Source organism: Passer domesticus, chromosome 2, assembly GCF_036417665.1.
Source record: "Passer domesticus isolate bPasDom1 chromosome 2, bPasDom1.hap1, whole genome shotgun sequence".
NCBI lineage: Eukaryota > Metazoa > Chordata > Aves > Passeriformes > Passeridae > Passer > Passer domesticus.
In genome coordinates, this window is record NC_087475.1 from 65,940,971 (window position 1) to 66,085,149 (window position 144,179).

General features: G+C 38.7%; 1 protein-coding gene and 3 long non-coding RNA genes across 6 annotated transcripts; 3 read left to right on the forward strand and 1 right to left on the reverse strand.

The window, feature by feature from the left end:
- Positions 1-519: 519 nt before the first annotated feature.
- FREM2 (FRAS1 related extracellular matrix 2) lies at positions 520-119,202 on the reverse strand. The gene is made up of 24 exons (XM_064408939.1): positions 114,051-119,202; positions 110,596-110,685; positions 56,904-57,050; positions 54,469-54,699; positions 51,649-51,774; positions 50,507-50,758; positions 37,388-37,537; positions 35,276-35,485; positions 34,893-35,090; positions 32,741-32,905; positions 32,477-32,659; positions 29,034-29,164; positions 27,962-28,120; positions 26,754-27,057; positions 26,305-26,436; positions 25,390-25,721; positions 15,815-16,007; positions 13,431-13,535; positions 12,157-12,284; positions 11,931-12,065; positions 8,264-8,390; positions 7,891-8,078; positions 6,853-6,999; positions 520-5,184 (listed from the first exon to the last, which is right to left on the reverse strand). Exons 1-24 carry the CDS (start codon positions 119,200-119,202, stop codon positions 4,672-4,674), a joined length of 9,498 nt encoding a protein of 3,165 aa, XP_064265009.1. The 3' UTR covers positions 520-4,671.
- Positions 25,461-28,197, forward strand: LOC135294104 (uncharacterized). 2 transcript variants are annotated; one of them, XR_010356257.1, is made up of 4 exons: positions 25,461-25,596; positions 26,537-26,738; positions 27,428-27,505; positions 27,952-28,197. It is a non-coding gene; the product is annotated as an uncharacterized LOC135294104 (long non-coding RNA). The 2 variants fall into 2 exon arrangements; XR_010356256.1 differs by having other exon boundaries at positions 26,537-26,653.
- LOC135294105 (uncharacterized) lies at positions 91,868-93,291 on the forward strand. Of its 2 annotated transcripts, XR_010356258.1 has the most exons (5): positions 91,868-91,941; positions 92,164-92,253; positions 92,479-92,601; positions 92,845-92,915; positions 93,156-93,291. It is a non-coding gene; the product is annotated as an uncharacterized LOC135294105 (long non-coding RNA). The 2 variants fall into 2 exon arrangements; XR_010356259.1 differs by lacking the exon at positions 92,479-92,601.
- On the forward strand, positions 101,670-105,864 carry LOC135294106 (uncharacterized). Its single transcript, XR_010356260.1, has 3 exons — positions 101,670-101,759; positions 102,907-102,975; positions 105,457-105,864. It is a non-coding gene; the product is annotated as an uncharacterized LOC135294106 (long non-coding RNA).
- Positions 119,203-144,179: the final 24,977 nt, after the last annotated feature.

Sequence of the window (144,179 nt, forward strand, 5' to 3'; positions counted from 1 at the left end):
AGCGCTTACCTGGGTGGGTGAGAAGGGAAAAGTTCAGAGCGGCTTTTTCTTTCTGCATCATAGTTCTTCATATGTGTCTACATCTATCAGTGATACATTTGCCAATAGGAAAAAAAAAATCTGATGACCTGACTAGAAGCAACACCAGCCCTAAAGGAACAAAGGAACTGCTCCCTGCAGAGTCACTTTTTCTTGTCAGTGAGATGAGTAAAGTAAAGCCTGCCAGCAGCACAAGGGAACATGGCAATTCAGCCTACAAAGGATCCACAGGTATCTAGAGATTTCTGATGTTCTGGAATTGAAAGAGAAATCCCTCTCTGAGCCATGAGTACAACCACAAAGATTAAAGAACAACCCCTGTGCTGAACCCTTCATGACCAGAAAACAATCAATTGAAGAACAAAGCAGTGAGATTTACTGCAAACACAGGAACTTGGTGTTCCACTGATGTGGCAAATTAAGTTTTTCGTAACACTCCATTACTGACCTCTCTCCAAAGCATGGTAATTATACACAAACTTTAGATCGGTAACCAAACAGAAGTAGTTTTATTTTTTCCTGATACAAATGCCAAATATCACAGCCATAGACATCAGCAAAAAGTTGTTCCAAATAAATATCACAGCTTGATAACAAATTTAAACACAGTAATTATTGTATAAATGATTAAACAAATTGTATTATTGCTAGCAGAATAAGCATCTCCAGGGAAAAGAGGATTGAATACACAATCTGGAAATAGATTAAATATATATATATATAAAATATACTCAGTTTATTGTTTGGATAGATAAATATTAAAATATTTGTGCACATCATTGGGAACGAGGCACTTATTCAAGTTAGTATAAACAAGGCCACTTGTTAAGTAAAAGGAAAAATGTTAATAAGCTTCCAAAACATCTTGCTGAAATCTGAAACCTTGAAGCCATAATAAAAAAAAAAAAAGAAAAGCATGCTGTTACAGATGTATTTATAGTTCACTGAATTGTAAAAAATCCAATTTCTTAAGAATGGGACAAATCCAGCATGCCTTATTGAAAACATTGTGATTTTTTTCCCAGGAAGAGGACTTTGGTATCTGATTCAGGAATCTTACTCATGCTTGTCCAACTTTTCAGTGTTTGCTTTGTCCTTTTCTTTGTTATCGTCATTTTGCACTATAATTTTATATATTGTTACAAAAACATTAGTCTGATTATCCCCATCAACCTAAATATTTTACGAAGTTTTAATCAGACACTGTTCAAAGCAGTGATCAAGTTGTTTACTGGACTAAATATTTGGCTTGTATGGGTTTTGATACGGTTTTATAAAAACAAGTAAGAATTAAAAAAAGATTTTGCCTGCAAACACCTTTAATGATGTTTTGGTCTGGTAAAATTCAAAAGCAGAAAAATAGCTCTACTGATAAACATCTAATTTCTGTGTTTTATATATATTTTTTTAAAAAAAGATCATCTCTGCTTATACAAAACAGGCATTTCATAAATATTAGAATGTTTTATTATTTACATGTGCCCCATTCTACCGTTGAATCATTGGCTGCTATTATCTAAACATGCAGGTTCTAGGAGAGAAATTCTACTTTTCTTACAGTGATGTCACACATAGGCACAAAGGCAAATTTGATCTTAGTGTACATTTGCAACGTAGTGGTGAACTTACTAAATATAAAAGGTATCTGTGGATTAAGCCTTTGATCAATCTTGCACGCATAATACATGAATCACAAAACCAGAAACTTCATTACAAGAGCAAATTGATGTCAGGTGACTGGGGTAAAGGTCTAAAGCATTGGGCATGGCTTATGGATAATTGTTTCAGGCTAGAACTCAGATTAATTAAAATAAAAGATAACTGCAAGAGTTTAGTAATGGAGTTTGACCCTGCAAACATCCTTCAATTAAGCTGTCTAATCACCACCTTCAGAAAACCTAGAAAAGGTAGGAGAGATCCTGACCTGACTTATTTTGTGAAAAGCTGATGAAATCCTATTAAATGAGTGAAGTCATAACAACACAATCCAGTGCAAGACATACCAGCACGAGTCTCTCTGTGGGTAAATTCACACTGTACCATGAATCACAGCACAGATATCCCTAGGCCAGTGGAGCTTCATGAACCTGAGTCTTTATGGCTTACAGGACAAACATGCAGAATTACCAGGTCAGGTCTGTCTGTGTTGACTGACCCCCACAACCAGGCCAGAAAGACTTCTGGATGGATTTTTTTTTTAAAGTTCAGAGGCAGCATTGTGTGCTTACAGGCTGCTTTCAAATTTCATCCTGCCCTGCTAACTGATCTCTGAAGCATGATCCCTGGAACACCAAATGCCAAGTGTACTGGGGACTGCCTCGACCCCCCACCACAAGATGGTGGTGGTGGAAGGGAAGAGACATTTTAGCACGGTCTCAACATTCTTATTCAGATTTTAGGTAGTTTAACTCTATTGAGAACTCCATTGACTCCAGTGCTTTTTGACAATCTCATGGACAGTGGGATCAAGTGCACCTTCAGCAAGATGACACCCAGCTGTGGTGTGGTTGACTTGTTGGAGGGAAGGTATTCCATCCAGAGGAACCTGGGAAGGCTTGAGAGGTGAGCAAACCTCATGAAGTTCAACAAGGTCCTGCACCTGGGCCAGGGTAATCCTAAGCACAAATATAGGCTGGGCAGAGAATGGACTAGGAGCAGCCCTGCTGAGAAAGACTTGGGAGTGGTGGTGGATGAGAGGCTGGACATAACAGGCAACATGCACTCCCAGGCCCAAAAGTCAACATATCCTGGGCTGCAGCCAAAGCAGTGGGGCCAGCAGGATGAGGGAGATGGTTCTGCCACTTTAGTCTCCTCTTGTGAGAGCCCATCAGGAGCACTACATCCAGCTCTGGTGCCTCAACATACGAAGGACATGGATATGATGGAGCAAGTTCAAAGGAGTGCTACAAAGATGATCAGAGGTTTCTGGCACCTGTCCTATAGATTGGGAGAGTTGGGGTTGTTTAGTTTGGCCAAGAGAGAGCTCTGGGCAGACTTTACAGCGTCTTCCAGGCCCTGAAAGGGGCTTACAAGAGAGCTGTGGAGGGACTTTTCCCACGAGGATGTAGCAATAAGACAAGGAGCAATGACTTGCCTCTGAAAGACAGTAGATTTACATATTAGGAGGAAATTTACTATGAGGGTGATGAGACATTGGCACAGGTTGTGCAGGGAAGTCCTGGATGCTTCATTCCTGGAAGTGTTCAAGGTCAGGTGGGATGGGGCTGTGAGTAACCTGCTGTGGTGGAAGGTCTCCCTGCCCATGGCTGTGGGGTTGAACCTACATGATCTTGAGGGTCCCTCCTGACCCAGGCCATTCTACAATTGTATGACTTAAAGGACTTACTTACATCAAATGCTAAAGGGACAGTTTCCTGAGGTTACATAGCTTTCACAGCCAAGGATTTGACAGGGACAGAACAGGCTGTGTCTGGATAAAAACTGACACAGGACACTGCGGATCCAAACTTGTCATGTTACCTCAATCAAGAATGCTGAGAGAAAATTAGAATTACTCCTGCAGAAGTACTCACTTGTTAAAAAATGCCCAACAATGACCCAGCATGTTTGTCAAAATATGCTATGATTATACAGCAATAAATACTACTTGATTCAATCAAAGGTTAATTCTTTTCTTCTCTTTTTATTATTTAGTATGATAACTAACTATGCTGGATTCAATATCATGATTCCTAGGCTCAGTTCAACAGAACCTTGTCCTCTGCATTTTGAATCTATCATATTCTCTAGGTACTGAAATACTAATGCTTCAATTTCTCAACAGTGGATGTGCACTAAGAAATAAAATTTACCTTACAACACTTCCATGATCCATTATAAACTTAAAAGGACATAAGCATCCAGTTTTAGTGAAAACCAAGATTTTTTTCCTGGATTTGTTGCATTCTTTGTCTTTACAGAAACATAAATTTATAAAAAAAAATTCAGATTAATAGATGAATAGGAATTGACAGGAAAGAGTATGTATTGAATCCTGTGACATGCAAATGTTTATAATGCTATGCTGTATAATCTAGCTGTCTTTTGAAAAAATTCAGTTACATATAAGAAAAAAAAAAACCAAAAAATAAAATACTGGTACAGATTAAGTGACGTCAAAAACTTACAGGAGGGAGGATCCATGCCTAAGAAATTCCATCACCTTTCAAACTATTTGTAGACATTGAGTTCTTTATGAGAAACAGTACAACATTTTACAGAAGAGTGTGAGGATCCCTCCTCCCAAGTATTATGTGTTTCTGAAGAAAGAGATCTCTCTTATTGCAGACAGGATATATAGCACCGTTGTTCAGCTTCTTTTATTCTTTTGAAATGTCAGAAAACAAAACCACAACAATAATGTCTCCCTTACAATGGAGTCCCTTGAATTGCTGCTTAAAATTAGTGCATGGTATAGGGACATCAGGGACATTTCCTTTCATCCAAAGCTGGAGGTTTCGTTCAGCTTCTTCTGTTGTTGATAATGGCAGTAAGAGCTCAGGATAACAAATTTCAAGTATACCTAGAAACACACTCCTCATGAGTCACCATTATCTGCTGCTAAAAATGTGCAGTTCGAGAGTTTTTATGAGGCACTCTGGACACTCTGGCTTGAATACTGTGGTCTTGGAATCAAACCTCTGAGCTGTCATGGCTGTAATTATGTGGTAGCATCATTGGTTCGTTGCTGCCTGACTCGTTTGTGCTTTCCTTCTTGTCAGAATTTTGTTTCCATTTTAGCAGCAAAATGATAATTGCAATTAAGCAGATGGCAAGGAAAATGGCAGCAGCCCCACCAATGATTGTGACTAAGCTGATTCCTGCACTTTGGTTATTCAGTTCCCTGGGGAGAACACCATTGAGTGAAACCTCCCTTTGAGGCACCTGCTTCTTGCTGCTGCGATCCAGGGCTATGTGCTGTATGTTCGTTCCTCGGTTGCTCTCCACTCCAATGTCTCTTGCAAGTTCTGGGGCCTGCTCAACTCCCCTCTTCTGCCTTCTCTGTGTGGATGCTCCTGGGCTCCCAGCACTGAGGAGCGAGTGGTACTGGTGCTCCACACTTCTTTTGCCAATTCCGCGGTTAGCGTTCTCCTTGGAACGCACGGTGTAGATTGTATGCACATACCACTCCCTACCCAAAGACACCTGGAAAGAAACATTTTTTGTATTTAAACACACACATACTACATCTGGGCAGTGCTAAATGCAGAGGAAATCAGTCTCTCTTCTGAACTGAATGCCTGGACAAGCACTTTCAAAATCATGCACAGATATCTCTTGGCTATGTGCCAATGTACACCAGAAGACTTGTATGTTCTGCCAAAATTTTCAGAGGGTTTAGTCTCCATTCCTCTCCACAGTCAGACTGTAGCTACCAAGTGCAGATGAAGAAGGCTATGGCCTTGGCATGGTTTTGGTGCTATTAGTACCAAAGGCCATACAAAGTATCTTTAGCTGTGGATGGGCCGCAGAAAAGGCACTTCCAAACCCAGCATACCAAGGGATTAGGCCCTGGCTGTAATTCCATCTAAACATAAGAAAGCAATTGTTTACTGCAATGATGGTTGAACATTGGAACAGGGAGCCTGTGGAGTCTCCTTCCACAGAGACGTTCAAAAGACAAGTGGTCATGGTCTGGGCAACCTGCTGTAGGTGACCCTGCTTTGAGCACAGTGTTGGAACAGTCAATTTCCACAGGTCCCTGAAAATTATATCCACTCTGGATTGCGTGGGTCCCTGCAATCTGTGTGAGATGATACAACTTTCCTTCAATTTCTCTCATCTTTCCTAGATACGTACAAGATTTGGCATCCACAAGGTCCAGTAGGCTTGTCTGAATACTGTCTTAAAACTACTGCCTGTTAATTTGAATAGTTGCAGCCCAGTTTTGTTATTTTGAGAAATAACACATTTTCTAATTTACTCTTGGTTTTCCAAGTATTTTTCAGGATATACTTTTGTTTCTTCATATTCTCATTTTTTTTTGACAGGAAGAGGACCAAAAATCATGGCATTGGAATCCATGGAAATGGATTCTTCACATAAAAAATGAGATTTTATTTTCCTAGATGCAGATTTGAAACTCTTTTTATACTTCTAAGTAGACCTTTTTGTTAAGTACTGCTTACAATAGGACCTTTAATACCGACATGGCCAGGAGTAGAATCAAAGTCTCCTTCATATTTTTCCTACTAATTTATGCACTTGAGTTGTGCATGCAGTTTTGCAAATACTAGAGACAAATAGCAAAGAGAGAACTTTTTGGCTGGGTTATATAGATGAAAGAGCTGAATGCATACAGCTGAAGGTTTATATATAATTAAGAAGTAATTGCATCCTTTAGCTGTCAGTTTTTTAGGCTTTCCAGTGCTTCACACTGTGCAAGTTTGCAAGAAAAGAATTGTACAGAAAACCTTGAGTATCAACTTGATTTTGATGAAGCTTACTATAAATGCTTATGATTTTTAATTTTTTGTCTTTGAGAAGTGAGATGGGAAGCAATAAAACAATGTTGTGCAACAAGAATCTTATTAACTTCATAAAAGAAATGTACAAGAACAATTTGCATAACTTCAGGTTAGCCTGTGGGATTATAAAAGAGAAAAGCAAGGGTATCCCAACAGAAACACTTAATAAAGTGTTCCAGATTTTATATCTATAAGTTTCTAAGCATCTATAATTGTGTTTGATTGTCACTAGAATCAGAATAAATCTTTCTGTTGGTTGCAATTTGCCTTACAGTTAACAAAAATACCTGTGCAAGTGTTTCTTCCTTGGTTCAGTACTCTTGCCACTACGCTACAGAAATCATACCTGAAATAGAGGAGTTGAGTCTACTTTGAATCCATCAGAGCCTGGCTGTTTGACTAATGAAATTGCTTCAGGATCGTCTATTGCAAGTTTTGCATTAAAAAGCACATTTCCAAAGCTTGTGGCTTGTGTCTCTGGCTGAGCTTTGTCCTGCAGGGAGGGGAAAAAAAGTTTGTAAAATACAGATTTATTTCTATGAGGAAAAACAGTTTTAGCATTTATTTGCAATTATAAATTGTGTAGTTTAAATATGATATTTTATGTAGTCTAGGGAAATACTACTACAAGAAAAAAGACATGAGAAGCAGTGGTCCCATCTGACTTGTACTAACTTCTACCTAATCTCTTGCCTTTCTGGAATAAAAAGGGAAAGCACTAGAGAGCAACCATAGTACAATTCTTAAATAAAAAAGATATATAAATGTGGTCTGAAATGAAAGTAACAAGTCTATTTCCCAGACTAAAGAAGCTCCATTTCATTTCATTAAAAGTCACATAAATTTGTTTAGATTACTATATAATCATCTTAATTGAAGTTAACTCTAAATGTTGGGCATCAGGTCTGTAGTTACCTGGGGTTACTCTACAGTTATGTTCAGGAAGGAAATTAGACCATCCAAGCCAACTTTAGAGGTATTTCTCTTTACCTGTGGACTACAGAGGCAACCTGGATGGCTAACTTTGCAGTATACACTAGATTTTGGATGGCTAAACATGAAACAAATTACAATCCCTCACTTGCATATCTCCTAAAAGTCTCTCTATGGTCCATAGATACAGACAACACAGAGAAAAAGCCTGTCTTGGGATTCTAACTTGTGTCCAACTCTTACTGAAGGTAGCTCCCAGAAAGATAAAGAATAGAACCAGGAGGGAAAAGGCAAGATACTGCCTCCATCAGTTCATGTTAGCCTGGAGTTCAAGTCAAAAATTTGGTGCTGTCAAGAACATTTTAAAGAACAGTTGGGTTTTGGATAAAAGCAAGTTATTAAAAAAATTAAAATACATATCTCAGCATCCTCACAGAATTAGAGCACTTACCACAATCTTAAACCTGTACAGAAGGGATGGAGAATCAGCAAGGCACCCATATTCAGTGTTGGATGGATTGTATTTGGGTACATATCCATCAGCTCCTGTGCACAGGAAAACCTTCTCGATGCTACAGTAGAAGGAATCACCCAAATTCTGCACTGGATCCACCATCACCCGACCATATATGATATCACCTGCAAACAGTGCACACAGTTCACATCTGCTTAGACTGAACATTTAGCACAGCTCTGGGGCTGAGCTAATAAAGCCTTGTTAAAAAGCTTAGTGCAACAAGCACAAACCCTTACTCCTAGACAGCAACAGGATCCTGATAGTGTGGAACAGAAATGAAATGTGCATGATCTATGCACAATTATACCTTCTGAGAAAGCAACGTCACTTTCCTGCCCAAAGCCCATTGAGCCATCAGACAGCCACAGTGTCTTTTTGGAGAGGAGGAACATCTGGGTGTTCAAGCTGAACTCAGCAGCCACTGGGTCACTGACCTAAAATCACAAAAGCATAAGGCTCTTCAACAAGACTTGTTAATGAAAAAACATAGCATGATCTTAAACTCTTAAAACAAAGCATGATCTTCTCCCAATGTACATTACTTACCAGCTCTGCACAGCTACATGCAATAATACAGTTTAATAAAAAGATCTCCTGGTATTAGACATATATTGCTATGTATTTTATATGCAAACAACCTTTGGATTATCTGCCTCTCTGATATTTGATAGTATTCTAGGTTAGTTTCTTCCCACCATATTTTTCAACATCCCAGCTAAGGAGGTGTCCAGAGCAACTTATGTGTCAGGGTAACATGAGGAAAACTTTTCCCTCAAAAACTTGTCTCTGACTTACCACAGCCTGTTTTTTCTATTCTATTTTCATTCTTACACACAAGTCCCACCTCTGCTTCTGATCCTCTGTCAATATTTGAAAGCACACATTGTAGAAGATTTATTTGCAAGTATCTGTTCTTCTAATGTGCTGCAGACATATCAGATGTGAAAATGCACCAAATCATTTGAACATCTTTTTATGCTAGTATTTATATATTTGATACACTTATCTATGGTTCTTCCTCGATTACATGAAAAGTATAAAATTAATCAATATTTTCAGCAGCAATTTTTCATGGGACCATAAAACAAGAAAGAAGGCTGTAGTGGTTTTGAGGCAAGACAAAGGCAAACTATAAAGCAACATGGCATAATAAAAGGGAAATTATACAGTGAATTGAGGAACTGGAGGAGCCTAAAGTTCAAAAGGATGCAAGTACCTGAGGAAATAATGTGGAAGACACATATATCCAAAAAAAAAAAAAAAGGAAAAATAACAAGAGGACACTAAACAAATAAAAAAAAAGCTAACATATATATGTATATTTATGTATATATATGTATATATATGTATAAGTGTGTGGACAGGAAGGAAAGAAAACAACAAAGAAAATGTTCTTTCTGGCTCATGGACAAGGGTCCATTTCACAATAGAGTCCCAAAACTATCAAAGCAACAGGATCTGGCAAGAAGAATGTACAGCTCAAACCTTTTTATAAATGGAGTGCTACTCTTTAGAAAAAAGGAACCCTACCATCCCAGCCTTTACAAAGAAAAAAAACAACCAAAAAGATAAAAAATTTCATTCCCTTGGAATGTTTCTTTCTAAATGCCTGAAAAACAGGCCATTGGGTTGTAGTTCCACAAATACTTGATTAGCACAACTGTTTTCCAGCTGTGTTATTTAGGACAGTAGTTTAAGTGTAATTACTTTTACGGGCATTTGAGACATTTTATATGAGAGTTCTTACAAAACAATCTGTAAAGATCTCCTGGGTGAGAAGAGTAACTGTCAATTTATTCTGCCTATTTCCCATGTCCATCAACTCTGCATATGGATGATGTGGGGAAGCTGCAGATCACCCATGGGATCAAAGCCCGTGTAATACTCAGTACCTCAAGGAACAGAGCACTCCTGAGATTGGTTCATCCCAGGACAACAAGTATCCTGAGTATGGAAGGGCTTCTGTCAGGAAATAGTGATACACATTGAAAGAAAGGAGAGGAGGAAATAATTAGGATAAAGCAAAGCTTGGAGGTTGCTTTTTTTTTTTCCAGGAAATTCCAGAGTGAGATGGTGTTAATACAAGTCTCACTAGAGTTTCAGGCTACCTGCTTGACTCCTCAGGGGCCACAGAGAGAGGAAAAACGAGATATGCAGGTGATATATGTCAAAAAAGGAAATGTTGAAACAGTGGGGAAACAGCACATAAATTTTCTTCTTGATTCTTAAAAAAACATTTGTAAATGGTTTAAAACCATTTAAAAATCCATTTGTAAAAGAATGGATACCAATGCTTATTCAGTTTTGCAGAATGACTAAAAAGTCTTAGAGGTAAAGTGCTCGATACTGCTTACTGAATACGTGCTATTGTACTGCTGCTTTTTTGGGACTTGCTTTGGGACATGTGTTTCCATCTGTGATCAGATGGAAAAACTATCATGGGCCACAAAAAGCCTAAGTCTGTTTTACTATGAGTATCTCAAGTAAGAGAGCTGGTCTTCATTTGAAAATTGTTGATGATGGGGGTTTAGCTGGCCACAGTCTGTGACACTGTTGCAACTTTGCACTTCTGCCTATTTTGAATTGACGCACCTGAAACTTCCATATACTGTATTATTAAGGTCTTAGCTAATATAATAACCCTACAGTATCCATTTATTTATTCCAAGGCAGTTCTAATTCTTAGCCACAGCTTTTACTTGTAGGCTACTTCCAGGCAAGAGTTAGGTCTCTTCCTAGGCTACTTTGCCCTTTTTGCAATGATTTTTGCACATTTTTTGACCTTTCTTTGAAATATCAACACGTTATTGCTCATACTAGGATCAGGAACAAATTGTGGTTTAGCATTGCTATGAGTTGCTTTAGAGTCCCTAGAAGTAGATTAAAAGTGCCAGACAAAGGCTGAAGTGCTGAACTAGTATAAATTCCCCTCACCCATTCCATTCAAACTTCTTCAAAATGTTGAAATGTGGTTAACTCTGAGAAGGCAGGTTTCACATCAGATCATGTATCATCTCTCTTCCTTGCCAGGACTTAATGCCATATCAGGAATCATCTGTTCTCCCACAGGTGGCATAATGCCAAATGAAAGCATAAAGACTGCATACATTCCCTTGTGTACTCTGGCTAAGTCAACAGAAAAGTGATTGTGTGCCCCTGACTGATATGGATTTATTCTGTAAGATGATTTAATAGCATAATCTATACTATTAATGAGCATGAAACCACAGCCACACTGTTCCAGGATTGGCTGTACTGGCCCCAAATAACAGAAATGATATAACTTCCTCCTTACACATCCCAAGGTCACAGTAGCCCTTTTGATAACCTGGAAAGCTGGCAGCTTATGTTCTCTTAACTATTCAACATGATCCCCAGTTTGGTTTTTTTTAAACCAATGTTTTCTACAGAAGAATCCACTTCTCTATAATTTTTTCCCAGCTACAGAGCTTCACAGCTGGGCTTTGTGAAAGGTATGCTGTTTGCCTGTTACCATATGTTTCCATATGATCCATATTGCTATGGCGCAGATTTGTTTTGGTCACTTTTGTGAGTTTTAAAGCTAAGGAGTGTTGCCTATCTACACTTCCCTCTACAGTTAGTGAGACAAGTTCTATCTTAAGACTGAATTAATTTTCCTCTGGAGGTTCCACTTTTAATACCAGAGACCTAACTCTGATTTGGTGTCAGATGAAAACCTTCTAATAATAGTTTTATATTTTCCTAATTATCTGATAAAACTATTTACTACCAAATCTAACAGACAAAAAAAGAACCCCCAAATGTTACTATTGCATCACAGTAACTGTCCCCTAAACCAATGGTTATTTAGCAGGAGAGGAGTATGTGCTCTCCCACCAATTTAGGATTGCCTTACTGGCAAGAAATTCACTTTCTAGTACTATTATTACAAGACCAACAAATGGCAATCAAATTAGAAAGGAAACATGACGAAGATGTCCTTGGAATGGTACCTGCTGGAATCGGATGTCCAGATCAAAAGTGATGGGCTCTCTAGGATTGCAGATCACGGGCAGGCTGTACTCCTGATGTGGGGCAGTGGTGCAGGCTATCAGCTTCACTGTGTACGTTCCAGAATAGTCCCGAACCTGGACACAGAGAGAGAGAGGGAGCTGTACCACCAGCATCCCAAATAACAGGCTGGGGCAGCCGAGGACTTAGTGAGGGCTGGGGTTTTACCGCGAAGTCTGAAAGGAAGCTCCACTGCTGGACTGGCAGGTTGTAGGTTGGTTCGCTTCGGATCAGGCTGAGGCTGAAAGTGAGGCCCGGGTGGTCAGCTGACATGACCATGGAAGTGAGAGATGAAGCTAGAAACATGCCAAAGAGACAGATTTGTCACCTTTAGTGTTTCATTGCAAACTCTCAGAGCCTGAAAAACATTCTCAAGGATTTATAAAACATAATGCCATAGTGGATGTTAATACCTTCACAGGGCACTGGATTTTATTAACCGAAAATAAAATAAATTACAGTCAGCTCAGCTGGGCCTCCTTGATTCTTGTTCAAGTGTCTATTCAGCAGCTGCTTTTGTACACAATGAAAGAACTGTATGAAGAATAAATTTAAGAGACAGTCAAAACAGTGAGAGTGGAATGGCAGAGATCTATAATCCCTCCTCTTTTAAACTTGTCTCTGCCTATAGGCAAAACCAAACACACTAGAGGACAGCTGAGAAAAAGTAGAAGCACCATAAAGGAGTTTTATGCGTTAAAAACATCTGAGTTAAACTAGAAGAGATTTCTTTTTACTTTTTTTCTCTTCTCAGTGTTGTTCAGCAGATATAATTTAGTTTGATATTCTTTTCCATAGCTGGCATTCATGCTCAGATTTATGTCTGTAGACCAAGTCTTACACCTGTAATTATTCTGAATAAAGGGAGTGGGGTTTAAACAGATTAAATTGCAGGAACAGGTCTTCAGCAATGACTAACTGAATGTCAGTGAGAGTGTTATATTAACAGAATGATACAATGCCCACACAAGACTTTTTCTTGCTTTCTGAAAAAGGTCTAAATATCTTAGAAAAGCTTCAGAAAAATGTCTAAATATTCTAGAAAAGCTTCAAGTTAGAAAAGAAATTTTAATGGTAAATTCCTATGGCAATGTAAGTAAATAGTAATTATATCTATGGGGTTAAAAACATTTATCTATAGATCCCTAATGGACACAATGGCCTAGATCTTCATCCTTCATAAATCAGGCTCTTGATCAAGTGGAACTATTTGCCTTCCATCAGATTAATGTATACTTCAACAAGTTTGACAACCTGAATACAGACATCAATGAAAAGTAAGAAATCTTAAGCAGAGGAAAAACCTGTATCTGAACAGCATAGTAACTAAAAAAATAAAAATCAGCCATCAGAAGCAGAAATAGAAAAAAAGGAGGAGCAGTATCAAATTTGGAAAGGATTTCTTTATTCTGTAGTGCTGCTAAAGGATAGGTTACACTTACCAGGATGGGACATAACAAACAGACCATGAAACCGGGCTTCAGTCTTGAAGTTGACAACCAAGCGTCCCTCTTCACTGATGCGCATGCTGGTCGGGAACAGGGAACCTGCCAGCAGAAACCAATTAACAGGAATTAATTAACCAATTAATTAACAAATTAATTCCACTTGCAGGTGACAAAGAAATCACACTCCTGTGAATCACCAGACCCACTCTTTCATCTACCCTTGCCATGTCACGTGTTTGGGGGGCCCACTGGTACTTTTTGGGTTGAGTCCAGATTGTTCCCAAACAAGAACTTACACAGTGAGGCCTTGAGTTTTCAGGACGTGATGTAGCTTTCAAAGCCTACAGGGAACTTCCCTGCAAAGCCATGTTTTTACATGTTACCATGGACCCACACAGCTGCTCTAGTATGCTCAGGAAAATCCACAAAACACTTTGTGCTGAGGTTCAGGAAGCATGGTCAGCTGCCAGGGGGATTTGCAGAATGAAGACTTTTATTTTCACCAAGTATTCAAGCTGACTCCTGTCAATGAAAGCTGCTTCAGAGATGCCCTTTACCAGTGCCTCCCTGCCTACTGTGTCAAGGCAGCAACCATCAGTATCAGCTGGAGCAGCTGGTTGTGAACTTCCACAGCAATCTGCTCTAGGGTGCTGCAATCTGTGAAACTCCTTCTGACAGGCTTTGCATTGCTGGCAATTTTTGGCATGAATTTAGCACAAAACACAGGCCTTACATATTCTAATTTCAGATTACAAGATCTTGTAACTAGAAGTGGTTTGCTACTGTTGCTTGCAGCCAAGACCCTTTTCTTCTTCTCGTGTTCTGCAAATCTTTAGAGTTTAGGCATTTCCTCCAACACTCCCTTACAAACAGCCAGTGATGTATCACCATTCTGCTTGCCAGGAAAAAGAAGGAAACAGGAATGTTCCCCCATTAATGTGCTGGAAATCGAACACACCAGTGACAATGTATACCACCTGTACAAAACCATCTGTACCAACCATATTTCTTGGTACAACACAAATAACTACATATTCATGTATGAATTAGGACTTTAGAAGACCTTGACTGCTTTCCAGTGCTACTTAGAATTTATGTAGGAAAATCATATTAATTAAGAGGTATGGAAAGAAACTGGAAACTAGTTAACCCCTTCCTGCCCAGAAAACAACTGCTGAAAAAATACTACCCAAGTGAGACTGGGATATGTTGAGGGTTGTTTTGTACTGGTTGTTTTCAAAGGGAGCTGAAAATGTTCAGCATCTCCGAAGATGCGGCCATCAGCTTCTTAAACAGAGAAATAAAAAAATTAAAGGTGGTAAATGGTGGCATAGATGCACCACATAACTGCTGAGACAGAGGATAGATCTGGTTGTTATTTGGTGACTAGCACATCACATGATCTGTGGCATGTGGCTTATTCTTTAAGCATGGCATGACATGTGCTTCATTCTTCATGCACTGCAGATTCCCCTTGCTGCTCCTCATTTCCTGCTCTCAACATAAGGACAGAAATGGCATAGCAATGATTTCTGTAGCTCATATACAGAGTTAGCAGAAGCAAAAAGTGATTTTAGTTTCCCAGGAGTCCTGAAATTGTGTATGTACATAATTACAGCTGGTCCCTATATTCTACCTTAGATTGAGAGAAATAGGAAACACCTGAAGTGTAATGCTGGGAAATATTAAGTAAATTTGCATACAACGCAGCACACAGGTGTAACTATATATTTTAATCTTGCACATGCATCTGTAAGTCACTATTTGTAAAAAGTAAATGAACTTTTTTAAAAGATCAATTCTGCAATGATAGATTTTTACTTGTTGACTAGTTATACTCACAAACATTTACTGACAATATTTAACATATTGTAGAACGTCTCAGAGTTTACTACGCTCACACAGAGGACAGGCCCCCATTATACAGTTCTGTTTCTTTTTAATGTTTCATAACATTTTCAAAATATCAAAAGTTTCTGAAACTGGCCACTCATAATGAGAAAAAAAAAAAAGGTATCACAGAAAAGCTTCAATTATTTTCATTAAAGTGTAAACATCTTGTGTACTAACATTTGGTTACATAATGTACCCTGAAGTTCTGAGTAGACATAAATGTTTTAAATTTTGCACATGCACTCCAAATATACAATACAATTGTCTTTCTTTGTGGTAAAAGAGCTGTGTCAACTTTAAATGATTTTCATAAACACTCCAGCAGACACCTGTGAGTGCTAGGAAATGACAGATCGCAATTGATAATAAATGAAATTATTAAACTTGTTTTTAGTGTTGGAATTATTGAAAAACCATCCTGCTGTGTGCAAACTACACTCCTAGTAACAGAGCATGAGTTCTATGGCAAGAAACGCAACACCCACCTTGGAGCTCTGCTTCAGGCGGGCTACCGATCCCGTCCTTCCACAGGATGGCAGTGTCATACACAAACGTCAGCCGCAGCTCCGACTGCAGGTCGAAATGCTGCCAGCCCCCGACGCCCACTGGGGAGTGGAAAACATAAGAGACGTACAAAGGGACTCTCAGCGTGACATAGGACTGCACTAGGTTGAGAACCTATAAAAACCAGAATTGTATATCAGGGTTAGTGATCATGAACGGCAGCATTGCGCAGGCAAGCTAAATGCATGAGAAAGGGAAGACAGAACTTGAAACAAATACTGTGACTCAATGAAATTCTCTCTTATTGTAAATTACAGATGAAATGCAAAACCATGTTTCAGTGGTTTTCAGCTGAGCTTGCATCCCTTTAAGCTTCATCTTTGTAATTCAAACTGATAAAACATAACCCCCCTGAATTTTGACTCATCACTTTTTTTCAGGTTTTTTTAGTACATAAACAACACAGCTACAAATGAAGGCTTTAGAAATTTTTCAAATATGCTTTTGCATTTGCTCTATGGTTATGCCTTAACCAACTCTTGTTTACATTCGTGTTACTATCAACTAAGAAACTTTTCTGGAAGATGCTGGAATTGCTCATATGTCATAGCAAGACTGAGTCCTTGGACTCTACTTAGCCACCTCTGGAACTCTTTCTTCCTCTGTGCATGGATGATAGCTAACACGCTGCATGCAAATACAGAAATCATCCTGTTCTTTACTGTCTGGAAGGGCTAAAAATAATACACAAGCTGATATGGATTTAAAAATAGAGCCTTTCTTTATACATTGTACCAAACAACTGTGCTGTAATTATGAAAGAATTACATATTCTTTATGTATACTTTTAATGAAAACAGACAGAAGAATAGTATCAGTAAACTGTCACCTCTAAAGATAGCCCTTCATGATACATGGATCTAAGCCTGTCTGAAGAGACTTTATGCTTGGTGACAAATACTTTGTCACTCACACAACTCTGAATGAAATGTGCAATCCAGATCCTTTTATACCATTCTGGATTTTCTTTGAAATACATGGGAGGAAAGACATTGAGATCATCTCCCATTGGGAAACTTTTCAATGTCAAAAAAGCTGTTGAATTCTGATTTAGTTCCAACAGAAATTCCATATATAAATTTGCACATCTGAACATTTCCCTGATTACCTTACATCCTTCTAAAGAGTGTTTTGCACTATCAAAAATCCCCAGCATTCAAGGAAGTTTACAAGGAAGCTGGGTTCAACCAGCAGCAAGTCATGGGGCTGAATGACCATCACCTTACAGCTGCTTTACACTTTGAAATGCCTGGCAGAACATTTACCAATATAATGTGACCACAAATTTACTGCTTGCACTCACTAAATACTTTGACCTAATTAAGGACTTCATTAAGGCAAATGTTCATAGTTGCCATAACTCACTTTCATGTGTGACTCTCCTTGATCTGCACTCTCTGCTAACAAAATGTTTTTGATTTATATTGTTTGACTCATTCCATAATGCGTGCTAGCATTTAGATAATGGTCATTTGGAAACACAAAGTATCACAGAATCAAATAATTTTAGGGGTGGAAGGAACCGCAGGAGATCACCCAGACCAGGCCTCTTGCCACTCAGGGTCACCTAGAGCAGGTTACACAGGAACATGTCCAGCTGGGTTTTGAATGTCTCCAGAAAGGGAGACTCCATGACCTCACTGGGCAGCCTGTTCCAATGCTCTGCCACCCTTCTTTCCCATGTTGTGGTGGAATGTTTTTTGTTTTAGTTTTTGGCCACTGCTCCTTGTCCTGTCACTGGGCACCACTGAAAAGAGTCTGGCAGCACTGAAAAATAAAATACTAACACAGACTGGTAGATGAGATGCTACAGCTGTAGATTATATTACTGCTTTGTTGGTTTTACATAAAATCAAGAACTTCATCCTACATATTGGATGACCAATTAAAGTTAGACAATAAATTTAGTACCATTTAAGTTGCAAGTTTATCTTTAGAATATCTGCATGAGTATCTGAGCAATTATTTTGGACACAGATTCACTAAATTGCTCTAAGTAACAACATGATATTCTCACTTCTATTAAACAAAAATATATAGCAATGAAGCAGCTCTTGAGTGTCTCATGGTCTGCCTTTGATTCAGGAGTAACCTCAAAAATTTCTTGGACCAGAATCAAGAAGTGAAGGAATAAATTTGATTGTATAAAAAATATATTACTATTGTAAGGTCATCCCAGACAAACTGTGTTGGCTTTTCTCTCTCCCTTTTTGTTCTATATCTGGATGCTGTACAGTAAGAATTAGACACTGAAGTCAGAGATCTGAAATTTAGTTTGCTTATAAGGAAGAGAAAAAAGTATGTGGAACAGGATTTAATATATGTCCATTATTTTCTTAAATAGAAGCATACATAATACTTAATGACAAAGTAGAGGACTGGAATATCAAAGTGAGAATTTAATGACCTTGAGGATTAGAATAATAGCAGTGAGATGAAATCTTATAGCTTAAAGTATAAGGTAATAGAAACCAGTCATAGGGATTTCTGTAGAAATGAAAGACATTCATTAGACACAATAGAGGGGAAAAAAATTTTGTTATGCGAGTTGATCACATCATAGCTACGACCTTCCTACCCTCTCCATGTGCTATGATCCTAAGATAAACTGAGGAATGGGGTGGAAATTAGAAGCATGCATGCCATTATTCAGAGCACTAGTGAGAGCTTATCTGGAACAGCTTTGATCATCCATGCTTGAACAAGTCTAATTTGCATTGTAGACTGCAGAAAAAGAAATCAACATAATCAGAGGAATGGCAAAACTATCTGATGAGAAGAGTCTAAAATAGCAGTGTTGTTGAGCCCAGTACAACAAAGGCTGGGAGGGAGTAAGAATGCTGTCTATATACATCAGGACACTAAGTGCAGAGAAGGGCCACTGATGATGAAAGATAGTGCTGACATGGGAACAAATGGCCATAAGATGGCCATGACAAACACAGCCTAGAAACCCGAAGAGTTTCCAGCCCTCTGTGTAGTGGCACTCTGCAAGAATAGTGAGGCCATGAAATCCTATTAGGATATAGATTAAGTTTCTAGTGTTGGAATGACATTATATAGACTTAAGGCAGAGGCCTGGATCCACAAATCTCCTTCTAGCTCAGTTCCTTATGACACATCAAGCTAAAAAAACCACCCCTCATTACAAAGCTTTTCTTGGCTTTCAATGTATCATTGGCTCTTCATGCGTGCTTTACATAAAGCAATCCACTAATGAGGTTTCTAAGCCACATTTTAGAGGTTTCTTACCTCCATTTGATGGGACCATAGTGTTAGAGACGTCAGTTTATTTCCACTGGTCAAAATCTAGTAGGAGGATCCCTTCTGGGGCAAGTCTGCTAGGAACGCTGCTCCTTTGACATATTACCCCTGCTCTGGGGAAAAATATGAAATCTCTCCACTTCCTAGGACTGTACAATTTAAAAGGCTGTTCCCTTTTACTAAAACCTGCAAGAGGTATCTGGACAGCAGAGCTGCTTGCCTCAGCCTAGGAATTTATTTGTGCACTCATGTGCTTCCATCTGTATTGTTGCCCTTATGTGTGATTCATGGCATGGATGGGGAAGGAAGAACTTGTTGCTAACAGCTCCTTGAGTTTTCATGCACAGGCACTCATGGACTTGCAAGTCTGGAGGCAAACCTACAACACTGATAGTCAGAGAATTACTGAATAAATAAGTATCTCTAACAGTAAATGAAAACTTTTAAGAGCCTCTCATTCCTACAGTCTCTTCTTCTGTAGGCAGAAGAGAAAAATCTCAAGACACAGTATATGAAAGGACCTATTCAATATAATAAAAATAAAATAAAGAGGAAGTCACCTGCAGAGGAAAGCTGTGTCAATGTGAGCAGACACTGCCCACCCTACCCCCCAAAATGCATCAATGGAATGTGTTACACAGATGGAGGAGTTTGACTTCTCCAGCCCTCCTAATAATGCTGTTTAGACCAACATGAGAAAACATTCTTTCCATTGAGTTATCTTTCTTTTCCAGCACTTCGTGCAAAGCCTATTGGGAGTAGCCAGCTGTTCATTTTATATCTCAGTGTGACACTGATGAAACCAAAAGGGTGACTTAGAGCTGTGTAAGTGTAAGGTCAGCTTAACTGCTGTGGAGAGACAGAACAGGTGCATTATGTACCCATGCATCCTATGCACAGGAGAGTTTACCAGTTACACTGACAAAATTACATTCAGTAACATTGATTTTAAACAATAATAAGTCAGTGTGAATTTTAGTCTTCTGATACCAGGAGAGAAATACAGACTACAGCTATATTCCAGATGAACTGGGGAAACTGTGTCTCATACTCCATGACAATGCCAGGTCTGGAGAACCTGAGAAGACAGAAGAAAAAACTTGTTCCAAGGAGGGAACAGACTCTTATTGATAATATCTGGAAAAATTTAGATAAAAAAATCATCAAACAGTGCACCTCAAAATTCACGTGTGTGAGAGCAGAATATGATTTGTACATTGATCTAAGAAATAAGAGTTTCATACTTTTTTTTTTGTGAGATAAATTATCACTGATCATAAGGTCTGGTTTAGAATACTGACAATTCTCATTTAAGATTTAGAAAGTATTAATGGGAGTTTCTGTACATGTTTTTCTTTTCTTCCCCTTTCATATGCAATCTGTCAAACTTCATTAGGTAAAATACACAATTATTTTGAGAATCTGTCACATAACAATTTAGAATATTTAAAATAAAAAATATTTTTAATAAAGGATTTGTGGCGTGGACTCTGTTCTACATTTATAGCATGCTTTATTTAGCTGGCTTACATTTCCAGAGGGCAGAGCTTGTCACTGTATGTGTGTCTGTGTACATCGATAGTACTGATAAAATTGGACATTAGAAATAACAAAAGTTTGTGTTTTATTTTGTGTATCTCAATGAAACAGATTTTACATGAAAATTGTATTTTTATTCTCCAAATTACCCTAAGTCTCATTTTCTATTGTATTTACTTGCGATGTCTGTGAATTTGAGTCACGCAAGTTTAACAATGTTATCAATTAACTGTTTACACAATGTCAGTATGGCAAAACTAAGATTTGGCTCTAAGAAGACACCCAGACAGGTAGGTCACAGGTGAAATGCAAAGCAAGTTTGTTTAAAGAAGTCTGAATGGAGAAGAGAATGCAATACAGCCTTGAAATGCCAGTCACTTGAAAAAATGTAACCTCTGACTTTGTTACACAGCTGGTGCATTCACTTTATAGTTTTTTTTTTTTCTTTACAGCTTACTAAATGCATGTTTGCAGCTAGAGAAAAAAATGTTTGTCTTTTAGTGAGGTTCCATGTCAAAGGAACATGAGTTGCAGAGTTTTCTTAAACTTGACTGGGGTCGCTAAAGTAAATAGAAAAATCTGAAAACAGACATTTCTGTCTGCATTTTAACAACACCTAGTGAGATTTTCAGAATAGGTGAGTTTTCATCTTAAAGTATAATTTTGGTAAAACTAGTTCCAATAAAGCTGGAAATATACTGTTTCTGTGTAATAAAAATCCTCTGCAGGCTGCCTCATATAAGGTGCAGCAGTACATTAGTGATTTTAAAACCTGTTTGCAGAGGGGATTTTGAAATGCTCAATGACATAAAATGTACAGCATAAATGTGACCTGAACACATTGGAAGAAAGACATTTTCAGTTTGGGCCAAAAATAACTGGTTTTGGAAGAGAAAAAAGTGAAATGTTCAGCCATACTCAATTACCACAGTTTCAAGGTATAAAGTTATACATTCAAGTATTTTACTACATGTTCTTCACCTTCTTGCTCCTATAAAAGACCTGATTAATGAGCAGTCATTAATAAAATTAGTTTGAATGGTAATTTCCTTGCTTCCCTCTTCCAAGTCTGGCAACAGGCTGAAACTACAGGAAGCAACATCCATACATAAATACTTGACCAGAACCACACAGAAGCCTTCAGATGCCAAACTGCCTGGCTACAGCAAACAGGTATAACAGTAGGAAACAGGATCAAATAACACTTCACAGTCCATGAAGTAAGTGTAGGTCACTATTTCAGTGTACACTTCATTAAAGTATGGTCACTTGCTTGGTTTTCACTGTCTCATTTTTTCACTTCCTTTCATGAATATCTGTCATTGTTTTAGAATGTGTGTTGGGAGAATGTGAGAAGTCTGTAATACTTGACTCACAATGTCCCCAGGAAGTAAAACCCACCCTTTGTTAGCTACTTGAAAATACCAGAATACTGCCCTCAAATATGTGAGTTCCCCTTTTCTAAGGCCTATACATATCCAAATGTATACACTGAATTTCAGGCCGTGACTGCAGGTTGTCCTAAGGAAAACTGTTAATCATCAAAGCTGAACTTAACAAGGACAGAACTCTAATCCAAATTAATTAGTTCAATTTAAAGAGGAGCACGTCTTTAATTTTAGGTAGAAGTTCTTTAAACTGCACATCTAAGTCCATGTTTAGATACATAAATGCTTGTTTTTTCAGTTTTGGGCAGACCCCAGGAACAAACCGTCACGCTGTATGCTGAAAGGAGTGCTGCATCTAGCTCACACAGGGTTTGCTCATGCACAGAATAATTGAGAAAGAGAGTGGGTCACAATCAAAAGGCCTCAAAGAAAAAAAAAAAGAGAAAACTAAGACCTTCTCTGTATGTATTATGACAGTTCATGAGTTCATGGGAACTGGCCAAGACAGCTGCAGCCTTCAGCAAACACTAGGAGCTGTGCCAGAAGAACTGCACCAGCTGCAGGTCTCCTACCTTACTTCTTGCTTACTAAAGTTCATCTTCTTCCCCTACCATACCAGGAGCTCCCATGAAGCGAAGGTCCATATAGTTTAAGATATTGCCAGCTCTTAGTGTGAAATCTTACTGTCTGAATCAACATGGCTGTCTTTGACCACACAGGTACTGGAGAACTAGAATCAAGAAACAAAATTTTGAGCCTAAAGTTCTAGCCAAAGTATCCGGTAAATTCAAGATATTAAATTTGCAGTGGTAGCAGGATATGGTAAGAGTGGTTTTGTTATTTATCTGTTCTGTTTGTATAATAGAATTTAGGCTTCCTTTGTCTGCTAAAAAAATGTTGAAAACCATAGCTGTCAGTTTTCTGCTCACAGAAGAGGATTATTAATTGTTCACTGAAGGAGAAAAAAACAACAATGGTGACAACCACAGAGATAGGGCACTGACTGCCTCCCCTCTCAGCTGGAGAGGTCATGTGAAGATAAAGACCAAACCTGGAGAAGAATTAAATGGAGGTAGGGAATACAGGGAGGGCAGTGAAGCGCGTACTGGCTGCGGGGAAATGCTTCACTGCTAGAAGTAATTCAGCTTGATATTTCACTTAACATACTGTAACCTTTTTTCCATAACCTAGACGGCAGTAAAGGATGACTTCAGCTGCAGTTTCATGGCTCTCACAGCTCATATTGATCCCTCTCTGCTTGTAAACAAGAGAACTTACATAAAGTACATAATGCTTCTGAAGCCTCAGGAAAGTACAGCTCACTTCTCTGGCCACATTGCCACTTATGCATGTCCTTCAAAACTCAATACACAGGTTCTTCCTATCTACTAAAATACTGCAATGGTACTTATTTCCTCTTCTGTTTATATGAACACAGACATAGATAAGTTTTATTTAGATTCATATTTGTCTAAAGCAGCTATTCAGCCTTTTGTCTAAAGGACACAGAAGTATTTAAAATGGATTCATACCATGTCTTCCTTCCTTTTCACCGAGGGAAAAGTGGCTTGCATAGCTTCATATGCAAGCTTCATACAGATACTTCAAGTTGTGTGTGCTTATGGTTGCTTTGTATGGGAAATAAGAATTTGCAGTTGCATATTGCCTGGGCATAAGGAGACAGTCAAAGGAACGATGAGTCGAAGAAATGAAGAAATGAAATCATACTAAGAACAGTGAAGACTAGTGTAATTGTTATCTTGTGGGAATGTGTAAGGTTTACATCCCACACTTGGATGCCTTCCCTTTCCCTCTGAGAGCTTCAAAGATCTTGTGGAATGCACCTGTAGGAGGATCTGCTTTCAGCAGAGGCAAAGCCCAAGCAGAGCATGGACAGTGAGCTTCCAACATAAAGGCACAGACCTTGAAATGGTCTCTGTAACAGACAAGGAACCAGAACTGATGAAAAAGTATTGAGATGACATGTCCATCAAGGCCTTTGTATCTGAGACAGGCAGAAGCTCCATTTTATTCTCATCTTCTGATTTAGAGTATATAATCTCTAGTTAAGAGGGGCAGAATGTTAAGAAGTTAACCAAGTGCTAAAGAGATCCTGGTGCAATTTCTTGTCCAGCAAACTGACTGTATGAATACTGTGAACACTCACGGAGTAAGGTGGACTTTAGGCATGCAATTACAACAAAATAAAATTAAAAAAAATCAGTTTATCTGATTAGATATCTGTATGTCTATCAATGACTACGCTTTTAGTAGTAAATTAGCTCTGTTGTTGCACGTGCTTATATATTTCTGTGGGCAATGATGCACTTTCCACATCTGCTTTATGCCATTTGGGACTAAAAAAAGAAGAATTTGGCAAATAAGTCTACTGAGGTCTCATAGCAGGTGGATCCCTGGCAAAATGTCAGAAGAGCAGAGAAATTATGGCCATTTCACAAAGCAGGCTCATTCTTTTCATAGTGGTTCAACAAGGAATGCTAGTGTACCAGGACAGTGAGTTAGCTGTGGATAGATTCTGATATGAGTCCTTCTTCCAACCTGTAGGATTATTCCCCAAATATATTTGTCTGTACATAAACTTCATAGTTACAGCCACTGTACTCCAGAGCCTGAGTGGGATCAGACAGGCTTATGTAGTAATTATACAGGGAAGATCCAGGGATTAATTTCACTGTCACTGCTCCAGAAGAAATCCTGCACCCTTTTCTTTCTATATTACTATGGATTTCTAGAAATAATTTTCCAAAGTACACCTGAAGCTCTCTCCAATCTCTTGCTTTTAACTTCCCAACCAGTTTCACAGCTCTGTTCTTCAACCATTCCGTATTGGTAGCTTTTTTTACTTCCTCAACTAGTAATTTGCTGCTGGGTAAGGTGAGAGCACTGTGCTGTCTGCAGTGATGGGTAGTCTCACCTAGTGAACAAGAGATCAGCAAAGCAAAGTTGCTGGTAGGACACTGCAGTCCATTGTTATTAGCAAAAACTCTCTCCAAATATTTTAAAACTGCTTTTTAAGATATACTACAATGAATATTAAATACCCCAGTGCTATCTACGTGCTAAAAGCAATTCTTCAGAAAGCTTTAATTTTAAGAAAAGAATAAGTTGGCTCACCATACAATAAGAGGGGAATAGGTTTGCCCCAAAATACCCCAGAACTGTATTGGGAGAAAATCATAACAAATTTCTTTCAGAACAAATGATTCTCTTATTTCTACTAGCACATATATATTGTAAGGGAAATATTTTTTTACAAGAATACAGTACAAAATCAAGTCCCATACCTGTCCATCTGTGCCAATGGTGCCTCCACAATCTGTGAGCAGCTCGGACATGTCATAATAGCTGGTGAACTCCCACAAGCAGGCTTCCAGGTTCAGGTTGCGGTAGAAGCGCAAGGTCTTGAAGCCTCTAATTGTTGGGCTGTACTGATAGGGAATGGTCTCTCCAATCACATCTGGATTCTTGGTAGCATCAGTTAAAAAACCATGGTGGGTCTTTACTTCTGTGTAATCCAACAGGTTGGAGCACTTATGGTTTCCAACCCTAGTTCCATCAGGACTAAGTGTCAGCTCAAAGTTGGAGAGCTCTCTTGTAGAAATAACAGGCAGCATGCCTAAAAACATTAATTTATAGCACTATCACTACATGTCAGTTGTCAGACCTCCTTAATTTAGCCAGACTTTGTCAAACACCAAGCATGTTGCGCAGTGCTCTTGCATTTTATACTTACACCAATTACTGTACTTCAAAATTAAAAGAAAGTTGATATGCTAAGTATGAAAGAGAATTTTACCCACGATAACTGTCAGTATACTATGAAAAGACAAATAAAATATTTCTAAACATATTACTATTTAGATATATTATTATACAACATACTATTAAATAAAAAAATAGTGTGAATAGTAACTAAATGGTATATTTCTATGCACTTCAAAGGAGCTTTACAAAGCTTAGGTCTAGCTCAATTTATGTAAATTATGCAGTTAATCTGAAAATGCTATTCTTCACATCAGAGACTATGTACCAATACAGTATCTTATGGATCTTGTTGCAAACTGCACTTATTAATTTGGTCCTACTATTAAAAGATTACGTTATTAACTTGTCTGTTTAAAATAACCTGACCAGTGAAATAGCTCAAATAACAGCATATTGTATAAGTTCTCCTAACTCCACAGCTGATTTTCTCATACCATCAATATGTGGCATTGTGACGGTCAGCTTGATGAGGTTGGTGTAGTCAGGATCTTCTGGGCCAGTGTAGCGCAGTTTGGCAGAGAATGGCTCTGCTCCAACCACTCCTGATATACGAGGCTGACAAAGACCTAGTGGAAGAAAGAGAAAGCAACCTTACTTTATGGCCACAGGAAACAATCTATACTTTTCTTTCCACTATTTAAGATGTACTTTTCTTCCATGGCACAGGTATCCAAAAGACATGGAGAATTAGGAGAAAGGAAAAATTTTTCTTTATACAATGCTTTACTGTGTCAAGACAGTTTTTTCACCGCCTCTATGAACAACAGAAGAAAAGCTGATGTGGTAATGTTAAAACGCCTGATCATGTAACCAGCTTTTGTTAGGACTGAATTTGGGATCCAAAAGAGACCTGTGAATCTTGCAGTAGGTGATGATGCCTTACCTTCTGATGTGCTTATAGTGACAATAGGGCTCATAAGCTCAAGACCCTCATTCCCATCAGAATTCACAGCCCGAGCTGCACACTGGACACGAGAACCGGCTTGAAAGTAAATGGAGTCAAGTGTGATCATCTTAGAGGAAGTGAAGAAGGTGTCAAAGTCAACCTCCTTCATGGGGCTGGTCACACCATCGGGGCCAGTGGGGGCACTTACAAGCCACCTGTACTGTGTCAGAGTATTGTTGATGCTCTCACTGGCACATATAGAACCAGTCTTGTCGAAGTCTTCGTACTTAGGATTACAGGCCTGCAGAACAAGGCAGATGTGTTAAGAATTTATTTGCTTCACAGCAAAGGAATTTCAAGTCATCAAGAGTCATTACAAAACTCAATAACATGGAACTGACAATCCCACTAAATCTCATAAGAAATCAACTTATTTTGACAGTGATGTATTTAGCGCTACTAGGGTAGATTAAAGGCTGTATCTAAGTATGCTTACTGAAATAAAATATATTATTTTAAATTGATTTATAGGTGAAAATGTGGCATAGTTATGAAGGCAAAAACTACACTCCCATGTACTACTTTAATTTTAACTTCTCCCTTTGATCTAATTCTGCAAATACACTTTGAATTTAAAGATTTATTTTCTTTGATTCTTTTTTATTTGGAAGAACCATTCAACTTGTGACATTCCTGTGCAAAAGCAATGTGTGAAAAACAAATTGAAGACGGACAAAACATTCTTCAAGGTATATGGATATTTATGTAAACTTTTCACTTGCAAAATTACTAGTGAAAAAATGAAAGAAGCCTGTATTCCTTCAGCACTCATTTTACAGTCCATGGCACTCATTGAAAACAATGGCTCATCTGTTATCTCCAGTGATATTAACTCTACAAATTAAGGCAGGATAAAGCAGGAAATACTAAGGTCATGCTATGACAGATACAGTGTGAGTATCAATATCAAATTATTCTTAGTGAGGAACAAGTGAAACATCTTTTTTTCTATGCTTTTTCTCCTCCTGAAAAAGAATTCATTATCCAGACAAATTAGATTAGCTCTAAGGATAATTCTAGCTTGAACTAATATGCGTGACTAATGTGTGTGACTCATCACCATATGGATTGATACTGGGTGTGTAAAATCCACTGAAAAAAATCCATATACTGATTTTGTTCCATTTTTTCACAGAGATACTCACTGTGATACAGATGACAGGATAGCCAGCAATGGGACTGCTTCTGTCTTTGGCTTTAGAAGTATCATCATATATCAACAGAGATGCAACTTGAGGGACAGAGGGAAAGGTGACATCTGCCATGCTGTTCATTTCTTCGATGTAAACAATGGCCTTGGCTGTCTGACAATGAAAAGGACAGAGACAGTTCTCTGTGAAAATTTAAATAAACAAGCTGGAGTTTTGGAACTCGATCAGAATACATCTAGCCTTCGAAATATTGTTCCAAAAGAAGTTCTAAAACCTCAAGTGGATGAGCTATTGAGAAAGGGTTCAGGCACTGAAAGTACACTGCAGAGTGCAAAAGGAAGAGCTAAAATGAAATTTTTCTTTTCAGAACAGTGAAGACCTCAGACCTTTTAACCCTGTCTCCCTGCTTTTTTGTTATCACTTCAGTATTCTGGTAGAATCCCCTATGTGCAGTGTATGCTTTAATGCCTGGTGGAAATGGGGTGTTTGTCATCTGCAAAGGCTATGTCTCTTCTGTCTGGAGTCAGACTGTATATGGTGTGACACTGATGAAGCAGACAGGGAGTTTCAAGCACATTTTATGCCAAATCAGAGGAGTATACTGTTTGAATTAAACGTATGCAAGATACAGTACTAAATAACAAGAATGTGAGGTTATTTCATCTTACACAATAAGAATAATATTAACATGATTTTGACAGCAGAAGTCATGTTTCACCTGAAATTACTCTTCTTACAACATGGAGGTTGTATTCCCAGAGAGTGTTTCCGAGAGGACATTAGTTTCTAAGACTGATTATATGAGCAGAATATGTCTGGAATGATACCCTGAAGACTTCAGTCTTTCATTGACTCTGTGGCCCCATCAACATCACTGCCTTGACAACAAACTGTTTTGTTTAGGTGTTACTGTGACATGTAAAAAGGATGGCTTTCTTGTCTTTTAATATACAAGCCAAGATGGTGTGAATAAATCTTAAAATAAGAGTAAAACAATGAGCCAGACAGTAAGTAAGAGGTCTGTTTACCAGATTTTGTTGTTCAGGACTTTGCATGAACTTGTTACCTGTATTTCTGCAACCATGTTCTCATCAGGCTTCAGGTGGACAGTGAAGGCTTCTCTCATCTCCCTTACTCCATCAAAGAGAACTTCAATCTCCACAATGTGCTGTGTTTCACCCTCCTTGAACTCAATTTCTGAAAACATGAGAGACTTAAAAATAAATCTGTTGTTCATAACAACCTGTGATTCTAGGCCCAGACATGAGAGATGGCAGTTAATACTCACTTTTCAAATTACAGAAGTTTGCAAATTAGTTTAACCTATTTGATGCTACAAATAATAATAATGAATAGCAGTGGACACATGTAGAAATCACTGAAAATAACACTAATCAAAAGATTTGCAAAGCTCAAGATTTAATCTAATGAATCTTAATGTTTTGAAAATTATCTGGGACTAATTACATAAATGTTGGTAACCTATGTGAATGAACAAAAGACTGAAGAATTCTAAATAAATGGTATCTAAAAAAATGTAATAAACACAATGGTATATACCAAAAATAAGGAACACAGCTGTAGCTCCACAAGAATATTGTATTTTGAAAATCATTGTTTCTGAAAAAACTTCCTAAGTCATGGTGATAAAAAGTTCAACCTTAGCTGACTGTATTTAGTTTGCGTGTCAAGGCTTTGGTAGTGGGGAGCTACAGGGGTGGATTCTGCAAGCAGCTGCCAGAAGCATCCTCCAAATCTGACAATGCCAGCTGGCTCCAAGATGGACCCACTGCTGGTCAAGGCCAAGCCCAAGCCCAGCAGTGTCAGTGGTAGTGCCTCTGGGATAACAGATTAAAGGAGGGAAAAAACTGCTGAACCGCAGCAGCTGGGAAAAAGGAGTGAGAATATGTGAGAAATCACTGTGCAGGCACCCAGCTCAGTAGAGAAGGAGGGGCAGGAGATGTTCCAGAAGCCAGAGCAGAGATTCCCCTGCAGCCCCCTGGTGCAGCCCCTGGTGATCCAGGACGTGCCCCTGCAGCCCATGGAGGCCCATGGTGGAGCAGAGATACACCTGCAGCTCGTGGAGGACCCATGATCAAGCAGGTGGATGCCCAAAGGAGACTGGGACCCTAGGGGAAGCCTGCAGTGGAGCAGGTCTGCTGGCAGCCCTTGTGACCTCGTGAGGACGCTCACTGGAGCAGCTCATGAAGAACTGCAGACCACAGGAATGACCTATAGTGTAGTTTTTGGAAAACTGTTTCTGGTGGATGTGATCTTATACTGGAGTAGGGAAGAGTGTGAGGAGAAAGAAGCATCAGAAATAATGTGTGATAACCAGATTGCACCCCCCATTCCCTCAAGCTAGTCAGAGCTAAGGAATGTGGGAGTGAAGCTACCCCAAGAAGAAGGGAGGGGTGGGAGGAATGTCTTATTTCTCATCACTGTGCTCTGGTTTGATTAGTAAAAAAAAATGAAACTAATTTTCCTAAGTTGAGTCTTTTTTCCCCATGCTGATAATTGGTGAGTGATGTCTCCCTACTCTTATCTCAACCCATGAGCCTTCTGTCATATTTTCTCCTCTGTATCTGAGAAGGGGGAGTCATAGAACAGCTTTGGTGGGCACTTACTGTCCAGCCAAGATGAACTCATCACACTGAGTTAGGGAGTACTATAATCCTTGACTGTATTAACTACTAAAGAAATAAAAAGTACAGAAACTATTTAACATTTGTGCCTGGAAAGAGTGAGAGCGATAATAACCAAAATAATAATAAAATATTTCTAATATTTTTATTTTTAAAGGATGTCAAATTCACTTTGAAGATGCACAGACATAACCAAGAGAAACTTAGGACAGGAAGAACTTGCAGACAGTGATGTTCTCACTGGTATATAGAAACATCACCATAATCAAAATATACCACGTGATAAAGACCTCTGCACTCTAAAGAGACAGGCACAAAAAGCAGTAGTGCATTAACGCTGAATTGTATATGGGCAATAAGGCACAGTTAGGTGATAGAGACTGATCAGTGAAGCAAAATGCTAAGAAACACTCTTCCTGTCCAAAGTCTTCAAACCAGGACCAGATGACCTTTCTAAAGGATATATTTTCTCCAATCAAAGTTATTTGGATCAATACAGAAATAACTTGGGAAAAGTGGGAGAATTTTGCAATCCACAGTGAGTCTGATTAAGTGATCTAATGGTCCTTCCAGTCCCAAGGGTTATCAAGCCAGGGAAATACTCTTTGTGGTAATAAACATATGGACTCTCCACACTTCCTTCAGAGAACCCAATGGAGGATATGGGTTTTGCACTTATGGCTGAATATGCAGGTTCCCTAAACTCACAGGTATTCTGAAACCTGTGGGGAAACTCTGCACATCACAGACCTTTCTCAAAGGCCTGGGGGCAGAGGCTGAAAGCGTCTTGTTCTGCAGTAGCAGGTTTCCCCTGAAAACCTTGTTCCCATGTGCTGTTGGTGCACAGCAGGGAGAATGCAAGCACAACAATGCCTAGAGGTAATGTGCACAGAGAATAAGTTTCAGCTGACACTAGAAGTTCCTGTGGTTTTCAGGGGAAAGAGCAAAACTGTAAAATGCAGGAGCAAAGTGACTGGAATTAGTAAGGTCTGGGTTGATGATTTGCTTGTGGCTAACAAATTGCCTCTTCAGATATCACTAGTGGGAAATGCCACTCCTATGGAATTTGAAGATATAGTGCAATGTTGTTGTTGGATGTTCAAAGGTAAGTCATATATTCCAGCTGGACTGGATGCCAAAATAGTTTATCCAAAACTATGAAAACACTCCAGCAATGAATGATTAATCTTAAAACACAGAGTACTATCATGCAATATCATAAACTTTAAAAGAAAAAAAAATCATAATGCTACAAACTCCATTAGTCATTGCCTAAAGCTGGTAGGTGGGCTATTAATGGAAAGAAGCTTATCAGCTAGAGAAATTTCTCATTCTGTTGTACAACTTCTTTCCTCATTCATTAGTGCAGAGCAGCAGGCAGTGAATTCAGAAATACAGAAGGAAAGCTTTATTATTACTAAGATAGAAAAATAAAAAGAAATATACATTAATTCCTACATACAGCAAATCCCATTATCTTAATGAATTGCTCAAGAAACAACCACATAATCATATCCTATAAGTAGATGCTTCTTCAGAGTAATATTATTACACTCTGCAAATATAACTAAGGTTTAAGTCACATATCTTCCACAATTTCTTGAGCTACGGATGTTTTCAAAGGAGTCACAATCCTTTTGTAAATATCTTCACTGACAATTAGTATACCAACAGCAACTGGCTGTTGTATACCACAGGGGATGTGGTATTCCTGCTCAAATTTAGTTTGTCCCATACTGAATACAAAATACATTTTGGGATGTGGTTGCAAAGTATTCTAATCGCAAAGTTATTTCATTTTTCAAAAATTATGTTACAGTCATGAATGAAACCAAATAGTTGGATGTGATAAGTATGATCCTACCTTCTGATATAGGGTGATAGTCTTCTCCAGAAGTAGCAGATCCATCCTTTGTATGAACTCTCACAACAGAAACTTTGGAATTGTCTCCCAGACGAAGCACCGGGATTTTCACAATTGCTACTTGCCTTGTGTCCTTCGGTTCACTCACACTAAATTTGGTCTCACCAAACTTGATGATAGCCTCTGTCATTAGAAGAATAAAAAGGGGTTTTAAAGCATGCAGATGGGCTTCCAAAAGCCATCAACAATAAGCTATTCTCTTACTGTCTGCATCATCCCGAATCTTTATCAGCGTCTCGTTTTGCTCGCCAATAGAGGCACCAAAGGACGAATCGCTTCTTGGAGTGCCAAGAACCAGGCGTAGCTCTTCCTCCTCCTCATGGAAAGTATCATCCGTAAGCACCAGCGTGCAAGGCTTCTCCGTTTCACCTGCAATCATTCTGAAGGTAGTTATCAGGCAGAACTTAGGTGTTCTTTGCTCTAACACAGCACTTCTCTCCAAGCTCAGGGCACCACAGGCTGCTCCTGCTGGCCAAGGCATCCACTTGACACCATAGAAGTTAATGAGCAATGACAGCAGTGAAAGCAGAATTAGCAACCATTACCTTTCTATGGAAACTCATTAAAGTGGAATCCCCCATTTTGAGACTTCTGTAAGACAAGTTTCTATTTGGTATTAGTCCTTTTGTTCTACCCAAGAAGAAAATGCTCTCAGTGACCTCTTCTACAGAATGCACTTAAAAAAGTAAATACTCGCACAAGGAAACAGAATAATAAAACCTTTCTAATGGCAATACTAATTACTAATTACCATTACTAATACTAATGGCAATTTTGTCCTGAAGTTTTATATTTCAAGTCTCTTTTGATTGGACACCCTCCAACTGTGTGGACCTTCACTTATATTATTCTGTTTGACTTTAACGTGTTATAACCCCCACTGATTCCAAGTGACAGTGAATATTGCCTTAAACATGCTTCAGAGTATCAAACCTCACAATTTTGCACCCACAAATTAATAGGCCCTGACTTACTAGATGTTCAGAAACTTGAACATCTTTTCTTATGTCTTTTACACAAGCAGCAAGACCTATGAATGGTGTTCAGTGTCTGGCACCCAGCATGACTAGGTGGGCTCTCCCTCACAGAGACTCCTACACCCCAGACAAAAGGAACAGCACAGCAGGAGAGAGATTAGGTCAATTTACTGTATTTTTTCATCATCACACATGCAAATAATGATCAAGGCTCTTCAAGACGAAGAACCAGACCAGGATGCTGACTGTGTTCATTTTCTGAGTTTGTCTTTCCCCCTCACTATAGAAAATCAATTATTCCTTAAGGAGAAAAAAATGCAAAATACTCATCCTGCTTATTGTTACATGGAAAATGCGAAAACTGGAATGAAACTGCTGCATATTAAACATGCCTAAGAAGCTTATGGATTCAAAATATAATTCCAGTATACCTCTTTGTTACTTGTTTTTGCAAAGAAGTGGTAAGGCAACACTCAAGATAAGAGAAAAGTCACTTCTAAGTGGCCCAGATCCATAAATTCTTACTAGCAGGACTCTTTTCTGGTTGCACAGAAGCAATAGCAAAGGTCTAGAGTACAGGACAGCACTAAAAGCTGAGGCCAGCACTAAATAAAGACAGAGTGAACAACCCACTTTTTCAAGAGAACTATGATACATGTCTACAGAAATATAAAGGTTGTAATTTCTGTGATAAGGTTATACCAAGGATTTCATGCTGATGACATAACTTGTTTAAGACTTGTAAAAAATATCACGTGTGTAAACTTCAAAGGCTAGAAGATCAAACTGCCTTTTGCACATGTAGAAAGAATTAGCCAATATTCTTTCAACGTAGTAACATTTGATTTATTTGCATTTCATCTCTGATGAAATGTGGGATATTAAGTACCTGATATTCATGGGCGGTCTTAGGAAAGCCTTGGTGGGAGAAAAAAATTCAAACAGGAATTAGGAAGCTGTTGAAAGATCTATTACTCATTTCAGTGCAAGTCAAACGTATTTACCAGAAATCCACTTTACAAAGAGCAGAACTTCTGGATTTTCCTTTCTGACAGCAGATCTGTACTTCTACTGTGCTGCGCCAAACCTGCTCTTGCTATCAGAAAGATTCTGGCACTCAGGCTGAACCTAAATGAAGATATACTCTTTTGTTTGTAATGATTATTGCTCTAAGTCCAAAGTGAAGAAAACAAAGGCAACATCATCCCACTGTGCATGAAAAAACCCCAAACCTTTGTTTTCCAGAGTGATCTTTTTGGCACTACTTTATGAGAAGACACAATTAAAACACAACAAAACAAAACAAACAAAGCAAAGGAAAGCAAAGCAAAAGAAAACATGGTAGACTAAAGGCTTGTAAAATAAGATCAAGAACTTACCAGGAAGGAATGTGATGATGGAACTGTCAGTATTAGGTCGTTCTTCGAAGTCCATCATAACCTGAGCTGAGCCTTGCCTTGTATAGCATCTCACAGTGGATGTGTATCGGATATCCCCATTCCTATATATCATGGCAGAAACCTGCCCATCATCTTCATTGGCTACATACACAGATTCTTTAAACTGCATCTTTGGCACTGGGCAGAAAAACATAGAAAGCACATGTAAAGCATAACTACAGAAGTTATCATATCTTCCCTCCACCATTTCACATTTACTTATGCCACACTGCACCAGATATAGAACACAAGCAGCCAGACAGCAAATGACTTCATCTCCAAAATATGAAGTATAAAAACAACAACAAAAAAAAATTACTCACAATCAGACACTGAATCATTAATGAAGATGGTGGTCTTGCTGGGTTCTCCAAGGGCAGCATTCATGGGCATTCTTAGCACAAGCTCAAACTTCTCTGTTCCTTCTAACACCGGCTGTCCAAGATCATCGAGAATTATCACACGAAATGTCTGCATATTGACTCCAGGGGAAAAATCCAAATTACGACTGATGCCTACATAATCTACTCCAGCTACCAAAGGAAAAGAGACAAAAATAGCATTACGTATAATTAAAAATAAAAATATCATTAGGCAGTTAATTGTAGATAAATATTTTTCCTTTACGACTTTAGTATTTGTCAAATTCTGGCATTCATGTAAAGCAAAACTGTCTTTTGGTATTTAAGTGGGAGTAAACAATAAAATAAGTCAATATTAATTAATTTTTTGTTTAATGATGATTTGAGTCACAAAATGAGGCAGATTCTGTTCTGTTGTAAAACAACAGTTTTTCCAGAAAAAGTAATGAAATTTGCTTGAAGTGAGAAATGAAAGTAAGCAAAAAGCTTTGAGAGAGACTCTGGAGATGAAGCAAAGTCTTTTGGAAAGAAATTTCATATTATTTTGTAACAAAGATGAAAGTTTTAAGATTAATGTAAAATGGAAAGGAGACAAGGCCAGTGAGCTGACTGGGGGAAGAACTGTTGTTCAGAAGAGTTGTGTAAAACAGAATGAATGGAACACAAATCAAATTCTTATCAGAGTATATCAGGTGAGGTCTGCCACTTTACTCTTAAAGGAAGATTGATCTGGGTTTGTTTTCTTTTAAGCAAATCAAACCAATCCATAACATGTCAATAAGAAGAAGGCAAACAAAACAAGATACTGACTAAAACATGACATTGTCTTGGAACCAAGGCATTAAATGTATCCAGGACTTTAGGGAAGGACTCAGTTTTAACATTAGTTTTTGGGGAGAATAAACAGCAGAGCTCTTGAAACAAAGCTTTTTTCCATTTAAATTGAAATGGAAATCAGGTTTGGAATTCTGTGAATTTGACAAAATTTGGCCAGATTAAAGGCCATCATCAGATAGGCACTTGCCTAAAAGCTCTACTGCTGTACTCCCCTAGAGCCCAGCCTTTAAGGCAGGACTCCAGGACTGACAGCTCAGAGCAGCAGATCCACTGCTGCACTGTGTAAGGCAAAGAACCAGGTTCATGGTTTTACAGGCAGCCAGCCATGTCAGAGCTTTCATGCTGTGACCAACAGACTAGAGAGCTCAAGAGCAGAGCCATCCCTAGCTTTTAATTCTAGAGGTCCTGGCACAATGAATGAAGATCCTTAGTGTAAGGAAAAATATATTTTTTTACCAGAAATACAATAACTTAAATATTCAAGACTTCATAAGTACATCAGATTATAAAATCAAGTTCACAACTGAAGCAATCATGTATTTTTTCAGACTTAATAATTTTCTTTTTCATAAGAAAAATACATCTATATTATGTGTATTGTGTTATGCATACACCATTCATATATATATATTATGTTTAGATATTTCTGAAATAACAGTAAAGTTACACTGAGGATAAGCATCTAAGGACGATAATTTTTTTGCTGCTTCTATATGAATATCCTAGTTTAAACATTATGATATGTTTTGTGAAAAAAATAGAGTGTGCTAACACTTGATTCTGCCGACAAAGGTTCTGCCAAAGCATCCAAGAACCACACAACTGAAGCAATCCTGTTCCTGAACAGGATACTAGGTAATAATTTCTCATTGCCTACAGTAAAAGTGAGAAAAGCAAACTCAGCACACTTCCAGTGATCATAACTGTGCCCAGAACATGCTCTTGAGGCAGCAATCAACTGCATTTGTGGCAGTCTGTATATGAGGATTTAAAGGCATTTCTCTTTGTGCTATACTTCATAGCAGCTCTCATTCCTGTTTCTCTGAAATTCTGTAACCACTTAATTTGCTCTAAGAAGAAGAGATCTGTGAAGGGCAAGACATATACAATTTTCATTTTATGTGGCTGAAACTGTACCAAGACCCACCGAACGAGCACTTGTGACACGCAGCAGCACGTGCCAGCAGTGTGTAGCAGCACGTGCAGAGTAGCAGCAGTGTGAAAGCAATAACTCACCCTCTGCAGTCACTGGCTCCGACTTGCGCGACCTCACCGTCACCGAGGCGGCTTTGGACAGATCGGTGCCAGTCCTCCAGACACGGACCTCAACGTAGCCAGCACTCTCATCAACATAGTATTCATCATTTCCAAAGTAGAATGCTGGTTCTGGTGAAAGAGGAATAATGTCCATAAATGCTTCTTTACCTTACGATGAGGTTAACAAGAGACCATAAAATCCACATTAAACAGTGGAGAGCACTTTGCACTTTGCTCATCTAAGTAAGTGAAATAAAGCTTCTTTTTGTAAGGTTTAGAATTCTTCTAGCTATTTTTGGCTTCTTTTCAAGAATTGGTTAGTATGGTTTTAGACAGCAATTTTTGTATCAGCACTGTGCTCTTTTTCTTGCCTCCTAAATTTTCAAGTTTTTGTGTCAGCATATATGAATCTGTGTGCAAAACCGAATGTGGTATCTCACTAAACTTGTTTCAGCGGAGTCCTGCGCACAAGCCAGAAAATTCCATGCATTTTTCACTTTGGTGCAAACATATGAAGGTGAACACAGATAACAAAACCCGAATGTTCTCACAGATTCCTGTTGCTAAAACCAGACTGGAACATGACATGCAAGTGGAGCTACTCTTGGTAATGTTTTCCAGCTAACTAAAGGCTCAAATACTTAATTTTAGTTCTCCCACATCTAGCATTTAAAACAAAATCAATCTTATTTCATGTAAACTGAAATATGAATAGTCTTTATCTTCATATTAAAGCTCCACAGTTCATAAGAAAGAAGAACAAAAAGCAAAGGAGATTAAGAGCTATTCCATTTAACAGACACATTGTTTAGCTTAATGTTTTCCTCCCTTTTCCAATTTTCCTACCCACAGTAATTTCACAAAGTAAACAGCCTTAAAAACATATCCAAGCTTCATCCTGGATGTATATCATCTCCTCTTTTCTATCTTTTCCATTCCTGTTTCAAACATGCAAGATTAATCATGCACAGCCAATGCCTCAGCTTTCCCTCTGCACAGCAGAAATCACAGCTACCTCCCACAAGCACAGAAAGACCTACCCAAGTTCTCCTTGCACTTCATCACAAGTTTCTTATGCTGCCTTGTGAGAATTTATTAGCATCATTATCAGTATCACAAAGTGTTTGAAATACCATGCAGCATACAGCCAACATGAATTCAGTTGGCAAAGATCACAGCAATTGCTCAGTGCTCTATGAGCAGCAAGAAAAAAAAAAAAAAAGAAATCCTTTAATATTTCTCATCAATGAAAAACTGCAGTTGCCTCCTTACTTGTCTGCTAAAACTGAAATCATGCAACAAATTAATGGAACTGAATGTATTTACTGAAAAATAGTGCAGATTCATAGACCTCTTTGAGCATTATCAAAGTCATCAACCTTTGCAGGGTGAAGGACAAACTTGGAAGAAGTCTAACCTTGGAAGACAAAAATGTTGTTGGTTCCAATTTAACTTTTTTTTTTATTAATTCAAGAGTATGTGTATTTAAAGGTGTGTGTATTTGTGTGCACAGACAGACACACATCGATTTTACTTTATTTGCCCATAGAGCCTGGCTTGTCAGTAGGTGTTTTTATACTTAGAACTGCAAAGCTCTTATCTGAAACATTTTTAATGGGTGAACAGGATATACCCTCTGTACCTTTTGTGTAACTACTATTAACTTTGATGAGAGTTCTTCTTACAGGGATACTGAAGCACTGGATATTAGATCTGCAAAGCAATGTGTCATTTTGACATAAAATGTTCTCCTAAATTTTTAAGATGGACAAAGACTTTCTCAGCCTCTAGACAACAAAAATACAGAATACCTACTGAGACCAAATAGTTATTAATGTGCCAATAGATAGATAAAGGCAGTTAAAAAAAATTATCAATTCTAATACACGTCATTTCTTAAACAGGTTTGCTTAGGGTTCAGCACACTTCCCAAGCCTAATCTTGTTCTTATGTCACAATGGTTCCGGAACTTGATCTGGACTTGGCTGCACCTCATTTTAAGCACTTTAGTGAGAGGTACTCACAGGGAGCCTGCTTGCTCTCAGTTTGCAAGGACAAAGATAGGCCATTGCAGGTTTCCCAGCACAATGAGCATACAGGGGGACAGGTGGAATGGCTCACTGACTGCAATCTGAAAAATCTGAGGAGGTGTGGAAGCATTCCTTTCTACTTACTGGCTACATAGGGAACTTACATGATATGCCTTAAACTAGGTGGAAGGCATAAAATAAAATATTGTTTGTTTCTTACAGCATTATCCTAACACTTGTTTCACTGCTGCTGAAGAAAACTCCTCACATACAATTTACTCCTGTAGTCACAGCCAAACAAAAAAAAAAAAACCTACACACTCAGCTAGCTTGCCTTGTACTTCAGAGTGAGTTTTTCACACTTTTTGAGGTATGTATGTTCAATGAAAGACACATTCTGCATGGTTACCCATCCTAGGAAACAAATCCTTACAAATGTTTTCTAAATTCATTTCCTGTAAGCTGTGTTAGTAGCTCCCCAGGGGAAGGAGCAAAGCCAAGTTCCTAACAGGGAAAGCATTGTCTATCTCAGGTCATGTCTGGAAAACACTCTGCTCAATGACTGCAGGCTCACTTACAGCAGACCTTTAATCTAGTAATCACTCTGAAGAGAGACTACTGCAAATTTAATGGTTCCTCTTAGAGAAATAAGAGGAAGTTTTCTAAGGGTTTTTTTGTTCTGACCCACAGATTTTGCTGGCATGAAGTTACAATAATCAGAGGAGAAAGGTTAGGAGCTTTAGTCCCAGGTTTCTTGGCACAGAAATGAAAACTTTGCTTCGTCCTTGTACTTAGAGAGTCAGAGGCATATCTCAACTACAGCACTTGTCAGTCATCAAGCAGAAAAACAAACACACTTCTCATGTTGTTAGGAACACATCTAACTTTGAAGGTTCATCGTCAAATCAGTGTGATAGCACAAAAATGTTTATTTCCAAAGAGGCTTTACCTTTTAAAATTATATCCTTATAAACTGCTTTAGGGAGACATTGCAAAAGAGTAGGTTGTTTATTAAAAAAATAGTTTTGGCAGGTTATTTAGGACAAACACAAAAGAACAGACTCTTTCATGCTGACACCTTGGTAAGGCTTAACACTAAAGTGAACTTCAGTGATACATGCTGCTACACACACACACACATATACATATGCATATATATACATATACTCTCAGGAGAAAAGAGATAATAGAAGAAAACATACATGGCACTCCAACATATTCAGACACGAACCAGGAGAAGCAGTCTTTACAAATGAACTTATGGCTCATCTTTTCTAGGATTAAGACTATTTATTCCTAAAAGCTTTTGCTTTCCTTCTTTCCATGAACAGTACTAACAAGGCTATGATGTGAATATTATGAGTTGCCAGAGCTAGCAGTAGTCTGCTGTGGTAATACAAAAGGTGCAAACCAGGCTTTACAAGCCTACAAGCCTGGTCTGGTACAGTCTGGACATGCTAGGGCCATGCTGAATCCGAAGTAAGAAGCCCTGATGGCTGGCACAGGTCATTAACTTGGACACAAAATCAGACAAACATGGCCAGATTTGCTGGACCTGATCTGGCTCATACTCAGGCAACACATACATCCCTACACAATGGCTACTTGCATTTCAGGATCAAAGCTGGCATTAAAGGACTATATGATGAGTCCCTAACATAACAGATTCCAATGTTACAAACATGATGTGTGTGAATTGTAGATAAGACCAGTTAAGAATGAGACTTCATTAAATGTAAGAAGGTATGAGTGTTTATTTACTGTTTCATAACAGTAAAGGTCACCTTCTGAAATCTCTGTCATATATTCATGTTAATAGCAGCAAAAGAAAACCAGAGAAGCCATCCATTACAAAAGTTTTATATCAAAACAATATCAAAGGGGACTTTAAAATCTGAAACTAGGTAGCACCATTCTGCAGCTATTTACACACACTTGACACTATGCAAGCGACTGAGCTTGCATTTAGCACAATGAATTTAATTTGCCAAGTCATTTATTTTCACTGAATGCTGTAGAAGCCGGGGTCAAGATTACAATCGAAGCTCAATTCTGTACCAAGTACCTATTGTGCAAATGCCAGTAGCTTTTTATTTGATGTGGTCAAAACAGATTATTTTCAAATTCATATGTTGCAATCTTAACAGCTTTACAATTTTCTTAGTAGTGTTGTCATAACTTTTGCAATCAAAAAGCAAATTCCCCTCAGAATCAAAATTTCTAGTTTCAGCCAAATTGCCACAGACATTATCTTAAGCAAATAATGTCTGCTTTTCCATTTGTGTCAACAAATCATTTCTGTCTATTGAGTTAAAAAGGGTTTTTAAAACAATTCTGCAAACACTGTAACAGGATGGATTCAAATTAATGCAATCTTTACGAAACACATCTTGATTCTGTAAGGAAATTGGTGTTTCTTTTTTAAACCACAATGGCAGTGCCATACAATGATTACGCTGGCCCATCTATTAATTACTCTCATTTTATGCAACTTAACCTAGTAATTTCAGTAAAGTAACATGGTGTGAAGCAGCAACTGCTATGAACATTATATATGATTCACATTTAATTAATTTATGGTCTACACTAATTTAACATAAGAATTCATATTTTAACTCATCCTTTATGTTAAAGTGCATCCATGCTTCAGTTTCTCTAGACACAGTACCATCATAAGCAGGCTTGGAGTCCCTATATAAACTCTCTGCTACATCAATAAGCAAAACTCAAATGTGAGCAAAGCAACATGCTAAAGGAAGCAGACTACAGCTCTAGCTGCAAGAGTGAGGATGGCAGTGAGATGGCTACAGTGACACCCCATCTCTGGTCACCTGCACCTTCCTTCTTGACAGCCTGCAGTGTTTGTAGCCTGGAGAACAGAGCTAATTCTGATTTTACTTAATGTCAGCCTGCTGATCATAAACAGTGCAGTAAAAGCTCGATGAGCTACAGAGTATTCCTGAACAATGGAGAATAAAGACATTTGAGTGTATGAGGACAAGCTGTGGCTCAACTCATTGAAGATGTGTGCCTTTAAAGTAAAAATTAATTTTTCAAAAATTTGTTAATTATTATGTACAAGATAGTAATGAGCACTCTTAAATTTTTTCCCAGCTACAAATGGCATGCTAGTAGAAAGGCTAATGTGTGCAGTTCACTCTAATAAGTGACCTCCCCTTGAAGCAATTAATTTACCTTTGTTGGTTTGCTAAGACACATTGATATCTTTCTGAAACACCAAATTCATATATCGGTGAACTACCATATCTCTGAAAATATTTATTAGCAGGGTAGGATTGTTATGATTCTTCCACACCCTTCAGGGTATAACCTACAGACCTTGATATCACTGGAACTACTACACATGTTGGAGGAATTTTTCCTGTGTTCAGTCTGAGAACAGGGCCAGAAGAATTTTTCTGCTGTAAGCAGATCAAGATCCAATCATTTGCCTAAACCATTCCATAATGCAGATAATTGCCTCATTCACCAATGGAAATAAAAATATAAAGACTAACAGATGAAGAAACAGACACTGGAACCTGGGGACACACCCAACCATGATTATATTGCCTGCAGCAACCATCTGAATTTCACATACCTTTTTTCTACTAGCTATACCTCCCACAGAGCATGAAACCAATTCAGAATCTTCTACATGCTCTATTTTTTAAATTAATTAGATTACTTTTATATAATAAGCCTAGGAAATGGGATTGGTAACATTATCAACAAACTGATGAAACAGAGGCAGACAGATAAATGGAAAGTTCTTGGCAGTAGCACTTAAATATACCACACACAAGGTTCTTCACAAAGAGGTAAAGCTTGAAGGTGCTTATAGTCAGTGATTCAGGTAAAAAAATGAGGGCTACAAACAGAAATGGTGTGAGAAGTTCAGCAGCATTTTAGAAATCAGGTAAAGATACAGTAGCAGCCAGGCAAAGATACAGTATGCAGCTGTTTCTGGCTGATCCGACTTTAGATTTTTGCACTTTTACTATTCAGTCACAATGCTGGTTACGTTGTTTGCTTAGCCAGTGGAAACTATTTCTTATAGGCTTTTCTGCCCACATAGAATCAGAATATATTTAGCTCACCGAGGCTGTAGAAGAAAAGCATGCAAGATATCCCTTAACCAGAGCTACTGTTGAGGATGGGACTTGGCAGCGAAGACAGAGCAGAAGTGAAAATAGAGCAGCAGCCAGACTTATCAGACCACAAAAGCAGAGCTCTAATGAAAGAAACTATGCTTTCCTGTATGTTAAAACTTGCTGTATTCTGTGTCTTGGACTTTTGATCCCATTTGTGTGAGAGAGAAAACAGCGTTCTGACAGTGAAGCTAGATAGTAACTGAGTTAATCTTTTGAGGATTCACAAGTTCTAAAGGAGAATCGATGGCATTAAAGCCCAATGGGCTACCGTGGTAACAGTGTTCAGTATCTTTTGGGTCTATATGAGCAAAGTCTCAGTATGATGAGATTCAAAGTAAGGAAGATGATTGAAGAAGCCTTAGGAAAACTGAATGCAACAAGATATCCTACTCAACTTGATTATCCAAATCTTAAACATGCAAAGTACTCACTCAGTTACTAAACTCACTCCCTACAACCATATCCAACAATGAACAGATGAAAAATTTAGAATGGTTTGCTAGGCATTCATTCATTTCCAAACAGTGTATCATAAATGCAAGATCTACAGTACAAAGACCAATGCCATCAAAAATATAATATACTAGAGCAAGACACAAGAGAGAAAGCAGCTCAATGTACTCTTGAGTGAACTGTCATAAACCAATTAGGCTCTGGGATGCAATACCAGTTCACATAAGAACACCATTAAACTCATTCTAAATTTAACAGAAGGCATAATTTTTTCTATAGTTCATGTAATCTTGTGCCTTCTGCTTATCGGCTATTTTGTGTGTTTTGAGTACAAAACTAAAAGTTTTCTGCATTTCAACACTTTCCTCAAATTCTGCAATTTCACTGCAATTCACATAGAAGTGTAATACTGGATGTGTAAGCAACCCATTTAAAAACATACAGCAGTGAAGGCTGAAGAGCTTAGTGCTCCACCAGCTGCATCCCCTACTGTAAAAGAGCCATCTGAAACAGATGTGACAAAGTACTGCCTGGAGATCATGTTCCATCCTCCTCACCTATCAAAGGAGCCCAGATCACAAGGTTGGACTATAATGCTAGTTATTAAGCAGATGAATGAAAGTGAGATTAATCCAACATCTGTAGTTCACACATGCATATATATACACACACACCTATAAAATGGGACACGCATATGCATAATAAACTGTAAGCAACAAATAATGCTAAGAAAGCAAATAATAAATGTGCCTGGTTACTCTATAGAATGTCCTACTGTAAGGTATGACAATTTATTTCTGTGATAGGGAGCAAGCAGGCAGTATCTGAAATCTTTAAAGCTATCATCATGGATTGAACATTTTTCACTTTGTTAAACTGGAGATAGTAAGAAGCTATTAGTAAAGAAAACTGGGAGTATAACTTGTCATAAGCTGGCTGTCATCCACTTTTTCCCTTGATAAGTTGCCAACCTGGCCACCTGCCACAGGCTGGGGAAAGAGGAGGGGTCATATAGAGATTTTACTTAATGGGAGGACAAAAGAAGTTAAAAGCTGCTCAGAAGTCCCAGAGGCATCAGACTCACAAGCACTGTAAAACATTAAAGGGAGAAAGCAATCAGAGATGGATGTGCACAGGAAAAAAGGACTAGTTCACTATTTCAGGCATCTCCAGAGAGTGGTGATGGATAGTTGGCCAAATCATGACTCCAGTCTGCAACACAACAGTGGGTATGCTCTGCCTGTATTGTTCAGATTGTAATTAAAATTGGACAAATGCACTAGCAGATGTTAACTTCCAAGATTAATCAACCACCTATTCAGTTTAAGATATGACAGATCTACTGGCAAAGAAAAAAGGCACATTTGACTGCCTGCCTTGGAGACCAATGGAAATAAGGAGATTCCAACTTGCCTTGTGAGATAAGGACATTCCTCCAATAAACAGGGTTACTAACAAAACACTTATTTATCATAAGCTGTAAATTTGGCTCAGTACACACTCTGAGAGTTAGTTCATAGTGCCTACTTGCTAGAAGCCAATGCAAAGCATATATTTATACTGTAGCATTGCAGTGCTGACTTTTCAGGCCATTGATAGTAAATATTAATATGTATTTTAAACTCAAAGGAAGCTGGAAAAGTGTTAGTGGGTACCAATTTCCAGAACGTGGTCTAAGGATTTTCAAAATTTAATTAAGTGTAAGGAAAGTGACAGCAAATGCTTTAATGAAATCTCCAAAAGATGAAATAATTAATCTGTTCAGTTTGATGTCAAACATTCCCTTTCTACATTAGGATACCATCATCCAGTTTACTCATCTGTAAAATATTCCCAGACAGTGCTATCCTCTATCATGTGGATGGTACGAGTGATTGATTCTGTTGATCAGGTGTAAAGATAATGGTCACCAAATCTCTGACATAAATCTGAGTCCTTTGCTTTCCCAGCCTTGGTGTAAAAATGTCAAGAAGAAGTTTGAGCAGCTTCTTGCCTATCTAATGTGAATGAAGTGGAAGAAATGTATTTAATGTACTTCCTGCTGTGAACAGCATGAGTCTTCAACAATTCCACTAAGGCAGGAAGACTGTTTGTCAGGCTGGCTGTAAGGCTGCGTGCTCTCACGGCAGCACTAAATAGAGCAGCATGGAATTAAAATCACATGGGGAGACAGCCACTTACAAAAAATGTGTAGCACGCAAAATTACTGGAAGTATTTTCCCTTTAGGTGCAAATTTCCAGCTCTGCATTCACCACACCTCTTCTGGTTTCCAAATGTGATTACGAACTGAGTTTTAAATTTGCCCACAATAAAAAAACAAGTAAGTAAAAGAGAGTCTAAATTAGCACAGCAGTCAAAATATTGGGACTATGAAAAAGCAGAGCTTTGACTCAAACCTTGTTAAAGCATTTTGTATCAGACTTGTGGCATACAACACAGTAACATTGTTAGTGCTGGAACCAAATTACAGGCTCTTCATTCCCATATGAATACTAACAAAAGACTTGGATCTCATTTTCTCTTTCTCTCTATGAAATTATTTCAGAGTCACCGCTTCAGCTGGAAAAACAGAGAGCACTTTCAGGCTGATCTAGTTTAGTTGCTAAGTGCCTGAGGATTAAGGCATTTCCACGGAAGAGCAGGGTCTGAGTGTTTTCATAAGTCTCAGACTGAATTCCAGGATTCCTCTGTCTAAGGAGAATGAAAAGTGCACATTAACCTCATCTTCCTTTTCCTAGATGCATATTTATCTGTTATGTAAAGTGCTTCCTTTAAATGAGCTTTATGCTGAACTCTGTGCTCTCCATGCAGTATAGGTACGTTCTTCATGCCCAGTAGTTCTTAAAACTTTGTATTCACAAATTAAATTTCTGAAGTAGGGTTTCATAAATCAATGTATTCAGATGCACCTGATATCCATGGTGACTGGGCTCAACAATTTAGATAATTGTCCTGGATGGGATGTTTCCTGGGAGTACATCTCTCTTTTCAATAACTATAGAATAATCCTGTAACGGCGTATTTGAATCAGATGTCTAAAGTTATAGAGGCTAATACCAAATGAGATTAGTGCCCCGCCCAGAAGTGGATGATTCACACAGGTCTTTTCCCTATGCATGGTTTTCTTCCATGGTTCACAGTGAATAACTATCACATCTGACTCAAGCCAACCATGTTTTTACTTTTTAGTGCCTTAACTGTAGTGGTATGTGTAACTTTGAATCCAAGATTTCCATGTGAATTTTTTTCTGCTACTTACTTCATTAACTTAATCCTTTTTTCTATCTAACTTTAGTACCTATCAGGAAAAGTCCCTTCCAAATTAGGAGATGTCCCAATAGCAGCACCAATCTGAAAATTCACCATTCACAATATATAAATATACCAGTACATGTTCTACATACTACAATATTTTTCCCCCAGATTTGGCTTTGGCAGAACAACACAACTGCATAATCCCCAATTAAACTTTTCAGTCGCCTGGAATTTAGTGAATACACTGTAGTTCACCAGAGCATGCCTTTTACTTTTTTTATTGTCAGGATTATATAGCAACTACAGCATTTTAGTTAGACCCTAAGGGCATTCTCTAAAAATAAAAGACTTGGATGGTAGGTGCTGAAGGTGAGTTTCCTAATTAACTCACACTGAATGCCAGAGGAGATAAGACAATGTTGCTAGTGCTGACTTGAGTTCCATAGGAAAGATCTCATGTAGTATTTTTAAACTTTGACCTTTGCTATTTCTGTTGTTTGGCCTAAAGAAGTCAACCCATAATGTTAATCCAGTCACAGTTCTTGGAGACATCACTTAATGACACACTGTGACATTTGTCCAAAGAAACTCTGTTAAGTAGAAGATGAACTTAAACAAACAATGAGAAATATGTATCAGGTGTGAAGTTGAGACTAAAGTGGACCACAGAATTTAGCATTACAGCATTACTACAGCTGACAGGCTATTACAAATGTGCTGAAGCTTCTACCAACCTCTATCTTAGACATCTTCTGAATTAAATCTTACTGTTAAAAGCTAAATATTTTTTTTCCACATACCACGCTGGTTTAAAGTAGTAAAATTAATTTTGTGCACTGCAAACAATAATAATCAGTGCTGCTAAAAATCCTCTGCTTATTTATGCAGAATTTCAATCATGACTGCCAGGGTGCTAAAGCCTTACAAAAACATGTGCTTGTAAACATGTATTTGTATGTGTGTGTGAATGCATTAAAAACAAACATGCAAGGTGTAATCTATAATTTATCTACTCTGTCGTCTGCTCTCTGCTTTTTATAGATAGGGCAGCGCAACAGATGTTAGATGAAATAAATACAGACTTTTCATGCTTTATATTTTTATTCAAACTAAAAAGAATGTGGTAAAAATTTTACTGGTAAGTGAACTGTTTTTGCATGTGCTGGGATTCTTTGTGGGAGTTCTTTCACTGTAAAGAGAAGTTCTGCTACATAATTTCAAATACCACATACATAATATTTTGGGTGTAAAAAGCAAAGTGAATGTTTGCAAAGAAGCGTTCCAAAACTATCCTTCAAAAACCCCTTATCTTTCCATATCCCAAATATTCTTTACTCCTACCAACAAACATAGATATTTCAGTTGCTACATAATGAAAATATTCTATTCTAATTCCCCAAACTTCCCCAGCTTTTTAAATAAATCCCATAAGGTTATTCTTTGCTAAATTAATTTGTGCAGAAAAGTTTGTAGCTCTGAGGCAGCTTGTGCTCATAAATGCAGAAACTTAAAACTGAACAATGGTACACAAACTAAATTACTTCTCCTGCTTTCTAATGGAAGTGTTAAAGGAGATTTCTCATTAACTTCCCTAATATTATGTGTGAGTTTCATAAAATATTAGGTTTTACACCCTGTTGTGACTGGGACTCACTGAGATTCCCACTGAAGAGTTAATGGTCTAATTTCAGCTCATTTCTGATATTAATTAATGTTTTGGAGAATCATTCTCTTCATCCCAAACTCTCCATATATATATTTAAGCAGTCAGAACACCTTCAATTTTTGGGTAATCAGCTTCTCCATGAATACATATTTTTAATAGTTACTCTCTAAATATTCTATACTCTGCTATGTACAACTTTAAAGTTTTTGAATTAATCAGAATTATTCATACTGTTGTAGAAGCTCCTAAATGAATAAATTAGTGTTTGCTGTAATAGCAGACTCAAATAAAGATTTCTGTTTTGGCTTGCATTTGCTATATGATCTCCTACTTTACAAGACCTGCTTTTTCAGCCTGTTGTAGTCATTAACGCTATATGATTCCCCAAATGCTCCACAGAGAAAACAAAGTCACCTCTGTCACAGGATTACAGGTGAGAAATTTCAGGCAGGCTGAGTATTTATGAGGCAATTAGCTGGGTGCAGACTTCCTGCCTTGAAGAGCTGCCTTTTGTATCCTCACCTAGAGAGAAATCACTTTGCTGATAATAATGGTCTGCTTTGGCATCAGACTTTCAAAGAGTACTGTGCTATGTAATTGCTCCCTTTAGTCTTTAGGAAATATGATGGTGTCACAATAGATGGTTTATGGCCTCACAGAGAGGACTCAAACAGCTTATCAGTAGTCTTATCTCAGAATTTACAGTTGAGATGTCAGTCTCCAAACTCCACACATAAATGGGGCAATTGTACCAGGAAGATTTCATGCTATTTCTCCTAGAAAAAGAGCTGTCACACCAACGCTGAAGCATAAAGGAGAGGCTTGAGGCAGAATTAATACATGTATTTATGAAAGCAGCTGCTGATACAGTGTACTGATTCTACTCTCAGTCACACCCATTTTTCTAATCACCACCAGAGGTGTCCCTTTCAAAGCAATATCTTAAATCTATTAACCAGTTGAACAAATGACATGATTCTGTCAGTATTTCCTTACTGAGGCAATTTCTAATGCAACTTTACTCTTATCTGAATATTTGCTTTATTAAAAAGACAAAGAGAGCACAAATGGGCACTTCTACGCAGAAGGTCAAATGCAGCATCAATTCAGAAGAAATATAGCTTTCCTCTTGGGAGATGCTAGATGGCTTCTGTCCCATCAGGGCCTCCAGTAGGGCCCTTGCAGCATGATTGAATGGGCCCAAAGGCTTTGCAGACACAGCCTCAGAATCACAGAAAAAAGGCTGCCCATGCAAGGTGACATCTTGGATTATGTCTGTTAATGTGACAGGATAGAAAGGTGCAGCTCCTTGCTCACAATCACTGCTCATGTGATTTTCTCAACCAATAAAATAGCAACACCAAACACTTTCAAAAACCCGCACAGCTTTCCAATAATATTTTCTAATCTCAAGATGGAAGCAGCATGTGTTCTAACCAGCAGCAAGAAAAACAAAACCCACATACTGATTTGAATGTGAGGTTCTTTGTAGTTTCTGTCCTGCACTGGGGGTATCACTTCAATTATATGACATCTTACCATCATCCTTGTCAGGTACAATGGTAATGCGAGTGCTTGGGAATTCTGCACCAATTCTTCCACCCATGGGCATGCTCAGCAAAACATCAAAGGTCTCAGCCTCTTCATACAAGGAATCATCTATGATGACGATCCGACATGTTTTTTCTCGTTCGTCTTTGTCAAAACGCAGAACGCTGTTGTGATCCTCTGGCCTGGATATGTAGTCAGAGTAGGAAAGTACAGAGGTTGGGGCAGTGCCAGATGCTGTTCCTGTGGCACAAAAGGAAAACAGTCACTACACATACCATGGTTACAATGATCTCCTCACAGAAGTGGAATTTTCTTTTCATTATCTTTGAATTTCTGTTTACTCTTTGGTGGTAAGGTGGGCTGTGGACAAGGTCAGAGGTCTACAGACCCACTTTTGAGATCTCTACTACTTCTGTATATGATACAATGGAAAAGTGCGGTTCTTCAAATCATTTGCACCTTTCCAGTCAGAAGGAATATTGCCTATCACAAGGGACAGACTGACAAAATAGCCCCTGTGAGGATTATCAGTTAACTATCTTAGTATATTGTACCCATATTGAAGATACCAGTGGACTTGAACAGACAGAATATCATGAAAACAATTTATCTGGATTCTAGATCACTTTACACAAAATAATGCTTCAACTCTCCAGATAAAAAAATAATAATAAAACCACAGGTGTAGAAAGCCCATGCCCTGCACATGTATTATTAGTAAGAGACTGAAAGTCAGAGGAGCAACAAGTATGACAATTAAGCAATATTTTTTGGTATAATTTTTTCCAAGATGCAAGCAAACAAAGGATAGCCAGGGCCATCACTGCAGTGCTTTCAGTTCTCATCACTTTCCGATATAAGGGGCTGCATATAAAAATCTTGCAGAAATATAAAGAACACAGGTCCTCTTTACCTCTCCATGATGCTTTTTAAACTGCATTCAGTAATACTCTTAGACAGATTACAGAGACGAATGCATTTCCAGTTGAGACTGAAGATATTTAGATATTTAGAAAAAGTAATTAACAGAGTTAAAAAAAATTATTATAAAATAGATGGAATAAGTATTTTTAAATTTCTGTCTCTTTTCCACGCTTGCCATTTTTTTATTCTATAGTAGATTCTACTACCTTGCTGTGTGTAGCAGATGACCATCAGTTCCTGACTCACATCTCCACTTCTTCTGACTGGAATAAATAACTCACCAATATCTTCTTCAATAGTATAGGTGGACTGAGGAATAAAGACTGTTGACTCTGCAAAGAAAAGAACCTCATAAAGTCACCTGTACATTAGCTAAGAGCATTTTTGAATATTCTGAACTGCAAAAAACAACTTGCATTTATTGGCAATGCCCCTAAATTGTCAGTAAAACTTGAAGGGTGAGAGAAGTAGAGTTCCATAGTGCTTCAGAAATGGAAAAGCAAATCAGATCATTAGGTCTGAATTCACAAGCCCTTATTAAGTGGTCTCTAATGTGACTGATTTGTTTATCTAGGGTTAATGGTGCAAGACAGTGTTTGGAGAATTTGTTCTCAAAGTCTGTCTTTTTATTATTTCCATGGTATTTAATTATTAACTGTTAACTGCAGAAGTATCAATAGCATAGCTTACACGAGTCTGTGGTTCATCAAGGCCATTATTTAATTTACTGCACCAAGATAACCAGGATAATCATTTGGCATTGAGGGGCAAGGCTGAGCTCCTGACATCTTACTCTGACTTGGACATTTGATTTTAGTTGGTTACATGTCTACACTACTTTTTTACTAGGACACCCAGCTAATACAGGCAGTGTCATAAAAAAGGATATCAGATCTTTTTTCAGGGGAAAAACCCACTAAGATGCATTCTGAACTCCTTCATTATTTTACGCTCATATAATCAGATTGCTGGGTTTATGCTGTAACTGGGAGTCAGGATCAATTTTCCTCTTGCTCTCTCAAAAACTCAAGAACAAAAGGTGGCTACACACATAGTTACAAAGCACCTTTACAGTTTCATTAGTGTGACTACAACCCAAACAGAATATAATTCTGTCTAATATCAAATTAAGTGATATCAGCTGACTGCACAAAGCAAATTTTTAAAAATTTCAGAGTACTTTAGCAAACAGTGTTCTGAAAATCGTCAGGTGACTTCTTTGAAAACATGTTCCAGGTTGTAGTTCTCCAACTACTACTAGCATGACTTGAGGTCAAAAGCCTGCTTTAAAAATGCTGTAATTCAGGTTTGATAAGACCAAGACTACTCACTATTCTGGCAAGGCAAAAATTCAACATGATGAAAAATATCAAATCCCCACTTTTTTGTTTTAAAGTAAAGCAAAAGGCAGCACTAAAAAAACCCCAACACATTTCATCCCATCTATTTCTCCCTTTAGAATTTAGTTGGCAAAATAAAAAACTCTAACCTTCTAAAACATGCAGGAATCTGATTTATTTGGTTTCCTCTCTCTCTCTCTCATAATTATTCAACTAGGAGTAAAATGGCACTATAAAAGTTTAACAGACATCATGAATAACATAGAAGTCTGGAGGAGAATGAGCTACACCATCACAGCTAGTATAAAAAACCCATATCCCTATGCAATCTATATTTCCAATAAAACATTAACAAATGTCCCATACCTCAAGCGACTGGTACAGCTTTCTGAACAAACTCACAGTCTTGATCCTAAAGTCACACAATTCAAATCAATGATTTTTTCACTGGAAGCAGAATAAAACTTTTGATGGTTCTTATTCAGTGAGCTTGGTAAACCCTGAGCTTCAAAATGCTGTTAGGAAACACAGCCCATCCCTCAAAGTTCTCTCTCTAGTTTTCTTTTAGATATTCCTTGATTTGCAGCTGCGTATTTAATTTTGCCCTTTGCAACTTCTCTTTATGTATAATTAATACAAATTCTCTGGGACTAAAAAATTTATCTTAATGTAAGAAATACAAAATACTGTTGGTGGCATAAAGAAGAGTCAGCCAATTACCTCTAACTGTGCTATCTTACTGATCATAGAAAAGAGATTTAACACATTTTCAAGTTGTTTCTCTGTCTCATACATGTTGTTTTTCAAGTTAAGCACTATTTTTCTCAGTGATTAAAAATGGATGTGAGATAAGCTCTGGTTTAACTTGCATTTGTAACTAGGAACTAAGACACATGCCCTACACTCTTCAAATGTAATTAAGGAAGATCATTCAAGTTGTATGGTTGTCCAGCACTTACAAGATTTCTTAAAGACAGTTCTGTGTGACTACAGCCCAAGGGTTCAAGCCTCTGGATGCAGCTGAAAAGATGCAAAGCAACCAGAGCATGAAGAAAGAAGAATGAAAAAATTCTTCTTTTTTAGAATTTTTTTAATTCAGCATGTTTCTTGATTTACATTTAAACATAATTTTATTTGTTCTTGACACAGCATGTGCTACACTTGGTCTAATGAACTTTTCAATTACTGAGCTTCTCAGGTTGGTATCAAGGCCTGATAAAAGTAGTTCACTCCAACACCAAACTTCTTGTGATCAACCAGCCTAGACATTCTTGTACCATCCTCTCCAACATGAATTACCATGGCAGAGTAAATCTCAAGTAAACCTCAGAGTAAATCTCAGAGTAAATCTCAAAAAGTCAACCTCCAACCAACTCTTCAGACACATTCAGTCTGCAAACATATTTAATGGAAAACCTGTTACACCTAAAATGAAAACAAAGCCCTTAGAAATAACATATAATAAAAAATGCAGGTATTTCATAAAAAACATGCTACCTGAGTAAACCCTTCATCAAGCACTTAAAGTGATAGAGGACAAATGGCTACCTGATGCCCAAGCCTGTCTTCAGAAATATTTTGAGGACAGTAAACCTTTTGTACCCACTGCTACTCACAGCATTTGCCCTCCAGCTTATCTTTTGGTATATGCACATATTAGCAGTACAGTATTGGAAAGGTTCTCACCATCTCCTGGGTCAATAATTTCCACTGTGGATGCAGCAGGAAATTCCAGAATTGCCATGACGGGCTCAGAAAGAACAATTTGAAAGGACTCAGAATGCTCATGTTCTCCATCACTCAAAATCCGTACTCTCCATGTAGCTAAGGTTTGACCAGGATTAAACTGCACTTGCTTCTGGGCTTTTCCTCTGAAGTCTTTATCTTTCTTGGCAGTACCATCTTTGGTGCTAATACCTGTCAAAATCAGAAATTCAGATCATTATCAACATCACTGGCGATTTTTATCCCATTGTGTCACATTTAAAAGACATGTAGAAAAATATACTTTTCACAACCTGAGAACATTCAAACTAAGTCCATTACTCTTGATCAATTTTATATTGGGTGTCACACAAAGAGGTGGAAAAACTCTACATTCTCTGAAGTTACACCAAGTTTCCATTTCCCCATAATCCAATTATGGATGTCCAAAAAGGACAACAGACTTTCTCTCTCCTTTTAGCCCTCTGGATTCTCCTCTTTTCCAGAACATCTAAATAGCATCCTGCCTGAAACCCTAGAAAATATTTATTTTTCTTAGAAAAAATAAAACACCCCTGGAAAGTTCATACTTTAAAGGGAAAGCTAAGGAAAACACATAGACACAATGAAAATATACTGAATAAAAATAAAAGAAGATGCAAAACCTGAACCCTTGCCCACATTGCCATTGCAATAAGAATTTTTAAAAATCATTATCCTCTTATTTCAGTGTTTGCAGAATGACAACCATTACGTTAAAGTGAAGTTGAAACTGAAAGTCCATTGGAAAAAATTCAAACAACTCAATCCAAAGAGATGGCACAGGGCTTCCAGCCTCAGATTCAGACTGCTCTGAAACAGGTTTTCACAGGCATTTCACTCCCACTTTAAAGCAGTCTGAAAGACCCTCTTGGAAATTAGACAGTATTTCAGAACTGTCTCCAACTCATGCATTTGGCCTTGTTTAAATCCCACAGTACAATTGAAATCTTAAAGGCTTTTTCCAGGTTTTCAGAAAAAAAACCCTTAAAACTTCTCCCTTCTCTGATTGTTTCTTCCAGCTGCATTATTTAATGCATTGGAACACATGACCTTTCCCTGCAAACCTTGCCTTTCTTTCTTCAGGCTTACACCTTGTCCACAGTCATAGCCAATTTTATGTAACTTATAAACGTATATAACCTATAACTTCAGCTACTTTGGCACTGCATATAGACCAGAAAGGCCAGTAACCATTTTGACCAGTATGTTTTATGCTCTTTCCAATTCTGTAATTCCATTTGCTGGATTAAGGTAGTTGGAGGCAAGTTACTCAGACTGGTTTTGCTGATTTTTCAGTCAGCTGAATACTGAAACTGACCTTGAATCCATAGGTAGAAAATTTCGTAAACACTCTACCTGAAGGATCAGAAGTCACATCAGTATCTGTTATTCAGTATCAGTAATTAATTTAAACCACACATCCTTAACTATATATATTTATCTCTTCCATTCCTTTTCTTTCTTTAAAAGAAATATATTATCAAAGTTTGTTCACTGTTAAAAACAGAGTCTTTTAAGTAAGATCCTGTTGGTTAAGGTCTATATCCCCAAAATCTCATGCCAAAATAGATATCCCTACTGCATCTTGCTACCTCAAACTTTGGTTTTTAATCAGAAAAAGCCATAAACAGAAACTTTCCAGGTAAATGCTTACATATCTCTACAAAAACAGCTTTAAATTGAGTGTTTTCTCTAAGCAGTATAAGCTCACCATAGGTTTCAGTGTGAAATTGTACAAGGATAACGTTCCCTGGTGCAAATGCATCAGAGGATGAAACAGATCCAGAAGCTAGAAACAGGTGTGAGGTTGCAGAATGTGATAACACAACATTTTTTTCACCTTTCCACTCCCCAGACACTGCAAACAGTTTTCAACACCTCCTGTATCAGCCTCAGTTGACTGCCAACATTGAGTGAAGAAAATGAGCCTAATGTTCATGTCTGCTGGTCAGACCAGCTCACAAGAGCCTTCCTGGAAAATGATATATGTTCATTGTTGTCTTTTCAATTGCTACAACTGTATTTTTTCATTATAGGGGAAAGAAGATCTGGACAGGAACTGTATTCTGTGACACAAGTAAACAGTGGTATCAATCAAGTCAAAGAAAAAAGGACCATGTCTTGGGTTGTTTATTCAGAAATTAATTGCAAAAGACAAAAAAAGAACCAGAAAAGGAAAAATTTCATTATTTAACTATAGAAATAATATGTATAGCATATAAAAGATACACTCTTTAATAAATAAACATATTCCTTTGAATGTAGTTTGCTTGTCGGGAAACAGCAGCAACAGGATACAGTTGCATTGATACATTAAATCAACTGCCTGGGCAGTGATTTATAGAAGCAACTGATAAGGTCAGAATTGAACTTACTTATAAAAGAGGTTTCTCCCAGGTAACCTCTCCGTTTAAGAACAACATCAAGATACTTGGTGTCTTCATTTACTAAGTAATACTCCTTTTCTAAGGAGATCCATGCCCAATTTAAGCGAAAATGTTGATTCTTCAGCTTATTGCCTCCTGCAAAACAAAATTTAAAAGATACAATTAAAACATTTCATTTTTGTTAAAGATTACTTTGTCTTTTGAGGTTAATGCAACCTTGTATCCTGGGTAAGATATGCATCTATCTGGACATCACAAGCCAAAAGTTTTAAGGATTTAAAACTAAGAAATTACAAGTAAAGAACTCAATCACAACACATTTGCTACACATAGGAGTAAATATTTTCTTAGATGCTTACAAACATAGTACACTTTTTTTTTATTTCTCAAGAGAAAATGATCAAGCATTAATAAAAGTGTATTTGGGGTGCCTTCTGTATATCATCCTAATGGATGTTCTTGTTATTACTCTAGAGTCCTGTAAGTTCTCTGGCAGTAATAAAATGAGCTGCTCAGCTCACTGATGGCAGATGCTCACTTGGCAACTGTCCTCTAGGAACTCTGGGCTGTGTGTCTGTAGACTGTAGTCTGATTTCCTTCCCACAAGGTGCTGCTACAGAACAAGGTTTGCTCAGGTAACAACTGCCTTAAATGTGCAAGAAATTTCCTTTAGAAATTAACACTTCTGTACCCAAGCCAGTGAAAAAAGTGAACAGCAGAGAGACACATCTAAGCATTTAAATTAATTCACAGCTTAATTACTGGAGGAAGAGACAAATGAAGGTTGGTTTATCCCTTCCAGTTTCTTCCATGAGGCAGCCACTCCACATGCTTTCACTCTGCTTCAAAGATAAGCCTCTATGCTTTTTATTGACCTGCCTACTAGAAAAACCAGGAACTAAAGTTGTGCAATCTCACACAGAGGCAAAGGTACTGTGTAAATGAAAGATTGGAAATGTTATTGGAGTATCTCCTGCACTCCTCACCCTGCTCCTTTCTGCTCTTTTGATCTCTATTGTTTCTGACATAGGGGAAGGCTACAAACACACATATCAGAAACTAATGGGCAGCAGAGAGAACCAGCAGCTGTAGTGTTACAGCAGTAACTACAACAGCACTTACATTAGGTTAGCTGGATGTTATGTCTTCCCATTGGTTTATGGGGACAAATGTAACAGAATGCTTCTTGTTCTCTAATCCAGTGAGAAAAGCCATTTGTGTGCCACCCTTGAATACACTGCCCAAATTTTCCATAAATTTAACAGAAGGATAAAAGTTTCTGACATATAAAAAGGATGGAAATTTACTGTCTTTTAGAGGAGAGAGAACTTATTTGTACCACTAGTGAGAAGAAATACTGCTGCATGAACTTACAAGCCTTGATTTTTACAGACCTACTTCTGTCCCTGAAATATGTCAAGTTCACGTTTGGTATTGCACATTTTCTAAAATGTGCAATACCAAACCAAACAGCTTTAAAATTTTAAGAAAATAATATAGGAATTTTAAACCTTTATGTCCTCACTTTGTGCTTTTTTTCTTGTTCAGAAGACATGTTTTCTGATTTACACAAGCCTTTTCACAGTCCAGTATCCCACAGAATAAAACCACTCTTATTATTATTAGCTGCTAGTACTACTACTACTACTACTTGTTATTATTATTACTAGAGACGTCTAACAAAACAGAGCAAGAAGCATATGATATGCCTTACCTCATTTCAGGTATTTATTTTGGGGCTAGAAATCCTAAACTGTCTTTATAGCCAAATCCAGGAAAGAGGCATTTTATAAAGCTTTGACTTAATTTAGACATTTATTTTTCAATAAGATTAGCTTTGCCTTGAAATATACAAAAGTATGTGCATTTTTCCTCACCAGTGTTTTAAAACTCCTGTTGTGACCCTTTACATTGTAGACACTTTTATTACAGCTATCTAATGCTGGGTAAGATGAATTCCCCTTGCCTAATATGGATGCTACAACATAGTAGAGCTAAGCACCACACAAACACAACACCTGTGAAGAATATCAAGAGTATAGCTTTTAGAAGTCATAAAATGTCAGAAATAAAACAGCACATGCTATTTTAATTGGGTTCACTACTAAAATAAGTACCAGCCCTACAATAATATTTTTATCAGCAGATGGATTGTGCACTGCTCGCAAGCACTGCCCTTGGGCACAGCCACAGCATTTGGCTGCTGGGCAAAGCATTAAGCTACTATACCCCAGTGGCAGTTTTGCTTTTATTCCTCTTCCAGACAAGTGTTGGCAGTACAAGTACATCAGAAGTCTGCATAGGGAAGCCATTCCTTTTAAAACTACACAAAAGGATGGAGGGTAGTGTAAGAACATGGTAAATCCAAAGGAACTTTGCATCAATGAGACGTGGTTGGCAAGATGCTGCTAAAGTGAGGCATGAAAACTTGTTTCCTGAATTTTGCCAGAGATCAGAGTGCAGCAGTGCTAAATCAGAAGATGCTAGATGGGAGGTGGTGCAATGAGATATTAATGAGAAATGAGATGGCAACAGTTGTGAGACACATTTAGAAACTTTGTAAGGCACTGAAGGTAAGGATCTAGAGTAAGGTTAGTCACTAAGTAACTTCAAGACCGAGGCTTTGAGGACAAAACCGTCTGAAAAGGTTTGCCTGTGTATGACAAGTCATAGGAAGATATAACGTGGACTTGGTCATTATAGAAATCCTGTCAACAAATTGTTTGCCTGTCAGAAAACAGGTGATGTATTATTTTTGCATAGGTCCTCAAACAAGAAATTCCTAAAAAGATCAAGTCATCTGGAAAAAACAGATTCGGTTACACAACATGAATACAAGAAGAGGGGGAGGAGGATTTGGTCAATCAACTGCTTGAAGGGAAAAATATTTAAATTAATATTCCCATTCAAGCATTCATCTTTCCAGCCATGCTACTCAGATATCTTGAAGTTATAAATCCTTCATGAAAAAATACATATCAGATTGTCAGAATTTTCCATCATGGCACAAAGAGCTTAAAGAAGGAAAGAATCAGTTCCAGTTTACTCATAGATCACAGAGCTATGTAAAGACAGTACAAAATATAATTCTAACATTAAATTGTGCACCTTGAGCACTGTTGACCTGAGGAGTCAAAAAAATAGCCATTCTGTAAGGAAAGTCTGATAGCAGTTTTGCTGTCCCTACAGAAAGTGATGCATCTTGATGCAAATATTGACTTCCCTGATGAGTATCCGTGGCATAAATCAAAGACGAATTAGCAAAAGAGTGCCTACCCTGCGTACCCACAGCCACACACACGCATTGTGTGCACAAGATATGTCTGTACAAACACAGCTATCTGGGACCTGTAGAGCTTCAAGGCACGATGTATCTGCTCTCTTTAGTCATTAGCTAAGGTTGCTTAATGGGGAAAAAAGCCCAACCTGTAAATTTCTCCCGGACAAAGAACATATATCAAAAACATGAAAGAGTGGAAAAAGAGTTTTAACAAATCTGATTCTATGATCAAATGCTATTCCCTCTGCTATGACCATCAGAAAGGGTATATCCTGTAAAACTGCCTTAACTTCATATGGAAATTGCAGAAGTGGAACGCCTAAGTTAACCCAGCACACAACACATGCCACTACAAAGTTTTGAATCGATTTTAACAATGCATAAGATGACCTAATGATATTACCTAATTAGTAAAGCTTTAAAATGCTTCATGTTTATAAATATACTCTTTCAAGTATACTGAAATAGACCCCAATCACTAAAACAACTTGCTGAACTCTGCATTCTATCGGCGACTGTAACTCAATATATTTGCCGAACAGTCAAAATGAACCCCCTAAACCAGCCCCAAGTGATTAGGGACTAAAACAATGCTTTCTCTGAACTACTCATGAGAAAACACACACTTCCCAGCATTATGGACTTAGCTTGCCTGGAGTATAATTGCTGGTATCCAATGAACTGCAGACAGTTTCCATCTTTCAGTACTTTCTGTAACTCGTTTTTCTATCTACCCCCAAGAAACAAGTTGGAAGGGCCACGTTTGCCAAGGCTTAGAATAAGCCTGAAGCCACGCAGCGGAAGAAATATCTGAAGAATACCATGTAGCTGCTTTCTTACAAAAGGGGTGGGGAAGTCAGAGAAAAGATATGAATGTCAAGGTTACCTAGTGCATACTAAATTTGGATCCTCATAAAATCCAACCAAGCATCACTAAGGATGTCTCCAAGTGCAGTCTGGAGATGCACGCTGGGTAATTCAAGGAATTCCCAATTCAAGTCTATGTCCCGTTCTGCAGGAGATTGATTGAGTTCTGATTAAGAGGTTAACTTGATTTTCATTGACAAAAACTGTGCAAGAAAATATGCACTGGCTCTTCGGCCAATTAGTCTTATAGCTTTAAATTAATTTCATTATAAATCAGCTCTGTAGAAATTCATTGAGAGCCAGGATATTGTCACTCTATTGGCTGCACCAAGAGACTATGAGTTTTCAAAGGAAAGAGCAAAGTGCATAAAGCTGAACTACCAAAGAAGATGCTGGAGCACTGTGTGTGTGTTTGAAAGCCTTTATGTATATTAAGTTCTTAGTTTGTAACTGACTTCTAGGGCACCCAAAAGATTCACTTGCTGGTTGTGCATTCTGTGCAGTAAGCGAGGGACTAGCTCTGCAGGATGACCACTGATTCTGAGCAAAAAAGAATTCAGAACAAAAAAATTCAGTATTACCTGTGAATAACCACTCCTGGCAAAACACAGTATGTTTTTGCTCAGGTTCCAGAGCACAGGAACATAATCAACTGGCTCCTGTTCCACAAAAGGTGAAGACAAGAGATCTCCCTCAGAGATCCTTACAAGAGATCTTTCCTAGATGTAGGATTCATATCATATAATGCTAGCCTATAAAAGATGTATGTTTAATTAAACCTAGCTGTCTAGGCACAAGGAATGGAAAGAACTACATCTTCAGGAACTGCAGGCACATCTTATATGAACAGCTAGATCACCTTATGGAAAGGTTTGACCCACTCCACTGAATGTAACGGCAGTGTGTTCAACCCACCAGTCTATATGGCTAACTAAAACCCAGTTAAGTCATCTTCTTGACAAAGGAGGGTGCTGAGAAAACTAAAAGACACAACTGGTCCTGAACTGTAATATGGTAGACTTGTAAATTTAAACACTTTAGAAATAATCTTTGCCATATTTAAACATGGCAACAAAATAACAAATCTATTTGGTTTAGAAGAACTGTTCTGCTATTATAAAGTTATTTCCATGCTGTTATTAAACTAATTAGCATTTTGTGTAGTCACTAACTAACTTTGCATGAGAAAATTAATTTAAATTGCCTTGTGAGTATTAACAGAGAAAACCCAAACATACCACTCAAGCTGTCATGTCTATCATTAAACAATGCCCACATTACCTACAGCACAATACCTTTTTCCTAAAGATCCACACCCTGCACCTCCCTCTAAGGGAAAAAAACCCCACCACCTGGATTAGTTAAGGCTTCATACATGCATGGCCTGCAGCAACAAGTAAATTTATTAGATCTCTGACAACATATTCTTAAAATAAACTTAATAGTTTTCAGTCTAAGCTCACTAATTTGTTTTGTGGCGCCAGACAACTCCTCCCAAGAGGCTCCAGCTAAACTGAAGCAAGGTTCGTTTCCTTGGCTCACAGAATAACGGGTTTAGCTCAACCATCTTAGCTACTGTCACATAGGGGACCTCTTTTCTGGTTTATACCTTTAAAGTACACATGTATTAGCCCACAGGACAACTACTCTAATTTAAAGCCTACTCAGACAAAGTATTAAATTTGAGGGTCATGGCACATCCTAAGCCCCAGTCAATTAATGAGTAATAACAGAAAAGTGTACAGCAACCTCACAAATGCAAGATGTTACAATAAAACAGGAGTCAGTCAGGAGAAATATAATTAAAATCAAAATATTATCTTGTCGCCCTGTTCTTTTGAATTCTTCTAAGCCTTCTAATGTTTACATTCTTATAACAACTTTCTCACAGACTTTATGTAAATAATTAATTGTTTTACATTCTTTTCTAGAGGATAAGAAATTTGATAGACTGTTGGTTTGTCCAGTGTCATTGGAAAGGTAGCACTTTCACTCTCCAATCCACTGTCACTTTTGAAAATCTATAAATGTTAGAGTCAGAATTAAACTGCCCTCTTTTTTACCCTAGAGATTTCAGTGTCCATGTCATTCTATTTCATGTCCTAAAGTGACATTATCTCACTTCACACTGTACTATTTTAAGAAATTCCTCTATTCTGGGAAAAGAATAGACCAATTTCCCCTTCATTAGATTACATTTTCATTAGAACCCACTACTGCAAACTCCTACATACGTACCTAATATTTCAGTGCTTGCAAAATCATTCTCATGCTTAAAACCAGGGTGCATGAAGGGCTCCACCTGAAACTGAGACCTCTAATTTTTCACAATGAATTTTAAATTGTTTTTTTTTTTTGTGTCAAATTTGCAAATTTCACTTGAAGAAGTAATTGCATTTTTCAACTTTTTTTTTCTAGCTGTTGACCACTGTCTTGGTAGAAAATTCCCCTCCATTTTAGATCACAATCCAAACTCATAAATCTCAAATTTTACAGACTTAATAGGAAAATGTATGCAAGAGGAATTAAAGAGGTTGTTACTATTTGCGAAACCTACTCTAAACAAGTTGGAATAGTGTTTCCATTTGATCAACTGGACTTTCTATAGCTCACTGAGCATTGACACAAAAAGCATTCTTTTAAATCTGTGTCGAAGTGATTGAGCTGCTTTTTGTTATTAGGAATTTACTTCCAGACACATGAATTTTGGTTCCTTTTCTGCTCTGGCAATACAACAAATAAAATGCCTGACTGGCTGGAGGAGAACAAATGTCAGGCAGGTTCATTTACGTTTTAATTCCTTTCAGAGTAATTGTACCAGGTAATATCAAATATTTGACTTTTAATATTATTTGACCAGAGAAACTCCTTTTTGGTGCCTTTCATCCTTTTTAAGCTATGTCAAAGCTATAACCTTTTGCAGGTGATTTAGTCCTACTCAGCAAGGGCAGATTAAAGAAACAGAAAACATATAAAATTGTTGGTATAAACAGGAACAGAAAAGGATTCCCTTTGAAGTCACTTACTTTGACTTGAGACAAGCCTTGCAGAGTAGCCAAAGATATTAGTTCTGCTGAGGAAAGAAATATTTTTGCAATAATGTGTTATTTTTTTATATAATGACAAAATTTTTAGTGTAACTTGAAGTCTATCCTAAGGGGCAAAATTGTATATTCCTATGGCAGTAATTATAATATATTCCTGTATTATTTCATCTGAAAATCTTATGTTGTAGTCATAACATATATTACAAGAAGGAAAAAAGAACAAGAAAACAACCCTGGAAGAAGCCAAAGATTCCTTAAAAGATTCAAGCCAAGAGGTCAAAAATCTGTTTAAATATTAAAAATAAGTGCACAAAAGCACTCCAGAAATCAAGAGTAGAGTTGAGAGTCCAGAGTAATATGAGCACTGTGAGTTTTCCAAGAGAGGATCTCCACAGATGTAAAGCAGAAGGACAGGGGACAGAAGTGACAGTGAAATTATGACAACTCAATCTTGATAGTATATTGCTTCCAACACATCATTTCTTTCTCCTGCTTCTCTCCATGAAATCTTCATTTACACTTCAAGATAAGTAGCAATTAAATTAAAATCAGCAGTAGAAAAATTGCATCCTTACCATTAAATTTGTTTTTACTATACAACAGACTTTAACAACTTACTTGTGTACTGTTCACATTCTATTTGGCTTGAAAAGAGATTACTGTTTAAGCTATTTAAGTTGATTTGGCATTCCTCAAGCTTCTGAAAAATCTTTGATGAAGATTTCCACCACTGCTCTCCCACATGCATTGAGAAATTAAAACCCTTCAGCTTTTTTCCAAGGGTCAGGGAGGTAATGTTTTTTCTCAAGTCAAGTTGAGTCTGGATCCCACCAAATCTGCAGGCTGTGGCATACAGGCAGGTGAAGGCCTGGGTGTCTCTGGTCTCAAGTTTACATTTTTTGCCTTAGATTTTGTACAGAAACGTGCACAGGTGCAATCACAGCAGTTTGAATCTGCCAGCCAGCATAAATGTTTATTCTTTTAAAGAAAGCTGTCTCCCGCCCTTTCTTGAAAGGGAGCTGCATAGCACTCACCTGTTGGGACGTGACCTCAGCTTCCCACATGTCACCTGCTGTAGCTGCTGAGGTTGATGAGACAAAACCAGGGCAGTTCCCTGGGCTGCAGTGCCATGGGGGGCACTTGGGAAGTCGCTGGGAAAACTCCTGCCTACAGCAATCTGAACAAAGTTGATGATACAGTGATAAGCTGTCATCACCTACTTCCTCCTTTTGGCTGCGGGTGTTAAACTTGTTATTTTAAACTGATTTCATGGCTGCTCAAAATATTAATTTTGTTTCCCCACTAAATGTGACAGTGCCCTTGCTACCTGTTAGGAGCTCTGCTTCTTGTAGGATGCAACAACATGCTAGTGACCGAGGCCCATGGAAGCGCATCCCAGGAATGTCAGAGAAGCCCCATGGACCACAGGGCCATGAAGAATAGAGGAAGAATAGAGGATACTGCAGAGGTTGGAGTACATAGAACAGGTGAGTTAATCTCACTGGTTGCTCAGTGAGATTAACAGGACATCTCAGATGGAATCAGCCCGGGCAGCCCTCTGGCTGTGTGAGTACAGATGGCTCCAGAAACCCTTCTAGTCACTGATTGCCATAGAGCTACCTGTGAAAGCCTCTCCCCTGGATATTTTTTAAGAATACTTCTTTCTCTTCTTACCCTAATTCTAGAAGAAAATTGATGTCTTAATTATCAGGATTGATTAATGAGAGGTACACAAGAGGTACATAAGAGCTGCATAACATACAGGACTTTTTTCACTGTTCTATAGGATCAAACAGGCGTGGATATGAATTAACAGCAGAAAATGAGATGGCAAAGGTATTAATCTTCATATAGATAACTGTGCAATGTATGAAATGTCACTGATTGCTGGTTCTCTGTTTGACATCTCCAGAAAGATGCACATCTATGAAAGCTGAGAGACCAGTTGGTCAGCTTGAAAGCAATACACTGCTGATCCTCCTGTGCAAAACAACCTATGCCACATATTCTAAAGAAAAATATGGCAGTGAGTTCTTAGAGATAGATCTGAAAAGTAATGTGATCCATAATAAAGTTTCAATCATTCCAACACATGAACATGTAATGCCCACACCCTTGCTAAGTCAGATCCTTCACTGGTTTCTCTGTGCCAGACAAATTTGTCAGTCCTATCTTGTCACTTGGAAGGGTGAGCTCTAGCCTTAAGCTTTCCAAATAAGTACCTGCTACATTGCCTATTAAAAAAAAAATCACTTGTCTACCTAGGTTGCTTTCTCATTCCTTTTAAAAGAGGGCAAATATTACTAATATTATTTATAAGATTGCATTGGGTGTGGCTGAGATGGAGTTCATTTCCCCATAGAAGTGCTCACAGTGGTCTGCTTTGCACTGGTGTTGATAACCAGTGTTTTTGGCTCCTGCTAGCAGTATCAGAACTGTCTCTCCAACTTTCCACCACACTTCAGTTGGCTGGGGATGGCAAGATCTTGGCAGGGGACACAAATAGGACAGCTAATCCAAACAGACCAAAAGGATATTCTCTCCAATCTCCACCTACAAAAGCAGGGGCTTCTTGCCTTTGTCTCCACTTCCTACTATGGAACACTCCAAAATTGTTGAACAGATAAAACTAGACATTTTTTGACTAAATGAAATAAAATGTTTAAAATCAGTTGAACTTTAAGGTCCTTTCAAACCCAAAATCATTCTATGATTCTAAAATTGGGTGCTGTAGTCCAAACGAGGTCTCACAATAAGTTTTTTTAATACACTTTAACTCAAATATCTTAAGAGAACATATTGAGACCTTGAAACATCTTTGTCCACACAAATTTCTAATCCTTTGGACATGATTCCTATATCATATTAATAAATCAATATATCTCAGATTTCTTAGCTGCTGAGACACAAGCAATACTTCTGTTCTTCACCTCTTCACACACTCCCTGAGTAAGTTCTTGAGAGGACAATGAGGGTAATACTGTCTAACATAACCATGGGAAAGCACTTTGTTTTCACTTTCTAGTTAATGAGCAAGTTTCAGGATAAGTTTGAGAAAGGTCCTTATGTTAAAGAACATTGGAGCAAAAAGCAAAAAGAAATGTGTGTATACTGTCTCAAAAACTACTTGTTCAATGCAGACACATTTGCTCTAGTATGTGCTTACATTAAGAGCCCTAGGTTGTAGTTCTTTTATTGAACAGGTATTTCAATCTACAGTCACCAAGATGCCTTAATGTGCTTTTGCACATGAACATGGGGGCAAGACACAGTATGTGCATCCTGTTAGAGCGGCACAAACAAGCTCTAGTTGAGTAGGTACCTCTTCATGGCACAAAGGATAGTGCCACATGACTCAGCCCTGCCAGAGGCAAAGCTTTACCAGATGGATGCTCTGCTGAGCCTCCTCAACCCTGCTGATTCCTGAGACAGTTCATTAAGCTCTGTCTTGAGTAGCTCACTAAGGGACTATGTTGCTCCATAGACAGAAAAGATTTCGTTTTGGCTAGAAGGAAATAAATGAGGGTAGACTTGATCTTGGGTTGTCTGTGTTTTTTGACAGTGCACTCTACAGGTTGTTGGACACACTTGTCTCTCTCTTTCCTACTCATGTGTGGCTGCAAAAACCATTTGCTCCCCAGTCTGTCATCACATGTTCTTCTTGGGGTAAATACAGTAACTGCTTACATGGACATACAATACATGCCAAATCTTCCAACCTTTTTTCTTATGCTTTCCTTTAATATCACTCAACAACTACAGATGTGCCAGCCTTATGTGTCAGACAAATTTCACAGCCAGTTTTCACACCAGTGTCCTCAAAGGGCACTGCTTTCTCTGAGTCACATTTTGATAAGAACACTTATTTAAATCTACTGGAGAACAGGCTGGCAAAACCCATGGCATGAAAACGGGCCTGGAATCTCATTCAGACTATGGTTAAACATTTTCTTCCTAAGAGATCTTGAGAATGAGATTTGGACAGTGCATTTTATGGGAAAGCTATAACCTTTCAGGTTAACTCTTTGCTCCCTTAACAAGTATGCAACAAGATCTGAATTAAAAAAAATGTTATGCAGAAGTGCATGGAAGCTCAAAATAAAAGCACATTTATGATTTGTGCTACATGTAAGTATACTTACTCACATATATATATAATGATGAAAATATTCCAGATTAACAGTTGAAATTTGACCATATCCCAGTATGGTTATACATCTATTTCATTTTTAAAAACTTGAAAGAACTACATGCATTCTCTTCTTATATTGTGCAGTCTTGAGTGAAGCTGGCTTTATAATACCTAAATTTCTGCTCACACCAAATCAAATTTGATGATTAAACATGCCCTGTCACTTAGTGTTCCTGCACACCTGCTGATTGCAAAATAAAAAAAAAATCACCCACAAATCCATATTATTACAAATAATGCAAAACTTACTGTGAATCATTCCTGTGAATTCCTGAATGATCTCTGCAATCTACTACTTAATATTTTGTACAATTTTTTTTGTCTATGGTTGACACACATGTGAACTCCTATAAATATACATAAACTCAGCAGTAACCAAGTATTGTGTGGAATTTTGTAAAATGTTTCAAAGAATCATAATGTAGCATGATGGAAAGACAACAAAGTCTGATATGATGCAGCAGATCTGCTTGTGGCAGGAAGGCTCTGCAGGGGGATTTGGCCAGGCTGAATCAATGCACTGAGGCTAACAGTGTGAGATTCAACAAGGTTAAGTTCCAGGTCTTGCACTTGGGTCACAACAGCCCCACGCAGCACTACAGGCTGGGGGCAAAGAAGCTGGAAAGTGACCCAGCAGAAAAGGACCTGGGGGTGCTGGTCAACAGCAGCTGAATATGAGTGTGCCCAGGTGGCCAAGACAGCCAGTGGCATCCTGGTCTGGATCAGCAATAGTGTGGTCAGCAGGAGGAGGGCAGGGAAAGTGCCCCTGTACTTGGCACTGGCAAGGGCACACTTCAAATCCCACATCAAGTTCTGGCCCCTTCACTACAGGAGAGACACACTGAGGTGGTGTGGCATGTCCAGAGAAGGGCAAAGGGGCTGGGGAAGGATCTAGAGCACATAAGGAGTGGTTGAGGGAGCTGTGGGTGTTTAGCCTGAAAAAGAGGAGGCTCAGGGGTGACCTTATCACTCTAAAACTGCTTGAAAGGAGGTTGTAGCAAGGTGGGGGTCGGTCTCTTCTTTCAAGCAGTAGTGACAGGACAAGAGGAAATGGCCTCAAACTGTACCAAGGAAAGTTCAGGTGTGACAACAGGAATTTTTTTTTTTTCAGTGAAAGAGTGTTCAGGTATAGGCTGCCTGAGGTGCTGGTGGAGTGACCATCCCTAGAAGTGTTCAAAAAATGACTGGACATGGAACTTGACATGGTGATGTTCAGTCAAAAGTAGATTTCTATAATCATGGAGGTCCTTTCCAACCTTAATGATTCTGTGATTTTACAGTTTTATATTTGAGTCAATATACAAAATGTTCTGACACTTAGTAGGCACTATCTGGGTTAGTAATAGAACAGTGAAAACTTTCATTACCTTCCTATGAAAACTAAATAGTTTTTCAAGAAAATAGCTTAGAGTGCTTAGAGTTCTTTGTACTTTTAAACAAGGTATTTAAGTCAAGAGACAAGGTACAGTCTCTTGACTGCAGTAAGTATAATATTTATATGTTCTAACCTATGCCAGAATATTATTATTAATATGGGAAAAGAAAAATTATAAACATACGTGTTTTAGAGAATAATATTTCTACAATTCCCTTCATTCCTAGCATTTCAGCACTGTACTGCAAACATCAGCAGCGAACTCAAGGCCAGCATTCATTTCTGTGGTTTGAGTCTGCCCAATAGCCTGTGTGAAGTGTAATCATCACCAAACAATGCAGTATGAATATTAATTTATGAGTTAACATGAGTTACCAGTATGAGTTAACACCAATGTATTTGTGTGGAATATGGAGAATAGAATTAATGCTAAAGAATTTTACATCTGATATGCTCAAATGATTGACATCACATTTTTCGACCACGGAGATTTACATTTTTCATATAAGTTTTGGGAAGAATCTAAATTTCTTCCCAGCAGCTATATATCCTATATTTTAAGAGACCATGTGCATTTCAACTGATGAACTTAATCCAGCTTTCTTTGTACATAGATTAATGAAGAAAATTGAGATGCACTACTTTCATGGAATACGCTTTAATATGTTCCTACACTGCAAGTCTCTCTCTTTCTCTTTGTCTCTGTATATATTGACCAATATAATTATATATATATACATAAGTTCCTATGGATACATACACACAGACCTATATAAGAACGAACTCAGTTAAACTTCATTGAATAAAGTGCCTTCACTCTGTATTCAAAATCAGTTTCATTCTGCAGCTCAGCTGAAGCAAACAAAGCAACAATTGCCCATTAAGATAAAGACCTGGTCCACAGTTTTTATTCTTCTCTGCCGTCACAGAATCTGTAGTAGCTGCTTACCAGTGATATTCACTTCATATCACCAACATAAATGGGAATAAATGTGCTCACAGCACCATATCCACAAAAATTTACCATTTTTAAAAGCTGAATTTATGCATTGGGATATGTTTTTCATCTTACAGAGAATTTGAGTCTTTATTAAGAGCTGGAAGAACCTGTGTAAGAGGGTGAGGATTAATTCTTTTTAGCTGTTTACAATAAATCAGTAACATGGATAATAATATTACAGTTATGGATAGTAATATATGCTGGTGATCTCCAGAGTAATTTTTAATGTATTAATGGTTCCGTTCTACCTGACTCACACTCCATTCCCTGTAAAAAACAATTTCAAGAACACTTCTTCATTAATCTAGTCCAGGATTGCAGCAGGCTCCCACAGAACACACAAGAGAAATCAGTTCATACATTTTCCCACAACACGTAACTAAAACTTCACATTCTGTCAGTAAACCAAGACTTAGCAGTATGTTCTGAAGGGAAAAATTCATTCTGTGAAAACAGCACAGTAATGTCAGGCATTCTCTCCTACCTTTAACACTGTAATCTAAGTTGGTATAACTCACTGACCTTTCTCCTCCCATTAGTCAGACTTTGACCTGCAGTCCATTGAGCCTTTGGCCTGGACACTACCCTGGCTGTGGACACTGCTGGTTCCACTGAGCCTGACTCACTAAAAATATCCCAGTAAGTAAAGACACTGTAAAGAGTAATGGTCTGGGAAAAAAAAATAAAAAGAAAAAAAGAAAAAGCTGATGGATAACCAGAGTGGAAAACTATATGAAACTACACGTAACTCATAGTTATAATCAAAACCCAAATCCTTGCCCTTTTGGGAGTGCTCCAGGCTGTAGACCTGTTGGTTCTAGTAACTTCAGTTCCTTCACTGTTCCTGCCAGCAGCAGCTGGAAGCCTCTGTCCACTTTCTCTCCAGAACTCTCTATGTAGAGACATTCCTGCATTGAATTACACTCATGCTGTGTTAGACAGGTTTTTTTGAAAAGCATTTATTGAGATTTGTTTCACCTAACTTTGGATGAGGTAGATGTCTGCATCCTAAGATAGTTATCCTAAGCATCCTGTATATCCAGGGCAGACTAGTCAGTGGATTTCTATCCTACTGTTTAAAGATAGGTATTCAGGGTAATTTGAGACCCTTTAAGGTATCTGAGACATCTGCAGACAGCTGGCAAATATAACACATGATTAACAGGAAACCCATGCCCTTTGGCAGGGTTGGACAGAGGTCAGGCAGGTTGGCTAGAGCCCTCACAGTACACTTGGTGCTATGCTGAGGGAACTGAAACATGCCCAACAGCGTCTGGAGAGATATTCAGCTCATCATAAAGAAGACACTTGCATTGGTTGAATAGTTTTGTAATTCCAAACTGTACAATCTAGTTATTCATGGACCACAGTGGGACCTTTGACAACTAGACACATTCAGAAACCTGCATTTAGTCATCTAACTTAATCTGTCTTCAATCTAGCACAAACTACACTTAAAAACTTTCCTCAGAAAGGGGAGTATGCAGGTTGAAAAACTAACACGTTACATGACCTTGGACTCTACTACTAAAAGGGAAATTTGCAAGCCCTACTGAGTAAATCCCCACTTCAATACAAATTGATTTGTACTGAACATTAATCCAGCTATAAATAAGAAACACCCTACCTCTTGGTACCCTATCTTTGAGATGAATGTGTGCATGTTTGCCTGCATCAAACAAGCAGCCTGAAACAACAGGCAAACGGTGTGTCAGGAACACGTCTCAGAGCAGGACAAGTTCTGAGGGAGGCAGCATCTATTTAAGTGTTGGTCTCAGATTGGGCTAAACTGACTGAAAATGCATCCCTGAGCCAAAGCTTCCTGTATGCATTTAGCAAATGCAGACTAAGCACTGCCTAAGAAATCCAGGATTGCCTGTTCCCCCACAGGCTCTCAGTCCCAGCTCCTGCTCTGTTTCCCCCCTGGAGCTGGCACAAGTGTTTGCACGGCCATTTAAGGAACCGCTCTAGGGAAATGATCTCTAGTAGAACTAAATGTGGAAAGAAACAGTTTAATTTTAATCTGGGTGTTTCCCCTGACCCAGAGTTCATGGCACCAGAGTAACAGTGCTTGTGCCAGTGGAAGGGAGGCATCAGCACAGTGATAAATACCAGGGGTGGAGAGAAAGTGGGACTGCTGTGCTTGGCAGCAATGCTGTCTCTTGATGCTGGAACCAAGCCCTCACCCTGACATTCCTTGCTGGTATAAATTAGTGTGTTAGAATGTAAATCTGGCCCTTAACCTGAAAAGCCAGTTTTCCATGTTATTTCCACTACAAAACAACTTCATCTCTATGTCTGATCCCTAGTAGAGAGTGAAACCAAGCAACACATGCTTTGATGGTGACACAAATCGCATCACTTTGAACAACAAGAAAATGATTCCTGGTAGAAGGCAGGAGTTGTTGTGGCAACCATTTAAAGAGGTCATAAAAGTTCCAGCCTTACAATGCTTCCCAAGGTTATTCCTATAGATAACCAGCTTTCTGTTAAGGCCCATTTCCATCAGACCCACAGGCAGGACACAAATGTGACTGAAGAACAGAGTTTTCTGAAATACTGCAACTTGCTCCCTTTGATAATTTTTGAGGCACTAGCTTACATCTAACTGCCCACCAGCCACATCTTTTAAAGGTAAGAAGTCACTCCACAAAATGAAGATTTCATGTCCCAACAGAAAAAAACATACATTTAAAAAAAAACCTAACCCTCTACAAAAATTCTCTTAAACTTGTGCTTTATATACACACTGACAGATACCTACCTAAAACATGTACCTAAACCCACAAACATGCAGCTTATAAAGCATCCACCAGAAAGAATTCTAAAGTGAATGTATAATTTAAGAAAGAAACTAAAAGGACAGAAGCCTGGTTTGTTTGACTCACTTGTACTAACATGTTAAATATGAAAACCTAGATAAGTATAAGAAAATTAAACATATACTTTGTTTTCACAGACTTAATTATACTGAGAAATAAATTACTGGAGTCACTTCTGAATCTATCCATAATTGTATCCTATTTCCTAAACCATTCAACATCTTGAGCTCATAACAGAACAAAGGACAAGGAATACAGTCTCATCTGAAAATCAAGATCTGTGTATTATTTCCCCTTTCAGCAATGCTTCAGTTGAGTGTCCCTTCCCTACGTACTATATGTACGTGAAAACTGGAGAGGGAGTTTTTACAAGGGCATGTGGTGATAGACAAGGGGGAATGGCTTTAAACTCTAAAATAGTGGGCTTAGATTTGACATCAGGAAGAAATTCTTTACTGTGAGGGTGGTGAGACTGGCACAGGTTGCTCAGAGAAACTGTGGATGCCCCATCCCTGGAAGTGGTCAAGGTCATGGCAGGGAGAGTTGGAACTGGGTGACCATTAGGGTCCCCTTCTAACCCAAATCATTCTACAACTCTGTGATTCTATGACACTACCCCTGCAAAAACACAAGTGACCTTTTCCAGTATAACACTTCTACGCATATTAAATTATTCATGTAAATAAGTTATATGAATTATATGAATGATTCAGAAACAGATATTTGCTGGAAAATCCTTTTTTCCATTACTTTTTTTCATTTATTTTATATTTGAGAGTAAACAGATCTGCTTGACTGTGACAGACACAGGGAAGAAAAGGCACTGAGAGCAGGATGAATATGAACAATGTGTTCTTAAGTTTTCTTTTTTTTCTCTTGATTGTGCTACACTAAACGTAACTAAGACCCATGCAAAATAAATTTCACATGAACCTCCTTAATAATTAATCTCATAATTTCATGTTTGTTCAAATTAGTTTTAAATGCAGAGATGTTTTAACGGTATCTGACATGGCAAGAGAATCACCATATTCTCCAGCACAGAAATCATGGAGAGTATGGAAAGAATCTAATATCTGATTCAATGGCACTGTTTTTAGGTTAATCTGAGCCTACAACAAAGCAAGGCTTGCTTCCTTTTTAGTAACATTAGGAGAATGTAAGAATCCATCTTTAAAACATGTACAATCCACACACAAAAGGTGGTGGCAATCATTCCAGACACACAGAAAATAGGTCCATGAATGAAAAAAACAGCAATAAAATCTGAAAGACAAGGGGCACCAGAATGACTTTTCTGTATGTCATTGTAGGCAGCATAATGATCAACACCACGACCAACTGGCTTTATTCTATTATTATCTCACTGACTGTTTAGATGCAAAAAACTTTATCGGGTATTTATCAGTTTCTCTAATTGCTAATTTTGGATAAATGCTACAAACCTGCAGAGTAGCTTCCTGCAGAGTACCATTTTTTGCTTTTGTTTTCTTTCGTACATAGTTATTTTGTATTTTTATATACAAGAAACCCTGTGAAATATTTTCTGGTTTATACTGAAAAACCCAAATATTAAATACAAAATACAACTTAGCTACCAACATACAGAAAAAAGGGCTACTTCTTGTTGTCTTTCTACTTAAAATGGGAAGTTTTCTAGCTTTGCTTTGCAAACACTGGAACACATAAGACCTTGTCCTATAAAACAACATTGTGGTTAGAGTACAACTGCAGGAATCTCAGATGTCCCCTGAACATAGATGGAGAGGAGAAGGTAAAAACCTTACTTCCAGAAGCCTAGGTGCTGTAGTCCCATGTAATTAACCTCATATCTATCAAGTGGGTAGGATCTCATCATAAAACTGTATACAAAATACAACTTTCAAATTACACATCAGTAACATGAGTGTTAAAGGCACAAAGATGTTCTGAGAGCTTTTTCACAGAATGGTTTGGGGTTGTGTTGGAAGGGACCATAAAAATCACCTCGTTTCAACCCTGCTGCCATGGCCAGGGATGCCACTCACCAGAATATAAATTCAGACAGGCAAACTTCACATTTTCTCACCATTTTTTTTTCCTCCCATGGAAGCAAAATATCATTAAAAAACAAAACAAAACAAAAGTTTCCTTTTTCTGTAAGTAGAATTTTAGGCAAATAAGGTGCTATGGTTTTTATCTATATATTTGCACTAAGAATAAATTCATCAGAAAGGTGTTGATTGCAGATTACTCCTATAGTAGAGTTTGGAAACATAAAAAGAGTTTTTGTTTTCATTAGGGAAATGCATGTCCTATCTTTATTTCAGTCTTTCCAACTACTGTTCTACATACTTAGAGGACAGAAAACATTTTCTGAACCTATGGGGAGCAAAGAATTACAATTCAAATTCTTTGAATTATATTCCCAAATATTGGTAGCACATGATCTTTTGAAAAATGAAAGGAGAAAGGTTAACTGTGGCTCTAATCATTCAATCAAGTAAGGAAGTACAAAACATCTCTAACATTTATTTTTTTTAGGTATTAACTGACTAAACATGTAAAAGCATTGTAGGTGACATGTCAATTCTGGGATAAATGGGCACCTAGCCCACACTTTCGTGCTTTCACACTCTGGAGATACAACATTTTCTCTCCAGTAACATCTCCACAACCACCAAATATCAACAGAGAACAAAAGAAAATATTATTTTTTTTTCTGCAGAGATTGTCACCACTAAAGCAGACGCTGCCTCTGCACAATACAATAGATTTCTCTCAAAACAGTAATCAGCTATTAGAAGTGAAGTAGCTGAAATGACCTTGAGTATACTTTCAAATAAAACTGAGAAGAACTCAGTTGGTTAGAGCATGGTGCTAATAACAGCAGAATTGTCAGTTCAATCCCTGTGTGGGCCATTTGCTTAAGAGCTGGACTTGATGAGCCTTATGGTGCCTTCTAACTCGAAATATGCTGTGAATCTGTGAAATCAGGTTTATGTTCCTGTATGTCTGCTTTTTAAGAACGGATTACATGAACAAAATAGCTATGCTGTCATGATCAGTTGGTAGAAGGAAATCTCATGTCTTCTTTTTCAACATTACTCAAGCCCAAAAATTTAGCTCATTGCAATAATAAATGAAAGTTGATCTTATAACTATGAAACCATAAATAGGAATCTCTTCACCTGATTCAGAGGTAAAAACCCTCTACACTAACTTCCCTTCAGAGACAGATATATCTAGTATGTGATACAACAACATATCAGTCTTAAACCTTCCTCTTAACTGGGTGATATTTTATCATGCTGAAGAAAGGGAAGAGGGCAAACTTTTGAGCAAAGAGATGGCAGGAAGCACTGTTTGTAGACATCACTGAATGAGAGGTGGCATCACTAAAGAAAGTGTAAGGAAGCACTTATTGAATTGAACATTTGCCAGCAAGTGTTTTTACCAAAGAGCTGTAAGCTTGTAAGCTTTACATCAGGTTTTGTGGTAGGCCAGGAGTGAAACTAAATATCATCATGTCCAAGATACTAACTTTGAAAAATTAATGTGTATTTGGCCTATTTCTGATTTTGATTATGGTAAATTAGGCTTAATTCTGGTTGTAATAATGTATAAAGGATAGGTTTCTTCAGAAACAACTCAGATTGTTTTATGTTTCATGACAAAAAGAAGGATTATATCACAGAGCAAGGCTTTGCTTTCATCGTTAATTACAGGAAAGAAAAGTCTACACTTATTTTTATCACTCTTCTCATGGTCACAGTGATGTGATATATCTTTAACATGTGTCCTTCAGTCAACAGAGAATGCTAAATGATAACCAAACACTCCCATTCATCTGACCAAGGGAGACTTTAAAGGGTGTGTCCAGTCTTTTTGTTAAACAGTTTTTGATGACTTCACAGTGAACTTTGACTTAAGTTTAAACCAAAAAAAAACATTCTTTCAAGGGCCTCATTATTGTGGGCTGAACATATTTAAAACACTGCTTAAAGCTCCAGTTCAACTGGCTAGTCAGTACTCCTCAGGCACAATGGATTTTGCTTTTCTCCTGAAGGTAAAGCCTGTCTGTGCAGGAAACACACCTTGCTTGGGAGCTGGTCTGAGTTTGTAAAATGAACTCCCCCAGGAATAAAGCAGGAATCTTCTAATTTGAGTCAGAGTGTACACCTTTGATTTCTTTTTAACAAACATAATAATAATGTAACAAATACATTAAAAAAAAAGTGCTAGGTTACACTGCACACACAATTCTGCCCCAAGGAAAGGATGAAAGAAAGAACATTTTGTGACAGATGCTAATCATGTTTGCTCATGTACTACTGAAAGGTGTTTGGATACTATAGGAAGGGGTGGGGGGAGTGCAGCAAGAACCAACACAGAAGAGAACAGCCACACCATCAGTCATGCCCCAACATGCTCTGTAAGGCTGCTTCCCTCTCCCAGTGCAATGCTCTGTGCTTCATCAGGAACACATTCTCTTTGCCATCTCCAAAGGCTCACATCTTAAATGAACCTGACAGTTTATCTATCCATCAAGCCAGATTCCTAAACAGAAAAACATTACAATGAATCCTGTAAATGTTAATTATGGTTATCAACAAACAAAAAATTGGAATGTAAAGTAAGACTGACAGTACAGGGAGCTATCAATTAACTCAGTAATATAAAGGTCCACAAATGTCTGCATATGTTATTAAGCAAATATGGTTTTCAAGCTCTGTTTCCCAGTTCCCAAAATATTTCTGAAGTTTTTTAGTTTATCTATTCTTATTTCAAGACAGATGAATACCATATTGGACATCTGTTCAGATGTAAATCCTTTTAATGCCCTTTTGATGAGTTTTCATAACCATGTAATTTGCAAAACTTTCAGATATCCATTTCTATTTCATAGTAGATTATTAATCCTCTGCCAGAAAACTGCTGCTAAAATGCAGTCTCCATTCTCCACTCCAACTTGCTGTGTGCTGACAGTTGCATGATTTTACCACAAGCAATATCTGTGTACCCCTTATCCAACTGCAGGCATAACATAGGGGAAGGAAAGAGACCAGGTGATTTTATTTGATTAATTAGTGAAACTAAAGAGAGCATGAAAATATTGTGTATCTTGCAAAATGGCCATTAAGCAGTTTTACAAATTTAATAAACTGACAATAAAACTTTATGCTGGATGCTTTATTGTGTCACATATGTTTTCATTTAACAAAGCTTCTGTCATGATTTACCTTGTAATCTTATAATATTTCTCAAACTGACAGTTTCAATAGCAATAACCTGCATTTTAAAGAGATTTGTTGGTGTTATTTGTATATTTATGACTAAAGTCTTTATGAAACAGTCAATTCAGGCACTGAAATAAATGTGAAACTGCAAAACTTCAAAATGTCAAAATTGGTCTCCAGTAATAAAAATGAGGTTCCTACAGAAAATAACGGAGAGACTATGACACAAGACATTTCATTCTGTACAAGAATTTTCAAGAGTAGGTTATTATCAGGTAGCCTAAAAGATTTGGAGGAAAGAGCACCATGAAAACAATTTGTGGCAAGTAAGCAGTAAGTCTGTTTTATTGCAGCATTTGCACATTTACTCTCTACTACTACAACAAGTTGCCCTTTGGAGCTGATACTTTCCTCCTACCACACTTTGCTTCCTTTGGCTAAATTGCTCTTAGTGCAACACCAGTCTGAGCCTGCTCTCAGATTGCCTCAGATAACAAAAGTAGCACACAAGCAGTCATCTCACTGCTGTGGACTGGATACCCTTAAGACCCCGTCCTTCTCTCGTGATGGGAAGGACTGGCACTATGGAATAGAGGAATATGTAATGATGATGGGGAGATGGTTCTTCCCACCTGTCCTCCCCAGTCCTGGCAAAGCTGGCTAGACAGGCATTCACACCAGAAAACTCTCAGAGGGGTTTCTCTCTGAGTCAGAATCTCCCTGGCATCTCTCCTTGGGCCCTGTTGCTTTCTATGGGACTTGTCTTGGACAAATTGCAGTAAACAAAATGCTGCACACTCCAAGAAAACTTAGATGCTATAGGCAGATTATGAATTACTACAGACAGGTGGAAATTCCATAGCAGATGCATCTACGTGTCCAAAGTCTAACAGGATTCTTGAGTTCAAGTAAACTCTCATGAGAATCAATACAATTCCTGTTTTATAAGGCTGTGATGCAAAATGCAGAGCATTTAATGTTGTGTCTTCATTTCTGGTTTCAGGGCACTAAAGTCACACTCCAGTATACATGTATTTATTGGACAGGGGCAGCTGGGAATCCTGAGAGATGAGCAAATGGCAAGCCAGAGATTTTGGTGTCCAGTTAGTCTTGGATAGGGGCAATACTGTAAAACACTGCAGTGAGTGAGCATATGAAGAAGATTAGCTATACCACTGCAGCTGTTTAAATTGTTATATTTAGTTTTAGGCTGTAGCCAGACATTCATTAAAGAAATGAATGAGATGGTATTAGAAGCTGATATACCTTGGCTACTTGTTTCTGCTCCTTTGCTGAAGGCTTCCCCTACCAATACAAATCAACAGATCTTGGAGCCTCTCTCATCTACTCCAGCACTAATTAACCAGCTTAACTAAAAGCCTCTCTATCAACAAGTCAAGGTAACTGAGGTAAGCATTATGCTGAACTGAGTTCTGTTGTCTCCCCTCATCCTGTTTGGGATGCAGCCTCTAGCAGCAATTTAGTACTGAACAGCTGAAGGACAGGGACATCTTAAACCAACCCAGCTGCCACTGTGATGATTGTCTGAGAGGGTCTCAGTGTTAACTTACAGAGATTCATACACAGGGCAGGTCATACATATGCTACCACAAAACAGCATGCTTACAGATTTCAGAATAAAAAGAATACTGTATTGGTGTGCTTTAGATGCCAAAGTGCTAACAACTAGTGCAATTTAAGGTTATGGAAACCAGACAGCAATGCAGGCTGATTTTGGGGCCTATGGAAAACCTGGATTGTTGTGAAGGGACAGCTAGAGACCAGAAAGCTACTTCTTGGTTCCACTGTACTTGGATTACCGCAAGATATGTATATTTAGGCAATTAATTCTTATAGCAATTAGCTTGAACATGAGGACTGGGAATGCATTTTTAAAATTAAAATTCAGGAGAGAACTTTTTTTTCAACCCTTCTTTTCTTCTCATAAAATCAATGGTAATTTTCCTATTACTACTCAGCAAGGACAGAATAAGATTAACACTGGACACTTTTTCAGATCATACCCTTCCATTCTGAAACACAGTATAAAAAGGCAAGATTCTGCAGCTAAGTAGTTGCAAATATATCTAGGAATTTGTCTATAAGACACTAATGAGCCTTTATGTTAGTGAGTTTATTGTCATTGCTATTTCCTAACTCCCACAGGCATCACTGTTACCTTCCTCTACTGAAAAAAAGTCTTTTAAACATCTCACACACTACCAGCAGAGCTCAAGGAGAATCAGTTTGTTGGAAAGGTGTAGATGGCTGTAGATGACTTATACTTTGAACCAATCTGTTAGTCCACAGCTGATGCAGGCCAGAAAGTACACACTCAAGTGCTGCAATGAGGTTTCTGCCAGTCATGAGCTGGCAAGTGCGTGCAGGATTAGGGAAGGGTGCTGCACAGCTCCTGGACAAAGATGCTCAGTCTTGGGATGACATCTACTGGCTAACCTCAAAGGCACTAACCCACCTGTAGGGAAGCTTATTCCAACATTTTGTGTTCTTGAATATTTTAGATACATGATCTCACCTCAGAAAGGGCAGGTTAAAACTGAAAGGAAAATAAGGACCCATTGAGAAACTCTGCTGTTGATGCGTATTCTGACTGTGTATCTTATCTTCTCTCACAGAAGAGAAATGCAAAACAGACATGTGATGATATGTATTTGGAATGTTTTGTAGGTGCAAATTTTCCCTTACTGTAGCAGTTTTTCAACTTTGCAAGTAGCTGAGGAGCTGCACTAAAGAGAGTTCCAATGGATTGCCTGGCCATGGCAGCCAGCTCAAGGCAACAGTGCTAAACTGATAGATTTAGCAGATTTTGTACGTAGTTATGACACAGTCGAAAGACAGCTCTAAAATCTTGACTTGCAGGAAAAAAAATTAAGTAATTTAACTAAAGAGCAAAGTTTGCTATTAGGAGCCTGGTGTACCTGTGGATAATGAAGTTCAGAAAATTATTTCACACACACACACATTTTCACTTATTGAAAGGCCTTTTAACATTTTTTTGATCACAACTAAACACTAAGATTAAAAATTCAGCCCACTAACTAATCAATATTCCCGCTTTTTAACAATGACCTTTTAAAAGCTTAAGGTAGAAGATACCCCTGGGTAACAAGAAAGGTATTTCAAACTATGTCACATGAACGGGAGCATTGCCAGAAGCCAGCTATTACTCTGGAAGCACCCTTCAGTGGTCATTCAGTCAGTTTGTGTAGTTTCTTTTTTCTTTTCTTCCCCCTAGGTAGGACCAATTATTGGACACAGATCTGAGAGCACACAGGCAGCTCTCTCTGAGGTCAGGAAACAACTACTTAATGTATCCTGCTTTCAACTCTGCTAATGAATGGGTAACTCCTAGGTTAAAAATTATCTTCCAAGGTTTATGTACTTTATGCTAGAAAGGGCAGGGAAAAAAAAAAAAAAGAGGTCAATTGAACCCCTTCTTGATGTATGTTTAACCTATATGTATGAAATGAAATGGCAGTAATCACAAAATATCTGTCAGTTTGCTAACAAATATTTTTTTATGTACATGCTAACGCCACCACCAAGGAAAAAAATTAATATTGATGTTAATGTAGCTCCTGAGAGAAATTTAAGCATAACTTCTTCTAAAAAGACAAAAGCTTTAATCAAATTTCAGTTTCAATACTTTACAAGATTTTATTCCACATTTCCCACTCTGAGAGATAAAAATGGTGGCAATGGTCAGTTGTGGTTTTGGTTTTTTTTTAAATCAGGTGATTATCTCTTCATTTTACAAAGCTGCCTAAAAATCTGCCCCAAATATAGCAAACATCCCATACTTGATTCTGAAGAAATCACAGTGCCATAAGCTGAAGCTCTCTTTTCTAGTGGCCACAGATAAACATACCAAACAAAATAAAATATGGGGAGAGGGAGAGACAATAAAAGAAGTGTATTGTTAATGTGCCAGATCTGGGGCAAAAACAACACAATGTCTCATAATGTAGCCTCACTTCAGGATTTACAGACGGGTTGGTTAATTTTGAGCACAGAACTCATCAAGTGAGCAGGAAATACAATACAGATACATCCAATCCATGATGCCCATGGCTGAGCCTGTACCTTGAACACCTGCAGAACCCTACACCAGCTCTTTTTCTGCTTCACCACACCCATGTCCCAGAATTTTGCTTATTTTGTCAGAGAAAGAGAGAAGTTGCTATCTTACATAGCCACAAGGATGCAATAATGTACGTACAGTGATGTACAAGTGATTCATGATCAACAGAGTCCTGCTAAAATATATGTTTTCCATCAACAGCTTAGTGTCACAGCCCAGCTTATATCCTTGGACTTGGCATGTCCCACCAAGTGACATGACACAGCCATTTGCAAACAGTGTATTAGGCTGCAAGCAGGCACCTTGAGCACTTCACATACCTTGGAGCTTTGCAGATATTAACCCCCTGCCAGCTCCCCAAACCACTCCTGGATTCCAAATAAAATGAAAATTCCTTTGCAAGGCCTGCCAATAATAAACAGCACAAACGTGTTCATCGCAGCCCTCAAGAGTTCCACTGAACACATCAAACGCCTATTTCCGACACATTTCCTTGGGGCAGTCCTGTGCAGGAGTACAAAGGTGAGGTTTCCCTGCCTCTCTACCACGTGTGCTCCAGTAAAACCACTGTTCTGCACATTTTCTGCACACTGCTCACCCCATCTTGGCCATCCTCTCCGAACCCCTCTTTGTAGCCCATCTATTTGTAGTGGCCACTGCTGTTTCACCAGCTGGCTAACAAACTGAGGCTTTGTAGTCTGCAGCCCATCATAACAGATATCTTCTGGTTTTATTTCTATAGCCCATGTCCACATTTGCAACTCCATATTTGTTATGTATATAAATTTTTAATAAAATTCTATGACACTGAAAACGTAGTACAGCAGTCCAGCAAGTATAAACATCACACTTCAGCTCCTTCAAAGTGTGTCTTTTGTCAACAGAGGGAAAAGGTGGGATTCATCTTTATCCCCCCATTTATCCCAAAACATATATCTAAACTAAATCTAAGTTAGATGAAATACATCCTTTTCTTTAAAGGCAGTTTAAAGATGTTGTAGGCTAAACAAAGACAATGAAAAGGAGATTTCCTACCAATGGGGAGTGCAACAAAGGAACACTACTCAAGATTACCAGCCTGGTGAAACATGACTGAAAAACTGAACAGAGATTTCAATCTCAGCCTGGTCTGGTGCCTTTCTCCAACCCCCTATTTTCTCCTCAAGCACAACAGATAAAGATCTTCTGAAGTGAAGACAGAGGGAGATGGGAAGATAGGTTTAGGAAAAAATATTTGTTAATGTGTCTCTATGATCACACTGAAAGGACTCAGTTTGAGTTATTTTTCTTTCAATTATTTAAAGTAGGATCAGTTTTCTATTAAAATGAAAAATGCATTTTTAAAAGCCTCCTTAATCAGGTCACTGAAAAAATCCTATCACACAAAGGACACATGTAACTGTATACACTCTTGTGACAAAAGAGCAGTCTGCTGACATTTCTCTCACCACAAGAAAAATCAGATGGCATAAAATTTTAAGACTTAGGAGTGGGTATAACCAACATTCTATTCTTTGTTGCAAATTTTGAAGTGCTGTTCCAGTAATACAGAATTACACTTAAGTCTGTATTATTCAAGGTTCAGGTTAAGGGGCCTGGGAAAGCCCAGAAAATAGAAAACATAATAACAAGGGAATTATGAGACATGCTGGGGAGGATGATGTGCAGATAGGCAAGCAACTCTGTAGGGCAACAGGTCAAGTTTAGCCCAGGGTGGAAGCAATTAGTTGAGCTCACAAAAAACTGTGAGTGTGCTTATATAATTATTCCTGAATTCCTCTCTGAAGTACTTCTTTACCAGGTAAAATTTTCAAAAAACATCTGAGTGACTCATAAGCCACTAACTTTTGGAGAAACTTCATCCTCATCTCCAGTTCAAAGGGACTAGTAGTAAAACAGCACCAAGATCACCAGTTATACATCGAGGTGTCAATTCAATTTCTCAAGGCTTAGAGGTGACAAGCCCAGCAGATTTGACTGCTTCAGTGGCAGAATATAATCATCATGAAGACAATAAAATAATTTATCTTTCTAGGATAATGAAGAACTCTACCTATCTTGCAAGGGGTTGCACTATTCACAGGCTTTAGGTCTAATTTCTAATTTTAACACTTTATTTGCTAGCAAAACTTGCTGAGTGATTTCTTCCCTTAAATTGCTCCCCATAAGAACATGGGAAAGAAATGTAAGATGATTTCCTTCTAAATGCTTATGAATGAACATTATTTTTCTCATAAACCCAAAAGCACCTAAGTGGACAAGTGCTTATCAGCATCACAAACTTCCATTGAAATGGCTTCCCTTCCTCCTGCCATGCAGGGATGTGAAAACACAAAAAGTATTCCTTATGTTGGTTTCTCCCTTGGAAGCAGCCTACATTATGACAACTGTACTTTCCTGACCCTCTGTAATGGCCATAGAAAACAGTGTGAAATTGCCTTGCAATTGCCTAACAAAAGCTCTAGGCCTCATGCTCAGTGCCTGCAGCATATGCCAAAAAATATGGCAGCCAAAAGAGAAAACACCTCCTAAGCCTCCAACTCCACACAGAACATCTCTGTTTTACTTCATGATAACAATCTGATCAGCCACAGCCACAGCTTTTGGCAGCCTAGTGCAAACCAGCATTCATGGCAGATTACCAAAAAGCTTCAGTGAGCTCTACATCCATATGTACAATTTCTAATTATCATGCTTCATTTGTTCCAGGGATACCTAAAACTGTAATCACTTGGTGGAACACAAACAAAAAGTCTGGAGGAACTACTCTGGTTAAGTAGTCATCCATCTGATTGCTTATAAAGTTAAAATCTCTTCAAAAAGAGGCATGTGACTGAACAAGAATAGTCATGAACACGTGCAGTGTGAGATTGGTCAGCATACTAATACTGCAATTTGCACAAGAAGCTCAGCTCCTTATTGTAGAGAACCTGCAGCCACTGCTTCACCCAGGATCTGTCTCCACATTGCTACATCTGCACCCAAACTATGCAATCATCTTGCTGAAATGTATCCCACCTTCTGAGGCTCCTGTACCACTGCATTTCTAGATGTTCCTGGCTAAAGCAGCCACCGGACTGCACTGGATACTGCAACGGATGGAATTGACAGACAGAGTAGAACACTTCCATGTGTCCTACTTCTATCTTCCATAAGCCAAGAACACCACTTCAACACCAGTATGTCCAGAGACTCTCACAACTTAGGAAAACAAACATGCCAGAGCAGCTCAGCTCAGTGAGGCCATAAGAGCCCATTCTTGAGCTTCAACAAGCTCAGCACTGGAAATCTTGGCAGGGATAGATGGCTACCTGCTGTGGATTGACTCCAGCCCTGCAACATGAATACTCACAAGCAGACCTGGATCATTTGCAGGCCAAAATCTCCTCCAGGACCTAGATGACAGTGCAGAGAAACACACCTTCAGGGAATTCTAATGGCCAGTCTGCACTCGGGTAAATCTCCCAGTCTACTTCATGGAAACCCCACCAGTTTCATCTAATAAAGTACTTGATGATTAAACAAACACATAATTCTAGATTCTTGCAATATGTCTTAAAAAATGTGATATATTTCTGAAGATGAAAGTAGAAGGCAAAGAATATTCTCAGTCACACATTAAAAAATCTGCTTCAAAGATCCCAAAGAAAGACCTTTTCCCTTTTAAAATAAAGCCACCAAGAACACATTTCTGCCTGGATGATAGGTCTCTCATTAAAACACATAAGGAGAAACAAAAGGCGTATAAAAAGTAACCAAATTGCAGAATGAAATTTAACCTTGATATTCCAAACGAAGCCCCTATTAGAAAAAAAAAAAAAAAAAAGATTCTCAGTTTAGCTTACATTGTAAGTAATGGAATAAGCATAGCTTAAAGCTCCAGCTGGCAAAGAAAGGGCAGCACAGAAAGAACAATTACATAGAAATCATATTTTGATTACTGTAATTCTGTAGGCTCCATAAATCATTACCTTTTTCTCCTGCAGTACTACAGAAAGCACCTTAATTTCATATTACTTTAGGGAAAATTCCTTCTATTACTTAAATTAATTGTGTAACAAATTAAAACCCCATTTTTTTTCCTAAGTTGTTGCTGGATGTATAGCACTTGTTTACAGTCTTAATTTCTCTGCTAACAGCCTTCTCTTTGTTCTTTCCCTATAGCTGTTCAAATCTGAAAGCCAATATTTTTTTTAATGTAGTTGCATCTATACCAACACATCTGCCCATTTCCTCCAAATCCTAGTTTTCTAACTTTTATTCTTATTTTTCTTATTTTATCCTGCATGTTACTCCCTATTATACTTAATATTCATATTCACAATTCTACTTGACAATCACTATGTCCAAATTTCAATTCCCTCTCAACAAAGCATTCCACCATTAAGTATATGTTAGCATATGAAATATAAATACATTCTAATATATCCTTCATTTGGTAGGACAGACACAGGCAGTACAAATATTTCTGTAGTAAAGAAATTGCTGGCACTGTGATGCTCACAATATTGTCCTATATCTTTAAATATGAAGCACTATTTATAAGAACTATTTCTTTAAAGTGCAAAAGTCTGACTGCATCTATATCACACCCAGAGACCAAAGATTGCTGACTTGAAAACAACTCCTTCATAGGCGAACCTGAACTTATTTTACATTGCTAAAATGACATATTTTTAAATAAAATTTTAAGATTGAATTTGCCTGTATATGCTCATTAAAAAACAGGATTACTCCTCATGTTTTTTATGTCCATATTCAAGTGGACATATGTCCATATTTTATGTCAGTATTCAAGTGTCCATAACTGCAATGAAAAATACAGAAAGAGTATAATTAAGAGGGTGGTGGATTCAATGATAACTAGACTGTGGTGGTTTAAAACACCTATCCTGTGCAGTCAGGATAGGTTTCAGCTTATACTAACTTCGACAGGCCATACAAATCAACATATACTTCAAATGAGTGGTGAATAAAAGCTCTTAATGAGTTGCATGATACTGTACATTCTGATGCAAATCTTGATCTCGTGACCATATTGGACAGGAAAGCCCTGACAAATTCTAGCAAGCATTAGCGAAGCAGAGTGTGCATCCCTGCCCTAAAACACCCAGAGTTCAGCATCTTAATCTTGCACTGCTAGAGAGCAGGACTAACTCTGGACTTACTAACATATGCATACCACTCTGCTGACTCTGTAAAGAGGCAGCTACCTCTGGCAAAAGGGGATTTAGTAACATATTAAACCAACACACCTGTTTCCTCAGTAAATGACAGTCAGAACTTGTTTTTTCAAATATGGTCATTACTACATTACTACCATCTCCAAGTAGAGCTTAGGGACAAAACCTGTGACAAGCAGACTCAGCAAGTTTAGATACACTCTTTAAAGGAAAAAAAGGCATGCTTTTCCACTGGAAAAGAGAGTATGTTCAGACCCTTGTCCTCACATGGGCTCCTTTGCTTTGCCAATGCCCCAGTGAGTACACTGGAGCAGAAGACTCCCATACTGTGGAGGAGCAGCAGTTTCTGCATCATACCCTACCCTCAGCACAGAGAAAGGGAGTTCTAACCATCAACAGCTCCCAGTTTTTGTTACCACACATTGACACTGTGCATCCAAATAATCAATTGCAGCACATACAGATACAATGCACCTAGCTTTAAACTGGTTAGTTTAAAAACTTATCTGGCAGTGGCAATGCAGAACTCAGTATGAACACCTGCAGTGTTTCAGCAGATCAATCTGAATCCCAAACTGTTGGAGCTACAGTCTTATTGGTACCTTGTTGAGATGGTAAATTCAGCTCAGGTACCTCTCTACAGTCATTATTCGGTCTTAGAATCAGTCTGCTGTGATTGACACACAGCATCCACAAGAATAGAGGATTTTGGTGTGCTTTGATACAGACCAGAATGATTATGAATATTCAAAATAGTTTCAGAAGTACTTGTTAGCTTACCAGATCACCTTCTCTAGAAGTACAAAAAGATTACATTTTATTTTCAGGCAAAACCAACCTGGTTACCTGGAACACTAATACAATATTTTTGGATACTCTGTTCAAACCAAATCATGTCTATTAAGCTGTAAAATAGCTTCTTATTACATGGTATGCAAAATTTGAAACACTTCATCATGGCTGCATATGAAAATATAAAGTACATTGATTTGATGTACAGTATGACATTATGTTATATTTTAAAAAATGCAACCAGGCACAAACACAAAAAGAAAATACGGCATGCACGTGCACGCACTGTCTCTAAACAGAGATGCCTTCAGAAAGAAATCTCCGGAGGCAGCCTTGCCTTTGTTACGCAAAGGGGATAGCTGGCATCTCTACAGACACTGCATGTCTGAACAAACAGGCTGCAATTTCTTGTTTTATTAGAGCACTATCTCTGGCTATTGTCTGGACCTGCCTCTCCAGCTCCCCCTGAAATCCTTGCAAGGAGAGAAAGGCCTCTTCAGTGCAAACTCGGTGCAAAAGCTGAGTACTCTCAGCTGATTTCTGAAGAAGCCTTTCTCTCCTGGGTATAGGCCTGCGAGCATCCTGCCTTCATTCCCAGCATCACAAAGCCACTGATTCAGTGGAAGATCACTTTGTCTTGACATGCACACCACCAATAACTACTCACACAAAGCAATAGAGAGCATGTATGAATTCTGGAGATTTTCCCTTAAAATTAAGAGGATGCACTTTGTGGGGGTTTTGTTTGTTTGATTTTGTTTTTTAAAAAGATAGAAAAACAACTTACTTCTGAAAAATCCTGTGGTTCCCCACTAGCTTTTACTTAATTCTGAGTGACAGGGTTTAGTAGTTTAGGGGTTTTAGTGGTACTGCTGGGTTGATAGGTAGACTTAATGATCTTAAAATTTTCATCCAACCTTGATGGTTCTATGATTCTATGAAACACTAAAGCATTTGCCTAATGATTTGGTTCACCACTCCTTGCATGTTTTGCCATCTCAAAAGAAGATTGTTTTGATGGTGTAATCATTGCATGACAGCCACATTTAACTTGTTAATCAAATATTTGTTGTAAGGGATGCCATTTACTATGGTAGAACATGAGATGTAATCAGCTCTACTGACAAGTTTTATGGGATAGTAATCCCAATACATTAAGGTACACAACCCATTATTTCAATGATCTAAATGCACATCTCCTATCCCATGCAAACCACCATTATGTGTAAGGTACTTAAAATGTTTAACCCACTTTTGATCTAGTGAGAATCAACTTGCAGCACGATGTTCCATACACAAGAGCAATTAAGCTATGTTTTCATCACTTGTTATGCCAATTCCAAGGTAAATCAATCACTAACACTAGTGCTACTTTCTAAATTAAATGGGAGAATGTCCTTTATTAAACAATTTAAATTATTTAAACAGTTATTAAAAATTACTAGAATATTGTTAAGTATAAGACATAAAACTTTCTCTATTTTATAATGTGTGTAATGCTATACCTATGGTTCTTTTCTCATGCACAGATTTAGATATTTTTCTCCTAAATAGCACAGATATGCATATAATTTTTCACCTTGTTTTTTTATTATTTTCTTCATTTTAATGTTTAGATGGTTATCACAAAATGCACAGTCTGTTTCAGCATATTCAAACCTCCAAGAAAAATCTGCCTAAGTGCTAATGGAGATGTCACGCTGGAATGTCATTGTACAAATTAAATGGGCTGGTTTTATAAACTGCCTTTTCTCTGCTGCTAAGCCTCTAGTCAGCAAAATGTGTTATTATTATTTTTAAAACAGTAGCTGGAAAGCTGTTTGTTCATTCACTGATCAAATCTTAGCCTGAGGAGCCCATGAATGTAGTTCTAAGATGCCTTCAGGGTGTTTAATTATGGGATGCTGTAGATAGGGAGAATACATGTTTTTGCACATGGTCACATCACCACTTGTGCTTGCACAGACAATGGGTTCAGCCAGATGAAATGAAGAGGTGGGACTTTCCCTGTGGTGGGCAGCACAGTTTCCTGTTTCCTCCAGCAGCCAGAGGAGAGAAGGCCCATCTGAACTGAGTGGGAAGCAGTTCAACTCACCTGAACCAATACAGCACCTCAAGGTCTCAACTGGAGAGACTCCACTTCCCTCCCACCTCCTCCAGTCCTTGCATTCCTAAACGCCTGGTCTCCCTGCCGCTCATCCCTGGTAAACCAGTTCAGCACCCTACCACTCACTTAGCCTAAAACCCCACTGGCTTTCTGCCAGAACAGTTAGTTGAATCAACCTAACATTCTATAAACTAGGGTGACATGAGATAGGAAAGGATGAGGGAGGGAGAGGGGGATCTTGCTTGCTTGGCAGTACTAAGTCATCAAGTCAAATTTGACTGTATAATTGAACCACATTTTAAGGGAGGAACCTAACCACTGTAAACTCCTTAAACAGATGCTGGAGAGAATTAACAAACTCTAGACAGCTAATTGGCCTGCATATGAGCTAAAATGTCCTCTAGAGGTACCTACATTTCCTCAGTAAAACTCTGGAAGCATCACATTTAGTTTTAAGAACAAGGTGGCAAGGATTTTGGATTCTCTCTCCCCCTCCTACTTCTCTCACCCAAACATAATCTCATTCATTAATCTAAATTAAAACTTAGGGATGGATTTAGCCCCAGCTGTAAAACAGTACACCTTTATCATAGTCCAGCCACTTTATGGTCTTTTCATACCTCTTTCTTATATTATTCTTTTAAAGTACCCTAATTCTAGATAGCTAAATTGAAAGAAAAATTTAAAAATTTTGAGTTTGTCTTCCAGCTCTGATTCTTCTAATTTTACCAGCCATTATGGATATGAATCTCTATGTTCCAGCCTATAATAGTCATACAGAGCAGGAAGAGAGAAAGCAACAGCTTGCAGCTGTTTTGCCATGAGCCAAGGTAATAAATGGTAATAGATTTTGTGAGCAGCTGACAAAGCCTTCTATGAGATCTCCCCAGAATCCTACTATGAGACAGACTTACAGTTCTACTTACAGTTGGTGTTTCCTAGCCATGCTTCATTTCCATGTGGAACACGGAAAAGAGTCTCTAGCCCTCAGCTATCAGTGATTCACACTAATTTGGAAATGCTCCTTGCATATAAAATTTGTAAGGCACTCACATTTGTGGTAGTTTGCACACTTGAATACTAGAGTTTTGCTTCTCCATATGAATGAAGTAACAGGGAATAGATTTTTTTTTTTCTTACTGCCACAATATGAACCCTGCACTTACCTAGTTTGATCCATGACAGTATGAACATAATCAGCATTCTGGGCTGAATTAGGGTAACCTGCCAGCAGCTTGAAGTATGTGATCCTTCCTTTCTAGTCATGAAGAGACACACGTGCAGTGTTGGGCCCAGTGCTGAGACCAACACGCAAGGGACAAGGACATACTGGAGCAAGAAAGGCCACAAAGGTGATTAAGGAACTGGAGCACCTAACTTTTGAGGAGAAATTGAGAGAGTTGTTATTGTTCAGCCTGGGGAAGAGAAAGCTTGAGTGGGAAACTTAACAGTTCTTCTAAGTACCTGATGGGTAGGTGTAATGAGAGAGAGTCAGGCTCTTCTCAGAGGTGCTCAGAGACAGGACAAACTGAATTACAAGATGCATTCAAACATGACAATAACACTTTATTGTAAAGGTGTCCAAGCTTTTCATCAGACTGTTCAGAGAGGGTGTAGAAGTCTCCACCCTGGGGATACTTCCAACCTGACTGGACTCATTCCTGGACAATCTGCTCTAACTGATGCTGCTCTGCACAGGGGTGGGTATCAGACTAAACAATCCCCAGAAATGGGCCCAGCTTTGTTATTCCATGAGTCTGTGGCTTGCATGAAGTCACACACCAAGTGTGAAAAATTAGCAACTTCATTTCAAAGCCATCCTTTCTCCACTTAGAGAGACAAACAGAACTGGAAAGTAACAGATTCTTTTCTATTCATATTATTTATTATACTCCTAAAAGCTGAGAATATTCAGAATATTCAATATATCTTTAACTTCACAGCTAATATTTTCATTGCATTTTGTGTATGGACATGCATATAAACATATGTGATCAGGACACCCTATGCCCACGTAAGTATTTAGAAAAATGTAGATAAAGGTTCATAAAGAAGTGTTTGCAGTATTTTGCTTTCAATTTTGTAGTCCAGTGCTCAACTCCCTATTTGCTCTAATCATTTAATGTATTAAAGGATTATATATATAAGATAAAATTTTTCCTTGCACTTCTAAGCATTTTTTTTATCTGAATCACAACTTCTTGGTATTTCATTTCATCAAAAATTATCTCTGTATTCTTTCTCAACTATTTAGATAAAAGGAATGGCCACTGCAAATGAAAGGGGCTTGCCAAATTTACACTGAAGAAAAAAGATAACACAGTCTTACGTGTATTAATTTTCTTAACTCATTAAAGCTGTTCTCAGTGTCTACTACATATTTTGCAGCAATTGAGCTTATAAAGAAATAAAGTAAAACCATGAACCACCTCCAAGCTCCAGGAAAGGTGAAATATAGAACTTGAATTTACGTTTTCTGAGCAATACATAGGTAAACTTTAAATAAATGCACTGAAATTACTGCATAAATGTTTTTAATATCATTCGTAACTACATTTTTCCACAACATTAATTTCAGCAAATAAAGTCATATGTGGAAGTTACAGAACTATGTACGTAGATGAAACTTTTTTTTTCTGAGTTCCACTAATAGCCAAGATGTGCCATGACATAAATGGAGAAATGAGCACCTCAGGAGAGCAATTCAACTCATCTATTAGCTTGTTTCTGAGACTGAGATGAATCACCCTTATTTAACCTCCATTAACTACAAAGGGATCCCAAAACTACCATTAGATTTGCAACCATATATTTGGACATTTTTGTTAAAACATGAGACTCCCATCCTTTCTATTTTCCTTCTGAATTTAAAAGAGCAACATTTGTCTGGACATTGAGAATATTTTTTGTTATAATGTAATAAATGAGCAGACTGCAAAAACATATGACTCTTCAGATCTTGCATTTAAAACCTCAAAAACTAAAAGTTCCCAGGAAAGTATGCTACAAGCTCCCCCCAAAGCTAGTTAAATCTTCAGAAAAATTAAGAAACTAATAAGAGTACAGGACAGTGTACCTGTGCTAGCTTGATCTAGCTAGCACCCAAACATTAGCAATTAAGGGATTGAAATGTGGGTTTTAGCAATGCTTGTTATTTGTATAGCGTGTATAACCTCAATGCACAGAAAGCTTGTGCCTGGACAAACGTATGTTGGAATTCATGCTGTGGCTTCTGCTGCTCTAAGAAATGCAGCTAGATTGAAGTAAAACAAATATACTAGCACAGGCAATTAATCATGCCTTTGTTCCTCCTGTGTATCCTATTCTATGTCATTTAGCACACAACCTTGTATTTTGGAATGAAGCTGAACAACACTGCCCAAAGGGGAATTCTCGGAGGTAATGTGTTTGTGAAGGGGAAAGTAATTTTTTTTTTTTTTTAGCAAGAAATAAGACAAGGACTACTAAACTAGGTAAGTAAGAGAAGGATTTTAAAAGAAGCCCAGAAAAAGACATATTAAAACAAAAAAGGAAGAAAATCTGCATTTGCTCATGGACACTACATTGCACTGAAAGCCCACCCCATACACTTCATTTTACCCTTAATCCTTAAGCTTGTGTTTATCAGCTTCTTGACAATCTCTTATCAGTGTTACACTGGAAAGGTGGGTTGGGCTGAAAGCTGTAGTTTCAGGTACTGTGATCAGTGAGAACTAAGTTGACCTAAAAAGCATTCTGAAGAAGTGGAAATATCTCTTGATCATCTTTTCCCTCTAAATGACTATTTTTCATCAAAAATTGGTCTTTCTGATGCAGAAGAAAATATATTTTATATTACTATAAAATATATATTTAAATATTTTATACTGTTAATATATCTTTAATATATTAAATATATAAAATATCTTTGTATTAATAAAATGAATATATTTATTTTTAATATATTTTAATATATTAAAAATCTTTTAAATACTTTTTAAAAATGACTGCTTCTTGAAACAGTATACTCTCAGTCTCCCCTCAGTGTAGCTGACTGGATAACAGTGTCCATGAGCACTGGTCAGGGTAAGGAAGTATTTATGCAAAGCTAAGCACTGAAGGAGGAATACCTGCTTTTCTTCAGGTGGAAAGCCAGTTCAGGCATGTCAAGAATCCAAAAGTTAAGACTTAACTGTGAGCCATGCTACTCACCAAAGCAACCTCAGCAATATAAGGGGGAAAAATAGGAGTGAAGCAGGAAAGACAGACATCCCATAATCAAAACAGAAAGTCACCCATATCCCCTCACTTGGTGTCACGGGACAGCACATCCACAGAGAAGCCAGAAGTGTGATGAACATGACATCTCCCTCTGATCTGCTGAACTCCTCCAAGCAAGACACTAACCAGGCAGGACATGTCTTGGATAACCTCTGTGGGAATAATTTTGTTGAAAGGGGGGTAGAAATCTGCCTAGTCTGGTTCCACATTCATTTAAATAAGGATGGAGATATTTCACTTGATTATGTCAGAATAACCCTGATCTAGGTAATAACAACACAATAAATAATGGAATTCTATAAAAATATTGTCACCTACATTTATATAAAATATTATTTTAAGAGTATCTGGCACATAATGCAATTTTGAACATAAAGAAATAAATAAAATATGGAAAATTTAATGTTTTTTTAACTGTTAAATACAAAAAATCAATTGGGTCAAATTTGTTATGTTTTCGTGTTCTTTTTGGTTGTTTTTTTCCAAGTGCTGCTTACTTATAGAATTCTTTGTAAAAACTTCCCTGAGGTGAAAAATGTTAAGATAACATTAAGATTAGAAAGATATACTTTACAAGAATGTGTGTAGGTGGGAAAGGGATAAGATTTTATGTTGAAATACTAAACAAATAATAACTACTGACTATATGAAAAGCTATAACAGTCCAGAGGTTTTGAATTCTGTACCATTCAGGTTTTGTTTTATCTTCTTTGAATTCTTGGCTTCTCACTATGTGATTTAAAGGTCCTTCTATGACTTTCTCAATAGCACTTCTTAACTTCCTTAAGGATCTTAGAGTAGGGTCAGGGAGGAGTAAGGACTGTTTCTTAAATATACAATTTGAAAGAAGAGAACTGATAAGAATTCTTACAAATTATATATTCTCTTCTCATTTTTTTCTCACTAAGTTTCCAGGAGAGATTTGCTGCTGTCTCTAGATGCAGGCAAAATCAGTAATCGTTGAGAGTTTCTACAAATTCCTGCTCTATTGATTTCAAGACCAAAAAAGGCATTTGAAATTATTTAGTCTGATCTTCTGTACTGTGAGAACCTAGTAGTCCATTCAGTAACTTTGTGTTGGATGTAGTTTCACAGGTGGGCTTTTTTTCTTTAAGATACCTGTTCTTGAAGACATCAGAATTCACCACTTGCCTTGGAAATCTGTTACCAGTTAAGATCACCCACTCTTAAAAACTACATTCTTATCTCTAAGCTGAATTGTTCTGCATTCAAATTCCAACCACTGATCCTTGTGATACCACTTCCTAACATATGTGGAACACAGAAATCAAGCATCCAAAAATTGCCAGCAGACCAGAAGCAGCTTACCGTCTTTGTTTAGCAAAATCACCATTACTGTTATGTTTCATGAAACAAGGCTTCTCAGGAAATTATACTTCCCAGCTTTCGTGAAACTTGACAAGTTCCACAATCCTTCAAACAAAACATTATAAACTGTCCAAACTGTCAACTTCATGAAACTCAGCGTTTGCTAAATGTTTAAGATCATTTTGTGATGCATTGCTATGTCAAATGCTGTAGAAAAAAAAAGCCTATATTAACTCTTTACAGTTATCTGCATACCTAATACTCAATCTTACCACTCAGTCTTTTTGGGGTCATCAAACATAACCAAAAAAACCCCTAAAAACCAAAAAAACTAATCCCCCCCCAACAAAAAAAAAAAAAGAAAAAAAAGAAAAAAAAGAAAAAGCTCACAAACAAACAACCACAAAAAAAACCCCAACGAAAAACAAACAAAAACCCCTTCACAAGTCAAGTCTAATTCTTGAAAGAAAAAACCTACACAAAAATTATGTTCAAGAGTACTCAAAAGGTATGAAAACCACAAGACTTAAACAAAGAATATATAGATATAGACGTTTTACAAGATATTTTTGCTTCAATGTCGATATATTCCATTCAAAGAACAGAATTGAGGAAGTGCAGGAAAAAACAGTGTAGAAGCTATTTTTTTTACCTAAATTGCACATTCTGTGTTGATGAGGGACTAATCAAGCAAATCCATGCATAGTCAAATCAGGTTCCATCTGCATTTGCAAAAGTCCATCCCAGCTAGGAAAAGCAGCTCCATCCCAAAGACCTTGCATGTAGCGGCTACTGCACTTGCAGACAATCTTACTAAAAATATTAGTCAAGTCCACAGAGGATTTAGATTCATTCTCTTTTGGTTGTGGAAGCCAAAGGAAATCTGTTCAACAACAAACAGATTCATCACACATAAGAGGAATCTCTGAGGTGCCCCAGTTAAATGAAGTTTCCCTAGAAGCTGACAGCATCAGAAAGTAGGGCAGTCACTTGAGATCTCAGTAACATGGTAACATGATATTGATCCAGGAATGTCTCCTCCTCAGAGGTTTAGATTAATCTAGGACCTCAAAACAATGAATAAGGCCTGCTTCATGTGTGTGTAATTAAGGGAAGTTTAAAGAACCATGAAAAATCAGAAGTTGCATACTTAAGTTATTTGCTTTAATAGGTGGTTACAGTAGCAATTGAGGGAAGGACACAATTTTATCATATTATTTCAAACAGAGTTCCTATGATTGATGATTATCAAACTACTTGAAATAATAGCAGTAACTACAAAGAGACTAACAGTCTAAAACTACATTTTTAAGTACTCAATATATTGAAATTTTTATAACTTTAACACTTCATTCAATGTGTTTGCATTTCTCAGGTCTAGATTCTTTTGAGGCTTCTTTCAATTTTCTAGCATGCTAAGAGTAGCAAAATGCATTTTCTCAGAAACAGATCTCTTGAATAACAGAAAAAGAGAATTAGTTAATGGCTATTTTGAGGGATACAGTGAGGAAACTCAATGAAGAGAAAAAAAGACTGACCTCATAAAAAAAAATATCTCTCTGTCTCATCCTCTTTCCTAAAGATTTAGTAAACATTTGCACATTAAGTGGAATATGGTGCCAATATATTTTCATGGGCTGATCAAAATAAATCACATAATCTTGAATTTACTTGTGCTATGAACCTAACAATTCAGTAAAGGAGTTTAAATAGCAGCATAATTTGGGTTGGTAGAGACATGATACAGGGAATCACTGCAGGCTCACTACCTTGGTGTAGAGATATGGGTGGCTGGGTTGTGTATGTTGAATGGGGAATAGGAACACAGAAAATAAGATACTTTACATGTCAGAAGTGCATTAGTACTTCTTCTTTTAAAGAATTATTTTCCCTTAAATAAACAAGTGACTGAATAAAACTTTTTTTTTATTGTGATCTGTTCCTCCACACTTCATAATCTGAAACTCAAGAATTATGCATTTTATGATTCAGGGCAGAACAACACTGGGAAAATGATCCTGCTTATTTGAATCTAGCCCAGTTGTGATCCTTCAACAAGTCAGAAGTAGTACATTTTAAAATAAGAACTAAGCATATAGTAACTGTGCAACTTAAAGAGACCCACAGGACTCTGCTGTACTATTGCTACAATACTTGCAGGACAAACTACTAAATTACCTTCTGCCTATCTTTAAGTGTCGGGGAGGGGAGGGGAAAGGTGAGCTAGATTAAAGTATTTGAGCTCATAGGCTGGCTGATGAATCCCAAGGAAATCCTTTATTTTTAGGCCCCTTCAACCACTGCAGTCATAAAACTTTGGTTTAATGCATAAAGCCTGCCTATTCCAGCTACTCTTTCCTCTTCTTGACTGTGTTTTTTCATTTTTTTCAGTTTTTCCAGTTTTTTTACTGTGGAAAAACAGTAACAAAAGCAGTACTTTGCTTTGTCTCATTCCCACTTGCCACTGGTGTACAAACAACAGGATTCTGCAGGAGCACAGGTTAACTCACACTTCCTGCAGCCTAAAGGTAACAGCAGTTTTATAGGAAGTATCTATTTAAGATTCCTCAGGCAGCACAGAAAACTGAGCACAGGTCTCAAATATCTGCAACACATACAATAGGCAATGATTTAATAAGTAAAAGCAAGACACTGGCAATCTCATATCCTTTCCTATGTTTAGTGCAATACCCAAATCAGCCAACAAGCTTGAAAATGTCCACTTCATTGATTAAAATGTACAACTTGCCAGTGCAGAACACTGCTCTGTTTAATACTTACATGATTTATGCAATTTTAAGTACACATTAAATGGAAATTATGGGCAAAATTGGATTAGAATTCAGAGCAATTGTTACTATGCCACATCTAAATTTACTCATCCTCAAGGCTATGAACAAAACCTAAATTTATTATGGCTATTAATTTAGCACTTTAAGGACCTCCACTTGATTAGGATTAATGCAGGACGAAGTCCCACCCAAAATGCCCACTAGAGAAGCTCTGTCCTTTGGATCTTGAATGTACAACACTGCATCGTCTATCTCTAAAGAAGAAGCTGAGTGTGATGCACTGTGCATCTGACCAGAAAAGAAAAAGTTATTGTTGAGTTTCCTTTCCACTAGAATCTTGTATCTCTACCCAAAACACTCTCAGTGCAATTCTCTCAGGAGGAATGTATCTGAGCATACTGTACTACAAATGCTTTACGGTCATGATGAGCCAGTTTAATGGCACAGACATTGACTGAATTCAGCACAAAGCCCAGGAAAGTCTTGAAATAATATAGAGAGTACCTCAGTATTTTTTTTTAACTGGCTACACTGTCTCAGGCTTTGAGTTCACAAGTTCTGCCTAAAAACCAGACATTAGAATAAGAAATCAAATACTTTGAAGGCCATAAATTAAAAATTTCTAGGGCAAAATAGTTTCAGAGAGCTGAATAACCTTTTAGCTATGAGAATCTTAACTTGCACACGTGCTCTTGAACAACACAGTAGTGAGTAAAAATAATTTCTCACCGATTTCAGTGATGGAGGCTCAAACCAAAAACCTTGAGGCACAAAGAGCCTCAGTGGAGGCACTGGGCTTTGAATTAGGCTTCAAGTGTTTCTTTAAAGGTATCCTTATAATTCCCTCTCTCATTATTATGTTATTCCCTAACTACAAAGCTTCAGAGAGGCAGCAAAGTGTGTGGTAACAGCATTCCTAGAGTCTTGAAGAAAATGTGCATTATACAGCAGTGACAGAAGTGCAACGCTGGTACTTATAGTTAAGAGTTACTGAGATTGGAATCCTGGCAAACATTCAGGGCAATGGAGTATCAAGCTGACTGAATTAATGTTTTACTAATGACTTGAACTTAAACAAGTCAAAATCCTTCTTCAGGAAGGGGAAATTTTTTCTTGTCTTTTAAAAGAGCTTCCTAAGGGCCTACTGCTAAATGAAATATTTTCTAGTAATAAAACCAAAATCTAATTAGTTGAATCTGTTAAAGAAAAATTAACTGAAGGAAACCCCAGAGAAAACAAGCCACACAATACCAGTCTAAGATATTCTGACCTAGACCAAACCCAAACAATCAACACAAGTCTAATTGATTCATTTACTCTAATAGGATTTTAACTCTACTTGGTATCATTCCTGGCTTTTAATTTCATAGAATCATATAATCATCTAAGTTGAAAAAGACCTTTAAGATCATTGAATCCAACCACAAACTCAGCACTGCCAAGTTCACCACTAAATCATGACATCCACATGTCTTTTAAATACCTCCAGGGATGGGGATTCAACCACTTTCCTAGGCAGCCTGTTTCAATCCCTGATGAGATTTTCCATGAAAAATTTTTGAATATCTGATCTAAACCTTCCCTAGTGCAACTTGAATCCATTTCCCCTTGTCCTGTCACTTGCCACCTGAGAAGGAGGCTCAGGGAAGATCCCATGCTCTCTACCTACTGACTTTCAGGCAGTAGGTAGAGAGCAGTGGGGTCTCCCCTGAGCCTCCTTTTCTCCAAGGTAAAAACCCCCAGCTGCCTCAGACACTCCTCACAGGACTTGTGCTCCAGACACTTCACCAGCTCCACTGCCCTTCTGTGGACATTCCAGCAGCTCAGTATCCTTGTTGTAGGGAAGGACCCAAAACTGAGCACAGAATTCCCTCACCAGTGCTGACTGCAAAGGGAAAATCACTGCCCTAATCCTGCTAGCACACTATTACCAGTACAGGCCAGGATGCCATTGCCCTTCTTGGCCACCTGGACACATACTGGCTCATGTCCAGCTCTTGTCAGCCAAAACTCTCTGTTCAGGCAAGTTGATCATATTCCCTACTTCTGGCACATGGAGCCATCCTAATTCTGCACTTTTAAGATTTCCTTCTTGAAGAGTGTGTGGCTATCCTGGCCCCCTCTGACTTTCCACACTGTCTCCCAAGAGACTCTGTCAACCAGGCTCCAAAACAGGCCAAGGTCTGCCTTCAGAAGTCCAAGGTGGCAGCTCTGGTGATCCCCTTCCTTCAAACTCATAAATTTTGTGATAGCTGTGCCCAAAACAGCCTCCAACCACCACATCTCCCACCAGTCCTTCCCTGCTCACAAACAGCAGGTCCAGCTGGACCCCTGGTTGGCTCACTGACCAGCTGTGTCAGTAAGCTGTGTTCCATACATTCCAGGAACCTCCTTAGACTGCCTCCTCCTTGCTGTCCTGGACCTACAGCAGACATGCTACAAGCTGAAGACCCCCAGGAGAGCAAGAGCTTGTGAATGTGAGACTTCTCACAGCTGCTTGTAGAATATTTCATCTGCCTTTTCATCCTGGTTGGGTGCCCTATAACAGACTCTCACCACAAGATCTACCTTGCTGGCCTTTCCTTGATTCCTACCCTTTGGTTCAACTCTACTGCCTCCATTGTTAAGCTCTAACCAACCAAAACACTAACTTACTTCGACCAATTATAAAAAACAAGTAATATAATTTCAGGAAAAATTTGAACAGTATCCAAGCAAAATTTGGGCTTATGAAACAAAAATAATTGTCTTCATTTTTCCAGAAAAAACACAGAGGTTGCAAAGGAAAGAATTGCCCTTATAATATGTAGCAAGGCAAATAGAAACTTGCACCAGGGAGAATGCTGCAAATTAAGATGCACAAATTGTGAAACTGATGACAAAATATGCCATCATTATATTTTCTCTATTTTTAATTTAATTTGTTTCTTAGCATCTTTCCATAGATTAATACTCACTAACTTTTGTTGTTGGAATACTTTTTTTCATGTACCTGTTGTTTGTTTCAGATATGCTTATCACTCTTTAAAAATTAGGTTGATATTTATTCAATGAAATCCAGAAACTTCCTGCATACATTTTTTTATTACTCAAACAGACCTGTGTGGGAACTCTAGAGGACTCTACACATTTACTGGCCACTGAAGTGATAAAAGCTAAACTTATCTTGAGGGCTGTTTAGAACCCCTTGATTAAAACAAGTTGGGAAATTAAACAAGCCGTTAGAAGGATTTCTTGACAGCAGCCAGTGTCCCTTCTCTAGAGCTCCCCAGAATATCCAAATAAAAAAATATTTCCAACTGACTACCAAGATAATTTCACAAGCTTATTATAGTTCACTTTAGGAATTAGCGTCTTTCTGCAAGTTCTCATGTCACTGGCAATCAGTGTTACTGCTGAGAGTTCTCAATTCTTTAACTTAAGCCTAGTGTGTCTTCTTAATCCCTTTAATTCTTGCATTTTGACCTAATTTTACTGCTCATTGTCATGCTTCTTTTGCTGCTATCTGGGCCTTACTCTTTATCACAAGAATATAGAAGCTAAATTGTGGATTATTTTTAAGTAAAAAGCCTGTTAAGTACTTATAGGGCTACCTTATACCTTCCTTATCTCTCATCTGACCAGGTCAAATGAAATCAATGGCACTATTCAGCTCAGGAAAACAAGAGGGATTGAGCTTCGTGGGCTAAACTGGTAAACTTTGTTGCAACTGTATCTGTTCTTTGAAAGTATGGTTACTCAGCAAGTGATCTCAGGTGGAAACTAGAAAAATACTATCAGCAGGTATTGGTGTTTGAGACATTTCCTTTTTATTCAACCAGCCCAACAGTCCAGGCACCCATTCCATGCAGAAGAAAAGACCATTGGCCCTGACTCAAGGAGAACTGGAACAGAATCAGTATCTGGTATCTGCCTTCTCTAAACCCTGACCTAAACCACCAGCCTAAGGGTTATTCTGGAAGGCACTGATCCTAACTGGCCTGTTTAAGCCATTTTATTCTGTGGAATATAGGTATCACCAGCAAAGCAGAAATATAGGGGGAAAAGGAGAAAAGGAGAAGAGGAATGAACAAAAAAAAAAACCAAAAAAACCCACAACCAAATTTGTTGGCCTCATGGTACCAATGCTTAGGTGAAACATTCAAGTGCAGACAATATTCAAAAGAGCAATCAAGAACTCATACTTGGGCAGCAAACAGAAAATCAATACAAAACAGGCCAAAATATAAGGGAAGGCACATTTGTGGAAGTATGGGTTAAAAAGCCTCTCAAATGAAGGAAGGAATTGCATCTGAGATTTCCATGTTTGGACAAAGTGCCCTAAGTTTTGTATAAAAGACAATTAAAACCACAATTGACTCTCCTTTACCCATGCAATATCTAAACCCATACCTTCAATTATACTGCTTTACTTTTTTAAGAAAATTATTAAAAATCCAGGATGGGGAGCAGAGGGAAAGCTTTGGTTTTAGATAAAATCACCATTTGAACTCAAATCATCAAAACCAAACAAAAATTCTCCTGCTAAATCACACAGCTACCTTAATTTGTCTCAAAAAAAAATCTTGTTTCAACTAGACAAAGCAGGATTTTCTATGTTCATATTTGGAGGATAAGGTGATATTCAAGTTAGAAACGGAAAATTGAGTAATTCCCATGATTCAGTCTAAAATGCCAGAATAAGGAGACCAATATAATAAGTTATACAGAAGGCGATGAAAATTTTTCCACTGAAATTAGGAAGGCTTGTACCAGACTTTCTGTATGCTCCATATAAGCTTCTCTTACTCCTATATATTTTCACAAATACTTAATTTTGCTGAGACCTTGAAACCACATTCACAATAACAGTTCCATGAACTCATTTTTTATTTACAGTGAAGTTTATTTTGGTTATTTTTTTATATAAGCTATAGTGTCAAACAAACTATTTAAATCGCCTGGTAATACTTACAGTAAGAAGTGTGACATGTGGAAAATTGTTTGCGCACCATCCTAGAGTATATTAAAACAGCAGCAACAAGCCTGGCAATGGACCAGAATCCAATGCAGTACTTGGCAAATGATGGCAAACAAACCACCAACATGCAATGTCCTCATTTTTAAGCCAAAGATAAATGTAGTTGATGTGTCTTGCCAAGACTAGTATGCCCAAATGCCATAAGTGAGGTCAAGCAAGGATGCTGCAAATAATTTCCGATTGTATTTTACCAGTTTGCTATTTTAGGAACTATCAAATATTCAGTCCAAAAGGTCTGATACGACATTATTATTATTACAACTCACCCCGGAAAACACAGCGGCATTTTGGCTTTGAAAAACAGCACTGACAACTGTTATAGTTTAATTATTAAAGTCAAGGGTGAAATATATTATTTCCTCACAAATAAATATAGCATACCAAAATGGTGAAGTTCCTAAAAAAAATTTATTTGTCTAGCAAAAGAAAGGATGACAGATGCAATAATTGTATTTCACAAACTTAATGGAGAGTTTTCTCTAGCCAGTGGAACATGATTCTTTATTTCTCGCATAATCATATTTGGGAAAAGTTTATGAAATTTTCCCATAAATTTGGCTTAAAAGATAATTTCAGGGATTTTTTTTGAAAGATTCTTGCGTCAGTGGGGATTTAGCCAAATGTTAGTACAGCAAAATGCAGAGCTGTGTTAAGGCATTTAAGGATCTGTAAAGAAGAGTTTAAGTAAGATTTAGCTAATGATGTAAATCACCAGTTTTAGTGAGCCGTGGCTTTGCGATACTTTGGCTCTAAGTCAGAAAAGCTGCCCAGAGAGCCTGAAATAAAACAATTCTTGTTTCCCTAGTGATCCTTACATTCCTAAACCAGCTATGAGAATCTGTCATTACTTCCCCTTTGAAACCATTCTACCCTTGAGGCAAGGTGTTGCAAGATATCATAGCAGCCCTAAAGAAGCAGTTTGGAGGACTCAAGCACTGAGCAGAGAATGAAATTAGGTAAGGGACAGGCAGATTATGGTCCAAATTAAAGCTGAATAGGAAATGGGTTTTCCCCTCACACAATCAGGGGGCTTTTTTTAGAATGCTCCAGACCCAGAAAGCCCACATCAGGGTTATGTTGTTTTGTTACTCAAAACAGGAAAATGTAATGGAACTGACTAATGCCACACTAACAATATTTTGCATTATTACTAGTGTGGCACTGGCCTCATGCAACAAAAAATACTATGGCTGAACACAGAAATTTCTTCCATGGCTGCTGCAATCCTGGTTGACAGCTTCCCAAGCTTCAGAAGACAGACAGGGGAGGAGGGAGAATAAACATGGCAAACTACTGTGATGAGAGCACCAGTCAAGTAACAAGCAGTCCAAGAACAAGGTCTTCTTTTAAAAATATCTGGGATCGGACCACTATTTAAATGAGATGAACATTCCTTCACTGACTTTACGTGACCTATCTTGAACATTTCAGTTATCTACAAAACCTAAATAGAATAAAGAATTTTTCTTATGGGAATCAAAAGAAGAATACAATAGCTGCTCTCTAACAGGCAGTCCACATGCTGTCACAGCAGTGCTGCTACCCCAGACACCCACTGCTGGGCAGGGGAATGTATTTAATCTTGATACTGCCTCTGGAGGCATGGAGGTTCTCCTGGGTTTTTGGGTTTTTTTTTACTGCCAGTTTTGGGCTATGTTTATTTTACACTATACAATCAGCAGAATCAGGCAAAAAAACCCATGCCTTAAACCAGTTCAACCAGTTTCAGATTATTTGAAACAGCACCTTTCACGAGAAAATATCTTCTACAGAATGGATAGCTGGGTATTAAATCCAGATTCTTAGTCAATTATTATGATTTACTGCAGTGACAATAATGAATCTCAGATGAGCAAAGAATAAAGAGAAGGTAAACAACAGACTCCAGTTTTAACTGCATTTTCCATGCCCAGTTCACATAAGGAGTAAAAATGCCTCGGACAATTTCTAAGAGATGCAGCGTAAAATTGCAGTGTGCAGTTTTCTGAAACAGGCACCAGAGCACAACACACTGGAGCTAATTTCTGTGTCAACTTTCATTCCATACAGATTAGTGCCATTTTGCACAGCTGAAGCACCAACTCTATGCAGTGCCCTACACACATAATTTTCCCAAGCTTCCAGTAATATGAACTTGCTGCAGAAACTGCAGCTTCTCCTTAAAATGATCAGATAAAGGCTAGTCTATGAGTGTGGTTTTCACTTATTAAAAGGCTGAAACTTTTTCATCTGGATCTTTTTTTATTTCAGTATAGTAAGTCTTTCAATAGTGTTGAAACTTACATACCAAAAATACAAACAGGAGTTCAACTATCAGTCTAGATATGCATTTTACCTCCCCATGAGAAATAAAAATCATGTTTCCCCTGTGTTCTGGTAGCATTCATTCCTTTATTAATCATTGAATTAAGAATTTTATAATATAAACATCAGGATCCACCACTGTCACATGCTTGCACTTGCTAAGAAGGGTTTTTTCTCCACCTTCCTAATGGAATGTAGAGGCCACTCTTGAGGAATGTGATTCAACTCAGACTATTTTGCAACCTTTGTGAAAAAGAAAATTCCACACTTCTTTCAAGGTTTCGCAGAAATGGACTCATAACACTTTTTCACCATCAAAAGATCTCCACATGATTATTTTAAGATTAGAATTCAAAACAAAATGGAAAGTAAATTCTTAATATGAACCACAGTAGTTTCTTTCAAAATGTCACACAGCTAACTCAGCAGCATCTGATACACTACAGAGTCTTCTCATTTTAAGTACAACAGAAATGCATGGGCTCACCCACTTTAGCAGAGGCTAAATCCCTACATAGGAAGCATAAAAACACTTTCTACCTTTAAAAAACATTGGTGTTGATAAATAGGTGAATTGTGTCCAGTTAATTTTACTTTTTAATTATTCTTATTAAAAATGCCATTTAAAGCCGAAAAATCTCTACAGCCATACATTTGTAGGTAATTGATACTGATAAGTCTCCTTCAGAGCTTTAAACCTGAGCCAGTTCTTCCTGGTGAAACTTCTAATTTTGGTTTGAATACAGCAGGCTATGCTCTTGCTTGTTAATTATAGTCCTAAGGACTTACTTTCATTTTAAGTGGATCTCCTTTCTCTTCATATTAAGCCTATTTCTGTTCTCTTTAGTTATCATGGCAATGTTTATTATGAGCTAGCCATAATCACCAAGCTACTCCTCATTTGTCTGTATTTCAGTTTTCTCTGCTGGCCACTAAGCAAACAACCTTGTTCCAGTACCACATTTCATGTTTTCAGGTCCCAGGTCATGCTTTGGGATGCAGCATGGCACTCACCTTACTCCCACTCAGAGAAGCAGAGCAGGCAAGGGGCCAAGAGCTGGCAGAGGGCTGACTTGGCCCTTTCCCCCTCACCAACCCACCCAGTCTGCTGTTGCCCTAACTTGCTTACTATAAATACTACTGCATGTGAGAAGATAAACAAAATTCCAAATCCACAACAAAGCTCACACCAGAGCAGTTTGATGACTCCTTGTACTTGGTCTCCAGGCAATTAATTGTGTGAAATAACAGCCTCGGGCCCCAGTCACACTTTAGTCATTTAAGAGGCTGACAAAAGATCTTCTGCATTTGTTTTCATAAGTCATGGTATAATGAGCATGGCAGATCAGCCACCAAAAGACAGACTTAGAGGAAGTCATGCTATTCTTCAATTTGCAGTTCAGAGACTAGGAACAAATATCACAGAACATGTAGAAAAGTATTTTACAGGCAACACTACAGGTCTGGGGCAAAAATAACTTTCATGTCACATGAAAAGATCAGGAAGTGCTGTTGTATGCTCCCCTTGCTGAGGCATGAAAGCCTAGAAGATACTTGGGTTGCAAGATGCGACTTATTTTAGGGTTTATAAGTTATTCAAAATTACATTAGCTAAATTAGACAAACATATTCATTCATTGAATCATGTTTTGAAATGCTTCTTGATTTGAACCAGATTACTCAGGGACTATCACACAATTCAGTTTAAGCGAAGTCCCACTTATTTAATTTATAGCATTAGGCACTGCAGGGTAGTATAAACCTGTTACTACTGCAAAAATCTTGACACAGGAGATGGAAGTCTGAAGTGTGGCTCTCTACAATGGATGTTGATCACCTGTGCTCTATCTTTCACTCAGCTCTTGTGTGGAATCTCTTAATATGATTTGGCTTAAAATCAAAAAAACCCTTAAACAATAGCCTTAGTACAATTGAAAGTCTGCCAAAATACATCTGAGTTGCAAAACACCAGCTTTGAAGTCTTTCTGAGGAGGGTGGAAATAGAAGTAGATTAAATTGCTGAATTTTTCATCTGTTACAGCCATTGCTAATAAATTTGAGGTATTTCAGACAGACAACTACAAATGTTTTGATCATAACTTCATCAACTTTAAATGCGTCTTTACCATCTTCAAAATCAGAAATACTCTGAAATGCAACACAGCTCATTTCTCTGTCAACAAATAACCTCAGGATAGCAAAAATCATCTTACCATCTAGCTAAGTAGTGTTTATGACAGTAATGTCACCATTTCCAAAGGCTCTAAAAAATCAACAAGCACCTTGTTATCATGATTCTTTGTATTCTGAAAAATAGCATGCTGTTACAATTGACAGGCTGTTACAACTCTGCCAAATAGAAGCTGATGTGAGAGGTAAGCTTTCCAATTAAAAAAAAAAATTCATATATTAGGTGCAATTTACTTTGACTACATATTTGCCACTATGAAGTGTTAAACAGCACAGAGACAAGTCCCACAGTGTTGGTCTCTCGAGGGGCAACTCGGTTTTAAGAACTGATGCTAAACAGCTCACTGAGAGCAAACTTTCATCAGCTTTAATTACTCCCATCACACAAAACCTTGAAACAATCTCAAGACTGAATATTTGTTCACCTGCTAAAAGAATAACTCAAAAATCATAAACAATGTCACCTTGTGGTGACACCTGTTATAAAAAAGTATTACTATGAAAGGACAGCATTCCATGTTCCATTTTACGTACCTTTAAGCATCTCTATCCCACATCTTAGTGAAAAGAAAACATTTATGGAAAATAAGTTGAGTGTTGCAAATCCTTATGTTACTACCTGGTCTCTAATGTCACAAAGATTTGCAAAGACATTTCCAAAAGTCTCAAAAGGTAGTGTTCTCTCTGTGCTTGTCCAGCACAATAAACAGTAAAACATGTTTTATTATCCTACTCCAGCAATGGTAGATAGTGACAAAACTGTCCAGTCTGTGATAGACAGGACAAATCCCTGTTCACTGATCTTAATACCCTTAATTGGCTATGCTTCTTGTGAAGCAGTAACACAAGCTGTGCACATGAGCTGACAATCAGCTAACTTGAAGCATTCTAAGAAGTATATGAACTAATAAAGTAAAGTATGAGTAAATGAACTAATAAAATTCATTGTCAATTACTCATAGAGCTATGTATCACATATTTATAAAGGTATTAAAGTAACATAATCTAGCCACCTGTTACCACACAGAGGAATATCTACATTTAGGAATATCCACATTAAGTCAGACTTTGGAGGGGAAAAAAAAAAGCCTGTTGATGTATTTTGCTTACCCTTTAAACTGTTCTTTCTTTGTGCTTTTAAAACAAACAAAAAACCCCAACATAGTTCTCCCTCCAATGAGTACATGCCAGCAGTCTCAATTTTTTAAAAATAATTTTCTTTTGCATCCCCCACAATCCCAGAAAATAGTATCAGCCAGGAGAATTCACACCAGTCGCCTGACAAAGATCTTTGACAAGCCATGGAGGATTCTGTTAAGTACATAGAATAAAGATTTGAACTCTACAAAACAGGTACATGTTTCGATATAAATAGTCTTAAAACTGGAACCTTTAAAAAGATAGACAACAATAACCATAAATGAAAACATATCTTTATCCTTCTCAAGATAAAGACTTAGGAGAATTTATGTGTGAAGAGCCTGAATACGGAATACAATGGTAAAACTACAGAAAGGAGTATCTGAGTATAGAAGGTATCTGAGTAGACTTACAGAATTTCACTTTCTTGCTAGAGTAGGTTGAGGTTTTTTTCTTTAGGTGCAATTACCATTTTATCGACACCTCTCTTCATAATCATCGGAAATATTTCAAAATATAGGACACCCATAAAATCAATCACATTCCAGGATATAACACAGACTTCCCTCAATTAAATTCAATGTTCTTTAACTCCCAAAGCATACTTAAATTCTTTTTCTTTAAATAACAAGAAAAACTGAGATTTTAGGAGTACTCACCACTGTCTTCAACCAAAAAATGAAAAATGTCGCTGGTGGCATTGTCACTCCCTCGTAAAACATAGCATATCTTCATATCATCAATATCAGCTGGAAAGAGGAAAAACAGACTTTAATACATTTCAGATTTTTCTAAAAAACAGTTTCCTACCTTCATAATTTAAAATAAATAGTTTAGCTTCAACAAGAGGGAGGTCAAGGTCCTACAGCAGAACTGAGGAATTTCAGTATTAACAGTGTTGAAGTTTTACAGATATCATTCTTTCTCTCTCCCTTTACTTCCTCCTCCCCAGGGCTCTCTTTCTTTCAAGCTGAATTTACAAAAATAACTGAAATTAAATTTAAAAACATGGGATTGACAGTCAGAACTACTTCATATTTGTAGTGGTTCCTTTTCTTAAACAGAGGTGTATCTCCACAAGGATTCTGTCATTCTTCAACCTGCAAAGTACTGTAGAGGACAGTTACAGTGATTGACTGTTTTAAGAACCCAAATAGATGCAATTAAATTAAACAGGAATTATATCAGTAAGGGAAAAAAACCTGATGTAGAATTTTGAACCAGCAGTTACCATAAAGCATGTAAAAGATAAACAAATATTTGTCAATATTGGCTTTATTCTGGTTTCCTTGAGTAGTGATGAGAAACATGTATATACATAAAAACTAATTTTTGTCATTTTCTTTGAAGGACTGCTGTTGGTAAAAACCCAAGTCTGATACTTTTTTCAAGAAAATGTTAGAAATTAATCACATTAAAGTGGAGCTCAAGTACCACCCAAGTTCTCCTCTGATGTTAGAGTGGATGCATGAGTAAAAAAACCAAAAGCAGTTTTGTTAGAGCTTCACAAAATCTTCAGTTCCAAAAGTAACCAGATATCTTTGAATACAAAGAAGCTAAGAGCATTATTGGCAAATATATGTAACTGAAAAATCTCTTCCATAAACGTTTGGAAGTTAAAGATCAAAAATTCACAGGGCTGTAAAAAGGATGCAAACAAACACTTCTTCATGCCAGTGCAGCACATAAATCTTTCATCCAGCAAACATACAAGTACTCAGCTCTGCTCATATGGGTAGCTTTATCAAAATCCATGGTTCCAGCATACATAAAGATAAGCACCTGAACTGGTGTTTGCAGGACCAGGACCACCTCATAAGGCAAAAAGGCCCTTTGCCATCCAAAGATTTTAATTTTGTCAAAATAATTGCAAAGAATGACTTGTTTTCTGTTCCTTAACAACACATGCGGAGTCACTTAAGCAAGTCTATGCTCTCCTTCCATAGGTGATTAGGTTGTACTAGTGATATCAAAACTTGCCTAGTTATAAGCACAATTCATAATCGTGTAACGACAGTGCCTGATAAAATTAATTTTATACTGGAATTCTCCAACATAATTTTGAAATACATCAAGCATAATTTTCTATTAAAAAAAAAAAAATTATCCCCACTAGCAGAAAGTTGTGCTCTAAACAATTGCTCTGCCCTCTCTTTCAGTTACAGGAATCTGAAAAACCAGGCTGTTCCTGCTGCTTGCACACAATCAATCTTGTTACCCATTTAAAGTGGTCAGGCTGCCTGCTCCTACAACCACAGGAACAAATCCAAGAAATGAGAGTTTGAGTGCGGACTACACAAACTAGCAAGCAGCTTTCAAAAGTGTGTAATAACAGGTCCAATAGTCATTGCAGAGGCTTCCTAAAGTCCTTTGCAAAATCTGCACTTACACTGGGATCATAATGAATATGACCAAAGAGGGTCTCGTTTATTTCTGCCCTGAACATTAGACAATTATTTGTCTCAGTGTAGCATAAGCAAGACTGTCTCATAGGTCAATCTTATTGAAGAAATGTGTATTTCTTAAAAACACTCTTCAATCCAACACAAAATAAGAGTGCTTGTGCTGTGTGTGAAACTGTGAAGTTACACACTTTCTGGGGATTCTCACCAGCTTTAAAACCAACCTTTTATAAGGGTTGCATGCTTCTTACTCAGCTTGGGCAGCCCCAGGATATTAAGACAGCCATCAGGCCATATGGTTGGACAGCCAATTCAAAACCAAGTAGCAACTTCATTTTGGTCGTAAGACAAATGTACACCAGGCCACATGGCACAGGAGGAAATGGAATGTGTACTTCTCCTAAGTGCTACACATCCTCAAAAAAAGGGATATCACTGTTCCTCTGCTTTCAAAGAAAACCTATTGAATAATTACACATTCTTCAGTGTAAGAGAAAACCCACTAAAACATGCGATAATCTGTTTATTTGCTCACTCCCTTTCTCTTTTGTTTCTCACTTATTCTGACAACACTCTCAATATTACTCGCAGTTCACTACTGAAGCCTTATTGGCACAGTTCCTTAAGGAACTGTGGTGGCACCCAAAGCTTGGACAGTTTGGTCTCTTCTCATCCTCCTTCTTGTACTAGCACTGCAAAACTTAAGACACTTCAGCCATTGCAAAGTTCATCAGGCTTATTTGAAAGATTTGCTATATCTGACAAGAACATTGCTACAGCTGAGACTGTAACATGGATATGTACCAGTATGGGCACTGTGAAATGAAACACAGCCAACAGCAGTGTTCACCTCAAGCCTTTTCACCTACACAGCCCAGCCTGGCTGGGCCCATTAACTCTGAGTGTCCATGCTGTTGATGCTGTTTGCTCATTCCACAGCTGCAGAAGCTGAAAAAAAAATCTAATTTCATTGTTAGTTAACTAGCCATTAAGTAACATGGAAAATTCTCCAGAGAATAGCTAATGCTCCCATTTCAATTAAAGTTACTTCACAGCTTTGGGTTGAAGGTTTATTTCAGAATATATGACACATGTGGCTTTTGCCCTATTTGTAACACTGAATGTTTTAGTTCCATGTTAAAAGTGTAAGTATCACTAACATAATTTTAAATGTTTATATTACCTTTTCATTTACCACAAACACTTTGTGGTAAAGATTTCTGTAATTAAGGCAAAAAATGCACTCATAATATGTTATTTCCCATTGGCGGGGAAAGGATTTTGCTTTTACAGTTAGGTGTGCTCAGACTGTAAAGCAACCGATACCCTGGCCATTAGTTAATAATAGCTTGGCCACTCCCATAGCATTTTCTAAATAAAACTGGTTAAAGAAAGCACTGTCTCTTAAGATGTACAGCCCAATTCTGTTATCCAAACTTTTATCACTGTGACTGACAGAAAGCGTAAATCACAGTTATTTGGACTAAGCTCTCCAAAGAAATTAAGATTCTTTAATCAATGTTTACCCAGCAGACCACATTTCCTGTCTAAAGCTGTCATAGATGTAATAAAAAATAAACAGATGTAAAAAATTATGAAGCCATTTTAAAGAAGCTTTTTGTTGGAACATTTCTCCCCTCAATTATACAGACTTTAGCATGAAAAATAATGTTTTCAGTGATCTAAAGAAAGCACATGAAGTATTGTAATACCTTGTGTGAACTGACTGATGCTATGGTTGCCCTTCCCCAGGTGAATCAGGAAGCCATGGCGTGGACCCTCCGTGATTCTGATCTTAAGAGTAACATGTAAACTGTCCCTGTCTTCCACTTTCAGCACTTTGTTGGTAATCAGAAACCCGATGTGACCCGTGGCCAGAACACGGAGAGTCTGAGCACCCTTATTTATTACAACTTGAGGTACACTGTTGTCCACAGCCATTATTCGAATCTTCATAGTCTGAGGCTTCCTTGTTTCAAACACAGTGTTGGGGAAAACATAGAAATCAGTATGAGTGCCATCTGTAACAGTGAAAGAGAAACTGTCCTCAACTGATTCCGAGCCGTCATGTTTGTAGCTGATTAGATTTTCATTCAGATCTTGTTTAGTGAAGGTGGTGACTGGTTTGGAGTTATTGAACATGATCTGGCCATGAACTGGTATTTGAGTGATGATAAATTTTAGCAGTGCATCAGGTGTATCTCTGTCTTCTGCAGTCAGTTCAAATGGCGTTATCAGTTTGTATTCATTTTCACTCAGCACCAGGTTATGGATTGTGACAATGGGTTTCTTATTGTCCACATCACTGATAGAAATTCTGAAAGTACGAAATACAGGGTTATAGCCATCAGTCACCTCAAACTCAAAGCTGTCCATTTTCACCTCGTCTTCTGAAGTATGAATGTAATAGATTTTATTGCCTGCTAACAGGAGTTGAGTGAAAGTGGAGATGGGTACCCCAGGCTGATCTGTGCATTCAAGATGACCACGAACAGGTGGTCTGGTAATAGTGAAAACTAAGTTCTCATCTGGACTATTCAGGTCACTGGTACTAAGCAAATCAGTAGTAAGGGTTACCTTCCCTCCTTCCTTCAGAGAAACTCCTTTGCTGATGACATCTGGGAAGACAATATCAATGCTGCCTATTGTCACATAAAAGTAGCGGTCAATGAGAGGATTTATTCCATCTGTCACATCAAACTTGATAAGATCACGAACTCCTTGTTGGCCAAAATGCACATATCGAATCAAATTTCTATCCACTTCATCTTGGGTGAAGTTCATTCCCCGGGTGATATTTTCAACTCTACCTGAAGGCTTTATTCTCTGTAAGAGTCCTTGTCCTGGCCCGTAAGTTATAATGTATGCCAAGGTTTTGTCTTCAGAATCAAGATCAGTAGCCTTCAATATTCTGTTATTAATAGTTCTAGTTTCCCCTATTTCAATCTCCAAACCATCATTGATGGCCATTCTGGGCGTCTCATCATCTACAGGAATAACCATGATGGGTACCACTTTCCTAATGGTGTGTTTACCATCTGAGAGTTGCACCTCAAAACTGTCCACCCTGGTCTCAGAGTCATCGTGTTCGTAGAGAATGTTGGAGCTCTCTGTTATCTGATCCAAGGTGAAGCTCTCCACTAGGACAGTTCCATTGACCAGCTGGTTCACAATGTGGCCGTGCCTGGGAAGCCTGGTGATGGTGAACGTTAACTCATCAGCAGGGACATCCGCATCCACTGCATTGAGGATAGGGGTATCGATCACCAGGCTCATGCCTTCCATCACAACAAACTCTCGCAGGAAGATTTCAGGCTCTTCGTCGTTGATCGGCACAACAAAAATGGGGAAGAAGTGTCTCTGGGAAAAGTTAATGCCATCAGAACAGCGCAAAGCAAATCTGTCTTCAACAGGCTCTACACCCTTATGGATACTCTGGACATAAAAAATGTGCCCTTGACGGAGGTCCTTCAAGGTAAAAGCACTTATAGCTATACCTGCCCTGGATTTTTCAGATCCAGGGGCAGGAGAGATGTTCTCTACATACCCAGATGTGGGCTGAGCAACAATTGTGCATAGTATATCATCACTAGGAGTATCCACATCTTCAGCCCTGAGGTGAGCAAGAGTAATGACCCGTTTGTCACCTTCCGTCACCATGAACTGCTCCCCCACAAAAATTTCTGGAGCTTGACTGTCAACAGGAAGAATGGTTACCAAGACTGAAACTCCTTGAACAACATTGCCCTTGACACGCCACTTCTCAGAGAGGTCAGACAAAGTAAGGTTGAAAGCATCCTCTTTGGGCAGAAGGCCTATTTCGCCACCAGTGTGAGCATATACCACAGCACCATCCAGCAGATCTCTCTGGGAAAATCTCTCTGCAGGCACCCCTTGAACCAAGATGCTCCCATGCTGAGGAGGATCCTCTACAATGAAGGTCAACATAAAGTCATCTGTATCCTCATCCGTGCCCTGAATGACATTAGCAGTGATTTCAGCAGCACCATTCTCCAGCACATCGAGGTAGGAACCAAGAGTGCCTGGGGGCAATCGCAGCGTAGGGACCTCATCATCAATTGGGTGCACACTCATTTTCAGCGTGATGGGCACAAAATGAACCCCATCACTCACATCAAGCCTGCAGGTATCACTGTTGGTCTCAGCTCCACTGTGCACATACACCACCCTGCCTTGTCTGATATCTTCCAGGCCAAAGATACCTCCTGGAACCAGACTGTACCCAGAGAGCTGCAACTGGCCATACCGGGGAGCCTGGGTCAGGATAAATCTGAGACGGGCAAGTTCAGTGTCCGTGTCACTGGCATCCAGCTCAGCTGGACTAAGGACGTGGCTGCCTCCCTCAGGCAAAGCGAAGCCAGTATTAGTGATTTCGGGAGGTTGGTTATCCACAGGCTGCAGGTAGATGGTGAAAGTCCCTTTGGCTGCATTGCCAGCTGCATCTTGCACTTGATACTGGAACTGAATCAAATGAGGAGCCACCCCCAGCTCCTCCTGTGGGGGACGGTACGAGATCTTGTGATGGTTGATCTGGGCTTGGGTGAAATGCGTAACTTCCACAGAGTGATCCTCAGTCAGCACGAGGGATCCAAGGCGTGCTCCATAAGCCTCGGGAGGGTGGTTGGAGTCAGTGTCAGTGGGGGGCTGGATTACCGTGTAGCGAAGTTCACGGTCCCCTGAGTCCTGGTCTGTGTAACACAAGTGTTTCCTGCGCAGGGGGGTCACCTGCTGCTCTGCAACAATTAAATGCAGGCTGCTGCTGCTGTGGAGCTCTGGGGCTAATCTGTCTACAGGTTGTACCCTGATCACAAAAGTCTGTGGTCCAGAGCGGTTGGGGGGGTCATTGTCATCCTGGACTCTAAAGATGAACTGGTCCAACACAACACCAGGGCCAGGGCTATGAGCCCCAAAGTGGTGGTAAAAGAGACGCCCTTCCACAATGTCCTGTTGCAGCCACTCTCTCACCGGCTTTTCATAGATGAGGGAACTCCCTGCTACACCTGGCACCTTCCTCCAAGAAAAGCCATCCTCTTCTTCCTCCTCTTCCCAGCCAGGAGGTGGCTGTGCCTGACGGAGCAGGAGCTGCCCAGCCGAGGGGCCAGACTCCACTGTGAAGAGCAGGATGGCATCCTGCGAGTCAATGTCTGTGGCACTAAGAGCACGGGTGGTGATGGGCACTGTTTCACCCTCAGCCATGGCAAGCCCTGTGTTAGCATTAAGTAGGGGTGGCTGGTCGTCAGTGGGCACCAGGGTAATGGGGAAAAGGAACTCAACGCGGTGGCGAGAGCCACCATCTTCCAGCCGCAGCACAAGGTTGTCACTGAGTGGAGACTCGCTGCCATCGTGCTGGTAAATGACTCGGCCTGCTGCCAGCTCAGCCACTGTGAAGTGTTTACGAGGGGCAGCAGGTCCTGGGGTGTCCTCCAGGAGAGTGAGGTGGCCATGCCTCAGCCCTGCCACCACACTCACCCGCACCTGCTCAAGGTCATCCTCATCACTGACCACCAGGTTAGGGCTGGGGCCTGGGCCCGACAGAGGCCTTGACTGCCCCTCATAGAGCACAAGACCAGTGTTGCGGGTCACCACGGGCGCCAGGGTGTTCATGGGCTTCACCACAATCACGAAGGCAAAGGGCTCTGAGGCAGCACCCTCTGGGTCCAACACTTCCAGCTCAAGCTCAAAGAGCCTCTCGCGATCAGAGTCCTCCATGGGTGGCTGATAGGCAATGCGCAGCTCCCGCACATCCCGCTGGCTGAAAGAGGTGACAGGCAAGCTCCGGTCGTCTGTGCTGACCATGTGGCCTTGGCCAGGACCAAAGGGAGAGGTGATGTTGAAGAGCAGCAGATCGGGCGGCGACTCCGCATCCTCAGCTGACAGCATGTCAGGCGTGAGGGCGGTGAGCACAAACTGGTCCACCTCCATCATCAGCATGGCCAAGAAGCTGGGTTTGGGGGCCACGTTCTCACTGCCGGCGCGGATCCGCACCAGCACCTGGAAGTACTCCCGCTTCAGCAGCGCCCCGCCGCCCGCCGCCTCCCGCAGCTCGGCCACCAGCGGCACCAGGTCGCGGTTCGGGGAGCCGCCGGCGGCCGTGTGCCGGTAGCGCAGCCCCAGGCGCAGGAACTCCTCGCAGTCCCACATCACGGACGGCATCGGGCCGCCGCCCGCCGCTTCCCCGGCCCCGCCCGCCGCCGCCGGCGGGTAGTTGAGGATCTCTCCGTAGCGGGGCAGCCCGGCCAGCAGCGGCAGCAGCCCCACCCGGCAGCGCTGCCGGCCCGGCTCGAAGGCGAACTCCAGGCTGCGGGCGTCCAGCGGGTTGCTGGTGCCCCGGAGGCGCTCCACGGTGAGGGGCAGGTTGCGGGTGACGATCTCCAGCTGGGTGAAGAGCACCTCCACCTCCAGCACCAGGGGCAGCACCAGGGCGCGGCTCGGCGAGTCGTAGCGCAGCTGCAGGCGGACGCGGTCCCGGGCGGGGCTGCGGCCGCCCAGGTGCGAGTACTGCACCTCGCGGGCGCCGAAGTCGCAGGGGAAGCGCCGGGGGCTCAGGCGGCCCGGGCGCTGCCACAGCGGGTCCTCGTCCAGCACGGTGAGGTGGCAGCGGTCACCCGGCTGCACCTGCAACACCAGGTCCCGCGCGGGGTCCAGCCAAGCGGAGCGGCCCAGGGGCACCCGCAGCCCGCGGTTGGCCACCACCACCACGGGGTCCGCCTCCGGCGACCACGGCGAGGAGACCGCGGGGCTGCTGCCTGGAGGCGGCTCCGCCGCGCCAGCCCAGGCACAGCCGGCCAGCAGCAGCAGCAAGCCGGCCAGCAGCCGCCGCGGCCCGGCGGGGAGAGGCTGCATCATCCTTGCCAGCGGAGAGAAGCGTCGGGAAGCTCCGGCAGCGGCCGAATCGCGGCCCCGGTTCTGCCGCCGGCGCGGCGCCGCTCACTCCGCACACACGCTGCGCTCTGAGCGCGCCGCGCTCCGCTCCGGAGGGGAGCCCCGCGGCCCGGGAAGCCCCGCCCCGCGCCTCCGAGTAGCCAATGGGCACCCGCGGGGGGAGAAGCCGCCATGCGCGATTGGGCAGAGCTGCGTGCCAATCATGCAAGTTACGAGAGGGGCAGGGCTCCCCTCCCTCCTTCCCTCCTTCCCGCGGCCGCCCAACAGGTTGTGGAGGAGAAGGCGTCGGGAGAGCGGTGGGATGAGCCCTGGCAGTGCGGGAGCGGGGCGGCGGCGGCGCGGATTGCTCTGCCGCGGGAAGGCAGCCCTCCAGTCGGAGGGAGGGTGGCGCGGCTTTCCTGGAGCGAAGGAGCGCACCTCTGCCAGTCCCGGGAGCGGCGGGAGCGCACCGCCGCCCCCTGCGCTGAGCTTCCCCGCTCCCGCCCGGCCCCCGGGGGCAGAACTGAAGCTGGGCTGTTCCCGGCTCGCTCGGGGTTTCCCTCCCCGCGGGGTGGCGGCGGTGCCGGCCGGGTTCCAGCAGCGGCAGGAGCGGGGCTGCCGCAGAGCCGCGTCCGGATGACGGGGAACGGGGCGGGAGGGGCGACAAAAGTGCCCGAAGGAGAACGGGACGGGACACAGGGAGGCAAGCGGCCCGGGAATGCGGCGGAGCTGCCTGTCGGCACCGCGGTTCTGTGCGCCACAAGGAATGTTGGATACACATCTGGGGCGCACAGCGCATCAGTTGGCACCAGTGAGTGCCCAGTGTCACTCCTGGGAGGCGGCGAGTCACAGCAGCGGGAGAATGAAAGCCTCACCGTACCTCTGCCACCTTGTGCCTGCAGATAAAAGCACATTAATGAGAGCCCGAGCTTAGAGTTTCTTGCCTTTTAACATTCCCGATAGCAGGCTCTGAGTTTAGATTCAGCGTATCACAGTTGCTAACATTCTTTATTGTTTATGAAATGGGATCCGTACGCTGGTTTCTAACAAAGCAAAAAATACCACAAAGAGATTCAAAGACAGCACAAGGCTGTTTCGACAATTGTGTAATTTTTTTGTTCCTTCTTTTAAAATGATCTCTTACTGTGTCCTCCCGTGGTGGAGCAACATTGTGGTGGAGCAACGTGATCTTGCTTTCTGTATGGCAAAACTCGAGTTTGGAATTTGAATTTTGCAGTGTGGGCACAGCTACATTCACATTTAAGTATTCTTTCTAATAAATAATTCAGCTTGGTTTGGGGTGAGGGGGACATCAGTAGACATCCACATTCAGTTCTACAACACTGGATTGTAATTTGTGATATATTTTTATATTCTATTACTGACATACCTGTGGAATACTGCTGGAAGCTATTTTATTAAATAAACCTCTGCAGTAGACTTACGGACTTGGATGCTACTGCAGGGGGTGGTAGTTCTAGTAGTTAGATGTCTGCGAAGTTAAGCCATACTAATACCATTTGTCTACCCCTCTGAGACATTCACCCTGGATTTCAGCAAGGAATGTCTTATTTGTAAGATTCAAATGAAGATATTTTAACTGAGTCCCAGGCATCAATGACCAAGACATTCAATATTCAAAACATTAATTGTTTTTGAGATATTTTTCTGCTTCTGAAATACCCCCCCCCCAAAAAAAAAAATTTTAAAAAGGATGGAGTTGCCCCATATCTTACACTGAAATTTCTTATTTTCCATGGATATAGGCTCCGGTTCTTTGACCTCTGTTATCTCCATCATAAAGTAGTAAATCTCCAGGTACAAACAGCAGAAGTCCTCTTTATTTTTAAGAGTTGCTGTCTTGTCAAACAAGTCAGTGAGCTCTTGTGCCACAGTCCAAGTACAAAGTGCAAGAGTTGCTTTTTTTGTTCTCCTTTTCACAGGACAACATAAACAAAAATTCCAGATTATAAAATTGATGAGAATTTTGAAAGCATTTTCCTTGGCTTGTGCCAACACTTGTGTTCAAATTGTACCTGAAGAAAATTCATCTTGGCTAAGTTTTGATCTAATAACATAAACGTAAATTCAAACTGTTTTCTTACCAATTGTCCCTGAAATTAGCATGGCAAATCAGAACTGAGCCCAAGAACAAGTCCATTGATCTTTTAAAATAAATTTTTAGTGAGTAAATGAACTGGTATTCGACCAGAGGGAAAAAATATACATATCTTTGCATGAAAACTTGCAGTTTTGGTATATTATTAAGCTTTGTTTCCAAATCTAAATAGAAACAGAAATATTTAGGGGACAGAAGACCTCATTTAACACAGCATTAATAATTAAATATTTTAAGACATTTATTTTAAAAAGAGTGCAAATATATTCTTATTTTAAATGCAACCCTTCCTGGGGGCATCTGGCTTCTTCTTTTGATGATGGATCACAAATGTATATTCCTTACTTGAAGCCTACACAATTCACAATCCTGTGTAAAACAAACAGAAGTTTACTGCTCTCCAAGTCTTCATTCAAATGTATAGTTATCAAAGACTGCCCTCTGTTGATAAGGTATAATATTAATTTCTAAATAGTAGCAATGCCTAATTTTTGTTATTATATTACATTTTGTAGCTGTTCTGTATGAAACAATGTAAACAATTCCAGGTACACTCTTCAAATCAGTTAGTAAAAATGAATTAATTTTGGTTCCTAAATACTGATAAAGGAGTCAAAATATGGCATATGAATGTCAGCATTTTTTAATGTTTTCCAACAATGTGAGTATTTCATAACTGTCAAGTGCAAAAAGACTTGCCAAAGTGTATTTACTGTCTTGCTAAGGAAATTAGGAGAGCAGGGCAAGAGAAGGGAAACGGCAAATGGGATTCATGGGAGTATTTGGATACTTAGTTGGTTGTGTAAGTAATTTTGCTATTACAATTCAACTCTGAAGGCCATGTAGAAACAAGGTGTGCAGTATCTACTGTGCCTCAGAGCAAATGTCCATAATTCACAGTATGTCAAGTAATTTGGTGTTCAAACGCCAAAGATCAAATTAATCTGCTGAAATATAGTGAGAATTTGAAAATTTTAACAGCCAGCTGTGTTTCAGTTGCCTGTGTATTGCTGTACTTTACCAACAACCTTTCTGTTGCTTCTATATTCTTTTTGTTCTCTTATTTAATTAATGAATTACTACACAAGTGGCTATTTATAAATTTTCATACATGAGGTTTTGCCTAGGTTTATGCAAGCTGTAACTTTCAGTCATCCTTTTCCCACCAGGTATCTCTAGAGGCAGAGAACTGCCTAAAGAGTCCTCCCTGAAATGTCTTCTTTACCTTTGCCTTCTGTAAATGAGGCATTCTCAATTTTTTTCATATCTTCTGTTTCAATCCAAATGTCTGTTGCCATGCAGCAGAGATATTTGTGAAAAGTCCAGCACCACTTAATGTGGCATCCACAGTTAATTTCCCATTGCCTTGTGGTGTGAACAAATGTAACTGGTTTCTGTCAGAATAAGTTTTGTTCCTTCACTCATGAAACTTACACAGTCTGTTCTCAAAATTGTTTTGGTTTGATGCTGGGATGAGTATAGTGCTGGTTTGTACATTTCATGTACTTACAGTAAATGTGATCACATGGCCTAACCAACACTGACTTCAAAATCCAATCCAAATTCACGTCCAGCTTTCTAAAGTTCTTCTTAGATTTTTGTCATATTAGCTTATGATGTTTCTTCTGCTGCTGTCCCAGTAATTGTTTTCACCTGTCTGGCACTGGTGCTCTGCCCACCTGTCCTGGGCACTATGCATGTCTCTCTTTTTACTTCAACCTTGGCTCTCTCAAGTCAACTTTCTTCAAGCTCCTTCCCACTTTAGATCTCATCAGAAGCAATGTGTTTTGCTTTATGCTTTTTTCCTATGCCTTTTGATCACTCTTATTCCTTTTGTTTCAAAGCCAAAATGCAACTTCTTGATCTATTAACAAAGAGAAAAGACTTGGTAATTTACTAGACTAAATAAGTTGTTCCATCAAGCTTTTTTACCTGTAGTTTATATCGTCTGTTTGGACTCTGAAGTTTTTTTACTGTGATTATGGAATGTATGACATTCTTTTTAAATGTACAGTGACACACACATGCATGTTCTTTGATGTGTAATGAAGGCAAGAAAAAATACACTATAAGCAACATAGCTGCTCCAAAAAATATTTAAAGACCTTAAGACCTAGAATCTCTCTCAGATTGCTCTTAGATAAAATTGGTGGGGGTTGGAAATGTTGACAGGAAGTGACCGAGTACTGTCACCAGTGACAATTACAATTTAATCTCAATGTACAGTCCAGAATAGGTACTTTTTTGTGGTTATGTATAGTGTTAGTTATATTTATGTAAATTATAATTATAACTGAAATTGTGTTATCAACAAGGAATTATTGCCAAAACACTTCATTCTAGCACAGATGTTAAAGGAAGTTGAGGTGAAACTTTTTAGAGTACAAACTGACTACAGTTTAATATCTTTGTTAATGGCAATATTCAGTTCAGTGTTAAGTTTATGAATTTAGGTTTACCCCCTTATAATAAGAGAAGACTTGTACATAAAAGTAATACTCTTTAATAGATTTAACAGAAGTTGCTATGCAAAAAATAGAAAAGCCTTTGACCACATAAACCTGTATTTTCTTTTGGCCTGCCCTAGAAACAGAGCATTAGGAATATTTGCCCAAAATTAATTTTTTATGCTAAATTTGTGAAGTAGCTTGAGAGAGAAGTCTGGCAGTTCCTGTAGAATGAAGCTGTGCGTGCTGAAATTTAGTTCAGAAAATTATCTTCCTCCATTATGGGTTCCTATGGTTAATAATTATGTGTATGTTTCATGTTTAGTTGAAAGTTCAGTGGTGAGGGGAGACTGTACTGTACCAAGTGCTCACATCATGTTAAAGTTTTCTTTAGAATAGTCACAGTGGTTGTGAGGCGTTTATAACATAAGCATGATATATTATCAAAACAATTGCAGCAATACCTAGATGAGTGTTACTGTCTTTCACATATAATTTGGATGTCTGCTGTTTTTATGGAAGGAGGTGTATTTGTGGGTGAGTTATTGATGAAAGTAGTGCAGTGATTCTGCGGCTGACACAGGATTGTATTTAGTAGAAATATTTAGAATTATTTTAATTTATCTGAGCCAAGATGTTGATTTTTGCCTATTAATAGAACTCTTTTTTATATCAACTAAATATTTTTTATACACACCTATACTATAAATATTACATACTGCACATTTTATATAGTATGCAGTCATGTTCCATGACTAAGACTGTTAAACTAGGTCCAGAAATTCAGTCAAACAAGCTGTCAGGTATTGCCAAATTCAATGCTTTTAGTAATTCAGGATGCTATGGTATTTGTTATAAAATGTAACAAAACTCTTTTGAAGAATGATCCTGCCACCTCTGTGTTGACCTTGGATAACTATTAAAATTGCATATCAAAGGCTGAAGAAATTGCAGTTTAATCACTTAAGATTCCCTTCACTGTAATTTTTTCTATCCTGCTTTATAAAATAAATTTTACCTAATCTTTGTAGCTTTGGTTGTCATAACAAAAGCACCCTACACAGGCAGTTTCACTGTATTATAATTCAAACAGTATCACTGCCATATATACATTTTCCTGTGACTATAAACTACTGCTCTTTATGTTAGACAGCCACAGGCTGGAAAGTAAATGAGAACTAAGCCTCAAGATTGTGAAGAGGACAAGAACCAGCATCCCCCCTCCCTCTTCATGTCCAGGTAGTGATATCAACCACTTACTGTGTTTCCTTTCTCCATAGAGATTTCCCTAAATTAGCCAGTGTTAACTGTAATCCCATTTTACACACAACTGGAATAAATACATCTTAAACTTTTGGGTCTGATACTGTGGCTTCCATTCAAATAAACCTCATATTGTCTTCAGTGAGTTTTGCCAAGGTAAGAATCCCACTCAGTTTAAAATATGATAGATGAGGATTTTATTAATATACAAATCATATGGATGTAGGTATCTGTTCACCTGGATACCTATTAAAAATTGGCATTTTGTGATGTTGCAAGCTGATTTCAGACTTTTCTGTAGAATTGTTTCAAACCAGTTCTCCGGGACTTTCAAATGAACCATCAATTTGTGTCAACATTTACTATGAAATAGGAGCTATTCTGGAGCAACAACCATTGAACCAGTAGATTAAACTGATTTGCCTTGCTAGGATTGCAGGTGTTCATCACAGAAAAAACAGTGGTTAGCCACTAAGAATCCCAGTTGTAGGTTACATTGCATTTTAGAGGGAAGATTTTTGAAACCGTGGATAAGTACGTAGTGCCTAACTTCAAGCAACACAGACACTAACTGGAAGCCAAAGAACAGCCAGGATTTGTGTTTGGAGCAGGATATTTGCAGCACCACTGAGGTACAGGTCTCTCAGAGAAAGAGTTGGGAGCATGCAGCGGGCTGCCCTTAAGCAGATCCCTAACAACCCAAAAACTTGGGCACAGCAGTTTCAGATCTCCCATCTCAGTTATGTATGTGTTGAATGTGAGAGGCAGAATATGGCTCCCTAAGCTCAACAATCCTTTGGTACATGCCCCTTTCTAAACTGAAATTTTGTGCTTAAATGAGTTTATAGCATTTTAGTAGGGAGACAGTCTTGCAAATGTACCTTGAATAAGCATATATGAGATGTGTCATTCCCCATCCCTTTGGACACAGAAAGACTGCATTCAGGCCATTTTAGATGTCTGACTTAGACCTTGCACCTCACTTCCTCTATTGATAGTATCTTGAACCAGGTTCTATCAACCCCCTGATAGAAAGAGATTTGAATCACTTATTGCTGCCTTTATAATAGAAATTAAGAATTTTTGACAGCTGTCAGACACAACTCCTCCTATAATAAATGAAGTGAGGTGAGGGATAGAGGTATCTCACCCTGTGAAAGGTGCTTAAAAAGTGCTCATTTCTTTTCATGCCTTCTATGGAAAGTTTATGTTCCTGGCTTAGACTAGGTGCTTAGATCCTAAACTTGCGAAATTAAATGTGAAAAAGGCCACTCCACATTGAGAGATTCAGAAGCCTGTTGCCTCCAGGACTCCCATTTATAAATTATTTTTAAAAAATTTTCTTGGATGCACTTCCAGAAGTTCTACCACTTCATCTGTACTTATATTCCTGGAGAAGCCAAATCTGAAGTATCCTCAGTCTAGCTTCTGATGCAGCTCTCTTTAATGCTCTGATATGAAACGGAATGCAGAGCCCAGGTGTTTTAGCGTGTTCAAAGGTGCTGTGACCTTTTGAGATTTCTTACTGGTTTGTTTACAAGAAAGCAAAAATAGTTAACTTTCGGTTTCAAAAGACTGCCCACCATTCTGATGTCTCTGTATAGCACAACTTGGTAAATCAAATTAATCTCTGACAAGTGCAATGGGAACATATTTAGCCAAATGGCACAAAATAGAGAGAGCAAGTAGGATTTTGCAGAAAGAGTTTCTGGACATGCTTAATGACTGAACAGGCAACAGCTTCCTTTGCCAGTTTTAAAAGCAGTTAGCTATGAAACTTTTTTTTTAACTTAAAAAAAAAGCCCAATTAGCAAGCATGCACTCACCAAATAATGAGGGTCAGAGGCCACCAGTATCTGACCCACCATAAACTTTACTCTTGCTGCAATATGTAAACCTGCAGCTAAGCAGGTAAACCAAGAACTCCAGCAGGGGCTATGCAACAGCACTGCCAATTGCCTTAGATAGCTAAATTAGTATTTGCAGTCAGATAACCTTAGTATTTGCAGTGTTTAGGCTATTTCCAACCATATTCAGGGAAGTAAAATTGGCAGCTTTATTTGAAAAACTCTCAGCCGGAAGGTGAGGTGTATGTGGTTGGTACACATCCACTGTTCACAGAATATTTTTGAACTCCATCACCTTCAGGTCTTTCGTGCTCACTGAATCTGTATAAAGGGTGTCAGGACTTTATGGGAGATGTGTACTTGGCCTACAGCCTTGTGATTGCCCTGCACCCAAACAAGCACCTTTGTATCTTTGTACCATTGCCAGACATGGCAGTTTTCCCTGTTACTATTTCAGCCCTTGGTTTTCAGTATTGTGCACTTAGGCTTTAAGAAACTACTTTTTTCCCCCATCTGCTCTGTGCCCATTATGGATTAAATCCCACACTGAAGGTCCAAATCAGCACTTAACACATAATATATATCCATAGGAGAATTCTCCCTCCCCAGGATTTTCCATCTATGAAAGCATTTGAATTAACCAAAATTCTCACAAAGCAAGTTGCCATTTCTCTGTGCAGTATTCCAGACCATGTATTTATGTAAAAAACTTAATCATTGTAATGTTATATCTTTCATAATATGAAAGATATAGATATGAAAGGTTTAGATTTTCTTTTCTGCCCCTTACTGTACACTGGTAAGAGGTCAGTAGTGAATACAACACAATGGTGCCCTGAGCAGTCAGTCCTTGTTCAGAACCCATTTAAATGCCCCAGAAAATTTACATTGTTTTTTTTTTGAATGAAATATTTTGGACTTCTTGAAGTTAAATTTTTTCCATCACTATCACTTAAATTTCTCAAGTCTGTAACTGAGAATTTTCTTATATATCTGTTTATCCATAAATACACCAGGACTTCTCAGTGACGAAATTTTCAGCTGAGAAGTAAATATTTCATTCTCAGATCTTAAATCAGGCAGTCCAGAATACTGTAAAGCAACAGAAGCAATAACTGAAACACATGGTCTGAAAGAAAATAAAAAAAGGATATGAGTATGATATCTGGTGAAAAAATCCCAAAATATATACATAAACAACTGAATCCCTGCAGATCTCTCTCCAAAATAAAGTGTCAGTGATCATAGACCATCCACTGTGATTTCATTGTTGTTACTGGGTTTATGTAAAATGTCTGAATAAGACAGTGAGTGGTTTGCCATAAAGATTTTGAGTGTTTATAGTCTGTTGTAAGGAACAGGTAAATCAGCTGGTATGTACAAATAAGCACTCCAGAAATACTGGAGGTTGATTTTACATTTTTGACTGTCAAAGAGGACTTAAAATGTTCCTCCCAATTGCCTAAACTTCCAGCTGCAGAACAGTTTTGAGATCCGTCCTTCCCAGTGAAGCTATACTAGCAGGGAAAAGAAAGGAAGGGGTGGTTACTCTCCCATCTAATGACTCCACTCCCTTACCTCAGCCCTGAAAATTAGACAAGATGCAGGAAATAAGGAAGAAATATTCTTTGGAGCTTTTCTTGGTGTGTACTTCACAAAAACCAGAAATTCCTTTCAAGTGAGTGCACTACCCCAGGATAGCTGGGAATTTGGGTGAAAGGAAATGTCTTATTATACCTGACTTCAGATGTATACAGTGAAGGTTCTTCTGTGCTCATCACTCCAGGCTCCTTTTTTATCAGTGGAAAGAAAAGCTGCTTTAATTTGCAATTCATCCAACCTACCTTGGGTATCTACTTTAGAATAAGATGAATAATGCTCTGAAAGCATCCCTGTCTCCATTTACAACAAGAAAAGCCTGGGTGAGTAGGTCAGGTGCAATGCAGGGATGAAAATAGACAGACACTTCTAAAAGAGCATCCTTTCTATCCTGGAAATGGGAACATTGGAGACATGAGACTGAATTGCACTTTATCACTGCAATATACAACAGGGAACCTGAAATCATTGCTTATATCAGAGGCCTGATGTTTACATGTCTGTGGTTTTTAATACTTTCTCCTACATGCTACAAAGTAGAAAGAATAGCACTTAATCTTTGAAGAGGACAATATGTTAGAAGTTCTGAAATGCCCTGAAACTACAGTAGTCAAAGTACATTTTTCTGAAGAGAAGCAAAATTTTTTTGGGCTGATAACTTCAGTAACTGATGAAATACACTGAAAGACATTGCATTTCATGTTGTTTTTGCTAATTTGTTGGGGGGTTTTTTTGTTGGGTTTTTTTTTAGCACTCATGCTTAGGTGGTACACCATATCTGTATTTTTGTCCATTATTCAGCACAACAGCACAGTCTCCTATAAACTATATTTGATATGGAATGGGATAGTCTACTGTACCAACACATATCTTGTAATAAATACTTTTCCAAGTCATGTATACATCTAAATATTATGCGTATATATACTTTGAATTAAGTTATATTTTATAACTTGTTATATTTTTCAGGAATATTTCAGAGGATAAAATGCTCAAAGGAAGACAGCCATGGCCACTTAAAGTGTTGCTTTTTTAATGTAAATATGTAGTAAAATTGCACTGTACCTTTTCTGAACACTTGAAATACAGTTTCTGACCTAGAGAACTTCAATAGTTTAGATATTATGTAGAACATTTACATAAATCTCTCTAAAGGATTAGATCTTTGTAGTAAAAAAAATCCTTTTTTATGTTATAGCTTCTTTGGCAAGGATCTTATTTACAGAGCACTGAAGCTTAGAATCTGTGATGTAGGTCTCTTCCCATGCCAGGTGATTTTGGGTGTGAGCTGACCTTGGGAGCACCCAATTCAAGGTCTGACAGCATTCCAGTGTATGGTTAAATTCATTGTTAAAATGGTGTTCAATCTGACATTGATCCATCAGGAAACTTTCCTTATTTCTGAAACAACAGCTAAGGAAAGTCAGGGCGCTGTCATTCCTTCAATATATTCTGTAGAAATGTCATCATATGGGTAGCTTACTGCCAGACGTAACTGCTGGGTAGATTATCATGTACACCTGAAAATGAAGCTGGAATATTCAGAGTCCAAAGGCTGCAAGTGTTTTTCAGGAAAGATTGTGGTCCAGCCTTATCTAAGATAATTGAGTTTTCTGCATCCATTTGAAAGTTGTGACACCTCTATTTTTAATATTTTTTTTTAATTTTATATATATAATATAATATAATTTTAATTTTTTTTCAGGATGCAGTGATAATTTTGGGCTTGGATTCTGATTAGGGCAGTCTTTAGGATCTCAGTTTCCACAGATATAAATGAAGTTTAAGCCTGTATATACATTAATGGATTCAGTCCATCATCCTCATATTTTTCCATTGCCTAACCTTGTGAAGAGCCCAGCAGCCTGCTTATCAGGAAAGAATCACAAAACTCTAGGAAAAAATAGGACTAAAAAGGATGTCAGGTGGTCAAGTAGTCCACCTTCCTGCCTTAGGGTGGGATTAACTCAACCTAGACCGAATACCTATTTGTCTAATCCAACAAAGCAGATTGCCTGGGGAGGCCATGCAATCTCTGCTAGTCAATCATAAATAGAGAGTGCAGATCAAAACCTCTCACTCTGCCTCGGAGCAAGCATGCTCACATGGTGCACTCAAGGAAGGACAAGCTAAATCCCAGGAGATCTTTAATGATACAGTCTAAAGGCTGAGATGTCAGTTAAACTCCCTGGTGGGAACAGATCCACCTGACATGGCATAGGAGAAACTGCAGCAATTCAGGTTGCCTGTGCCAAAACACATATTTCTACCATACAGTCTTAAAAAACATTAATTTACATAGAAGAAACAAAACCAAGACAAAAATAATGTTCTTTTCCATCACCCCCTTTTCAAATAGGCATTCTTTTCAGATGGAGTGACTTTATTGTCACTTCATCTGAAAATAAGGGGGTTAATGGAACATGTGCTGCTTTGGGAGTGGCTTCTTCTCTAATGTTCTGGTTTTGTATGTGTCCATGAAGGATAAATGTTTCTCTCTAACACTTTGTGTTAGTAGCTCTGTTATGAGTTCTTTGAAGAGAATGCAATTTTATTATTGTATTTTGCAGAAATGACAACACTCTGCTAGAACGCATCTTTCCCACTGTTTTAAATGTTTTGGAATCGGTACTCAAGAGGGTCTGATTGGAATAATGAGAATACCTCTGTTACCACCAGCAGAACTTTTTGCTGTCTTTATTTAATTACTGTTTCTAGTTATTGGTACATTTTTCCAGTTGCTGCATTTCATACCTACTTTCCATGGTTTTCCAAAGAGGACTAACAGGAATCTATGTTTCTGTTCAGAAATTTACTCCTTGGGTGGTTCTAGGCAGGCATCTTGTATTAAAAACGGCTTTTGCACAAGGAAAAAAATCCAAACAAGTGGTAAAATACAGGATCTGAAATGAAAATGCAATAGAATACACAAGAACTGAAGCCTGTTTTATATGAAACATAACTTTTATAAGCAGTAGAGATACAGGACTCACTACACACATGGATATTCTTTGGCAAGCAGAGTTTTCTTATTTTTTCCTTCAAGTTCTAAATACATTTGTCTGTATTAGTGTGTCCCACTGAAAGCACAATCCTAGAGACAGAAGAGTAAACAAAGGCTTCCTAATCTTGCTAAGATTCAGTGCAAATATGTGGTTCAACCTCTATTCCAGAAGTGCTGTCTAAGGCTCTTCGATGTATATCTTAGCACTCATGCTAAGCTCTTGCATTACAAGCCTAAACAGTGACATCCTGTTTTCTGCCTGGAGGGGTCATAGGCTTGTCCTGTAGTCCTTCCAGAGTTGTACTGCCTGAATTTCCTTTAAAACACCTGAAACGTGCCCAGTATGTGTCCAAAAGGCCATAGGTATTCCTAGAAGATTCCTATAAGCCAGAGCCAGCATATTCAGTAGACTAAGGGCTCAGGGGGGAACTGATTAAACTCCCTTCCATCCAAAAGCATACACATAGAAACATCCCCCACTCCACCATTTTGATATATTTTTATTTAAAGAAATTAATTCTGCCCTAACAAGCAGTCAGACAGAGAGAATTGGCGATACCCAGGGGTGATCAGCCCACCCTCAGAAATCTCTCAGGGAGTGATCTATCTGTTAGATGTTTATAGCACATATGTAGCATGTCATGCTGGTAGTATATGAACTCTCAGTATATGTTGATATAAAATCCGGTTTGCTTTAAAAAAATTAAAGTAATAATAAAGTAATAATGCTGGGAAATTCAGCTACCTAAGTATTCATGTCTTCACTCTATGTCCTCTCTCCCCCAGATTTTTTTTGTTAGATACCTTGAGAGGTATTCAAATGTCTAAGCATAGGTGTCTAGTGCTCTCAGGTGCCACACAGAACTTGAGACATCAAACTGGGCTAGTAAATATGTTGCAAGGAACATGTATGTTACATGTTACGTTACTTCTCTAGGAAGAGCAGCTATAGTTTTATGACTATATGACTTACAAAGCACAGACGCAAGAAAATGACCAAAAAGGCATCTAACAAAATGCTATTGGGCGTGCTTAGTAGCACCCTGCACGTCTCAGCTCCCCATTTCCTGTATCCAGTATAACTTATTTATTAGCAGCTCGCTCCTAAACATGTACAGGCTGTAATTCTCAGGTGGTGAACTGCATTAGCAAAGCTGGGGCCAGTGAATCAACTCCACATCTTCACTACTGTCAGATTCAGGAGGCAACGACATCACCTGATAACCTGATCCCTCCTGCCTCAGTTTGTTAAGAAACACCCAAGAAACACTCTATGGGCTCCCCTCTTTGCTGTTAAAGCAAAAGTGCAGCTCAGTTTCCACCTCACCCTGCAGCTCCTTCTCTTTTCCCCAGTGTCTGACTCACATCAAGTACTCTCAGTCTTAGCCTCCTATCCATCCTTCACTCTACTCTGCTGTGCCTCTAGCACAGCAAAATAAGAGCTGCAGACTTTCCCAACTGAGAGAAGCAGAGGAGGGAGCAGCACAGGTATTCCCACTGTTGCTCCAGCTCAAGCATGTTCCTTGATATCAGACAGCAGAGCTCATGCCAGGACACAAAGGAGACCTTCTCACATGGAAAGCAGTCCTAAAAATATCACATGGAGTTCATTCTGCATTTCCAGGACAAGTCTGCTGGGCCTGATGAAAATCAGAGAAATAGTAGAGAACTATTGTAGGTAATTTCACTAGAATTCATGATTTAGTAATACCAGGAATGACTAAATATGTCTGAAACTTTGTTAGAAACAGCTGGAGAGTGTTGAAATCATTCAGATTTGACTGGGTCATGATCTCTTTATAAATCACACAGTTGCATGATCAGTGGGGGTGTATGGGGCTTATGTAGGCTGCCAAACGAGGACTGTAAAACAGATCTGAGCATTGCCTGAACAAAGTAATCTCTTCAGAGCTGCAACAAGTGTGAGGTGAGGAGAGGCCACATAGCAGGGGTGAACATGTCCTTCCTCTTGCTGCTGCTCTCAAGGAACGAGGGCCTCAGGTCTGCATGAGCAGAGATGATGGGAGGAAGGGGAGGAATAAACAACAGGACAGGTGGATGAAGGAAAGTCAGGGTTGGGCACCACAGATGTTAGCATCTCATAGTACTCTGATTCTTGTTTGTGAAATATTGATAGTCCTCTAAATTGGGCGGGAAAGGAGAGAGAGGTGGGCAAAAAACCCAGAAATGGCTAAGAATGGACAAGGAAACTTAGGGAAGATAAGGCAGTATGAGATAATTTGAATTATGTGTGGCTGTTTGCATACACTTGTTGTTTCCACCAGGCTTTCTTGTGTTAATTTTAAAATGTCTATTTTGCTAGCAGAGGTCTCAAAAGTAGCACTTGCAATGAAAAATTACATTGTGCCTGTTTTGTGGGGATTTTTTGTCTTTTTAAATGCAAGGATGACTACAGCTATTATAGTTTGTCATTAAGCTGGAAGCTTGTACTTGCTTTTATTACGTGCAGGCCAAGCAAAGATAACAGAGCTTAACTCTGACAGGTAATTTGACAGAGTGAGCATTAGTAGCATGGTTTAGTGCTTTATACCAATTCAGCAAAAGGGTTTGGCTGTTCCTGCCCACAGCTATTCCTGACTTTTCTTCTCAGAAATTCTTAAATTGTCAGGAATGTACAGTAACTAAAATTTATGGTCTATTTATAGGTACAAGAACAAGTGGAAGGCCTGATAACCTTAGCAGTGCTTTTACAGTAGAGTAGAGCTCTGTTCTTTCTCATATGCACACGCCCAGCAGCCAGCCCTAAATATATTGATGTTTTCACATGCATGTACATAAGTATCCAGTGACAGTAACAGCAGTGAACCAAGATAGACTTTCAGAGTTTTTCCATTTGGAGAGGGGATGACCTTCAGAAAGCCATTTAATCATGATCCTGGTAGACATTGCAAGCCTTTTTATAAACTCTAAAATACTTCCATTAGTAATCTCAGGAAATATAGCTTCAGTGCTTGAGAAGCTTGTTTTAGATGAATATATTAATATTTTGTAACTTCCACATATTTTCATGTTGATAACATGTTTGTGACTTCTTTGCATTTTAGTTATATTATAAGACTCAGAAGCATTGACCCTGGAGCAATGTGATTGACACTCATTTCATTTAATATGAGACACCTTTATGATGGGTCCATTCAGCAGACAGGCACAAGGTTCACCCATGAGAGAAGGCAAAGGACAGACACACCAGTAATGCTGCTGTGGGGCAGCAGGCTCAGGGATGCAGGTCCCATGGGGCTGGAAAAAGTGACGCAGACCTTGTGGTGCCCTCAAGGCCCTGATGGAAGCTGAGAGAGAACTTTTCTGAGTTAGAAGAAGCATTGAACTTGCACTGTCCAGTATGAGTCACAATGGTAAGAGGTGGAGGGATTTGTCTGGAAGGCCATCAGCTGAGCCAGGCTTGCTCTGAAAATCATCCTCTGGCAGCTAATGGTCCCTGTGGCACCAGGCACATGAAGGGATTGTTTCTGTTTTGTTCTTAGCTGAAAAAGAAGCATTGAAGTGACTAAAGCAGAAATCAGCAGGGATTGAGAGGTGAATGAGCATTACCTGAAGGTAACAAAATAAAATGGCAATGTGGAAAGAGCAGAGATTTCCTCCTGTTTGAACATGGGAGGAAGTGGAGACAAATTTGGATGTGGTCAGAAGGGTCTCCAGCAAATGGAGCTTGGAAGAGATTCAGGATTCCTGAGCCTCCTCTACTGTCAGATTTAAATACTGCTGGCAAAGTGTGTCTCTTCTTCTTGATTTATGCAGAAGTTGGCAAATGTGCCACTATTAACTAAAAAGTATCTAAAGAGCAAAATTCTGATGATGAACCTTGTGGGTCACTGTAATGCTACATAATGGATTTTCTGAGGAGGTCAGTTTCTTTTTCTTTAAAAACTGCAGTATTTTCCATTAACATTCCCTCTTTCTTCCCTTTACTCCTCCTGCTAGATTAATAGATGAATAAATCTGCAAAGTCAAACATTCACAAATATGTAAATGCTAAGATGAATGTTACTTTTGCAGGAGAAGAAACCTCTGCTGGTTCTGCCACCTGCCCATGTACTAAAAGGCAGATAGCTTATTTTTTCCCTAATCATTGCAACAGAGTTATGGCCAGCCCTGTGTGATCCTTATGGAACAGCTGCCCTTACTGCCATACAACATCTTTGTGTACATGTCAATCATGAATTCATTCAAGAAAACAAGGGCAAATACATAAAATATTTACAGCTCAAGTGATCTCTCAGCTTCATCTTTTTTTCTTCTTTCTATCCATTTCCCTCAGAATTATCCTTGAATGAATCCAGTAACTCCAAAGGCTACTGCTATGCTCTTTGACAGATGTGTTTCAATACTTAAAATATACTGGTCAAACTCTCCCAAGTCACTTTCTGAAAGTGATGGCAAACAAAATCCCTTCTCTTTTAATTTCTTCATTTCTAGTAGATTATGCTAAGCATGTTTGGGCATCAGGTTATGTATTTCTCAAAAGAGCAGGGTTAAAATGCATCATAAGATGGATGGCATCCATAGTTATGTGTGAAGGGGAACCTTTTTGTGCTTTTGTGAATATACCAACCTGTTTGATAAGTGTACGTTACAAATCTTGTCAAGCAGGACTGCAGGCTCTAAACTTTCTGGTCTCTGATCTCAAATGGAATGTTTTAGTGTGGCACTATGTGTTGTTAATCCATTACTAAATATTTAACAAAGACATAATTTGTGGGGCCCTATTTCCTGGGCAGAAGGACATTGCTCCTATCTAAAGTTTCCAAACTGATGCTTTTAATCTAGACTAAAAGCTTTTAATTAAATGTCTTCTGAGAAAGTTTCAGCACAGGCAATCCTCACTGAAGAGAGTGGGAATTGATGAGCCCCTCAGAAGTGGGAATGTGCACTTTGAGGGATTGTATCTTCATTACTCAATAAAGCTGCAAATTATTTTTACTGACTACTTTTGTGGATTTCCTTACTTTAATCCCAAAATGAAACCATCTGGTCTCAGACATTTTTTCTCTATTCTCATCAACAAATTATTAAATTACCTGGAAATCTGAAAAAAGGTAATCAGTACTTAGGAATGAAGTGGTTTTGTGATGTAGCAAATGCTGTTCTCAGTTGTGGATGTTCTTATAAGTAGCAAAAGAGAATGCATTAACACATGAAGGGTTTGATTTGTCCTGTTCAAATGTGGATTTCTGCAACTCAAAGTGCCACATCCAAACCAGTTATGCAAGTTCCCTTGATGGCCAGACATTAAGCCGGTTTTTGAAGCTGAGCATGCAATTCATCTCATGTTAAAGCAGAAGGCTGTAGCCTTTGGTGAAATGAACCTCATTTCCATGGTTAGACCTTCACTGATTGTGTTAGAAACTTAAATGTATCAGATACAGATACCAAAAATCAGTTAAATTAGTCCAATTCATGCTGCCTTTAAATCATTCCCCTGCAAAAGCGGTGGGATCCCAGGGCTTTCTCTTCTTATTTGCATAATAGAATTTAAAAAGTAGTCTTGCAGTCCTGAATGTGAAGAACTAAAATTTTCCTTCCATTTTTGTGATGTGGAGTTGTAGCATTACATTATTGCTTTTATTTCCTCTTAAATGCTTAGTTATTAGTATTCAAAGCTAGAAAAATCTTTTCAATTGACTGCACAAATCAAGAAAAATTACACCGCTTTATGCAAGCCTTAGAATGAAATGGAAAATTCTAATTTGGGAAAAGAAATAGAAGAAACATTAGCTCATTTGGAACCTTTGTTTTGTTTAAATTCTTTTTGTGTTAAGTGTAGGTCTCTAGTTTATTTGGGAATAATATTGACCTCCTTAAATAGTTTGACAGTGAAAATGTAGATAAGTTGGTTTACCTTGTAGAATAATTTATCTGTCTAAAACACCACTTTTCAGATTTAAAAATTCATACAGTAATTAAATTCTTACTAGCTAGGTAAATTACAGTCTATCAGTGTTAATACTCTTTCATTTCAGGGCCAAGGAAAGCTCTAAGAAATCCTGTCCAGGAATGCATCTATGTAGGTGACATAAACATGTGCATTCTGAGCACAACTGCTGTTTCTCTCTTACTGATCGATTCACCCTTTTCAATGCAGAACTACAGGCGTTCCTTTTATTTGAGAAAAAAAATTAGATATAAATCCAAGCCTTCTTGTTGTTCATAAGTACACTGACTAGCTCTCTATACTCACCTGTTTATGCTTCTATTGGTACAGTCCCACAATGACTAGATTCTAATTTATGTTCATGCCTGTTCATGCCTCATGTTATATTTACATTTTGTTTTCTTAACTGTGTCCCATTTTCCCCCTTAAGATGGCAGTTTGTTTGTGAGGGCTTTTTAATTTCATTTTTAAGACCAGGATTCTGTTTCTTCTCATTTTACCAGATCTTATTTTAAGAATATCAAATAAATAGTAAAAAGTAAGCATTTTTTTCCAAGCAGTATTTTTCCCCATGCCTACACCCCTCATTCATTCACTTCACAGTCATTCCTAGCTTTGTGAGTAGTATTAATCATTGTGACTTTCTTGTTTTCAGAGCTGAAAATAACCCAGCAATGCTCACTCTCACTGTCTGACTGTTAACTCAGTGACCTCTTATCATTTGTGAAGCGCTTTCCTTCAGTGTTTGCCCTTCTCAGGTATAGGACTTTGGAATTAGGAGACTGTAGACTCCACAGTTAGGAAATTCCAAGGCTGATTTAATATTAGCAGCATAAGGACCTTCAAATATTTCCTTTCAGTTTGAAGTCCTTCACAACACTGTGATAGATAGATAGATAGATAGATAGATAGATAGATAGATAGGTGCTAAAAACTCCCAACAAAATAAGCAAACAAAAAACCCCAACACACAAGAAAAAAAAAAAAAAAATTTAGTTGGATTGTTCTATCTGACTTGCAGGGACGCGATGGGACTACAGACATTTGCACATTTGTTAGAACTGTGCACTGTAAAGATGTGGTTTATCTTTTTTCTCAGTTATCTTTACCTCAGGCAAGGTGATTCTACTTTTTTCACAATTGCTACCTCTCTTCCCACATTTTACTCACTGGATCTTTTCCTACACAGATTTGGACACTGAATGTAAGGTTCTATTAAACAGAAATCTTCATAATTTTCTAGTATTACTAACAAGATTAATTCATTCAAAATTTGGCTGCTTTGACCCTTCTTCTTCATCACTAATATTCCCCAGCAAGCAGGAAAAAGGAATCCCTTTTTTTTTCTTTAGTGTTATTACTATTTTTATTTGGTTTTCTTTATCGTAATAATTCTTCAAGTATTAGAAACTATCATTATATCTTCTGAGGGGAAAAAGTGGCTGCTGAATCTTGGCAGTCTTGGTAGTCTCTGCTGTCACAACAGCACGATGACATCTGCCTGTGTCATCCCTTCCCTAGGGAGACCTGCCAGCGTACTTAACCAGCTTTTTGCTTGTAGACCTTTAGTAAACCAGGGGGATTTCTGTGCAAGTACAGCACTTTATAGCATCTGAATATAGCTAGTTTCTAGGCATTTGCTTGCTTGGGGCAGGAATAGCTAGGCCTAAATTTAAATTCTCCCTCTGAATGCCAACTCTTACCATGGATATGTTTTCATGTTACACCCCCATTGAACTCTGCAGAAGAATGAAGATGCTGTCTGGGGAAGGAACAGTGAGCCAGCTGCCCAAATGGTCTCAGCTAAATAGAGAAGCTGATGAGTGTTTTTTGTCATATGATATTTTGAGAATTACAATTTAGAGTAAAAGATAAATACAAGGAGCGTGACAGTGCTGCCAGGAATGTCAGTCCTGAGGAGATGTGTCCCTAAGGTCTGGCAGTATTGTTATCAATATCCGTGAAGCTCAGGAGCAGTAAAACTGTAATTTGCCATTTTCAAAAGAAATTTCTATCAACTGGGAAAAAACCCATTCAGATGTTTGCCAGTTGCTAGCGTTATTTTTGTTTTAGTGATAGAGATGTTACGATCCATCTGCCAAAACTTGTGAAAAGCTTAATCTGTGAGGATGAGCACTTCAAGAATGGTCAGTTGAAATTTTTGGTTTTCCCTGATTAGGAACTGTATGGCTGTCTGCAAAGCAAAAAGGTTCTTAAGGGAAGGGGAGGGGAGGGGAGGGGAGGGGAGGGGAGGGGAGGGGAGGGGAGGGAAGGGAAGGGAAGGGAAGGGAAGGGAAGGGAAGGGAAGGGAAGGGAAGGGAAGGGAAGGGAAGGGAAGGGAAGGGAAGGGAAGGGAAGGGAAGGGAAGGGAAGGGAAGGGAAGGGAAGGGAAGGGAAGGGAAGGGAAGGGAAGGGAAGGGAAGGGAAGGGAAGGGAAGGGAAGGGAAGGGAAGGGAAGGGAAGGGAAGGGAAGGGAAGGGAAGGGAAGGGAAGGGGTAAGCTGCATGTTCCTCCTGCCATTCTGATGCAGAGAGTGTGAGTACTTAATGTGCAAACTGTATCAATGCTCTGCCAAAGAAAGGCTCAGCAGGTAAACATTTAAACCTTTAGACATCATTTAAACAAGTGTGCTGGAGAGAGGTCCAGCAAAATAAATTCTACAGTCAAAAAATATCTTTCTCTTCCACTGGAAACTGTTGCTCTAGAGTTTGGTGTGTTTTAATACCTTCATAATGCTCCTAGGAGGAGCATAATTTAATTGCAGAATATTTTGTGTATAGATTGCGCACAGTGACAGTAGACAATCCAGTTATCATCCCTTTCAATTCTCCATATGGGTTTCCTTAACCATGAAAATATAAGAAATTCACCTCTTCCCCAAGCTGGCAGTAGCATTAATTACACACTCAGTTGAACTGTGCTTTGAAAGTGCAAAATAGTTGTTTTGTTTTATGGAGAAAAACAAACAAACAAACAACATCAAACACCAAACAAACACAAAAAAATAAAAAAAATGTAAAAAGTAAATAAAGGCAACTAGCTTTCATCAGCTCATGACAAGCAGAGGAAAATATCATCTGGCTCAGTGTTTTCTTGGAGTGCCTGTGACCCAGAGATGATGTCTGTAGCTGTTCCATGAGCCCAAGCACACATTAATTAGGAGTTTGATGATAAGAATAAGCTACACTCTCTGAAATCTTCTGAAGGTTGTCAGTGTCTGAGATTCAAAGTTCCCTAGAACCAGAATATTTCTGCACTGTCTAGCTTTGGAAATTTCCTAGGATTTGACTTTCTGTTGGTAACATGTAGATGATGACACATACTCCATTTCTGAAGTGGGAATTAAGAAAAACATTAAAAGGAAGAACTATAAGAAGTATCTTGTATTTATAAGTACTGGGATCTAGGGATGGAAAGAGATGTGTGTGTAGGAATTGTTTGTAGTAGTGAGTCATACTCTGAATTCCACATCTCAGGAAGACTTTTGGGGCATTTGATTGTCACACCAAGAAATCATACACATGCTTTTTGTTTTCCAGGAATTCTTTACAGATTTTGGAAAGCTTACAAAAGGAGATGCAGTTTTCTAAAGAAATAGCTAGGCATGATATGAGAAACCACATGGATTCCGTAAAATATAAACAAATTGAATAACATATTTGAAATCATTTGTGCATTGTAGTCAAATAAAAAAACCCCAAATCCTGACTGAGACCAACTATTAACTTTCTGTGCTTCCTGTTTGAGATAATGCTGAGGCAGAATTAACCAGTAGAGTACTTTGAAGCTGTTAAAACACTTCATTTTTAACCTTTGTCAATGAGGCTATCTCAAGCAATGCCTTTGATATATCCTAAGTTTTGAGAAAAGCTCTTCTGTAGCATAAATTTACACACAAAACTATAGGTGAGCTGAATGCTCACACCTAATTTTGCAGGCACCAAAAGCCTGATAATGAAAAAGCCCCCCATCTTTAATGAAAGGAAGACTGCTTGTTTTATGATATGTAATCTGTGCCTCATTCTCAAAGGAAAATCTTCATTTAAACATATCCAGCATGCAACCACAGTAAATAAAACTTTTTAAGAGGCCTTCTTGTTTTTCCACCCTCCTTTTCCATTTTCTTCTGCTTCCCTTTTCCTTACCTGCAAAATTTAGGTGTAGCAAACCCAGTTCTATCTCAGATCTTTGTTTCCAGAATGTAAATTGAGAAGAATTTCTCATGATCTATCTCAAAACATGACACAATCCATCCAATTCCTGTTCAATTCCTGCTCCAATTCCTGAACCAACCTGTGTGGGTTCATCCCTCATAGCAGGAAGATATTGATTCTATCTCTGTCTGGTCCATCAGCATGGGTTAGTATTAAAATGGCCACTGTACAGCTTTTCCCCATTAATTCGTCTTGTCATAGACTGTGCAAACTTATATGGTTTCTACAAGGGATTTGGCATTCCTACACTCCTCAGGATGCCCAGAGCCCTAATGAAAGCAAGGAGAAGAAAGACACATGGCTCCTCCAAGAACTAATCATCTGTCCAGTAATTCTGTTAAGAGAGTCAACACTTAGGAAGAGGGGCATGCTTCCCACAGATGATGGGGTCTTCACATTTAATTAAGGTCTAACCCAAGCTCTGCTACACTAAGATCCTACAAATTTGTCCTGCACATTGCCAGGATAAATAGAAACCAAGATGACTTAGAGAAGTTTCTTTAATCTGGGGAGAGAAGAATACAGGAACAATTTTCAAATATATAACAGGATATCACAAAAAAAAAAAAAAAAAAAAATTATTTTTCATATCTAATGGGAAGATAGCAGATAATGGGCCTATATTGCAGCTGTGGAGAAATATATATAAAGGGGAAAAAATCTAATTGCTACCACAGAGAAACACAAAAATAGATTACTAAAGGAGAAAGGAGTTCCTATCATGGTTTTTTACTGTAGATAGATAAATGCCAGAATTGACACAGACATGTTTCTTGGGACTGGGACTGTAATGCCTTTTTCAGCATGTCTTCTAGATCAGCTGTCTACAAGTAAATAAAAATCAGCAATAAATAGACTGGAAAATAAGCTCTCTTACCACATTTCACACCTGAATTTCACACAAAGAAAATGGAACATTTTTAGACAGTGAAACATTGTTTTCCTCGGCTAGTTGTTCTTAGAGCATTCTCACAATGCCTAATTTGGTCTTTCTTATGTCCCTTGTGTAAACGATGTTACTCCAAATTTAAAATTAGAAAGTAAACTTTAGGACCAAATTCTCTGCTTGTACAAATTGGCCTGGCTCCGGTTACACTCATGGACTCATGATGGATTTTATTTACCATACCAGGGTTGGGCCGTTTGACTTAGAGTCTCTCCTTGACTCTCCTGGCCTTTGCATCAAGTCCTTGAGCATCACTGACTCTTAACCCATAAGGTGCTGGATCCACACAGACAAGTCAAAGTGCTTCAAGATGGCTTGGACTGTGGGAGCATTCAGGGCTGTGTCTAATTAAGCAAATACAGGGAGCCAGAAAAAAATGGGCAAGAGCAGTTAAGTCCAGGAAGAGGTCAACCCCGTTGGTAATTAGCAGGACAATGGATCAAAGAGCTCCACTTAGCACAGGAAATATTGAGCACCTCGTCTTTATAGCTGAATCTGATAAAACTTGGGTTATACATTTTCTACTAAATGAACCGGAGGCAGCTACAAACAGGAGGCTATTGTTTAACCTCTGTGGGAATTTCAGTTGGGTTATTGCATGCTTGATGGGCTACAGAAGAGCTGCCCTTATGCCACATACTGATGTAGGTCTAATGATCTCTTATCTTCACATCCATAGTGGTTACTCCAAAAGCAAAGCAAATGAAAGCCTTTCAAATAGCTTTTCCTCTAAAAAAATTCTGCCTCTGAGTTTTTGTGTGTTTAGTGGATTTTTTGATGTTGTCTTTCTCTTCAGCTTACAAATAAATATACCTAGTGCTTTATTTTAACCGGTTTCTTGTTCCAAAGGAGTAATTCACTGGTTTTGTATTACACTCTTCAAAACCTTAATCAGAACACTCTGTTAGACAGAAAAGGTCAGAATTAAAAGTGAAAAGAGGAAAGGTCTTCAGAACCATTGTTACATTAATCCCTAAAAATTACCTTTTAGCAAATACTGCACTACTCCCGGTCTGTCCCTACTGACACCGCAATTTAATTTCTTTCCAACAGCTTAATTAAGAGACACACACGTGGTACCTGCTGGAGTCAGTCTGAACCATGTTACCCTTTGAATTTATGCATTGAATTAATAAATAGAGAACAAAATGACAACCAAACATCCACTGCTCAAAAAAACAAAATAATCCTTTTCTTTGCAGATAGCTACCACATGATGTATTCCTCACTGCTGATTGCAGAAAAAAAAAAAAAAAACAACCTGCTTTTAGATTTTTCTCTGGAGATGCTGCTAGGTTAATATTTATTTGTGGCTGGAACATAAACTTTCCACACTCATTTCAGAGTCAAAGGACAGGAGTAGTTCTTCCCTGGGTAAGTGCAAATACCTAGCATTATGCTCCTCCTCTGACCTTTTCTGAGAAGAGATTGTCTCTGTCCCTATAATATAAAGAATAATATTTTCTTTTTCTTCGCAGGCAAATACAACCTTTCATTATTGTCTCCAGCGTGTCTGAGATCAGAAGCCATCAGAAGTGGATCACTCACATTCAGAACAGAAATTGCCTCCATCAGGATCAAAGTCCCTGTAGAAGATCTGATTTTCTCT

Excerpts from the sequence above, each read along its gene's own strand:
- FREM2 (XM_064408939.1), bottom strand. The coding sequence starts at position 119,202 with ATGCAGCCTCTCCCCGCCGGGCCGCGGCGGCTGCTGGCCGGCTTGCTG. Across the intron at positions 35,091-35,275 it reads TAATGATTCAGTGTCTGATT|TGCCAAAGATGCAGTTTAAA; the intron begins GTGAGTAATTTT and ends TTTTCTGCCCAG. Across the intron at positions 27,058-27,961 it reads ATCCTGTCATCTGTATCACA|GCCTGTAATCCTAAGTACGA; the intron begins GTGAGTATCTCT and ends CTTGTTCTGCAG.